Source organism: Sminthopsis crassicaudata, chromosome 2 (genome assembly GCF_048593235.1).
Source record: "Sminthopsis crassicaudata isolate SCR6 chromosome 2, ASM4859323v1, whole genome shotgun sequence".
In the NCBI taxonomy this organism is placed as follows: Eukaryota; Metazoa; Chordata; class Mammalia; order Dasyuromorphia; family Dasyuridae; genus Sminthopsis; species Sminthopsis crassicaudata.
The window spans coordinates 513,677,105-513,799,000 of NC_133618.1; the positions used below are offsets into that span (position 1 = coordinate 513,677,105).

Genomic DNA, 121,896 nt, shown 5'->3' on the forward strand with positions numbered 1-121,896 from the left:
GGCAGGCTCTTCTGGCGATAATTTGCTTTGGCTCTAGAAGCAGCCTCTAGAGACAGAGTGAGACGAAAAGAGAAGTAGTCTTCCACGGGAGACTTTGCTCGCACCCCAAACCTGGTTTGGGTGTCCTATGTTTTAGAGATAGAGTGAGGGTAAGAACACAGATATCCTCCCCGGAAGCTGCTCGAAACTGCTAAGGATGAAAATTGGTTCTAAGAGATCTGAAAAGGTTAAGGTTAGTTTTTGAGGTAACAATTTTCGGGGTCCCCATGAGGGCCACAAACTAATGAGGGAAAGGAAAGGAGGAACCCCATTTCTCGGCGCATAGATGATCCCATGAGGCGCAGTGTCCCCTGTAAAATGAATTTACAGGTCCAAAAACCTAGATTGATAAATAAAAGGTTTATTGTAGGAATTTGGAAGTAAAGCTCAGTTAGAAAGACGCCAGGGCCAGAGGTGGCCGCTGGGCGGGCAGGAACCCCTACATGGCTGGAAGGATACCATGTGTTGGCTGGAAGGATACCATGTGTTGGCCGGAAGGGCTCCTGCAATGAGGGCGGTCCAGCTTGTTTCTTTTATACCTAGAAGATGATGGGCGGTGCCCAGTTCTGGCGGGCTTTTCAGTTAGCCCAGATCAGGTGAGGGCTGGGGGAAGCTGAGCTGAGAGTGGGGGGCTGGGCCCGGATATTCAAAGGGTGCCTTTGACCAGGATTTGTGAATCAAGGTCAGTCATAGGTTGGGCAATTAGGAATCTTAAAGGAACTCCAACTCTCATCAAGATGTTCCAACCAGTCCTCCTGATAGAAAAGTTCAGAGAAGCCAAGGGGCTAGAAGGGGTTTTGGACTTAGAACTTGAAATTTGTCCTATTGGAACTGAGCTAAGCTGTTTTTATACTTATTATTGTACCTTTTGAAGTAAATATTCCTTTGTATTCTGACTGTTAGTAATAATGACATTATTACTGAAGTTACTGAATCTGGATTTGAACTCGGGTCTTCCTGATTCTGGGTACTTTATCCATTATATTGTTTAGCTTGTCTCTGCTGTTAGTGATTAAATGGAACTGGGGTACAGAGATCCTATCCCCTATAATTTATGGAATATCCTCTGTAGGGACTAGGGTCATTTGCAGAGAGCCTAGATTCCTTAAACTTCTTTAAGGGTACTAGAGAACTCTGGGAGAAGGGTGAAATGTAACACACCTGGCCTTTATGCAACCAAAATAGTCAATGTTAAATTATACTGTTTGCCTCTAGGAATATTGCTTTCTGCCAGGGAAAGAGGAGCTTCCTGGTGTACTAGACTATTCTTTCTGTGACCTCCTTAAATTCCACTTCTACCAATTATCTCACCTGAGCCTGTCCTTGCATAGGTATTTCACACCTAACCCCTTGCCTTTTCCAGTTTTCCTGCTAGTCACCACTGGGGATGCCCTTGGAGAACTCTATTCTGAGGGTTAACTCTTAGGGATTATTATAATATACCTGAACAAATTTCTTAATGATGAACAAACTCTGATCACACCCTCTTCTTCTCCCTCCCAGAGATTCTGAATCTCTGGCTGCCATTGTTCAAACACTATTCTCTATTTCTACTCCCCATGCTTTCAACTGAGCATCTCCGAAATCGCATCCTAAACTTATCTACTCTTTCCACCATGTTCTTTAGAATGCCTGCTCCACAGGAACAAATTTGCTTTCACTTTAAACCTTTTCTTTTTTCACTCCTTCTATCTTGGTGACCTGAATCCTTCCTGACATCATAGCTTCCTGGACTACATTTTCTAGTAGTTGCTTAACCTTTCATTCATACTTCCACTCCAGACTGGTTGAGGTGAGGGAGTTAGAATCTTCCTTGCTCCTTATTGCTATTTCTAAAAGTTCCTTCTAATATAATTACTAAGTAAGCTCTTCTTTTTTGAGGTTCATTCAATCCATATACCATCCAATTAAGATTCTGGTAGCTCTTATCTACTGATCTCCAGGACAACCTCATTTTTTCCTCAATTGGTTCAGTGCCTGGCTTACGGTCTTTTTATTCTCCCCAATTCCTATGTTCATACAAGGGGATTTCAACACATATATTGATAATTCCTCAGTCACTCCTATCTTCCAGTCCTTAATTTTGCTCATTTTCTATGATCTACTGCTCTTTTAAACAATTATACAGAGTTGGTCATGCCTTTTATCTTGATAGCACCCACAAATGCACCACTTCCATGTTCATGAACTCAGAAATTTTCTTATCTGATAACAATCTGTTGTCATTTTACTTCTCTCTTTGCCTTATTCTTTGTCCACATGGTGACCTCCAATTCTCCATACCTCAGTTCTCTTCCAGGCCATCACCCCTGCACTGGCTATGCTCTTTATCTTGACCCTTTGGTGAACCAGTTCAACATCTCCACTGTCTTCTTGATTCTCTTTTTCCCTTATCTTATTATTGATCTTGCCCTGTCAAGTCTCAGCCTTGGATATCTCCCTGCATTTGCCCTTTCCCTATGCTGCTGAAGAAAGGTGGACAAATGACTCATATTTGAGCCTCAACTTGAGGCCATTTACCAAGAGTTATCTCTTATTTTTTCCTCCTCATCTAACACTATTCAAGTGTTTTATGCCCCTATCTCCTTCACTCTTATTTACAACAGGAAGTGGTCCTTCTTCTTGCCAAGACAACTTTTTCTACATAAACAAATGATTCTACTCCATCCTGTCTTCTCCATCATACTAATCTTTCATTTCTCCCTGATTCATGGATGCTTCTCTACTGTTTAGAAATATGCCTATTCTAGGGGTAGCTAGGTGACACAGTGGATAGAGCACCAGCCCTGAAGTCAGGAGGACTTGAGTTCAAATCTGGTCTCAGACACTTAACACTTCCTAGCTGTGTGACCCTGAGCAAGTCATTTAACCCCAGCCTCAAAAAAAAAAAGAAAGAAAGGAAGGAAGGAAGGAAGGAAGGAAGGAAGGAAGGAAGGAAGGAAGGAAGGAAGGAAGGAAGGAAGGAAGGAAGGAAGGAAGGAAATAAATAAATAAATATGCCTATTCTAAAGGAGGGAAAGGGACCTGTATGTGCAAAAATGTTTGTGGCAGCCATTTTTGTAGTGTCCAGAAACTGGAAACTGAGTGGATGCCCATCAGTGGAGAATGGCTGAATAAATCATGGTATATGAATGCTATGGAATATTATTGTTCTGTAAGAAATGACTAGCAGGATGATTTCAGAAAGGCCTGGAGATACTTACATGAATTGATGTTGAGTGAAGTGAGCAGAACTGGGAGATCATTATACATAGCAACAGCAAGACTATAGTGATGATCAATTCTGATGGACGTGGCTCTCTTCAAAAATGAGTTGATTCAGCACAGTTCCACTTGTGCAGTGATGAAGAGAGCTATCTACACCCAGAGAGAGAACTATGGGAACTGAGTGTGGAATGCAACATAGCATTCTCATTCTCTCTGTTGTTATTTGCTTGCATTGTGTTTTTTTTCCTCAGTTTTTCTTTTTCTTCCTTCTTGATCTGATTTTTCTCATGCAACAAGATAATTATATAAATATGTATACATATATTGGATATAACATGTATTTCAACTTATTTAGCATGTATTGGACTACCTGCCAGCTAGGGGAAGTGGTGTGGGGAAGGAGGGGAAAATTTGCAACAAAAGATTATGCAAGGGGCAATGTTGGAAAAATTACCCATGCATATGCTTTGTAAATTAAAAGCTTTAATTAAAAAAAAAAAAGAAATATGCCTATTTCTTCTCTGTCTTCAAAAATCCTTCATATGATCTGTTCATCCCTTCTTTCTCTTCTCCCTTTTAGTATTCACGCCTTGAGAAAGCTGTCTACAATTAGTGTCTCCAGTCTCTTTTCCTTTCATTTTATTTTTGACTCTCTTCAGATCTCATTAACATCTGAAACTGCTCTTTCCACAGATACTAATGATTTCTAATTCCAAATTTTCTCAAACCTCATTCTTTTTGACTTCCCTGAAGCCATTAATACTGTTGACCACTTTCTTCTAGGTTTTTGTGACTCTAGGTTCTCCTTGTTCTTGTACATGTCTAATGATTCCTTTTCATTCCCTTTTATTGGATTTTCATTCAAGTCACTCCCTTTAATTGTTTCTTTTCTTCTCTTTTCCTTTCCTCTCCTCTCCTCTTCTCTCTTTTCCTCTCCTGTCATTTCCTCTCTTCTCCTCTTTTCTCTATCTATACAATTTCACTTGATAATCTCATCAGCTTCCATGGATTCAAGTATCATCTGTTTGTTGATCATTCTCAAATCTCCTTATCCCTAATCTCTCTGCCAACCTCCAGTCTTGTATCCATAACTTCTTATTAGAAATCTCAAACTGGATGTCTTAGTGAGATATGAAACTCAACATGTTCAGTACAATTCATTACCTTTTCTTGCAAGCCATCTCATCTTCCCAGTTTTTATATTACTGTCGTTCCAGTGACTCGGGATTACAGTCTTGATGCCATCCTTAGCTCCTCCCTCTCTTTCTCCAACTCTCCCAAGTCCAATTTGTTGCTACTTTCATTGCATCACTTACTGTCTATGCCGACTTCTCTGATGTTTCCACACACTGGTTGGGGCACTCGTCACCTCATACCTAGGCTACTGAATAATCTCATGGTTGGTCTCCCTGCTTTGGAAGAGCATTTTATATCAAGAATACATATTCCTAGGATGAAATCTATGAAGAGGAGGGAGAAAGTATTATGGAAAGTATTTGGGAGAGAATCAAAATATAAACAAACAGAAGCCAGGGTGTGGTAGGAAAACATACAGAAAATTTCATTAGAAATAGGAAATGGATAATGAGTTCTGAAAGTTCATCACAAAATTTTCATAGAGGCAGGATTAAATTAAAAATGGAAATTTTCAATCCTTTTTAGGTTGTCTCTCATCTAAAAGCAAAACAGTGACTTACAAGTAATTTTTAGCATCTAACAGTGTCTGGAACACAATAGGCATTTAATAAATGCTGTTTTGAGTGAATGTTTAATCATTTAGAAGGGAAAAGAGATGAAGGGAAGGGACCACAGTCCTTTGAAGAGACTATTCTGGCCTTGACTAAAAGGAAAGAATGAGTTGCTTAAGTAGAATTGTCAGGAACCTAGAAAGGAAGTAACCACACCAGCTTAGAGCTGATGATAGATAAGAAGGGTATCTTGGGGGGAAGGGGCATCTGATGTAGACCTTAGATTCTAGAAGATTGGATTTCCAAGGATTCAGAGATGATCACACAATCTAATATTCTACAAGGGAAACTACTTAGGCAAAATTTGGAAATTCTCAGAAAGAAAATTCTGACAATAGAAGCAAATAAGTTTGATCAAGAAGAAAAGGGGAAGTAGCTTAAAGAAACTGGTGTGGCTAATCAGGGAACTAAATGACCAACTACAAAGTTCAAATAATACATATAGGAAATGGAAGTAAGGGTAACTGAGAATAAATAAAAAATGTGGCATGATTTTTTAAGAATAATATTAAAGACTTAAAGCCCATAATAGGTTTTAAGAGAAAATTATGTTGGAGACAAGAGAGAGATCACAGAAAGGATCAGATTATAGCGATGGATAGTAAAGGGCAAAAGGGATGGAGTAGAACTCCTGTTAATTTAATATAGAACTATTCTCTTGGTTTCCTTTTGTAGCATTTGAGTCTCACATATAGCCTTCTTCATCCTCAGAATAAAGCTGTACTACTTTCAGTGTACTGAAACACTATGTGTGAGACATTATATATGAGATATGAATCTTGCATCCAAGACTTTCTCTCACACTAGTTTTATAGCTACCTAAATTAGATTAAATTTTGATTTATAGTGAACAGAGTCTTTGTTCTGTAATGAGCAAACCTAGGTTGAAATCTTGCCTCCAATGCCTGTGTCACCTTCAGTTGGTCCCTTAACCTCTCTGGCTCTCAAACTAGATTCCTAATTTTAGGTCCATAATCCTTTTAATTACTATAACACTCTAGTTGCTAGCCTGAGTGTACTATAAAATAGGTTGGAAAAATGAGAAAAAAGACAAAAAAAAGAATATGACTATAGAAAGTTACTATGGTGACAGGGAAGATCAAAACAAACTCAGAAGAGGATAGCAATGTCAGAATGATTACATGCAAAGTCTCAAAATAAAATGTGATTGTTCTCAAGTCCAAACAAATCCTGAAAGAGGATTTTAAAAATCAAGTAAGGGAGGTAGAAGAAAAATTGGAAAAACAGATTCAGGTGATGCGAGATAATCATGAAAAAAGATTCAACAGCTTGGTAAAGGACACACACACACACACACACACACAAATGGGGAAAGATGTACAAAAATTCACTGAAGAAAACAATTCCTTAAATAGTATTAGCAATGCAGAAACTCACTGAAGAAAATAATTCCTGAAAAATAAATAGAATATGGAAAGTGCATAAAGGGAGTAATTAAAAAGCAGTTCTAAAAGGTCAGTAGAAGGAAACATTGTGATTGAGTTTTAAGTGTCAAGCTAAGGACCAACAGTTGTCAACTTTTTTTGATCACATCCTTGTCAGTTAAAAAAAAAAAATTAAGCACTCCTAATATATGTATGATTACTTATTTGTGAATTATGTACACACAATACTAATAGTTATGGGCATTACAAAATTTAAAAAAAGAATGAGATAAAAACTATTATTTATCAAAGAATCAGTAGTGAGACTATTTATTGAATAGTGGAATGTTATGGTTAGACTTGTACATTAAGAATTGAGACATTGGGAATAGTTAGGAGGCTATTGCAATAGACCAGGAGAGAGGTGATAAGTTTTTGAAGTGGAGTAGTGTCTGTAAGAACAAAGAGAAAGGGACAGAATGAAAGAAATATCAAGGGGCAGAAATGACAAGATTTGGCAACTTATTGGTTGTGTGGGGAAAGTGAATTGAAATTAGTTGCAAAACTGAGTGACTGGAAATATGGTAGTGTTCTTGACAGTAACAGGAAAATTTGGAAAAGGAGTGAAATTGGGGATAAAGATAATGTAAAGAGGTCTGTTGTACAGATTGCAATTCATCCATACTTGTTTATCCTATATGACTCACTGTGGTTCACTGATAAAGGGGAAAAAAGACGTAGGAGACTCGTTCACTGGTCATTGGCCCAGATGAAGCACCTGCCCTTAGAGGGGTAACTTCCCATAACCATGAGCTGATGAGATAGGAAAAGCAATTTCCTAATGACCCTTGCACAGCTATTGCTATGAGTGCTATTTAGTTATAATTGCCTTAAGAGGTTGAATCTTGAATCAGAAGTTTGAGTTTTCAAGACAGAAGGAAATGGTAAATTTGGGGGTATCAAAGTCAGCATAGGTATATTGGAGACAGTCCTCACAACTGGGTATCATGAGGAGAGTCAGATGTGACTCATCTTTCTACATTCTGATTGATTAATTGATTGCTCCTTGAGGTCATGCTGTGGCCCCTTAGTGAATTACATTCCCACTTCAGAGACCACTGCTGTGAAAAGGTGAAAGTAACAGAGGACTTTTGAGCAGAAGGATGACATGATAGGAAAGATACTTCAGGACTGAAAGTGGATAAATGTTTCAGTTTTTAAAAGGAAGAAGGTTGATTCTTCAAATTGTAGCAGGTGAGTTTGGCATATTCTAGAAAAATTCTATTTATAATTAAATATTTAGGGTTATGAGTATTTAGAATGATGAATCATGATCACCATTAGCAAGCATGGGCTCATTCCAAATAGTCCAAGCTAGTCTAATCTCATTTCCTCCTTTTGACAATGTTACTAGACTCTTGGAGATGTTCTATTGCTATGAATTATGAAATGTTATCATATTCAAAGAACCAAAATTATGAGTGACCAAAGTTTATCAGAGAAACTTGGATTGTAAGTGGGCTGCAGTACATTGCCAATGATGATTTATGGGCAAGAAAAGGCCTGAAAGATTATATCTAGGGAATATATTGGAACAGGATGACTAGAAATGGAGGTAAGTTTATTGGATAATTGGAAGCAGCAATGGGTAATTAACATATTGTACATACAAAAGATTAAAAGCTTTCATGAAGGATTTATGGGAGATCGTGGATAAGAATTATTCAGGATGGGATAGAGGATTTGTAATCTGTATCATGTGACCACATCAGTAAGATCATGGATCCATTGAAGGATTGAAATATTTCAGTTGTTTTTCATTTACATCCAAATATTGCAACCCATTTTGGGATTTTCTTGGCAGATACTTGAGTGCTTTTGCCATTTCCTTCTCTAGTTCATTCTACCAATGTGGAACTGAGGCAAAGGGGTAAGTAACTTTCACTGGGTCACAGAGCTAATAAGTGTCTTAGGTAAAAATATGAGTCTTGTCATTGTCAGTCATCAGTCACTTGAAGTAAGTTTATGACACAAAAGAGTTTGATTTGATATATTTGAATGTGAAGTATTTTATCTTTTAAGCTAAACAATGTTTGTAAGGAAATTAAAAATACCACAATATCTATTATATAGCATGCTTCAAAAATCTTAGGGTAGTTTTAAGCTTTAATAGCTTAAAGCTATTACAATATCTGAGGAACATTTCTCAATATTTCTCACTATTGTTCATTGCAATGTGATAAGCTAATTTCTCTACACTACCATTGTGACTTAAATAAATTGACACCATTCCAAAATGGATAAAAAAAATTAATTTGGTTCTACTAAGAAATAGTGTAGTTGATCTGACAGAAATGTGGATTTTGAGTTTTTCATACTCCTGAGGAGGCTCTGACTTGGGATATGGAAGTCAGAGAAAACTTAAGAGTAATTGACTAGAGAAGCTGCTCACAGAATCCAAGGAAGCCAGGAGAAAAGAAGCTGGCACCACCATAGAGACCGGCAGACAAGAAAAACTCTGTAGTTGATGAAGACAAGGGATCTGATTGGGAGATTCTGGGAGCTGATTGGAAAAAGAAGTATCTGTTGTAGGAAAAGCTGGGTAGAGAAGGCCCTCTACTTTCAACTTTACCTTGAAAGATCCTCCAAAGGCTTACCTACTTTGCTTTTTATTGACTTCAAGAAGAGAATCTCCCTGAACCCCTTAGAGAAATGAATAGTTTCTTAGATACCCATGGAGACCATGTGCATTAGCAGGAATATCAGAGCCCTAATGTCAGAAGGTCATACATTCAAATCCAACCCCAGATACTTCCTAGCTGTGTGATTCTGGGCAAGTCACTTAACAGCTACTGCCTCAATTTCTTCATCTGTAAAATTAAAAAAAAAATCTGTAAAATAATTATGGCAACTATCTCTCAGGATTGTTGTGAGGATCAAATGAGATATTTATAATGTGCTTTGCAAACCTTAAAGTACTATGTACATGCTAGCTGTTCTGATGATAATTATGTGATTCAGGCTTATGGGTGGACTGTTATGTTTTAATTAGTTCTGCTTTTGCTTTCTAGTTATTAAATGCTTTTGTTATTCTTGTGTTTTTTTCCTCCTCTTGTTTAGTGAATGTTTCACATTTCAGAATGTTCATTGTGCTACTAGGAAGAAAATCCTTAGGAGCTCAGAAACTCCAATTATAAATGTAGATGAGTATTTTCCCTACACCAGGATTATCCTCTAGAACCCTAAGAGTGAGTTGTGGCAATATGTCATCTGTAGCCAGTCTGCCTTTACCCCCCACCACAAGAAAACCCCCATATCTGCTAGCATGAATACAGTTTGGAAGAAATGAGTCAGATTGGGGGAGAGGGAAGAGGGAAGTCAGGTTGGATATTCTCTTTAGGCAAATAAAAACAACAGAGACCATTTATTAATAGAAATGTAAAACACAAAGTAAAAAGTTCAGATAAAAAAATTATTATTACTATATTTAACATTGGGAAAGACAAATATTATTGGTGGGAATGGGAAAGGAAGAAACATTTATTAAATGTTACTGTGTGCTTGAGGGACAATTAGGTGATGCTTCACTGGATAGGCCTGGAGTGAGGAAAACTTATTCTGACTTCAAATATGAGCTCATAACATTTAGTAGGTGTGTGATCGTGGGCAAGTCATTTACTCTTATTTATCTCACTTTCCTCATTTGCAAAATAAGCTGGAGAAGGAAATGACAAACCACTCCCCCAAATGGGGTCCCAAGGACTTGGACACAACTGAAAATCAACACTATGGTCCAGGCATTGTGCTAAGTTGCTTTACTGCCATGTTTTCTTTGAATGTATTCTTTACCTACAAGCAATAAGAAAACCAACAAGTTAAAATGATATCTTTTTTTTCTTTCCTTTTTTTTTTTTTTTTTTTTTTTTAAATTAAAGCTTTTTATTTACAAAACATGCATGGGTAATTTTTCAACACTGACCTTTGCAAAACCTTCTGTTCCAAATTTTACCCTCCTCCCCAAAATCTCCTAGATGGCAGGTAGGCCAATACATGTTAAATGTGTTAAAGTATATGTTAAATCCAATATATGTATATATATAAAATGATATCTTGAAGGTGCATTTGCAGAATACAAGAAATTTTTCAGAGAAAATTGTGTATTTTTTATATTCTGCACAAAAGTATCATACTTTTGATAAGCAAAAACATTTTTAAAATGTCTATAGCATCAAAAGGATTGCTTGAATTATACAAAGTTGCTTGTTTAGAGTCACTAAATTTACAGAGCTTTATTTAGTAGGAACATTGTTGATGCTATCTGCTGCTATCAGTAAGGTCAAAAGTGATCCTTAGGGAACAATATGCAAAACAAATTTAATAGTTCCACCTTCAGATAATACAGTGGAAAGGAGTATTGCCCATATGTCTGTGGTTTATTAATTGAAGAGCTATTCTTAATATTTTGTATTCTAAGTGTATGGAAAAAAATGATGTAAAGATCTTGGATCTGACATTGTAAACCTATTGATGACAGTGCCATAAGCAAGAGAAAATTTCAATATAATTGAAAGAATTTTAAAATTGAAAATGGTAAAATGGCAGGATAATACTGGACTCTGATAGTAAGATAAAATGTAGGCCTCCAAGTCTGAATTAAACATGCATTATAAATCATGTAAAAGGAACTACATAAGATCAAATTGTTTCAAGAATAACCAACTTTATAATAAGCAGCCCATTAAAAAGAAGGCTCCTTGCAAAATTGTATGACAATATAAGGACAGAGTATAGAATACTTCCATATTATTATAAAATGTGGTGGCTTTCTTATGCTAAAGTACTTCAAGGGCATTTAAAATTAATAAAGACTTGTCATTTTTCTTAGATACAAAAATAAAGATGAAGCAGATTGATTTTATAACAAAAATTCCCTCTTGAAACATATATTTGATGGATTTTTTAAAAAGCAGCATTCTAAATGAGTCCATGGAAGATTTTTAAAATCATAATGTACTCCAGGAAGACACAAGAATTAAATTTAGAAAAAGTTAGAGCTATAGGTAATAAATTTACAAAATAATTTTTGCTATGTTTCTCAATGTAAAAAAAAAAAAAATTACTTGCCCTGCTAATGAAATAGAAAGAAATGAAGCTTACCTATTACATGAGTAGCCTATAAAAGCCAGTTTTATTGCATTTAAGGACTTAGATATTTCCATATATAAATGAATAAGGAACCCATTTATATATACAAATGTTATAATTTTTTTCTCTACCTGCATAGAAAAAATGAATAAACTTGAAAACCTTGTTATATTTTTGGCTTCAGGTGAATATAGAATTCTCTGATTTATGGAAGTGATTGCTTTAAGTTTGATTAGTATTCTTAATATTTTACTTTGTTAAAAAATTTTCAGCTTTATCTGCTGGAAATTCAAAATGTCAATCTCAATTAGTAATTGAATAATTTTAGCAGCAATATTGTCAATATATGTTTTGAAAACTGACTAAAAAAGATCATTCAACATATTGATATTATGATTGTGATTATTTCTGTATCTTAAATATGAAAATTAAAAGGTATTTCTTCAGGCAATAGTTGTATATGTTATTTTTACTCTATACTTAAGATTTTTGTGTTAAAATTATAATAAATTCTCCATTTTATTTAAATAAAATATGAGCTAAAATTATTTGCACAGATCATTTTTATTAAAAAGTGGAGAATCTGACTTTTTTTTTTTTTTTTTTTGCTTAAAAAAAAGGGTTGGGGGCATTGTTAGACAAAATTCTGAAATTTTAAGATGATGAGAGCTGGCATCTGGTGAATCTTAAAGGAAGTTAAGGATTCCAGTAGGTGGAGCTGAAGGATCTGTATACCAGGCAGAGTGATCATTCAAAAGGTATGGAGATAGTAGAAGTAATGTTAAGTCCTACAACGAGCAAGAAGGCAAATTTGACTGGAATGTAGATTGTAGGATGGGAGTAATGTAAGATAAATCTGAAGAAATAGGTTCAAATAAGATTATGAAGGGCTTTACAAGTCACTCAGATTGTATCTAGTGACCATGGGAGCCACGGAAGCCCTAGAGAAGAGAGATAGTCACTTTTGTATTTTAACAAGATTATTTTGGCAGATATGTGAAAAAGAGATTGGAGAGAAAAGATATTAAATCAGGACCCAATTTGGAAGACAATAATGGCAAAAGACCAGGAGAGAGATAAGGAGAGTCGGAAACAGATTAGTAGTAAGTGCAAAGAAGGGGATGGACATAGAAAGGCTTTATCAGTAGAATATATTGTTATTCAGCCAATTTAATGCAAAGAAGGGGGATGGATACAGATAGATGTCCTCAGGTACAATCTATTGTTTTAGGGGTGTCTATTTGTGACCTTATTTGGGGTTTTCTTGGCAAAGATATTGGATTGATTTTCCATTTCCTTCTCCAGTTCATTTTATAGATGAGGAAACTGAAGCAAAAAGGAGTGGTTTGAGGCTGGATTTGAACCCAGATCTTCCTGACTTGAGCCTGGCATTCTACTGTACCATCCAGCTGGAAGACTTTGTAACTGATTGTTTAGGATGGGTGAAAGGCAGGGGAGAGAATTGTCTATGATACCAAAGTCTGATCATACACAGTAACTGAAAGGATGAAATATCTTTTTTTATTTGTTTGTTTAATTAATTAATTTTTTATACACATTGCTTTATGAATCATGCTGGAAGAGAAAACTCAGAACAAAAGGGAAAAACCATGAGAGAGAAGAAAAAACAGAAAAAGAAGTGAACACAGCATGTGTTGATTTACAACTTTTTCTGGATGCAGATGGCATTTTCTAGGATGGTAATATCTTAGAGAGAAAAAAAAAAAAACTTGAGGTAAGAGGATAAGGAACTCCATTTTGGGAACATTGAATTGGAAATGCCCAGGAGACTTCGATATAGAAATCTAACAGGCAACTGGTGATGCTGGTTTAGAAGTCAGGAAAAAAGATTACTGATGGGAGTCATTTGCAAAGAGATCGTAATTGAATCCATGAGAATTGTTGAGACCAGCAAGTGAGGATGTAGAGAGAGGAGAAAAGGCTTTTTCCAACGTATAGTAAGATATAACAGAAAAAGTGAATGAAGAAAAGCACACATGCAGATAGGAAGAGAATCAAGAAAGGGTATCCAGGATGAGGCAGTCAGTATTGTCAGAAGTGATAGTGAAGTCAAGAAACAATAATAGCTTTAGGGAGTTAGCAATTAAGGGACTGTTGTTACTTTTGGAAAAAGCTGTTTCAGTTGACTACTGAGGTGGGAAGCCAGATTATGTGAGGTGAGAAGTATGTGGGAGAAAAGAAAAGTAGATAAAAGAAGTGTTTGTTTTCTGAAAGTTAGGTCATGAAAGGGAAGAGAACTATTTCTATATATGATATATATAATATATTATAGTAATATACTATTTATAGTATATAATAATATACGATATATGTGGGGAAAGAGCTGGACAAAGAGAAGGCATCAGAAGTTTAAAGCAGAAAGGGGGTGGCTGGGTGACACAGTAGATAGGGTGCTGGATCTGGAGTCAAAAACACCTGACTTCAAATCTTGCCTCTGCCACTTGCTGGGCAAGTTACTTGTCTAACTCAGTTTCCTCATCTGTAAAATAAGAACAATCATAGCATCTGCCTCGCATTATCAAATGAAAAAATATTATGAAAAGCACTTAGCACAGTGCCTCGTGTAGAAAATGTGCTCAATAAATGCTTGGGCTTTTCCATTCTCTATCCTCATTCAAGATTTTGGGGTCTTGGCAAGCAGAGTGAACTGAATTTGCTCCAAGTGCTCTGAACTGTTCTTACCCTTCCCAATCGCTCCCAGGACCTCCTTCCTCTTCCCCTTATATATGAGGTCAGTTCGGCACATCTAAATTCAGCCACTAGGACAAAGGTCTGCTTGGCCCATTCTGTAACAGCTTTGAGTAAAAGGATTAATAACCCCATTTCATAGATGAGGAAATTGATCAAGTCACTTGCCCGGAATTACCCACAATCAAATATAAAGAATTCTGAAAAACTTGGGAAGACATATCTGAAATAACGCAGCACTAAGAAAATATGTACAACAAATACAATAATGAAGACGAAAACAAGACTCAAACATATCTGAACTCAGATTATCATGAACAATATTTTCCTCAGTTAATTTTTTTCTTTTCTAAAAAAAATTATTTAAAAAAACAGAATAAAAAAGAAAGACAAAAAAGGAAAACAAAATAAGACAAAACATTCTGCCCAGCAGAATATCAGGGAGAATAAAAATATATAATTAAATTACCAGTTCAAGAAAGTATACATATACACATACATATCAATAGAAGAAATTATATTCATGAGTGTCCATCTTTTCTTTACTTCCTTGTAGGTTGTTTTTTTGTTCTCTGCTGCACACTTTATTTTATTCTTCCCCCTCCCCCAACCTCTCCCAAGCAGGCTATAGTTAAACAAGGATATATTTATGTAAATATAAACACACACACACACAAATACCCCTCATCTTTCTTCTCTCTGTTAATTCTCTGCTTTAATTCTGTTCCTTAACCTGCCTTGCTATTACTTAACTTCTCTACCCATGAATCCCTTCCTGGTCTTCTGCCCCTCTTGGTTTTCTCCTCCATCCATTTCTTCCCCTTTATTTCTTTATAGATTTTGGAGGGTGCTAAATCCTTCATAGGATTTATGTAGTGTTGCTTATTTAACTCATTTCTGATGTGAGTAGATTTTCAGAACTATAAGCTCTCTCTCATCCCCCCCCCCAAGTTATACTTCTTTAAAAGCATCTTTAAAATATTTTTTACTATATTAATGATTAAAAAAATAAGGTTTATTTAACCTTGTCAGGAAAAGGATGGATACCATAACAACTTCCCCTCTCCAGTCTATGGAGATTCAAAATCCTCAAAAATTAAGGTTCTCTATGATGAAAAAGCTATCTATCCTTGGGGAAAGAACTGAGGATATCTGAGTACAGGTTGAAGCATACTTTAAAATGTTTTTAACAGTTAAAAAAGAAATTATGTATCATTCAACATAGGACTGGATGATTCCCAAGATATCTTGGGCTTTACTGACTGGATTTATTTTTTAAAATAACTTTTTATTCTTAAAATATGTACAAGGATAGTTTTCAACATCCACTCTTACAAAACCTTGTGTTACAAATTTTTCTCCCTCCCTTCTCTCATCCCCTCCCCTAGACAGCAAGTAATCAATATATGTTAAACATGTATAATTCTTCTATATATATTTCCATATTTATCATGCTAAACAAGAAAAATCTGATCAAAAAGGAAAAATAAATGAGAAAGAAAACAAAAAGCAAGCAAACAACAAAAAAAGGTGAAAATACTACATTGAGATCCAAAATTCAGTCCCCACGGTCTTCCTTCTGTATGCAGATGGCTCTCTCCATTATATATTTATTGGAATTGGTCTGAATCACCTCATTGTTTAAAAGAGCCAGGTCCATCAGAGTTGATCATTGCATAATTTTGTTGTTGCCGCATAATGATCTCCTGGTTCTGCTCATTTCACTCAGCATCAGTTCATATAAGTCTTTCCAAGCCTCTCTGAAATCATCCTGCTAGTCGTTTCTTACAGAACAATAATATTCCATAACATTCATATACCACAATTTATTCAGTCATTCTCCAACTGATGGGCATCCATTCAGTTTCCAGTTCTTTGCCACTATAAAAAGGGCTGCCACAAACATTTTTGCACATGTGGGTCCCTTTCCCTTCTTTAAGATCTCTTTGGGATATAATCCAGTAGAAACACTGCTGAGTTAAAGGGTATGCACAGTTTGAGAGCCCTTTGGGCATAGTTCCAAATTGTTCTTCAGAATAACTGGATCAGTTCACAACTCCACCAACAATGCATGAATATTCTAATTTTCCCTCATCCCCTCAACATTTGTCATTATCTTTTCCATCATCTTAGCCAATCTGACAGGTATGTAGTGATATCTCAGAGTTGTCTTATTTGCATTTCTCTGATCAATAGTGATTTCTTTTCATATGACTAGAAATAATTTTAATTCCTTTGTCTGAAAATTGTTTATATCTTTGACCATTTACCAATTGGAGAATGGCTTGTATTCTTATAAATTTGAGTCAGTTCTCTATATATTTTAGGAATGAGGCTTTTAGCTAGATTTCTTTTTTAAGGACCATGCCTTAAACTGAAACCCCTCTGACTCTCATTGACTGGTCAACCATAGGGCCTAGGCCAAACACAGAGCCCAGGCGGAGCCCCCGCTGGTGATTGTTGGGTCCTGATCAACTCAGAGTGAAAATAAATAGCAGCCATATCTGTTTTGATCAGAAACTCTGAAGATCTCCCAGATTGATTGATTTAGATTTTTTTTTTTTTTTGATTAGGTGAAAGAGGCCATTCTTTGTTTCAATTGTTACCTAACCTTAAACCTAACCTTAAATTGCAGAGGTGTGGCCTGTCATTCTGAGAAAAATTGAAGGCAAGGACTCCCAGGCATCCAGGGCTATCTCCAGGTGTCCTGATCTATATCTGGCCACTGGGCCCAGATGGACTAGGGGAAGGGGGAAGAATGAGGTAGGTGACCTTGCCCAACTCTCCCTCACTTAAGTCCAATTCACTTGCATTCAATTCAATTGACAAGCATTTACTAAGTGCCTATTCGGTGCATAGAGCAGGGGTCCTAGAATCAGGAACACATCTTCCTGAGTTCAAATGAGATACTATCTGTGTGACCCTGGACAAGTCTCTTAACCCTATTTGCCTCAGTTTCCTCATCTGTAAAATGAGCTGGAGAAGGAAATAGCAAACCACTTCAGTACCTAAAATGGGCCACAAAGAATCGGAAGTGATTGAAACAACCAAACAACAGCACTAAGTACCAGATACTATCCTAGGTTGCTAGGGATAAAAAAATAAAAAACGAGTGTATGTTCTCAAGAAGCTTATGTTCTTCAGGAAGAAAACAGCATGTAACTAAACAAATGAATATGTTGTTCAATCATGCCTGACTCTTCATGATCCCATTTGGGATTTTCTTGACAAAGATACTCGAGTGGTTTGCCATTTCCTTCTCTGGCCCATTTAATAGATGAGGAAATTGAGGCAGAGTTAAGTGACTTGCCCAGGGTCCTACAGCTAGTATATGTCCAAGGTTGGATTTGAACTCAGGTCTTCCTAACTCTAGGCCCTATCCATTGCACCACTACAGACTCACCTTAAAAGATCCTTCTATAGAGTTGATAGCTTCCCCTATCTAGACCCTCAAAATGCAAACCAATTAAACCAAAATTTAGTTTGTTTCCTCTGAAACAAATAATCTCTTAAAAAAAGAAAGAGATCTCAGCAATAAATGGAAATTCTACCTCTATTTGCAGAGCTCTGCATACTTGGGAATGGCCAAGTTCAATATTCAGGCATTAAGAAAATGGTTGGTCAAACCAGTAAGCACCTGCTGTACTAGCTCCCCACAAAGCAGGGTAGGGAGCTGGGTCGGAGTTCTCTTTGGCCACTGTGAAACCAAAAACTGTCTGAGTGCTTGTACTCTGCACATGGATATACTCCTGGGAACCAAAGCTGGTGATTGAATGTTAGCCTCCAGCCACTTCTAATTGCCTTAACCAATTGCACTAGCTGTGATTTTGTCTGTTCTCTTTCCCCTCCATAAATAAAGAGCTTCAAGTGCCCCCTTAAGCTCTGGAGTGCATGGCACATAAAGGGTAGAAAGGAAAGAGGGAACCCATAATCTGAAATCCAGTCACGATGGCAACATTAGAAAGTTAATTAAGAGGAGTATTGGACACACAGAAAATTGGGGGGAAATGTACATAGACAATCTCTCAGATTAGATATTATTATGTTGGAATATTGCTCTATTGTAGGAAATGAGGAGCTGATTGATTTAGAAAAATATGAAAAGACTTGGACCTTTAAAAAACCTTCATTCATTCTTCTTCAAACCTATCTACCTTCAGAGAAAGAGATGACAAGTACAAATATGCATAGTATGGTCTTACAAATATGTGTATGTTTATAGATATTCAGCTATCTATATTTCTCTGATGGAATCTTAGCTGCTGCCCCAGAACCAATATCCAATATCCCTTTCTTTCTCTAGAACAAAATGATTTTTTCCATTCATATCTTATCTAAAATATATCTAATCACAGGGACTTTTTCCCACATCCTTCTTATCTGGGGTTGTCCAAAGGTATCTGAGCTTGCCCAATTTTCCTCCTCTGCCTAATTCTCTTGTTCTTTCTTTATCATCTCTATATAATCCCTTACTATACTTATACTTTCTTATTCTTACTCCCTTAAGGAGAAGGCCCAAAGGTTTCAGTACCCCTTTCCCCAAGTAAATGCCCAAATAGATAACCTTTGCTTGAGACAACACCGCGTGACCTGGTCAATATTTTTGGCCTACTTCAACATATCTATCTATGCATCTTTCAGTTTGTCTATGTGTCATCTATTTGTCTTTTTATCTGTCTGTTTATGTATCTATGATCTACTGTCTTATCTATCTCCATATTTAATTGTAGCTTTTTTATATTGGGGTGAAAGGAGAAAAAGATAAAAGTAAAAAGTACATAGCAGAGAATAAAAGAATACCTACAAGGAAGCAAAGAAAAGCTAAATAGCTTTGAAAACAGTGAGTAGTGTATCTACTATATAGATTTTCTTGAAATGGAAATCTCTTGTTTTATACTGAATCCTCTCTTATGTTCTGCTAAGTGCACAGCAATGTTCTTTCTCCTCCTTATTTTATATTTAGGTTCAAAATGAAATTTAAAAATTTATCTCCTGAAACAAAAGGTTTTGCACCTGTCAATGCTGAAAAACTATCCATGCATATATCTTGGGAAAAAAAAGCTATAATAAAAAAATTACTTCACAGATCCTTCCAAAAAAAATTAAAATTAATTAAAAACTATTGCATATTATTGTTCTATTAGAAACAATCAACAATGATTTTAGAAAGACCCGGAGAGAATTGATGCTCAGTGAAGTGAGAGAACACTGTACACAGTTACAACAAGATTAGGTGCTTATCAATTCTGATGGATGTGGCTTTTTTCAACAATGAGATGGTTCAGATCAATTCCAATAGACTTGGGATGGAGAGAGCCATCTGCATCCAGAGAAAGGACTCTGGGGACTGAACGTGGATCACAACTATTAGTTTCACTTTTTTTTATTGTTGTTTGCTTGCTTTTTTTTTCCTTTCTCATTTTTTTATTTGATTTTTCTTGTGCAGCTTGATAAATGTGGAAATAAAAGTTTAGAAGAATTATACTTCTTTAACCTATACTGGATTACTTGCTGTCTAGGAAAAGGGGGTAGGAGGGAAGAAGGGAAGGAGAAAAATTTGGAACACAAGGTTTTGCAAGGGTGAATGTTGAAAATTATCTTTGCATGTATTTGGAAGAAACTAGTATTAAAAACAACAACAACAACAACAAAACCCCAAAAGAACTGTTACAATAATTCATTGAAACCAGTAAGGCAGGCTCAGGGAATGTAGGATCCATTAGGCCTGGAACCTGTATTCTCCGAGGTTGGCAGCTGGAGATTCCCAAGTGTCAGAATTAGATCCTTCACCATCAGGGATTCAGTGTAGTATAATGGGAAAAAAAATACTGGACTGCCAAGCCAAAGACCCAAATTCTAATACTCATTCAAGTTTGCTATATGAAAGAAGTTGTTTTTTGCTTTTCTAGTTTGAAACTAGAAAACATTTCAGAATATACTCCAACTAACTCATTCATAAAATTAAAAAAAATTAGATTAAATAGTCATACACCAGAGGATCATAGATTTATGGAAGGAGCCTGAGTTTATCTAATCTAAAGTCCTCCTTTTACAGATGAGGCAACTGAGTCACAGACCCGTTAAGTGACTCAGCAAATAAATGCCTGAGGCAAGATTCAGACCAAACTTTTCTCAAGTTTATGACCAGCACTCTCTCCCATCCCCAGTAATGTCTATCCCTTCCAGCTCAAATTCTGTGTGTAAGCCTCTTCCTTGTGTCCAACTCTTCAAGCTCCCACTTTAAAAAAAAAAAAATTATTATAGCTTTTTATTTACAAGATATAAACATGGGTAATTTTTTTCAGCATTGACAATTTCAAAACCTTTTATTCCAATTTTTCCCCTCCTTCTTCCACCCCTTCTCCCAGATGGCAGGTTGACCAATACATGCTAAATATGTTAAAGTATATGTTAAATACAATATATCTATACATGTCCAAACAGTTATTTTGCTGCACAAAAAAGAATCGGACTTTGAAATACGGTACAATTAGCCTGTGAAGGAAATAAAAAATGTAGGCGAACAAAAACAGAGGGACTGGGAATTCTATGTAGTGGTTCATACTCATTTCCCAGAGTTCTTTCGCTGGGTGTAGCTGGTTCAGTTCATTACTGCTCTGTTGGAGCATCTCATTGTTGAAGAGGGCCACACCCATCAGAATTGATCATCATATAGTATCGTTGTTGAAATATACAATGATCTCCTGGTCCTGCTCATTTCACTCAGCACCAGATCATGTAAATCTCTCCTGGCCTCTCTGAAATCATCCTGTTGCTCATTTCTTACAGAACAATAATATTTCATACTACTCATATACCACAATTTATTCAGCCATTCTTCAATTGATGGGCATCCACGTAGTTTCCAGTTTCTGGCCACCACAAAGAGGGCTGCCACAAACATTCTTGCACATACAGATCCCTTTCCTTTCTTCAAGATCTCTTTGGGATACAAACCGTAGAACTGCTGGGTCAAAGGGTACGCACAGTTTGATAGCCCTTTGGGTATAGTTCCAGATTGCTCTCCAGAATGGCTGGATTCTTTCACAACTCCACCAACAATGCATCAGTGTCCCTGTTTTCCCACATCCCCTCCAACATTCATCATTATTTTTTCCTGTCATTCTAGCCAATCTGACAGGTGTGTAGTGGTATCTCAGAGTTGTCTTAATTTGCATTTCTCTGATCAATAGTGACTAGGAGCATCTTTTCATATGCATGCCCCCGCTTTTAATGGAGTTTTCTTGGATACTGGAGTGATTGGCCATTTCCTTCTCTAATCATTTTACAAATGAGGAAACTGAGGCAAATAGGTTAGTGACTTAGCCAGGCTTCCAGTAAGGGTCTAACTCCAGGCTTAGCAGTTCCTAATGGGCCTTTCCCCACTACCTAAGGCTTGCAGCCCAGCTGTGCTAGACTCCCTCCCCAAACTGTGCACGGAGCAGGGGAGGTGCGTTCACGGGCGCATAGGCCCCGAGATTCCCATAAATTGGATCCTACCTAGGACCAAAGCAGCCTGAGTGGTAGTACCCAGGATTTACCGCCAGGTGGTGATATTTGTCCAAAATAGCTCCCTCTGGGTCTCTACCTGAGAGGAGGGTCCCCTTGGTAGCCTCCCTATCTGGCGTTGTTAGAAGCTCGGGGGTGGGGGAGGGTGCGAGGACAATTCAGAGGCTGTGGCTGAGAGACTGATAGGTCCCTGGAGGTTCGTTCCCCCGCACTAAGTAACAGTGCTCTCTTTTACCTGGCAGCTTGTGCAGGGGTACCAGTCTGTTCGCCCTCGTTGCTTTATTAATCTTTCTTTCTTTCTTTTTTTTTTTAATTAATTTTATAATTATAACATTTTTTACAACATTATCCCTTGTACTCCCTTCTGTTCCGAATTTTCCTCTCCTTCCCTCCACCCCCTCCCCTAGATGGCAGGCATTCCCATACATATTAAATATCTTATAGTATATCCTAGGTACAATATATATGTGCAGAACTGAATTTTGTTGTTGTTGTTGCAAAGGAAGAATTGTATTCGGAAGGTAAAAATAATCTGGGAAGAAAAACAAAAAAATGCTAACAGTTTACACTCATTTCCCAGTGTTCCTTCTCTGGGTGTAGCTGATTCTGTCCATCATTGATCAGTTGGAACTGAATTAGCTCTTCTCTGTGTTGAAGAAATGAGCAACAGGATGATTTCAGAGAAGCCAGGAGAGATTTACATGATCTGGTGCTGAGTGAAATGAGCAGGATCAGAAGATCGTTGTATATTTCAACAACGATACTATATGATGATCAATACATCCTCATACAGTATTATTGTTGAAGTGTATAATGATCTCCTAGTTCTGCTCGTTTCACTCAGCATCAGTTGGTGTAAGTTTCTCCAAGCCTCTCTGTATTCCTCCTGCTGGTCATTTCTTACAGAGCAATAATATTCCATAACCTTCATATACCACAATTTACCCAACCATTCTCCAATTGATGGACATCTATTCATCTTCCAGTTTCTAGCCACTACAAAAAGAGCTGCCACAAACATTTTGGCACATACGGGTCCCTTTCCCTTCTTTAGTATTTCCTTGGGATATAAGCCCAGATTAATCTTTCTTAGTAGCACTGCAAGTATGATCATATTCGCTTTATGGAAGAGGAGAGAGACTCAAAGGATGTAAGGAACTTGCCAAGCATTGAGGACTAAAATAAGAGGAGCTTATTTATTTTAAAGCTTCCGGAGCCTTTACAAGTATTAGTTCATTTGATTCTCACAAGATACATGGAAACTGAGGCAGGCAGCAGGTAGATGACCGACCCTGCTCACGGCTCATCTGTTACACATGAGGGCTGCATGAGAAATGGGGAAGTATTTAGTGAGGAATTAACATATAGGGTTACTGGTCTAGAGGAAAAGTAGCGGGGAAGAGAGGGAGAAAAATTCGGAATCCAAGGTTTTGCACGGGTGAATGTTAAAAACTATCTTTGCAGGTATTTTGAAAATAAAAAGCTATTTTTTTTCAATTTATTCATTCTTGTGTTTCCCCCTTTTGCTCTGTTTCTTCTTTCACCACAGCAACTAATATGGAAATACGTTTTCCATGATAGCACATGTATAACTGTTTTTAATTTTCAAAACACATACATGGATGATTTTTTCAACATTAACCCTTGCAAAACCTTGTGTTCCAATTTTTCCCCACCTTCCCCCCCACCCTCTGTTCTATATGGCAAGTAGTCCAATATATGTTAAACACAGTAAAAATATATGTTAAATCTAATATATGTGTATAAGAAAAAGCTATTATTTAAAAAAGAAAAAGAAAAGGAAGGAAAAATGAAGACTGGGACTTCCTAGGAGCCACTAAGTGGCTCAGAGGATAGAGTATAAGGCCTGGACTGAGAAATATTCACCTTCCTGATTTCAAATATGGCTTCAGACACTTAACTAGCTGTGTGACCCTGGGCAAATTATTTAAACGGATTTGCCTCAGTTTCTAGAAAAATGAGCTGGATAAGGAAAGGGCAGACCATTCCAGTATCTTTGCCAGGAGGGGTACCAAAGACATCATGCCAGAAAGACTTCCTACATCATTGTATCACCATAGTGGGGAGGGACTTTGTCCAAACTCACCTCCTCCACCCCCCTTAGCAGGATGAGGCTCAGAAAAGTTAAAAAACATCCTCATACAAGTAGTAAACGAAGAACCTTATTGAATAAGTAGTAAAATGGAGAACCTCATTCTAATGCCCTTCTAATTTTAAATTTGACTTTTCAGAGCAAGTCTCTCAATTTCTGTTCTCAGGAACCTCCCCTTCCTCCCCCCCCCTCCCTGGGAAAAGGCAGGTGGGATATTGTCATCTTCATTGTGCAGATTGCTCCACTGAAAAAGGAAGACCCAGAAGGTACTTGGTTGCTCTTTGGAGCAATCACAGTACTTGTACAGTGCAGGGCTTATTCTTGGGGACGCCTGGAATAGCGGGGGGGTCAGTTGGGGGAGAGAGAAAGGAGGAGGTAGCATCTGTGTGATTCAGAGGATCTTCATGCACCTAATCCTTCCACTTTAGGAGGATGGGAAGAGCTGGGAGGGAGGGAGGGGGGGAACAGGGATGAGTCAGTGATAGATGAAGACCAGAGGAAACAATGAGATGTGCAAATAGATTGGGCCGGAAATGAGAAAGCCAGCAGCTTCTGACTGCCATTGGCTTGATGAGCGAGAATCAGATTCTCAAATCTCCAGGCTGGCAGCTGGCGGTCTTTACCCTGCTGACATCAGTGTTTCCCCAGTAACGAGGGGCTGGGGAAGGGAGAAAATCCTTAGCCCGAGGCCTCTTAGAAAGGGGGAATGGGACTGGAAAGGTAGTATGGGGGGGAGGGGGAGGTATCCAGAGAAATAAATAGATATTCCTCCTATACAAGGTGGGGAGGAGGGGAGATGTAGGGGAAAAGATAGTCTGAATTTTGAGCTTGGGAGTTGCCTTCAGAGAGAACCAAGAAGGTACCTTAGAAGCTACTGAATTCAAATCTCATTTTGCAGATAAGGAAATTAGGGCACAGAAGAGTTAAGATTTGTCCAACATCACAGAGGTAACAAATATTTGAGGCAGGATTGATCTGATTTCTTGTGACTCCAAGACCAGTCCCTTCCTTATCCAGACTCTTTCTCACCCCAGCAGGACCGGCCTCAGAGTAGGCAGCAATGACTTTATTCAAAGGCCATGCAGTCCCAAACATCTCTCCCCCACTGGCATTCCATGAGGGCCTGACATTCTTCCCATCGCAGTCACTGATTTGGGTTAAGCCTTTTGTCTCTGAAAGACCCCTATCAAGACACAGCTATTGCCAGGGAGGGAGAAGCAAATTCAATCCTAAAATAAATGTTCAATAATTGAAAAAAAAGTTAACAAATAAAGATATACTCACATTCATAAAACAGATTAGTTTAATAAATTACCATGAGATCTGGATACCTGGCAAAATTAAACTGCAAAGACTAATTAGGAATTGGGAAGGATAAATGTTCTTGGGGGTTCAGGGGGGCAGACATGGTAGAGTACCACAGTTGGTAGCTGGGGAGAGGAAATAGAAAAGAAAGCAAACTCCTTTTTCAGTGTTATTCATCTTTCTGACCTACTTTATGGCACATCCTTATAATACATAGAGATCCCTGGGAGATGGATGAATCGCAGAATGTTTGAACTGGAAGAGGGACCTTAGTCTAACCCTTTCTTTAGTTTATAAAATTGTTTTTGTTAAAACTTAGCTGATAATTTTTCAGCAGACAAAGAACAACAGAAGAGGAAGATTATATATAAAAATGTAAACTATTATGTTCATTAGGGTTGGTTTTCTGGATTTTTCTTTATTTTGTTTTTGTTTTTTTTGTAAACCACCACACAATTCCTACCCAGCTGTACTCAGGATTTCATTATGTCCTTCAGGAACCTCACTGTCCTGCAAGATCACATCACCCTAGAACTCCTATCTGCATAATACCTCCTGCCTCTGGAGCTCCTCCTTCCCTCTTTAACAAGAGCCATGGGAAGTGGAGATCAAAGAGAACCTCCATTTCTGGAGGACACTCAGGTCAGCCATCTCCTCATCTCCCCTCCAGACGCATTTCTTTGAAGTTCATCAAGCTCCCCTCACGTGTTTGTTTTTGTATGCTATCTTCTCCTAGGGAAAATTTTGAGCCACTCTTAAATTCTAATGCCTCCCCTGGCCACTTGCTATTAATCCTATATGTAGCTGCTTTGTATATATTCTTTGTTGCCTCTCCAATTAAATCATTGAATCCTTGAGGGCAGGAATTATGTATCCTCAGCACCTAATACCATGCCAGGTACATGGTAGGTGCCTGGCACATAGGAGGCGCTTAATAAATGTGTTTATTCATTGATTATTGACTGATTGCCTCATTTCTCTAATTCAGTAGAGATGATTGCCCTGCCATTATATGCAGTTTACAAAAAGATAGTGAATTTAACCTAGAAATAACATAAAGGTCTTGTTTGGGTGGGTGCGAGTACGGGCATACTTATTTCACTGACTAACCCCTTCATTTTGCAAGTTAGTAAAACTATGGCCCCTAGAGGTGAATTCATCACGCAGTGGTGAGAGCTAGCTAACTCCATGCCTTGTGACTGCCAGCCTGGTGATCTTTCCAGACTCAGGGCAGCAGGGAGGAGCCCAGCATGGGCCAGCCTTGCTAGGAGAGCTCCAGATAATCCAGGAAGGACAAAAAAAGTCCAGGTACTTGGGCAGTGTTTGCTCAATAAGTGTTTGAGGATCATTGTAATTGCACCAGAGAGCTGATCTCCAAAGCCCCTTCCAATGCTAAGGGTTTACCTAAATCTAGGACGTAGCTGCTCTGGAGGCCTTGAGGCAGGTGCTTGGAGGTTGGCCAAAGTGCAGGTGAATTTAATGGTTTGGCTGCACCACTCCTGCTCCATAAATTAGAAAGTCATTGCTCGGTGGGGCTTTACAGGTCTTGAGGCTGACTGACTGAAAAGTTGAATGAAACCTTGGCCTAAGGTTAATTAGCAGCCCTTATCCACCTTAGGTAGGAGTGCATCCAATCTAGTCTTGATCTACAAAGATGGCCTTTAAAAAGTAACCCTATAACCAGCCTCAGGCTTGTAATCTATCTTCTTTGTAATTTAGGCCTTCTTATCTTGTCCTCATGGATATAAAGATTGGCCCTCACCACTCTCTAATGCATAAATAATTGCAGTTCCCTTTGTATCATCTTTGAAAAGCCTGTCATTCAAGGCTCCTATATCAGTGGCAGTTCACTCCCTTTCACTCTCTTTTCCAGCCAGTTCTTTGTTACTGCTTTCGGTCTTCTATCAGGTCATATTTGGAGAGAGTATTTATTTATTTATTTTTTATTTTTTTTATTATATATATATATATATTTTTATAATATTATCCCTTGTATTCATTTTTCCAAATTATCCCCCCCTCCCTTCATTCCCTCCCCCCCGATGACAGGCAATCCCATACATTTTACATGTGTTACAATATAGTCTAGGTACAATACATGTGTGTGAATATCATTTTCTTGTTGCACAATAAGCATTAGATTCCGAAGGTACATGTAACCTGGTCAGACAGATATTAGTGCTAACAATTTACATTCGCTTCCCAGTGTTCCTTCTCTGGGTGTAGTTATTTCTGTCCATCATTGATCAACTGGAAGTGAGTTGGATCTTCTTTATGTTGAAGATTTCCACTTCCATCAGAATACATCTTCATACAGCATTGTTGTTGAAGTGTACAGTGATCTTCTGGTTCTGCTCATTTCACTCAGCAACAGTTGATTTAAGTCTCTCCAGGCCTCTCTGTATTCCTCCTGCTGGTCATTTCTTACAGAGCAATAATATTCCATAACCTTCATATACCATAATTTACCCAACCATTCTCCAACTGATGGACATCCATTCAACTTCCAATTTCTAGCTACAACAAAAAGAGCTGCCACAAACATTTTGGCACATACAGGTCCCTTTCTGCTCTTTAGTATTTCTTTGGGATATAATCCCAGTAGTAGCGCTGCTGGATCAAAGGGTATGCACAGTTTGATAACTTTTTGGGCATAGTTCCAGATTGCTCTCCAGAATGGCTGGATTCTTTCGCAACTCCATCAACAATGCATCAGTGTCCCAGTTTCCCCACATCCCTTCCAACATTCATCATTATTTTTTCCTGTCATCTTAGCCAATCTGACAGGTGTGTAGTGGTATCTCAGAGTGGTCTTAATTTGCATTTCTCTGATCAGTAGTGATTTGGAACACTCTTTCATGTGAGTGGAAATAGTTTCAATTTCAGCATCTGAGAATTGTCTGTTCATATCCTTTGACCATTTATCAATTGGAGAATGGTTCGGTTTCTTATAAATTAGGGTCAGTTCTCTATATATTTTGGAAATGAGACCTTTGTCAGAACCTTTGTTTTTAAAAATATTTTCCCAATTTGTTACTTCCCTTCTAATCTTGTTTGCATTAATATTATTTGTACAGAAACTTTTTAGTTTGATGTAATCAAAATCTTCTATTTTGTGATCAATAATGATCTCTAGTTCTCCTCTGGTCATAAATTCCTTCCTCTGGAGAGAGTATTTAGATCTATTCCAGTCATACTTGTTCCTTAGTCCTTTGCTTCAAAATCTCTCCCCTCCTCTCCCTTACCTGGAGGATCATCTTATCTCTTATTCACCTAATCACATCCATAAATGTCTTTTAAAAATCTAGATTCAATAAAACCAGCAAACCAATAAACCCAATTCCTAATGTAAATGAACAAATAAAATAGAAAATGAAAGCTGTGTAATTATCATGATTTATTTTGGTCCTAGAGAAGGAAATGTACCTTTCCTTTCTTTGGAGGAATGCAAGACTGGCTGTGGAATGTTGAATAACCGTCAGATGTGGTCAGTGATTTGAGTTTTCCTTATGCTTTGTTTTTAATTTTTTTTTTAAAGACATCAATATATCATCTAATAACAGTACTAATAAAGTATCTTATTTTGTTAAAAAAAAATGGTCTAGACTCCCCTCTGAGATACCCTTGCAGACTATGCATAATGCCCCACATTTAGTTCAGTCATTTTTCAGTGTTTTCTTGGCAAAGATATTGTAATAGTTTGCCATTTCCTTCACCAGCTAATTTTACAAATCATAAAACTGGGCAAATGACTTGTGTGTGACAAGATCACATACCTAGGAAGTATCTGAGGTTGGATTTGAACTCAAGTCTAATTGACTCAAGGCCTCAAGATAAGCTCTTCATCTATCACTGTGCTACCTCTCTGCACCAGACTCTGAAACCAGTGCATACTGGTGTCTTTAGTTTTTTCAAAATTTTTTGGCTATCAACTCTTTTCTTTCTGTCAGTCAGGTCCTTGGAGTATAAATCCAAGGAGGGAGGACATCATCTTTCCTCTTGTTTAACTAATTTTATGCTTATCTTTGAGAGTTGCCAAGGACACTAAAAATTAAAATGACTTGTTCAACTAAGTTCCCATAACTGGCATGTCAGAATGTGAATACAAATCTAGGTTTTCTGGATTCTTTTGTCTCCACTCCTTAGACTCCCCTAAACTGCTTCCCTCCTTTCATCTCTGCACCTGGGAATACAAGAACAGAGACTGAATTCCCAATCTCTGGGATGAATCGCCTCATTTGCCAATGTAATCATGGGTCCTTTTTTTCTTTTGTTTATTTAAACTTTATCTTGTCTTGATAAGGAGACTGAATTCTTTGAGGAAAGGATCAACTTTTCTCTTTTGTTTTCACCAGGAATTCTCTAAGGAGATATGTATTTCAATGCTTTTTAAGATTTGATGATTCATTGTAATGAGTACTTCTTCCAACCAGAGATGATCATTTATGTGGCCAGTTAGTTCCATAAGATAATAAATAATTGGCATTTATGCAGTGCTATACTTGTTACATAGTAGGCATATACTGCCTTACAAATATTACTTCATTTGGTCCTTACATTAATTCTGGAAGTTATCGCCATTTTACAGATGATCTCTCCATCATATTACCTAGGTGTCTCTACTAATAAACATTCATACAGAACTTACCACAATGCTTTACAAGTATCCAATTTGGCCCTTGAAATAGCTCTGGGAGGTAGGTGCTAATTTACCTCCAGTTTACAGCGACGGAAGCACCGTACCTGGGGCTCAACTACTTTACCTCGTTGCTAGTGGCCAAAAAAACTCACCTATCGATGGGCAATCCCATATTTGAGACTCCAGATTTAATTAGACTGGTCCTCAGACTGCAGACAGAGTTCAGTCAGTCAGTAAGCATTTATTAAATACATACTGTGTACCTTGATACTTCTAAGATCCGCATGGACTCCACTGGTGAAGTGAAACCTTGGAGAACTGTAAGAGCTCTTTGAATGGGCAGCACCACAGTGCCTCAGGAGATTGAGGCCCGGAAGTAATTTCTGTGGATATTAGGACTGCCCTTGGGAGGGATCCTGTCCATTTTGAGATAGCTTCGTAATGGGTGACTCTCTCGCTGATTGGCTGTGTGTGTGACCTCACAGGCCCTTTATAAGCTCACTGCAGACAGCAGTCGCTCTCTTTAACCTGCTCCCTAACTTGGGGGTAGCCTAGCCAAGCCAAGTGGATGGATAGCCCAGAGATGTAAGGAGTTTGGTAGTGAACACGTGGGTCTTCTGACCAGGTGTTCACTAGGGAACCAACAAGTCAGGGCGTCAGTCAGGGCATTATGTGAGTAGGTATAATAAAGGCTTTTAAGATTACACGTGGCTGTTGTTGAGTGCGCTACCGGTTATAAAGCTATAGATTCAAGGATTGTGGCCAGAGACCTTAGAAGGCCTCAGAGGAGGCGAGCCGGGTAGAGTTCACACTGCTAAGCACAGTGGTCAAAGGTGCTCTGGTGGGTCTAGGACAGACTAGCAATAGTAACTGCCAGGAGAGCACGTTACAGAGAACTGTCACCTCCATTCCACAAGCCAATGGAGGAGAGCTTCACAAACACAAGTATATATGGTGATGACTATTTCCTGAAGCTTATCTCAGCTAAGAAGATACCTCCCTCTCCTTTCTCTGCAGAAACAAGGGACTATGGATTTGAAATATTGCATAGCCTGTCGGCATCCTTGAATATGGTTAGTTTTTAAAAAATTTTTCCCTTTCATTTGGCTTTACAAGGCATAGCCTGCTGGGCAAAGGAGTGGGGAAGAAGATATGCAAAAATGGTGATATGAACCCCAATGCTATTAAGAAAATATAAAAAGCGATCATTAATACTTGGATATGAAATCAGGAGGACCTGAGTTCAAATAGATACTTCTGAGTCAAGTAAGTATTTATTAGTCACTTGACCTCCTCCGCCCATTTTACCTGTGCAAGTTTACTCATTTTGAAAGGGGGAATACTTTTTTTTCCCCCTGACTGCATACAAGTCAGTTAAGTAGTGTAGTAGGTAAAAGGCTGGGTTTGAAGTCAGGAGAGATCAAATTTGGTCTCACATATCTTCATTTGTCTAGCACTTAGTGCAGTGCTTATAAGTTCCCTCTCCCAGACTCAAATGATACAATGCAAATAACCCCCTTCCCGAATCTTAAAAGCCTATATTGAAGGTATCAAGCTATAAGTTGCTAGACTTTGTTAGTGGGGATAGAGTCCAGTTTCACAAGCCAAAGACAACCAATTGTTTTACAGACTTGTGGAGCCCAAAAGTTGTATAAAGTGGATGCTTCAAGAATTATCACCTGAAAGGAGCTTTGTGTATACACAGTCTGGATGGGGAAGGAACCTACCTTTCCCCCCAGAGGATCATTTAATCTCCAAACAACACATTTCATTTTCCATTTCAAAATTTTATTACATCAAAAACAAATAAACAAATACAACCAAACCTAAAACCCCAACCAACCCAAAGATACAAGAAGATGATGTTCGTTCTTGTCTAACCCAGAAAAAAATTCAAAAACATTTAAAAAAACAAAAGAAATAGAAACGCCAGCTTCAAAAATATTTATCCAAAAAGTAAGGCATTGACTTTACAAAAAAACCCCGGTAATACAAGTAGAGGAAGAGGTTGAATGGGAGGAGAAAAGAAGGTCAAAAGGAAGTGGTTGACCCCCCTCCCCTGCACCTTGGCTGCTTGCTCTTATCTAGGCCTTGAATAACTAGTCTTATGAGGCAGTGGGGTAGAGAAGGAACTCTAACCCAGGTTAGGTATTAAAGGCAGAGGGGAGGAGAAATGAGAGATATCCCTGGAATTCCCTGTCTCTGGAGTGAACTGAGGTACCTGAAGAAAAATGCGGAGAAAAATTCCCTAGCTCAAGGGCAATGTGGGGTAAGTGGTGAGGAACTGGTGAGCAAAGGAGGAATGAACAAATCTCAGAAAGCTTTGGGAGGACCCAAATTCCAGGGACCCACCATCTCTAACCGGGGAGATATGGCTAAAGAGGTTAAAATTAGCTTTATTACAAAGGATCAAAGTCATTACTATGAAACAAATGGAAAACCATCTATCAGTAGTTCAGTTTATCTGTCCCAAGAGGGACGTAATTTCCATTGTCATAGTCAGGTGGAGTCATTTCTTCCCTAGCTAGGGAGAAAAAAATAGTTGTTATCCGATAGATAGGCTTTTCCAGCTATCTCTAAGCTGACTTTCATCGTCCTGTAAGTCCTCAGTTTCTCTACATTAGTGGTATGTCTCATCTTTGTAAATAAGTCCTGAAGGGAGGGAGAGGAAGTACTATTTGGATCTGGTACAGGGGAAGAAGGGAGTCCTAGAGGGTTCCTTGGAGAGAAAGTGGGAGCTAGGGGGTAAGATGGTACTGGCCCTCACCTCAGGACCTACTCCTTCCCAGCCCTACCCATCAGACTGAGTATCTGAGATTCCCAGGAAGAAGTGGGTAGCTCCAGCAGGGAGGAAAAGCTGTCCTAAGGGATAAGAAATAGATTTCTAGAGTGGAAAATGACAAAAGAAGCTGGCCCAGCCCTGATTCCAAAATGAAGTCCTGGGTGGGTCAGTCTCCTCCCTAGGGAGAGAGGCCCTATCCCAGGAAGTGTGTAATTCTGCAAAAATGGCAGTTAGAGTTGGAGGGGGCAATGTGAGGGGACCTCAGAGACAGAGAATGGTAAACACCAGTGATAACTATCAACATTTTCTTCCTGCTGAGGGCAGCCCAAGGTGAGGGATGCTGCTCATCCCTGACCTGTGGCTTCAGAAAGCTTTGGCACTGAAATGGGGGCAGGACACAGGGACCGGTATGGGGGGGCCCTTAATCTCGGTCTTTCCAAGTCTGTTCCACAGGCTGGGGAGTGTTTGAATGCCTGTGGGTGTGGAGGGTGAGGGAGAGGGAGGGGAAGGAGAGACAGTGCTCATCCTTTGTTGGTCCTTAACTCAGTATGGAATTTGTAGTGTTTGGCAAGGATTCGTAAGCTCCACAGACTGTGTGGGAAACACCTGTCCTTGTCCTCCTGCACCCTGCAGAGGCTCACAGCCTCTGATCACTAAGCCCCCTTCCCTGGGAGACTTCTGGCTTCTGTGGGAAATGAGGTCTCTGTCCCTCAGGCTGGGAAAGGGGAGAGGGAGGGCAGAGCTAGCCTGGCCGTCATCGCAGGGGTTTCCCCAAGGACGCTGTCCCTGGGCGGCCCTGGCTCCTGAAGGGCTGAAGTCTGTGCAGGAGGTGGCTCGGGGCTGCACTTCCTCTCCCTGGGGTCGGCAGCTCCGCTGGATGGTGTTCCTGCCTAGGCTCTAGCGGTTGGGGGCTGTTTCTTTGGGTATAAATGATGGTGTCCTTTCGCATTTCCCTCCCCTACCTCTGACTCCTGAGAACAGTTCTGGGGTGAGGTGAAGAAGGTGGAGTAAAGGGGGGCTGGGGGGAATTAAAGGCCAGAAATTCAGAGGAGAGCTGCTCAGAGTCAGGGGCGGGATTCAGATAACTCCAGCCCATTGGGGTCACTGTTTTTGTAGATGGGCTGCCTCTGCTCTTTCATGTCATCAGCAGATTCTTCCTCCCTCACTGCGTTCTCGTCCGTCTGGGGATACACGACCACACACAGCTTCTGGCTCACCAAGGTCAGGGAGGCTAGGCACAAAGGCAGAGAGAACATCAGCTCCTGCGGCTGGCAGGAGGGCCCCCATCAGAGGAGAGCCCTCCCCATCAGCTCCCCCACCTGCCCAATAGGGATTTCATTCTCCTCAACGTGCCCAAAGGTGGCCTTTCCTCCAATACCCAGCTAAGGAGGCAATACAGAATTAAGTAATGATTTGCCAAGAGTCACATAACTTGTGTCCGAGGCCATATCTGAACTCAGGTGGTCCTCCCACTCCTGTGGTGGTGCTCTCTATTCATCACAGTAACTGGTGGCCTCTGATGTTTTCCCTTCAACTTTTGAAGTGATCTACTCCCTTCATTGTTTATTAGGAATTGTCATTCATTTTGGTGCATTATTGTGTCTAACACAATATTGTCTTCCTTAAAGATTATGAATAGGAATTCATAATAATGAATATATTCATAATGAATAGTTTAATTCATTGTATTTAATTCTCCAGCTAGGCCTGGGTATGCAAGTATTTTTAAAAAAAAAAAAAGAAACATTTACTTACTTAAAAAAGTCTTATATCCCAAAGTTATTATTAACATTAAAATTAAATGGGCATAAGTTAATTACATAATTTCAAAGCAGGTGCTAATCTGAATTGGTAAAAGGAGTTTTTTTCCCTGGGAGTTTCCTATACTAAAAATAAAGGCGCCCATGGAAGAGTAGGGACATAAAGGTATTCTCTCTGTGACTCCTTATGGGATTTTCTTGGCAGAGATATTATAGTGATTTACCATTTCCTTCTTATTTCTTGATATCCAGAGCCAGCACTCTATCCACTGCACCACCTAGCTGACCCTATTAATTAAATGACTATAAATTACAAAGCAATTGGTGAAACAAGTGTTTCTCCTGGAAGTTCCCTATACTAATGACATGCTGTGGAAGAGTAATGGAAGGTAAAGGGATTAATGTGTCTTATATTCTATACTAAACAGGCTTGAGGTTATAGACCATGAGTTAACCAGAGTGCTACCAACCCAGTAGCTATTTAACAGATGTCTGGGAAAATTTCCTGGTTGTCACATGGGGTTTTGATGAGATATTAGTCTCCACAAGTTGTCTGAAAGATGCCTGGGAAAGGCAAGTAATTCCACAGCCCCACCCAAGGGCTTCTCTTTCTGAACCTCTGCACAGGCATCTAGACCCTGGAAAATTGTTCTGGATTCTTGCTGATATTGTTTCTCAGGTCCTGGACTATGCCTCTTTTCCCAGACTCCTTCAGGCCAGCTGGGGAACCATTGGCAAACTTACCTATGAAGTCTCTGAAACACTGGGGCTTGTGCTGCCAGTACACACCGAGAAAGTAAACAGGGACACCTGTCATCATGATGGCCAGGCCAATGCCACAAACCACAGGCTCTGACCACAGGCTGAAGACCAGCAGGAAGGCCCAGAATAGGAGGTAGATGACAGGGAACAGCAGATTTATCTGGTGGACAGAGTTGAGATTCTGTTACCACAAATACTCCTGAACTTAATGGAGACCCTAGATACTAGCACTTAAAATATCTCCACTGCACTCGGGAGAGATCTAAACACTATTGTTCCTTCTCAGGATTAGATAAGGCTGGAGCAACACACACCCAAAGGAACAGCCCACAAACCCCAGGCCCACCTAGAACTTAATAACCTTTATTCCTGAGCCTTGTAACAAAGAATTAAAAATGAGGGGGGAAAAGTTTAGTGAAATAACACAACCTAATTAGCTAAGTCCAATACATTGTTCCACACCCAGCATCAGTCCTTCACCTCAACAAAAAAGGGAGGGAAATATTCTTTCTAAGGGACTCTGGAATCATGGGCAGGTTAAAAGTATTTGGTACAGAGGGTTTCCTTCCTTCCTCTACATGCCTCACCTTCCTACACCCTCTACATGCCTCATTCATCTTTTCAAAAGCAGAGCTCAATCTTGATAGGAGACAACTTGAATAGAGGCAGATTCTTTGCTGGTAATTGAATTTTAACCTATGAGAAACTTTGATGTACTGAGGAGAGGTGAAGAGCAGGAGAAAAAGTAGGAGATTTAAGGGACACCTCAATAGTATTGCTTTCATGAAGTCCCCTATGATCAATTCAGTATTAAGGACTTTCTATTTGTGTGTGTGTGTGTGTGTGTGTGTGTGTGTGTGTGTGTGTGTGTGTGAGTGAGAGAGAGAGAGAGAGAGAGAGAGAGAGAGAGAGAGAGAGAGAGAGAGAGAGAAGAGAGAGAGGCTAGCCAATCTGTAACACATAACGCATAATAATTTTTAGTGTTTTCATGATCCTCCATGAAAAGGATATGTATTTGTTTGCTTTTTTCTAAAAGTCAAAAAAGACCCCTGCTTTAGTAGAAAGAACAAGAAGAAATGGGATAGAAAAGAGATCAGCTTTTTTGTAGTAGAGGATATTAGGTAGAGTAGTGATAAATAAAACTGAAAAAATATTCTAACAAGTGACAGCTCTACAGTGCATTAAACAAATCTCCATTGAACATAAGAGCCAAATGACCTGTCCAGTTACAGAGCTAGAGACTAGTCTTCAAATTGTTTCTTCTATATACCATAACACTGCCACATACCTATATCATGGAGGATACTAAAAATAAGGCAGGCGGCCTAGACCTTGATAATATGAACTGTCATATACTTAGTGCTTTTATATATATTAGTGAATTTGAGTGAAGTAAGAAATTTCACAGGTACTTTTGCTACTTTTATCCCCATTTTATGGGGAGGAAACTGTTATAGGCCAGAACCTGAAACAAAGTGCTAACTCACTGATAGAGACAATGCTTATGGTACTTAGTTCACACCTTTAAAAAAGGAATTCACACCTTTAGAGAGCATATATAAGGAGGAGATTCACACAAGTCAAGCAGGAACCATAAGAAAGAAGCCCTCAGGAAAATCAAACTGATGTTAGTCTTACAAATGAAAAGGGGGATCTTTCCACCAATGAAGAGGAAATTAGAGAAATAAGGAGTTACTTTGCCCAACTTTATTTATTTATATTATTAATTTATTTGATAACTTAAGTGAAATGGATGACTTCCTCCAAAAATATAGGCTCCCTAGATTAACAGAGGAGGAGATAAATTGCTTAAATAGTCCCATTTCAGAAAAAGAAATAGGACAAGCTATTAATCAACTCCCCAGGAAAAAATCCCCAGGGCCAGATGGATTCACATGTGAATTCTACCAAACTTTTAAAGAACAATTAGCCCCAATGCTATATAAACTATTTAAAAAAATAGGGGATGAAGGAGTCCTGACAAACTCCTTTTATGACACAGACATGGTACTGATACCTAAACCAGGTAGATCGAAAAATGAGAAAGAAAACTATAGACCAATTTCCTTAATGAATATTGATGCTAAAATCTTAAATAAGATATTAGCAAAAAGACTTCAGAAAATCATCCCCAGGATAATACACTATGATCAAGTAGGATTCATACCAGGAATGCAAGGCTGGTTTAATATTAGGAAAACTATTAGTATAATTGACCATATTAATAATCAAATTAATAAAAACCATATGATCATCTCAATAGATGCAGAAAAAGCATTTGATAAAATCCAACATCCATTCCTACTAAAAACACTTGAGAGTATAGGAATAAATGGACTATTCCTTAGAATAATCAGGAGCATATATTTAAGACCTTCAGTAAGTATAATATGCAACAGAAATAAACTGCAACCTTTCCCAGTAAGATCAGGAGTGAAACAAGGTTGCCCACTATCGCCATTACTATTCAATATAGTACTAGAAACGCTAGCCTCGGCAATAAGAGCCGAGAAAGAGATTCAAGGAATAAGAGTAGGTAATGAGGAAATCAAACTGTCACTCTTTGCAGATGATATGATGGTATACTTAGAAAACCCCAGAGATTCTAATAAAAAGTTATTAGAAATAATTCACAACTTTAGCAAAGTTGCAGGATACAAAATAAATCCACATAAATCCTCAGCATTTTTATACATCACTAATAAATTGCAACAGCAAGAGATACAAAGAGAAATTCCATTCCAAACAAATGTTGAGAGTATAAAGTATTTGGGAATCCATCTACCAAAGAAAAGTCAGGAATTATATGAGAAAAATTACAAAACACTTGCCACAAAAATAAAGTCAGATTTAAATAATTGGAAAGACATTCAGTGCTCTTGGATAGGCCGAGCGAATACAATAAAGATGACAATACTCCCCAAACTAATCTATTTATTTAGTGCTATACCAATCAGACTCCCAAGGAACTATAACAACAACAACAAAATAACAAAATTCATATAGAAGAATAAAAGGTCGAGAATTTCAAGGGAACTAATGAAAAAAAAGTCAGAGGAAGGTGGTCTAAGTGTACCTGATCTAAAGCTGTATTATATAGCAGCAGTCACCAAAACCATTTGGTATTGGCTAAGAAATAGACCGGTCAATCAGTGGAACAGATTAGATACAAAGGACAAAAAAGGGTACATCTATAGCAATCTAGTGTTTGACAAATCCAAAGATACCAAAATTTGGGATAAAAATTCATTATTTGAAAAAAAACTGTTGGGAAAACTGGAAATTAGTATGGCAGAAATTAGATATGGATCCACACTTAATACCATATACCAAAATAAGATCAAAATGGGTCCATGATTTAGGCATAAAGAATGAGATCATAAATAGATTAGAGGAACAGAGGATAGTCTACCTCTCAGACCTGTGGAGGAGGAAGGAATTTATGACCAGAGGAGAACTAGAGATCATTATTGATCACAAAATAGAAGATTTTGATTACATCAAACTAAAAAGTTTCTGTACAAACAATACTAATGCAAACAAGATTAGAAGGGAAGTAACAAATTGGGAAAATATTTTTAAAAGTAAAGGTTCTGACAAAGGTCTCATTTCCAAAATATATAGAGAACTGACCCTAATTTATAAGAAACCGAACCATTCTCCAATTGATAAATGGTCAAGGGATATGAACAGACAATTCTCAGATGATGAAATTGAAACTATTTCCACTCATATGAAAGAGTGTTCCAAATCACTACTGATCAGAGAAATGCAAATTAAGACAACTCTGAGATACCACTACACACCTGTCAGATTGGCTAAAATGACAGGAACAAATAATGATGAATGTTGGAGGGGATGTGGGAAAACTGGGACATGGATAATTATAAAATTTTTTTAAAAATTTAAAAAAGAAAGAAAGAAGCCTTCAGGACCAGAGCCACAAGCCCATTCTCTGGGAGGAGGAATCAAGATTCATTCCAACTTCCACCTTTGTGCATGTTGGAGACATTGGGAAGAAGAGAGGCTGAAGCTGGCAGAGACAAAGGATTAGTGGCAGGAGCTCTCGGAACCAAGAAGAGAGAAAGACCTCTAAGAAAGCTAACTGGGCTCCAGAAAAAGAGACAAGACTTTGAAGGAGAAAATAAAGGATTTGGACTTTAACTGCATTCGGGGTTATTGAACGGAACTAAAACTAAGGCTGCCTCCAGAAGCTCCCCAAGAAACCTGCTTATAGAGAAGATTATATTCTAGAGAAGAACATTACATTTTGGCACCCAACATGGGGCAGACACAATCCTGATTTTAGTGGAAAAGTCTCCTTGACCCAGAAATTAGGGTGAGTACAAAAATAGGCAAGGAATCTTTGTTAAAGAGCTAAAGTAGAATTTCAGTGAAATGGGGTAGATGTTTAGAAAACAGCCTTCTGTTTCTCTACAAGGAAAATGTTTACAGAGCATTGTCAGGGTTATGAAAAGCCAAGGTTTGATTATAATTTGGGAGCAGATCACTGACTTTTAGAAACTGTGCAATACACATCTCCTTCGTTCTCTATGGAAAATGAATTGCATCTAGAGGAGTGGAAATTAGTAGGACAGCAATTATGTCAATTCTACAGTGAAAATAGACCTGACTCAATTTCCAAAGACACATTTTATACGTACAACTTAATACAACTGGCTTTAGGAAATTATATTAGTTATAGAACAAGGAAAAAGAAGAAAGAGCAGGAGGGGGAGGTGCCAACTAAACTAGGTGAAAAGGATGAAGAATCAGATAAGAATGGAGTTATGTACAATTCTGAGTGTAATAATTCACAACAGGAGCATTTCCCATCCCCTGACTTTCCCTCAATTAACTCTTCATAGGTGGAGGGAGAAGGAGGACGGGAGAGGCAATGATACAAACAGAATCATCTATGAAGTAGCCTAAGACAAGATTAGAAAAGGCACTGGTTGAGGCAAAAAATGGAGAGGATATATCTGATTTAAAAATAAATGCATACCCTGTGATTGAAGAGCTTGACTCTTCAGGTCAAAAGAGGAGAAGATATACTCTTTTTAATCTGGAAAAAATTAAGGATTTATGGGGCTATATCCTCTTATGTTAAAATGTTACTAGATAAATTGGCTTATGAAATCCTAACCCATAGTGATTGGAAATCCATAGCAAGGACGTGTTTAGAACCTGGACAAAACTTGTTGTGGCTTTCAGAGTATCATGAATTATGTAGGATTCAAGTCAGATGCAATAGGCAAACAGGAGTTAATGTACAAATCACTTTTGACCAACTAGCAGGTGAAGGTCAGTATGGAGAGAATTCAGCACAGATTAATTATCCCATAACAGTGTATGTGTAAATTTCTAAGGCTGCAATAAAAGCTTGGGGTTCCCTCGCTGGACAGAAAGATTGGGGAGAGACTTTCACTAAAATAGAGCAAGGTCTCAATGAACCTTTTGCAGATTTTGTGGGACGTTTGCCAATAGCTGTCACAAGAACCACTGGAGAAAATGAAGCTACAGAAATAATGACCAGACATCTGGCTAAGGAAAAGGCTAATGAGGTTTGCAAGAGAATTATATGGGGACTACACAAAGATGCTCCTTTAGAGGAGATCATAAGATGCTATGCTACAGTGGGCATAAATGCTTATTACACCCAGACTATGATGAACATGGAAAGACAAGGTCCCTCCTGGCAAAGGACTTCTAGAGAGAGTCAATGATTTCAATGTGGAAAAGTAGGACATCTAAGAGCTCAGTGTAGATATAGAGATAGAGTGAAAGGACAGGTTGAGAGAAGACCTAAAATCCTGTGTCCAAAATGCCACAAGGACTTCCACTGGGCCTCAGAATGTAGATTGACCCAGGGAAATGAGAGATGGGGCCTAGGTGGGGCATGATGGCGGGTGAGGTTACATCCAGAGAAATTTAAGACATGATCAATCAGCCAAAAGGCAATCAAATGGAAGAAAGGGATTGAAATTAGGAAAAATAGAGTTGTATGCAGTACAGACTACTGAGATATTCCCTGGGGAGGTGAAATCTGTTTCTGTTTGGTCTATAGATCCCTTGCCTCCAGGCACAGTAGGCTTGATCATTTCACCTCCTGAGTGTACTTACATAACAGTGTTCATCCATACACTGATGTGGGAAACTGGGGAATGTGTACATAATATCCCAGTCACTAATACAGATAGACAATGTGTGACTTATCAACCAGGAGAAGTAAAGACTCCTAATAAGCAATCTGGTGATAGTCGCCCAGATCCTGACTCCAAGCAGCAAAACCCAGGAACATACTGGACAGCAGCTGTGACAGCTGACCGACCTATGCTCACTATATATGGCATACCATTAGAAGGACTGGTGGACACAGGTGCAGATCGCACAGTCATTAGAGGTGCCAACTGGCCCAGTCACTGGCCAAAGACTAAGGCAGGCACCTACATATCTGGGGTAGGAAGATCAATAGCAGCTGAAGTTAGTGCTACCCCTTTAAGATGGACATCTGAAGGGGAAACAGGAGTTTTTACTCCTTTTGTAGTTGAAAAAATCCCCATCAATCTGTGGGGAAGAGACATTTTACAACAATTAGGGTTAAAAATGAGTACTTCGGTTTTTTAGGCAGGGCTGCTGTTGAAGGCCTGACAACACTTTCACCTGTTCCTATCCAATGGAAAACTGATACACCAGTGTGGATAGAACAGTGGCCCTTAGGTAGCAATAAAATTCTGGCCTTATTAGACATAGTGCAAGAGCAACTTGACCAAGGACACTTACTACCTTCTCTAAGTCCTTGGAACTTCCCAGTATTTGTTGTAAGAAAGAAATCTGGAAAATGGAGGATGTTGACTGATCTAAGAAGAGTAAATGAACAGATGGAAACCATGGGAACTCTTCAACCTGGACTTCCATCTCCTACTCAGTTGCCTAGAGAATGGCCTCTGTGGGTTATAGACATTAAGGATTGTTTCTATTCTATCCCTCTAGATAAGGAGGATATGAAAAGATTTGTCTTTTCAGTGCCCAGCATTAACTTAGCTGAGCCTTATAAAAGATATGAATGGACAGTTTTGCTACAAGGAATGAAAAATAGCCCTACTATGTGTCAAATGTATATTGCTGCTGCTCTTACCCCAGTAAGGAAAGCATTTCCAAAAGTAATATTGTTACATTATATGGATGATATTTTGGGATGTGCACCTGAGGAACAAATGTTAGAAGCATGTCTATAAAAGACCATGGAAACACTAAGGAACTACAAATTGCACATAGCTACAGAAAAAATTCAAAGACATGCTCCTTTTCAATATTTAGGATATGAAGTATACCTTAAGGCACTCACAATACAAAAGTTTTCTTTAAGAACAGAGAAGTTGGACACCTTAAATGATTTCAAAAATTAATAGGAGATATCAAATGGATGCATCCAGTGTTAAGCTTAACTACTAATCAATTGCAACCATTACATGACATTTTAAGGGGAAACAATGCTTTAAACTCACCACTCCAGCTTAAAAAAGAAACTCAAGAGGCTTTGAGACAAGTTGAACTGGCTTTTATCCAATGTGGTTGAAAGAGTCACTCAAAAACCCTTGGAAATATCAGTTTTTGCTACACAAGAGGCACCCACAGCAGTCCTTCATCAAGGAGACAGTGTGATAGAATGGGTGAACCTCCCAGCACAACCAGAACAAAGCCTTACTCCTTACCCAATGCTTGTGGCTAGAATTTTATTAAAGGCCATTAAGTGAGCACTACAATTACCTGGGATAAGACCTGAAAAAATATACACATTTTATACCAATGCACAAATTAATGTATTCTGTGAAACCATCCCAGAGTGGCAAATTTTATTAGCCATAGCTCCAAATTTTGCACACGGGTCTCCATTAAAGATAACCCGGCTATTACATAATTGACAATCGGTTTTTGAAGAAAAGGTTTCTAAAGTTCTTCTTAAAGGACCAACTATCTTTACAGATGCCTCCAAACATAATATTTGTGCTGTATACTTCATGACTTAACCATAAAGATAGAAGTCAGAACTCCTTTTCAGTCCACTCAGCAGAATGAATTATTTGTAATCATGTTAGCTCTTACTTATTATTCAGGAGATATAAATATAATTTCTGATTCAGCCTATTCAGTAGGTGTGGTACAAAGAATTGCCACAGCCCAAATAAAATTTGTAGCTTCTCATACTTTTCAGCTCTTTAAGGAACTTCAAGAGCAAGTGAGAAAGCATCCAGGTAAGATTTTTATCTTGCATGTCAACTCTCATGGTGGAATTCCAAGTCATATTTTTGATGGTAATTCAAGGCAGATAGCCTTCTAACCATGTTGGCCAATACAGCTTTATTTCAGGAAGGCCAAGAATCTCATTCTAACTATCATCAGGCTGCTGGAGCTTTACATTTACAATTTGGAATAACAACAGAAGAAGCTACGAGCATAGTAAAAGCCGGTACAGCTTGGCTTCCTTTCCACACTGCTACCCTCTAGGAAAAAGCCCTTGTGGAGTGAGACCCAATGAAATTTGGCAAATGGATGTGGCTGGGGTTAAGTGACTTGCCCAGGGTCATACATCTAGGAAGTGTTAAGTGTCTGAGATCACATTTGAACTGGGGTCCTCCTGAATTCAAGGCTCGTGCTCTATCCACTGCGCCACCTAGCTGCCCCCCTGCATATACTTCTAAACATTTTGCACACTTTTGTGCACAGTATAAGATTTTATGCACCACTGGAATACCTTTTAATAATCCTCAAGGTCAGGCAATAGTAGAGAGAAGAAACAGAGACATTAAGATGCTCCTCCAAAAACAAATAAAGGGGGAGCCACAGGTAACCCTAGAGAAATTCTAAATTTAGTTCTCTATACCATTATTTTTAAAATTTTTGACAAAGATGCACTGGCTCCAGCAGATAGATTTTATAACCCACTGGAAGGGGTCCAGTACAAGCAGCTCCACTATCTTTAGATAATTGCCAGGCGATGTGGAGAAACCCAGAAAGTGGTGAATGGAAGGGACCAGATCGGTTAACTTCTTGGGGGAGAGGGTTTGCTTATATCTCCACAGATAGAGAAGGAATCAGATGGGTGCCAACGAACCGTATTCACCTTGTCCATCAGAGAGAGAGATAACAAAAAGAGAAAAATCTGGAAACAAAGGAAAAGATCTAAGAACAAAATCTGCAGGAATCATTGGATTCCCTAACACAAGATAAGACTGTTGCAGGACTTGAAAACCAGTAGGAATCAATGGATTCCTTGAGATGAAAAATTGTTTATAAAGACTGTTGCAGGACTTCAAAACTTGCAGGAACAACTGGATTCCCTAACACAAGATGAGACTATTGCAGGACCTCAAAACTTGCAGGAATCTCTGGCTTCCCTAACACAAGATAAGACTCTTGCAAGACTTGAAAACCAGCAGGAATCATTGGATTCCTGGTACATGAACTAATGGACAATAGATTTCTTTTGGACTATTTCTAGGAGTTATGGACATGTATAATTTCCTCATGTTGATTCATGTTATTTTTTACATCATTTCGAACTTGTGTTATACAATGTAATACCTCCCATATTGATGGATTTGTGTATACCTCTTTTAAGAGTGAGCCCCTTCAGAAACCCACTAATCTGATTTGATTTCCCATTTCCTTTGGTGTTTTCATCTCCCTTCCTGAGAAGTCAGGGAGGTCATGACTACCTAATGTTCTAACTCAAAAGAAAGCAGGAAATGTTATGGGCCAGAACTTGAAACAAGGAGCTAATAAGTCACTGATAGAGACAATGCTTATGTATTTAGTTCACACCTTTAGAGAGCATATATAAAGAGGAGATTCACAAGTCGAACAGAGCTATAAGCAAGGAGCTCTCAGGGCCAGAGTCACAAGTCCACAGAAACCCACAAGCCCACTCTCTGGGAGGAGGAGTCAAGATTCATTCCCACTTCCACCTTTGTGTTGGCTGGAGACATTGGGAAGACAAGAGGCTGAAGCTGGCAGAGACAAAGGACTAGTGGCAAGAGTTCTAGGAACCAAAGAGATAAAAGAAAGCTAACCGGGCCCCAGGAAAAAATTCAAGACTTTGAAGGACACAATAAAGGATCTGGACTTAACTCCTGGCTGCATTTGGGGTGATTGAACTGAACTGAAATTAAGGCTGCCTCTAGAAGCTTCCCAAGAAACCTGCTCCCAGAGAACATTACAATTTAGAGAAGAGAACATTACATTTTTTGAGAAGAACACTACAGGAAACTACAGAAATTCATAACAGAGCCTGGAAGTTATCAGACAGAATTTGAAAAAAGGATTCTTCCACGGTGCTAAGTAGAATTAATAATATAATGGTTATTTAGTTTAGCATGGTGATAAAAGTTCTGCAGTTCAGTACATGTACTTAGTACTTAATATAGTTCCACAAGATTCATCTCCTTCACTCCTCCTTCCCCTAAAGACCAAGGACTTTTGCTTATCCTGACTCTGTCTGACCTGGAGGCCTCCAGGGAGCTAGCTGGGACTTCACATTTATTCACACCTATGATAATGTAATTATTATATAATAGAGTATATAACAGCCAGTAAGGACTGGATGAGATTCATTCCATCTTCAGTCAGATTCCTGGTGGCTTGGGGGACCAAGGGACTGAGACAAATTCATTCCGTCGTCCACCTTTGTGGTGCCTGGAGGCTGAAGCACAAGCCTGGGGACTCAGAGCTAGATTCATTCATCTTCATTTCACAGCACCGTGGTGGCTGGCCTCCCCTGAGACCAAGGCTAGTTCTGAAAGGCTCTCAGAAAGCTGCCCAGCCCAGGAAGGAGATGATAAAAGAGTTGGGACTTTTAACACCTGGCTATTCTTGTGGTAATTACTGAACATGATTGTAATAATAAATAACTGCTCCAAGACCTCCAAAAAACCAACCAGAACACTACACTTTTCTCCTAAAATTTCCCCTTTTCATCCTCAGTAGAAAGTAGCCACTTTCCATTCTGATAAAGGTGCTTACATCTTGAGTGTCAGAGAATTAGAAAAACATCAATGAATCCAACCCTTCTAACTCACAAAGCAAAAGAAAATGCAATCACTTGCTCTAAGCTATATAGTTAGTCCAAGAACTAGATGTAGGAGCGTGTCTCCTAATTCATGAAGAACTTCCACAGGTATAAACAGGAAGACTAAAAGAGAAGTTACTCAAAGAATGGAAATGGATTTGTGGATCAGGGCTGTTCTCCCTTTCAGCCACAAAAAGCTGAAGAGTCTGGAATGATCAAGACCTCACCTTGATGGGACGGACGATATCAGGCTGCTTCCAGCGCAGGACAATTTGCCCAGCTATTGTGACACCATAGAATAAGTAATTGATGAAGCCAACGTAGTTGATGAGTGTATATATGTCACTGGTTACCAGCATCAGGAGGGTAGAGACGCACTGTGGGGATGAACAAAAGTTGGTTGAATTAGTGGCCTGAAACGTTTTTATTATCATTCACTTAGAAGGGCTTTGCCGGGTCCCCTTAGTTCCTGATTGCCTCAGAAACTAGTTCCTCTTACCTTTGTTTTCTCTCGATTTAATAATCACATTAGCGCCCATTGCACCTTTCTTATTAGTTGTGTTTTTTAATCATTTTGGCCAGCATGTTCTCCACATCATTCTTTTGATGGAAAAGCCCAATGTGGGGTATAATTTTCTACCAAGAATCTGACCAATATTGAGAATAATAAGAGGAGATTTTCATGCTTCTTGCAAGTTGGACTAATGTAATCCCCTATCTTCCTTTATGACTGCACCATATCATTGATTGATTCAAGCTTTGCTTGTGGTTCACTAGGACCCTGGCATCATCTCCAGCCCTACTTACATTTGACTGAACATCCCATCCCTATCTATATACTTCAGGATATAGATTTTGTTTAATCTTCCCCCCCCCCCAAGTATATTACTATCTTGCCTTTCGCTATATTGAACAGTACTCTACTAATTTCTAATTAAATTTCAAAAAAAAAAAAAAAGTAATTTTGCATTATACATTTGAGACTGAAAGAAAGGAATAATTCAAAGAAGCTAAAGGGGAGGAGTTCTTTGTTTCTTCCATGGAATCCCTCTAAACTTCCCTTCTCTGATTCTGTCCCTTTTTTCTCCTTCTCTCCCCTGCTTGATCCTCCCGATCCTCCCATCCTCCCCCCATTTGTCAAACTTTTTACTGGACCTCACAGACAGTCAGTGGCAGCTCTATGAGACAATAACTGGCAGAAAAGGTGTTACTGGCATTGATGGAAGGAATTTCTTTACTTTGGGATTCCGTAAGCCAGTGAATTTACAAGTTCAGAGCGCACACAATCATGTCAAATCTCAACTCAATCAACAACTCAATACAACGCAACTGAAAGCTAGAAGAGAGTCATGGGATGGGATGTGTGAAAGGCTGGAAGTGGCAGCTCAGGTGGTGAGAACAGGACAGGTCATCCACAAACGGAGCAGAAATAGGAACAGGATGGGGAACCAAGATGGGGCAGGCTGGCAGAGGGGGGCTGACTGGCCCTTACCGTGAAAAGCAGAGCAGGGATGGGGGTGCAACGCTTTACATGAATCATGGCCAGCACACTGGGCAGGTGGCCCTCCCGGGCTCCAGCAAAGAACAGTCTGATAAAGGGAAAGAAGAGGTCAGCCATGAGCTCTTTGCTCTGGGACTTAGGACCCAGTGGCGTGCTTCATCCCCCCGCCCCCCCCCTCTAGTACCTGCTCCCAGTACGCAGGCTTCCCATATCCATGCATCCCCACAACCTGTCGCATAGATCTGTCCATGCTATCTATCACAGAGGCAGCTGACAGATGGGCCCTAAGTTGCCTGGGAAGGCCTGGTGTTTGGGGCTTAGGCTGTTAATGGCCACACCATCAAGTTTGGAATTCGTGTGGGGCTGGGTTGTAGTCAGGAGATATGAGTGAATGAATAGCCAGGCTCTGAGCACTTTTCTCTGCTTGGTCAGCCCTGTAATTCTATATTTCTTAATTGTAAGGACAAATTTCTTTGAAGGGAGTAGAAAAGAGAACTCTACATTATAATTAGTTGCTTATGCCTTAGTAGGAAAGTTGGCCAAAGTGTAAGGGAAGAGAGACCCAGAACCAGGAGGCTGGGGCTCCAAAGATGGAACCAGTCATTTCACAGATCTGTCAGAGTCAGCACTGGGGCACTGAAGGAGGTGTAGACCAGGGATGGCAGCCCATGAATCAGTCAGTCAACAAGCATTTATATTAAGCGCTTATTATAGGTACAAAGGTGAGAACATGATCCATTTTAGAATTGGGTTGGAATGACCCACCCGAGCATGTTTGCCAGATTTTTACCCAGGTACCCTCTGCCACCACTGCCTTGGCCACCCTGTGCCCACATGCATGCCCCCCTGCAGCGCGGTGTCATGCACCAAGAGCAGCTCCACTTGTAGCCGAGTCTTCATGCACAGCTTTCTGTCTGCCTCTCCTATCTGGGCAGCCATCTTATCCCAGGTCCAGAGGCATTTCTGCTTCTGTTCCCTATTCTCTGGCTGACGACTGAAGAACATTACAGAGGGAGTCACATCCACACACACTCGCACGCCTTGGCCAAGAGCCATTCCTTCCATACCTGCACTGAACCCCTCCTCCGAGAAGGGCCTTGGGGGCCAGTGGGAACCTGTCCACCCGGGAAGGTGCGTGCCGATGGCTGGCCCCCACACACACCCTGTCACCTGCATGCACACACACGGCTACACCCATTCCCATGCATCCAGACCTGCCTGGGTGACCTGCCTGGAAGGACACACCCAGCTCTAAACTGGCTTTAGTCACTGCGATGGACAAGCTCTCCTCCAGGGCCCTCCGCTGAGGCTTCCAGGCTGCTGCAATCCCTGTTTAACAGGCACAGGAGGTTGCTGGGGGTCAGTGCTGGATGCCCCAGTTACAGGAAGGGTACCGGGACGCTCTGCTTCTCTGCACAAGGGCCCCCATGGGAAGCCCTGCTGCTGGCTGCAAGTCAGTGAGCTGCAGAGTGGGTTGGACAGCTGCAGGACTACCTCTGATGGGTATAAATGCTCCCCTGAGGTTCTGGCTTTCCCAGGAGCCTGAGATAGCTCAGTTCCAACCCAAACCTCCAGTTCTGCGGAAGCCCTCCCTAGCTCTCGGTGGCATCTGGTGCAAGGTGAAGAAGAGATGAATCCCCTCTCTCCTGCTCCCTGTCAGCCCCATCAGGTGCTTTAATGTGGGCTCTGCAGTGGGGGCTGGCAGAGAACAGCTGGAAAGCCAGGTTAGGTGCCTGCCTAATTCTGTGCCCCTTTTTCTGCACTGGTCTCCCAAACTCGTCATAGTCCCCGTGAAGTCTGGCTCTGGGAGGTCCAGGGGAGGGAGGACTTAGCCTTTTACTCTTTTCCTGGGATCCGATGAGGAAACAGTCCCAAGTCACCCAGGCGGTGAGCGGCAGTGCTGGGCCGTGAGCACGGATGCTGCTGCCAGTCCAACGGCTCTTACAGAGCTGCACCAAGAGTCACGTCCCCTCTCTGACAGGCTCTCTTTAGCAGTAGGAGCCCAGATAAACGGGCCGAGGAAGCTTTTTTTAATCCCCTAACAGGTCACAATGACCTGAAAATGAAAGGGTTGGGGACCAGCCCTACTCTCCACTGAAAGGGGTACAAATGACAAAAAAGGGTGTGTTTTTTTTTCCTTTTCTCACCCATAACAAGGAACCTTAAGAAACTGCTGTCTCATGTACATGCATGCAGAAGCACACACAAGCAAGAGACTGCTGCTCTCCCTGCAGAAACACACGTTCATGGGCCGTGTGCAGACTTACCTACCAGATACACAGAAACACGGGCACGCACGCACACAGAGCGGGCTCTCCCATCTGCACTCACCGAGAGGAGGTGAACAGAGATCCATTGACTCCCCCAAATGTGGACAGAGCGACGGAGATGGGCATGATCCAGGCCATGACCCCGAGAAGCTTCTCTCCAAAAGTCTGCAAGAGCGGACAAGGCGAAGATGAGATCTCTGCGAGAGCTCTTAGTACCGCGTCCCTGGCAGGCGTCCACTTCCCCTCGGTGCACAAGACCATCCGAGATCAAACAGCCATCGCCTCTCCCGAGACGGTTACTAAGGAGGCGTGCACATTTACGTTCAGAACTACTAAGAGGAGCTGCGTTTAGGAGGAGGCCGGGGCGGCGGGCCTGGAGGCCCAGAGCTTGCTCGGGGAAGGAGGCGGGACGGCCCCCGACGGCACACGGCTGTGTTCCCGAGCGCGGCTCTCAGCTCCTGCCTGCCGGCCTGTGCACAAGGCCCTCCGGCCCTCACATGCCCTCTTCTCACCTCGGCCTCGGTGTTTCCAAGGCGAGGAGGAGAAGCGATTCAGGTATCTGCTGACCTGCTGTCATTTCTCCCACTCCCAGGAGAGCCTGACGGCATGAACCGTTTCCCTTTGCTCTCTCCCGAACCTCCCGCAGCGCCTTGCACAGAACACACGCTCACTAAGTGCCTGTTGGACTGGATTAGAAAGGAGAGGCAGAGGCCAGACTTTACTCCTACTGAGGAAGGAGACACCAGAGCCGCCTCTTCTAGATACTTGGGCCGCGGCCCATAAAAACTCATTCAAGGAATCTGATCTCCCACTATGTGAATAAGCCCTGCACATTTGCATCCCCCTATGGTGGAGGGAGTCAGGAAAGTTTGAATGCCTCGTCTGAGATGACCCCAGGGCAACTAAGCTGGACGGTCACAGATGGCTAGATATTGCCAGGAGTTCCTTGAAATCAGTGACATCATACAGACAAAGAATGAACATCTTCCCTTTTCCCTTTAAGGCCTGGTTGCTTAAAGACCCAGTTCAGGTCCTTCTTCCTGCATATTTGCTTTCCTAATTACCAAGACTATCCCTAACCTCTTTATTTCAATGTATGTTATTGACCATCTAAATTAGAGTCCAGGCTTTGGCTCAGGTCCTCAGGCTACAGAGATAAACAAGGAACTTACAGTCTAAGAAGTATTACAAATCTTTTACTTTACTAAAGCAAAAGTGTCATGTCTTTTTCTCTTCTTATTATTTCTGTTTCTTCCCACATTTTTTTTTTCCCAGCAACAGAATAACCCCAGAAAAACTGTCTGGCAAGGTTCAGTGATCAGAATCCTTAAAAGAGTTGCTATGGACAATTTCTTAATTTCATACTTTTTTGTAAGATATCTGCATTGTTGTTTCAGCTGCCATCATTCTTTTCTCCCTAGCAGACATGAAGCAACTCGGATCTAGTCAGACTGGCTTTCTCTCTGTTCTTCACACATGCCACTCCAGGCATTTCTGCGCCCTTCCATGCTTGGAATGCACAGCCTCAGAGATCTCTATTTAGGATTCAGCTCTACAAATGCTAGGGAGCATCTTCCTTCGCACCCTAACTACACCTTGTATTTAACTACTTTATATTTATTCTGAATACGCTTATGTAATTGTTCTTTCTCTTGTTAGAATGTATGCTTATCACGGGTAGGATCTTCTTTTGGTTTTGTATTTGAGCTCCTAGCACAAGGTCTTGAACAGATGTTTTAACAAATAATTGTCCATTGATCAATGGGATGGACCATTTCTTAACTTTCTTTAGCAGCACTTATCCCAGTGTGGCCCACCCAATGAGCATTTAATTAATAGTTGTAGGTTAATTCAGTGGTCAGAAAATTATAGTCCGGTTTAAAACATACAAGCCATTCGCAACCCATAGATAGTACAAAACAGGCAGCAGGCTGGATTTGGGTATAGTTTGTTTATCCCTTGCTATTAAAAACAAGTGAACATTTGGTGAAGGGAAGAAGGCTCACAAAGGAGCTAAGATTATATAGAACATATTCAAGATATAAGTCTTCTTCCCTGGAGATTCAAGAAATTGCTGTGCCAGTCCTGATGCAATCTCATGAGCAGCAAATATAAAAGAGGAAATGATGAGCTGAAAGGCTCCAGATATCACAGGCTCTGTCCCCTCTAGAGATAAGCAGGCCAGTGTTTCAGATAGTAGAGATCACAATGATCTGCAAGAGTTTGCTACTTTGACCTGTATTCAAATCCCATCTCTACCACTGATTTACTAGGTGACTCAATGGCTCAATAATTCAATTCTGTTAAATTTAATTCAATTCAATAAATATGTATGAAGTGCCTGTTATGTGAAAGGCACTGTGCAATAAGACTATATGGGAATTATAAAGATGGAAAATGAAACGGCTTCTGATAAAGGTAATTTTGTCATGATCTAGTTTTTTTACGTCTTCATGCTTCAGTTTTCCCATCTATAAAATGGAGAGAATCATCTAAGCCCCTTACTATCTAAGAGTCTAAGTAGTACAGTGAATTGAGGGTTGGGCCTAGAATTAGGAAGATCTGATTTCTAATTCAACTTCAATGACTTCTTAACTTCAATTTCTTCAACTATAAAAATGGGAATAAGAACACTTATTTCCCAAGTTGTTGTGAAATCAAATGAGATCATAATGCAAAGTACTTAGTACAATGCCGGACCCATAACAGGTGCCATATAAAATCTGGCTATTACTATTACTGCTATTGTCAGCTGAATCATGTTATAAAGTGACTTCATTTTAAAAAACAAATTCCTCTCCACCCCTTGAGAAAAAAGAACTAGGCAACTGTCACTGTCACAGGGGCCCACTCCTATCAGAGTATGGTACTAGCAATGGTAACATTCATCCTTAACGGACCTGCAGGGCTTTGTCCCACAGGTCCAGGAGAAATCCAAAGAGTTGCACAGAACCACTGCCACAGCCAAGAGGTTGGAACATATTACAGAGAGGAAAGACTGAGAACCACAGGTAAAAAAGACATTGCAGGTTGTATACGGATGGTCTTTAATTGAGGGGTTCTAGAGACCTTGGTAACAAGGTCATTCTCCAGTCCTGGGGTGGAGGACTTGATGAGACCACAGCAAGAATTTCCAAACAATGAGGGCTGTTAAAGATTGGAATATTGAATTAGTAGCCCTCCTTTCCTTTAAGTCTTTTAGAGATAAAGGCAGATTCTATCTAAAGAATGGGATGGAGCCTATAACTAACCTTAAATCTTAGGATCTTTCAAACAAAAAGCTCAAAACACTTTCTCATACATGCTTCTGCTCCCCAAGTGTCTCACACTTGTCCATGATGTTAAAATAGAGGTCAAGGAACAGCTTTCTAGAAGAAATAATGGAAGTATTGGGGAAGATGTCATGTGTACTTTATGAGTATACTCTTCAATGCAAGCTCCCTTGTGCTCTTGTTTTATTCATATAATGAAGAGTTGGAGGGGAGCTAGATGGCCCAGAGTTTAAATCTGGCCCTAAGACACTTACTGGCTGCATGACCCTGAGCAAAAGTTATTAAACTTTTCTGTGGCTCAGTTTCCTCATCTGCAAAAATAAGCTGGAGAAGGAAATGGCAAAACGCTTCTTGCCAGAAAACACCAAAAGGAGTGACGGTCAGATTCCCTGAAAAACGACATCCCCAGTAATGAAATGGGGATAGTAACAGCACCCACCTCCCAAAGCTGTGAAGGCCGAGGGAAATAATATTTATAAAACACCTAGCTGCCTAAAGTGACTTTGCGTCCAGAACTCTTGCTGCCCCCTCCATCACATCCTCACAGAGGCTAAGAGCTAGAAAGAAGTCGATGGTCGTCTTCTCCCCGCCCCCCAGGCAAGGACACTGATGACACTCAGACGGGGCCTGACCCAGGTGCTGATCCCCAGCTCTACCCACTAGATGGCAGGTCCCCCAGCCATGGGTTCTGGGGGCATTTCTCCTAAGGTGGGTTTGGGGCAATGTTCAGGCTTTGTGGTCCCCGTGGTATTTAGCTACTTTGCTGATGCTGGCCAAAGAAGCTAACAAGTTGGGGAGAAGGGGGAGAGAAAGAAGAGACCCTGGTGTTCTGCTTGTAAACTTCTGCTTGCTGACTTTTAAGAGCCATAACATATGAGCAGCAGGCACTTCCCAGCTGAGACTGAGCGGAAGGGCTGCCTTACTGAGGCTCCTGCCCATGACTCAGATCGCTGGGAAAAGTGCTCAGAGATTCACTTCCCAGCCAAACTTCCTTCAGACCGCCTTGTTCGGAGGATCTGAGGGAGCTTCAGAAAGATGGGAGTCCTTACCACAGCCACAGCATTGGAAGCCAGCAGCTCCTGGGGGGACATTGCAGTGACATAAGCGATGTTGGCAAAGACATAGACAAACGTGACCAGTGGGATGGAGATGAAAATAGCTCGAGGAAGGTTTCTGCAAAGTGAAATGAGATGAAAAGGGGAAGGTCACTAGGAGCAGAAATTCACCGCCCATAACCCCATCCACCCCACCTCCCGGTTGCTGAAGGTGGAATAAAGGTGTCCTTATCTGGGAGGCTAGTACCCTTTTAAGACTTCAAGTTCACCAGTCTGTCCTTGGGGAAAAAATTCAAAGTTAATCAAGTCATTTGGAAAAGAATTCTGCTTCAGTCTGGGCAGACTGCCTACACAGAAATGAAACAGCTTGGAGAGATGTATTCCAACCTACTGTTGATAGCAAGAAGTTTATCCCTTGTTCCCTTTTCCAGGATGCTCTACACCCCCACATCTCCTGGGTAGAGATGTTCCTGTTTGGAGACAGGTAGTTGAATCAGGAACCTCCCAGGGCTCAATATAGCCTTAAGTTAATAGTTTTATTTTTTTTTTAAATAAAATTTTCTGTCACCTGCATTTCCCAATACATCCTTTACCTGCCTCCTTCCAGATAGCCATCCCTTAGGATGATGAATAATAAAAAGAGAAAAACTTTTCAGGCAAACCAACCAAATCTGACACTCTATGCAGAGTTTAGTAATGATTGTTTTTTCCACAGTTCCTGTATTACTGACACTTTGGGGAATTTTTAACCTGACTCTGATAAAAATATCTGAGCAGTTTTTTTCCTATACTGCTAGGAAACTCAGATATAGAGCTGAAAGAGAAGCTAAAGGTCATCTGGTTCATTCTCTTCATTTTGCCAAAAAGGGAACTGATGCTCAGAAAGGTGTATGATTTGCCCGGTCACACAGGTAGCAATAACACACACACGCACACACGCACAGACACGCACACACATACACACAGAATGTATAAAGTGCTTTCTTTCTTTAAAATAGCCCTGTGAGATAGGCCGTGTACATATAATCAATTCATCTGACAATTAAGAAAACTGAAGCTGGTGAGTGTTAGAGCCAGGATTTGAATCCAGATCTCCTGACTGTCCAAACTCCTTAGAAAAGAGGGGAAATGCAGACTCTCCAGCAGAAGGTATAATGTCCATTCAAGGGTATGGAAAATAAAGTGGGGTTTATCCTTACTCACTTGTAGGGATCAACTAGTTCCTCTGTCACATAATTAAGGAAGTTCCAGCCTCCATAGGCAAAGGAGCCCTGAAGAAAAGCCAGTGCGATGAGACCGATATCTGGTTTTTGGAAATTATCAAATGCGTTTTTGGGTTCTAGCCAGAAGTAATGTCCTGTAAAGACAAGGGAGAGGAAGTTGTTCAGCCCCAATTCCTGAAGTCTGATGCCTGGCCCCATGGAAAAAGTCCTTCAGGAGGACTCACAGGTGAGGCAGTAGGAAATGTTCGAGGAAACAGTTCAAAGGATATCATTTTACAACCTGAACCCTGAACCCTGATGCCGAGTTTCAAATCCAAAAGACATATCCAAATGTTTTTGTTCTTAAACTATGTGGAGATACCTTAGATACTTTTAGATAGAAGGGACAAAGGCCAGGGAAGGAAGGGTAATTAAGATAGGGGAAAGGGTGGGGTAAAAATGGCATACCTTTTACAATAATTGCACATGTTTAACCTATATAGGAATGCTGGAATCTATAGGGGAGGAAGTGGGAAAAGGAGAAAATTTTGCAACAAAGTTTTCAAGGGGTAAAAGTTGAAAATCGTCTTTGCATGTATTTTGAAAACAAAACAAAATGGATTTTTCATTTTACCCTCTTCTCTGAATTTTCAATATGGAAAATTTACTTAATTCTAAAATTCTCAATACATTTTGTACTATTTCTCACGATTACATCATTTTGCTTTTCTTGTCCTTTTTGTTAAATTTTTTAAAATGTTTTTTTTTCTTGTGTATTTTTTAACCTTGTCTCAGTCAGTCAATAAGCCTACTATGGACACTATACTAAGCACAATCTCTTCTGTAAATCTGGCTTGGTCCATTATGACATCTCTGTTATTGTTCTGCCCCCAGTCAATGGGTCACTCGGTAAAGATTGCTTACTGGCAGATTGGAGTGACCATGGTTTTTGCTCAAATTCTTTGGAAAGCACAGATCATACCTACATAATAAGCGGCAGTTGGGTCTAAAACCCAGGTCCTCTGATGTCAAAGCCAGGATCCTTTCCCACCATACCTTGATTTACACATAAGTGATACATAATTGATCTTTTCTCATATTTAGAAAATGCTAGTTACTGGCAATACTGAAGAAACAAAGGATCCCATTTTAGAAAACTATTATGCAAAAAACCTAGTTGAGATTTCCAGAGTTAAACATCAAGCCCTATTCCTTGGGTTTGGGCAGTGACTGAAATCTCCCCCATGTCATCTGACTTTGACTATGAAGCAGTGATATTAGGCAGAGCCTGGCAGTGCCATAGGTCCCATGGAAACCAAACAGAGAATCCAGGCAGGGAAAGGAATAAATCTAGTGGAGAATGTTGGCACAAGACCTAAGAATGTACCCCTCAGCATTGTAAAGGTTATAAGAAACTGGAAAGCTAAATTAAAAACAAAAAGGTGTTTTCCTTGGATAGGGGAGTCAATTCAATCAAGCAACATTGATTAAGTGCCATGTTAAAAGGTGGCAAGGAACCATGTTAGAGTCCCACCGAAAGGACACTGAGGGTTAGGATATAGTCCGAGATGTGTAGAAAAGGAATTTGAATGCTTTTAATGTTTGCATTGAAGCAAAAGTTCCACATAGAAACTGATTACAGTGCCTATATACAGGTGTGTATTATATGTATATATAACATATGTTATATGTATGTATGAAACACGGATGTTTGCTCCATCTCACCTTTGCAGATCTGCACAATTCCCATCACAATAATCAGGCCCAAGGCCAAGAGCTTTCCAGCTGTGAAAATGTCCTGCACTCGGGTGGCCCATCGCACACTTGCACAGTTGATCCATGTAAGAAACACTGAAATGACACCCCACATACATGCACAATTAGAGACATTTCAGGCCTTACAGAGATTTGCATTCCCAGTACACAGAGACACAGTAAGCCTTGGAAAGGGTAGGATGATTTTAATGAGTACTGAAAAAAAGTCCACTTTGAGCCGAGTACCCAGAAATTATGGCTTCCCAAATGAGTCCTATAAATTAGCACTAGTTACTTTCATTTGTAGATGCAAGCAAGGATCCAGAGGTGGGCAAATATGGGCACCAACTTTATTTTTTTTTCTCTTTTTTTTTTTTAAATTTTATAATTATAAAATTTTTTGACAGTATAAATGCATGAGTAATTTTTTTTATAACAATATCCCTTGTATTAATTTTTCCAAATTTTCCTCCCTCCCTCTACTCCCTCTCCTAGATGACAGGCAATCTATGGGCACCAACTTTAGAGGATTCGCAAGTTAATAAACCATACATTAGTACCTTGTCTCCAAGTCACTGTGTGTCCAGGGATGTCTAGCTGCTCTACATATGGTCTCAGAACCCCACTGGCTAAGATAGAGACCTAGAGGAAATCTTCCATCTCCCAGAATGGTCAGGAATCCCATTCCACCTTTCCACAGTAATGTGGAAGGAAGAGGAAGATCAATTTAGACCCTTACAATTTACTATCTGTGAGATTCTGAGCAAGTCACTAAACTTCTCTAGGCCTCAGGTTCCATATCAAAAAATGAAGGGATGGTCTAGAGCAGGGGTTCTCAAACTACGGCCTGCAGGCCTGATGCGCCCGCTGGGTTATGGCAAATGGGCTCAGGGGCAGAGACAGAATGTGAGTTTTTGTTTTTACTACAGTCTGGTCCTCCCACAGTCTGAGGAACAGTGAACTGGCCCACTGTTTAAAAAGTTTGAGGACCACTGGTCTAGATGGTCTGTAAGGTCTCTTCTAGCCCTGACATTGTATGACTGATGGAAAAGCATCTCCTGGTTGATTCACATGCATAGGAACATGACATTTAGATCTGGAAGGGACCCTTAGACAGCATGTAATCTAAAAGTCCATCCTTTTTGTAAAGAGGGCAATGCATTTTTTTTTTTTTTTTTTTTTTTTTTTTACACCCAATAGGGATCCTGTGATTGTTCAAGGACATGCTTGAGAATGGGTCAGATTGGGGCAGCTAGGTGGCGCAGTGGGTAGAGCACCAGCCCTGAAGTCAGGAGGACCCGAGTTCAAATTTGGTCTCGGACACTTAATACGTCCTAGCTGTGTGACCCTGGGCAAGTCAACCCCAAATGCCTCAGCAGAAAAAGCAAAAAAAAAAAAAAGAGAATGAGTTAGATATAACCCTGAAGTCTTTTCCCCTAAACAAAGAGATCAGGAATTTAAAATGTTGTGGGACTCAGGAGACCCCAGGCATGTATACACTGACCTACTGTTGCTTGAGGACACTGTTTGGGGCTCCTTTTTGGGAAAAAGCAATACTTTCAGCCCAGTCCCCTCAGACAACAATCGTCTTGAAGCAACTTCTGTGGAGATGCAGATCTACTTTTGTAGATTCTACACTCACAGCCACCAAAGAACCAGAAAAGAGAATGCTTGCCATCAAAGTCCTTGACACTCAAATTGTACAACACAAGAACTGACAGCATTTTACAAGTGGAAATGATAATAAAGAAGTTTTGCCATCTACTTGGCCACCATACCTAAAGACAATGAGACCTTTCCATTTAATTGCAGCTGAAACCTTTCATTTGACTTGTCCTCCCCATTACAAGCAGGAACTGACATACTTTTTCTATTTGAATCTCCAGTGCTTTAGCACAAAGCTTTGCAGTCTTTATTCATTCCTTAAGCTTTGACCTTGGCACTGACCCCAGTAAAAGGAAGTGGTCATTGTGCATAAAATAATGGTAATGAAAATACATGCTCATACGTTCTTTTTATTTTCAAATGCTTTCTCGTCTGATTTTATTTTCACGTTGTCCCAACAAGAGAAAAGCATTTTAAGTATTACTATGTCCACTTTGTAGCTGAGGAAACCAAACTATGAAATGGCCCAACATCATAAAGATAGGGATGACCATGTCAAAAATAGACTCTACCTCCAGATTTTCAACTGAACGGAATGACTCCCTCTGATTCCGTTCTCTGCCTGCTGAACTTTGTTTAGGTGTTGGGACATGAAAGCAACAGCAGTAGCAGCTTTTATGCTAGTTACTGGCAATACTTATTTGGCACTGATATTTCATTTTTTATTGGCCGATATAATCCTTAACCTCTCACTCTCCCAATGTCAGGGACATTATACTGCATCATTTGCCCTCCCTTGCTAGCAGCTCCCAGTAGCTCACCAGCTTCCCTTCCTCCACGCAAACCCACCAAACTGATGGAGTAGACACATGAATGGTATGTGTGCATTTGCTGACAGGTTTGAACTGAGCAAAACAGTTTCCTGTGTTGTCTCTGACACCCCGGGTCTCACCTCTCAGATCCCAACCTACAACAGAACATCAGGTTTCTGTGGAATGACTAGCAGCCTCTGATTATTTTTTGTGGAACAAAATGAACTAGGGCAAATCAAGTCTTCAAAAGCAGAAATCCTTGACACCCTGTGGATAAGCTGTTCCACAAGATAGTGTCTTGTGTAAGCAGAATAAAAACATGTAGAAGGGGTATTCTGAGGGACTGAACAGAGACTATTTCCTAAAGGCTCTAGTATTTCACATGCTGGGAAATAAGCGCACATTTGTTTTAATGTTAATGCAATTCAAAAATGATTTTTCACTGGACCCCAGTGGCTAAATCTAGAGAAGGTCAGATGCTGCATGATGACAGTTAAGAGGAATTCAGAATTCAGCTACAGTAGTGATGGAAAGATGAAGGGAAGTGGCTTAGGAGGGAAGATTAAAGGAAAAAACTGGGTTGCTGAGGAACAAATGAGGATTATCAATTAAGGACATAAAAGACCTATGGGAGAGAAACAAGGAGGAGGATGAAGAGCAAAAAGGAGAGGGTAGATGAGGTCTGGGAGACTAAAGTAAGGGGCAGAAATTATCATAGGACCATCTATTTAAAGATGAAAGGGACCTTAAGGATCACAGAATCCAACCCTCTTATTTTTAGGAGTTCAAAATGATGAAAAAACAGAGGCTGAGAAGTGAAAAGCTGCACTGCACATATCTGGTAAACTTCAGAGGTAAAAACCAAGTCCTGCAGCAATATGAACTGCCTGCAGGGGAGAGAAAAGAGAGGAAAAAGGATAAACATGAAGGATAGGAGGAATAAAAACAGATAGAGATAAAGCGGAACAAAAAGGAAAAGAGGTAGGGGAGCCCAAAGGGAGGGATAGAAATATAATTAATAGAAACAAGAAAGCAGAGAAACATAGGATGGAAAATTTCAGAAGCTAAAGGAAGATAGGGAAGAAGGAGGGGAAGAGCTGGGGCTATCAGCGGGAAGGAAAGAAGATAATAGAAATGTATGGAAATGAATTGGGAAAAGGGAGTGGAAAATTGTTGGGAGTAAAACATGAACTCTTTGGAATGGGAAAACATGCCTAGGTTTAAGTGCCAGTATAAAGGCTTCATACTATTCATTCCATAGGAAAGGGGTGAAGAGAATGAAAGCACCTACACTATGTGGCAGGCAATAGTTAACTACCAAAAAAAAAAAAAGTTGAAAGCAAATTATTATTCCTTCAGTAAAGTGTCCTTAAAAAATAGATATTGTATGAATGTAATGGCATATTATTGTTCTATGAAAAAAAATGATGAGCAGGCTGATTTCAGAAAAGCCTGGAGAGACTTGCATGAATTGATGCTGATAAATTGAGCAAAATCAACAGAATATTATACACAGCAATAACAAGGTTATGTGATGATCAACTATGGTGGACTTAGCTCTTTTCAACAATGAGGTGATTTAAGGAGATTCTAATAAACTTGTGATAAAGAACCATCTGTACACATCCAGAGAGAGAACTGTGGAGAATGAGTGTGGATCACAACAAGAGTATTTTCACCCTTCTTGTTTTTTTCCTTTCTAATTCCCTCCTCCCCCACTTTGAGCTGATATATATATTTTTTTTTGTGCAGCATGATAAATGTGAAAATATATTTAGAAGAATTGCACATGTTTAACCTATACTGGATTACTCACTGTCTAGGGGAGGGGGAAAAGGAAGAATGTGGGAGATACAAGGTTTTGTAAGAGTAGATGTTGAAAAGATCTTGGCAGTATATGTATCTTGAAAAAAAAAAAAGCTTTTTTTTTTTTTAAATAAAAAGATAAACAGTGTGCAAATGGAAACAACTCTGAGGTACTACTCATCTTACCAGACTGGCTAAGACAAATGCTGTAGAGGCAGGTATCCTAGTCTAGTATACTATTGGTTGAGCTATGAACTGGCCCAACCATTCTGAGAGCAACTTATGAATGATGTCTCATGGCTTATAAAACTTTTTCCAGGCATATACCTACCTTATCTAAAACACAAAGAGATCAAAGAAAAAGGAAAAGGACTGGTATGTACAAAAATATTTCCAGCAGCTGTTTTTGTGGTGGCAAAGAACTGGATTTCCATCAATTGGGAAATATCTGAGGATGCCAAGTTATGGCCTAGGAATGTAATGGAATACTATTGTGCTGTAAAAACGGATGAAAGGAACTATGTCAGAGAAAAGGGAACACCGGTATAATTGATGCAAAGTGAAATGAGAAGAACAATTTATACAAACGGCAATGCTGTGAAAAACTTAGTAACTGGATCAATACGACAGCCCATCATAATTCCAAAGGACGCTTTCTTCATTTCTAAAGACGGAGCCATGGCTAATCTCTGAATTTGCTTTATATGACTATACACATTTTGTAATGGATTTCTTTTTTCATAGCTTTTCAATGAGGGAGAGAATTGAGACATGAAAATAGAATAAAAAATTTTCAAAGGGTAAATGCAATGGGGAATAACAAAAAGATTCACTAGGAGTTCTTAAACCTGGGGCCATGAACTTATTTTTATTTTAAAAAATTTAATAACTATTTCAATATAATGGTTCCCTTTATTTTTTATATGTATTTCATTTTGTGCATCTAACAATGTTATTCTGAAAAGGGGTCCCTTAAACCTCACCAGACTGACAAAGGGGTCCATGACACACACAAAATGTCTTCCCTGGGGATAATGAAAGACCTCTGAAGGATAAAGCAATTCATCAAAATAGCCTGTGGTGAGCTCTAGAGGGACTCCTAGTTCTCTACTCCCATATCACTTCAATCTCAAGGACTTTAGTTAGGCTAACAACCCTCCCCTGCTAACTGACCTTTAACCTTTAAATGGATTAGTTTGAAAGAAATTTAAAAAAAAGGGGGGGGAAGGGATAGTGGGGAAGAAAGGCCAGCCAGTCTAAGGCTGTTGTGACACCTCCCATCCCCAAGAGCTGTATTCCTCTAAGTCTTGACCCTTCGAACAGGAGCAGAGGATATCAGCATGTGATTGAAGGGGGGGGAAAGAGCAGAAAGACTGCAGGGCAATCATTTGCAGTCTGTCTCCTCAGGGCAACAGAACATGATTCCTTCCTTCTCTTACAGAGGACTGAAACCTGAGCCACCTCCCCAGTGAGGAAAGGTTAGCAGTCACAGGCACACATCAGCAGGATTCCTGCCAGCGTAGGGGTCACCCAAGATCCCTTTCTGTGACTGATGACCATTCTCCCCACCCCCTTCCCCTTAGCACCTGATACAGAATTCCAGAGCCCTTGTTTTTTTCTTGGGTTGTTCTTAGATTTGTCAAAGGGATTACTTGAGTCTCAGTCCTGCATGGGCAGGATATCTCCATGCCTGAGATGAAATTCATTTGGGGCTCCTGACCTTGCAAGTAGCCAAAACAGCATGGGGGCACTGGCAGGATTTCATATCTAAGGAAACAACTTAATGCATTAATTAATGCATATTACATAAGGCAGTATTATGTAATATCAAAAGTTGTTTCAGCAATCTCAAAAGGGTGGGTGGAATTAGCCCCTAATTCTTGGTGACTTCCCAAACATTCATTCTCACACTTTCTCTCTCTCTTACCTTCTGTTTCCATGGTGAGGAGGTGGAAGGAAGCCAAAGATGGAAGATGACAAAAGACCTCAGGAGGATGCTGAATCCAAGAGTGTATTTACTTAATTAACTCGGTTAGAAAAACTTAAGAGTCAAGGTGACAGAAAAGAGTAAAGAAAGTAGAAACAAAGAAACTTGGAGCCTTCAAATTCAATGCCCCTTAGAGCTTTGGAGGAATCTGTACTTTAGGAGAGGAATTTTTTTTTTTTTCTTTATGGAAGGTTCTATGGGGTAAAATGGAAAAACTCAAGAGACTACAATTTCTGACTGATGACTGCATATCCTGCTACCAGATGGCTGCCTGGGGGGCTAGAAGGTAGAATTAACTAGAGAAATCTTCCTCTAATGAGGGCTCCTCTTACCCACTTCATGACCTAGCTATGATGGAAGCATCCCCTCAGTCTCGGTTATGAAGGGCACAATGATGTCAGACTATATATATAGCCAAGTACCTAGAAATCAAAGTCAGAATATGGGAAAGAGGGCTCTCTTTATGAGAATATGAAAGAAAAAAAACACCACCAATAAGAACGGGAAGGAAGAGTCATCCTGTCTTGGGGCTAGTAGAAAATCCAGGTGAAGAAGTGAAGGCAGCATAGTATATATGGGAGACAGTAGATAGTTCCTATAGAATATCCTGGATTTGCTATTTCTTATCTGTGTGACCTCAGGCAAGAGTTTCAGCATCCTCATTTGCTAAATGCAGAGTAGACAAGTTCTCTAAAGTTCAAAATGCCATGTATCTATCATCCCAGTTTCTTTCTATTTTTGGGGGGGTCCCACCCAGATGTACAAGCTTAGAGTTAAACTGAAATTTTTTGTTCCTCAGTTCCCACCTTCTATCAGTGGCCAAATGTTGTCTATTCTACTTCCACAACTCCCCCATCCATCTCCTCCATACTCACAGTTTCCCACCCAGCTAATCTTCCATGAAGATTCCAAATCAATGTTCCTAAAGTTTAGATCTGATCGTGTCTGCCTCATGTCACCCTCCTGCACAGAGTGCCCCTTATTCCCTCCTGTCTCTGAGATTCTAACTCTTAGAGAGGACATTAAAAGCTCTTCAGAACTAGTTCCAACTTCTTTGCAGTCATATTTTATATTAGGCCCTGCATTCGCCTTACATTGCCCTACTGGCCACTTCCCATTTACTCATTCCACCCCTGCACAAGCTGACCCTTTATATCTGGAATAATTGCCACTGTTTTTTGGAATTCTTGCCTTATTTTAGCGCCTTTCCAGGAGATAACATTTCTCCTGCTTCTTCTGAAATATTCTGTTTACTCTGCATATTTCTGTGTGTGTTCCCGTTAACTCTCGGTTTACTTGCTTTGATAAGGTAAGCAGCTATAGCCTTAATCCCTAAATGTGGGTGTTTCCCAAGACCTTTCCATGAGTTTCCTTCTCTCTCTTCCATTTCACAAGATTTTCACGGATTACCAGCTACCATTACCTATATTCTGAGAATGACAAGGCCAGCCCTCTTGTCGCTGCTGAGCCCCAGAATGGCACTGCCAGCTTCTTAATGGACATTCTGAATCAGCTGCCTCACAGACACAGATCCCGACATTTCCAAACCCTTCCTTCTTTCCAAACTGTAATTACTACTGAGGACTCTCCTCCTAATTGCTCAGACCCACAATCTCTCCATCATCCTTGACGTTTCACTTTATCTCGCAGCCAAGCCTTTATTAAATCTTGCCATATCTACTTCTGAAACATTATTTGTATTCATTTCCTTCTCTGCCCTCATTCAGAGCACTTTTCCTTCTCACCTGAACTATTCAAATAGCCTTCTATAATGGGTCTCAGCGTCTCAGTGTCCCCCAACCAATCCCTCCTCCCTGAGGCTGTCCCTAAATTGTAGGTCAGAGGGAAGTCATGGGCACCTTCAGGCGATGGAGAGAACTGGCTTTGAATGCTGGCCCTTCTTCATGTAACCTAACTGACTTAAAGTCACTTGTGTTCTTAGGCCTCAGTTTCCTTATCAAATAAATAAAGATGTGTGTTGGACCTGTAATATGAGACTGAAGAAGAGGGCATCTGACTCTGTCAGTGTCCCTGTAACCTTATGATGCTCTAGAAGTGCAATGGGAAGGGTGATGTCATCGATGTACTGTCCTATATTTGGCAATTTTCCCCACAACATGGCAGCTTTAATTTCCAGGTTTCCACACCGCTGCTAACCCTTTCCTGGTGTAATTCAATCCAGCAGCAAACAGGCTTGTCCCATAATAACCTTGGCCTGTCTCATTCCACTTCTTTTTCTCCTTCAGAGTGCAACTACATACAAACAGACACAAGCTCCAGCCTTCACATGGAGACCACCCCGTCCCCCTGGGTCATGTTCCAGAGACCCCAGAGAAATACAAACTCCCAGAGGCAAACATAGACACATACGTAGACTTCCTTTTGACAGTAAGGAAAGTGAAAACTTATGTCCTGTCTGTTCTTCATCCCAACACATTCATTGGGATTTTTTAAAATTAAGGAACTTTTGGAGAAGCTGAGAGATAAATACACAGGTCCTAATTCTAAACTTTCCCCCCTTAAAAAAACATGCAGCCAGTGATACTGAGGTAGGCCTGGGAGGCACTGCTGATCAAGCCTAGTTAGCCCAAAAGGTCCGGCTGGGACAGCCTGACTGCCTCAGCAGGTACTTTGTTATACTGGGGAAGAAATCTGGAGATTTCAGAAAGAATGGAGAAATGCTGAGTGACTGAAGGTGACTTAAAATACCAATCATGCCAATTACACGTGAAATGAGGAAATTCACAATTTTTTCAAAGTGAATCATCAGTAGAGAGAAACAACAGGATAGCAAATCAAGGAAAACTGAAGAAGATACAGGCTCCTACTCCTCCATGCTCCCCGTTGGGTAGGGCCTAGCAATCCTAACAGCATGGCAGTAAACCCCCACCCCACCCTGCAGCCAGGGGGAGGGTGGATAAAGGGGTGGCCCAGTCTGAAGACTCAAATCTAGCTGTGTGAGCCTGATAAATCGCCTAATCCTGTTCGCCAGTTTCCTCTTCTGAAAATGAGTTGGAGAAGGCCAGGACAAGCCACTGCAGTACCTCTGACCTAAAATGGAGTCATGAATAGTCAGATGTGAACATGCAGGCGCACCCATCCCACACGCACAGCACACACAGCGTCTACCAGGTGCGCAGCTTCTCTTATTCTTGGTACAATGGGAAGGTGTAAACACCCCACCCCAACAAGAGCCTTTCTCTTCCTAGAAATTAGGAGAGGAAGCAGTTAGACCGACTCAGATTAGATCCAAGGTCCTCTAACTTGAAAGTCAACTCTTCTCTACAGCACCTTGCTGACAGCTATTGCCTCCTTCCCACTCTACCTACCAATGCCCCAGTGTTTATTTACCGAGGTAGCTCTGTTCACTTGTTTTTTCCCCAAAAGGGACAGAGAAGGAGGGGTGGTTTAGCTCCTAGGGGGGAAGGCAAGAGTCCTACCCCAGAACTCAGGGGAAATGCACATTAACTGGAGGCCTGGGGAATTAGCCTGATTCCTGTAGCTGCTGCAAACTCAGAAGCCTCACCTGCTTTATGGCATGTTTGGGTCAATTCACAAGCCTAGCCATTTCCTCCAATGTCCTGTGCCTTCTTTCCGCCATTTCCACTCCTTTCCCAATTTACTTCAACCTCTTACTGTGAGACGTTACTTCTCTAACACTAATCCATGGCGAATGAGTCCCTCCAGCTAAACTCAACAGGTCCCAGTAATATTTATCAGGTCAGCTGCACAGAAACTGGGGAACTGGGCAATGGCACTAGAGGCCGTTTTCTAACTCTGCTTCTATTTTTGCCTGATCTTGGACAAGTCACATGCTTGGTTCCTGCAAGGTTTCCAGGTAAGACAAGCCATTGCCAACACCCCCACCCAAAGAAAGTTTTCTAACTCCAATTTATGGACAGGCTACTGGGCAAATGACTGGGCAAACTTCCCAGACTTTGTCTGTCTGTGCTTTACTATAAGTCAGAGGCGCTTACCTAGGGCCGATGACCTTGTGTTTTTAAAAAATCTTAATAATATCTTAAATTAAAATCTTAATAATAAATGTATTTCAATTCATTTCATCTTAAAATCCTTATATTTTTGTTTGTGCATATTAAAAGTATTATTCTAAAACATGATCCACAGGCTTCACCAGACTAATAAGAGAGTCCATGATGTGATGCAAAATATATATATATGAGCCTGTTAGCCCAGTGTTACCTTTGAGAACTGGGCTGAGCAGAAAGCTAGGAAGGGATACCTTGAATTTATTAGAGGTATCAAAGAAACAGATAAAGGTGGTCTCTTGGGCAAACATGGCATGCTAGAAAGCAGCAATCAAACTCTGGATTGGTGCTCTGATTTGAGAGGGGAGAGGACCATTTGGATAGGAGCCTAGTTTGGTTTAACAGCAAAGATTAGAAGAATGCACCAGAGAGGTCATGGATCTAACCCACTGTTGGACGTTGGGTTAGATTATTGCAAGAAGCAGTGTCTTGTGATGGCCCCTCACAACTCACCTAACTAGACTCCTGGATTTCCCTCCTCTTCTCCCACTCTATCCCTTTCTGCTTTCTCCAAACTTGTGCCTTTATCCCTAAAGCGCCACCACCTAGGCTCTGGGACCTTGCACTCATTTCATTTCAAATCTCTGAGGGAAGCAGGAAGTGAGATATTGATGTAACTTATAGTTAGGAAATATGAATTGAATATGCTTCAATACTCTTGCCCCCTTAAAAAATATTTTTTCTCCTGGAAAAAATAAATAAATAAAAAATAAAAAGAAGAAGAAGAAGAAGAGTTGTTTTCCTTCCTTGGAAGCCTTCCCTCCCACCGGCCCCTTTGCTAACATCACAATCCTGTGGTCCCCAGAACCCTGGGAACTCTATTTGTATTTCTTGGTATCTCTGGCATCAGTCCCTTCACAGGAGCAGGCTGCGGGGTGGCCTGGGGGGAAGCTTGTTTTCCTTTTCCAAATCCTGGCTCCTCTCTCTTCTTCCAGATAAGTGAAAACAGACAGAGAGAAACAAAAGAAAAAAAAGGCCAGAAAAGCCAGGGACAGATGGGTAAGAGAGGAGGAGATATAATTGGGGGAGGGGAGCCAGGGGGAAAGAGGGGGAAAAACACAAAAAACATGAGGTGGGGCAAAGGGTGACAGGGAGGACAGAAGGCTGAAGTGGGAGGGGAAGAGAAAGAGACTGCATGAAGTAGAGAAAAAAGAGAGGTGGAATGCAGTTGTTAAAGGGAATGGGCTGGGGGGCTGTCAGCTGACACCAGCTTCTGCAAACTAGAACACCCTGTTCTTCTCTGGGAGTACCAAAACAAGTAACTTCTTGGGAGACATCCCCTTCCCCTCTAAAACAAATTTTACTTAGGGTAGTGAGCCAAAAAGAACTTGTTCCTAGTCTACATTTTCCCCTTTTCTGGACAACTTGAGAGAACTTGGAACAAATTTCAGGAGCATTAATAATGATAATAATGGCATTTTTATGTATTTTTATTTAGCACTGTAAAGCACTTTAGATACATCATCTTAACTGATCTTTCTAATAACCGTGGAAGGGAGGTGCTATTATTATCCCCATTTTACAGATAAGGAAAGTGAGCTGGAGAATTACACAACTATATGTGTCTGGATGGCACCTGAACTGAGATCTTCCTGACACCAAATTCACCCCTCTATTCAATCTGCCACCTAGCTGCCAGCGGTTCCCAGCCTTTTCAAAGACCCCTTTTTACTGTCCAAATATTTACGTCACCCTTCCCCACCAGGAGGCCATCATACCATTAAGTATACTGACTTACAACTCTCTTGTTCCTCCCTATCCACTGTGTTGCTAAAGCCTGTGGCTCTAACCCCAGGTCCCCTGGCACTGCCCCTCCCGCGGCGCGGATCCTTACTACCTGTGCTGGCTACTGGAATAGCGGCTGCTAGAAACTCCAATAACTCCCGGGATCACGTACAAACCCCACCCCCGTTTGGCCCTTAGAGCCTTTGTGACCTGCCCCCCCCTTTCCGGCCTTCTCACACTTGCCCTCCACCCGCACTCTCCTGTGACGCTGGCCCCCTGGCTATTTCCCAAACAAAGCACCGCGTGTCCCAGCTCTGGGCACTGTTCTCTGGCTTTCCTCCTGCTACAACGTTCTCTTGCCTCACTGGCTTCCTACAAGTACCAACCAAAAATCCCACCAGCTACAGAAAACCTTCCCAGCTGGAACCCTACTGCTTTCCTTTAAAGAATACATGTTGCTTTATGAATTATGTTGGGAGAGAAAACTCAGAACCAGAGGGAAAAACTCAACGGAAAAAGAGGTGGCTATAGCGAATGGTGATTTACATTCAATTTCTATCGTTCTTTTTCGGGATGCACAGGGTGTTTTCTGACCCGAGTTTGGGGGATCCCCTCGGAGGCCTTCCTTCTTTTAACAATTTCCCATGTAGCTCGTTTGCTTGGTGGCCCCCCCCAGAGTGTGAGCGCTTTGCCGATGGTAGACTGCCTGACATGTCAGCATAGGACCCTTGGCCGATAACTGAGGCCTTGCAAAGGCCCAAAGGCTCCGAAGCCGGGAGGCCTCCGTGCTCCGGAGCCCAGAGGCACTGCGTACAGTAGGGCGAGCGCCAGATTTGGCACCCACGGGGCTGGGCCCAAAGCCAGGCCCTCGGCGGCTCGCGGGAAGAGAGACTTGGGGGCTAGGTTAGACGAGGTCCTGCCTCCTGCTCCCGGCTGCCGGCAAGCCGCAGAGGCTCTCTCCTTGGGCCCGATGGGCAGTGGGGCGGGGAGGGGTGTGTCCGCGGGAGCCTCGGCCATAGGCCGGCTCGGCTCTTCCTGGAACGGCCTCCAGCTCTTAGAAGGAGTTGGGCAGGAGATTCTAATTGTGGAACTGCCTCCTTGGCACAGCCCTGCGTGATGTCAGGGAGCCTCTTGAGAAAGCCGGGAGATAACAGATACCAGGGGCCAAAGAAAATACCAAGACTAGTTTGACTTTGAGAGCTCAGATAAGATTCTTTTCTCTCTAGATTAGGCCAGTCAGTCAGAACAGGCTGTAGTCACCACACCTCCAGAGGAACTGGAAAAAGTACACCAGGAGATGGCAGGTCCCAGAAGCTTCCATTGGGTTCTTTTATATAATTGTTTCTAATGAAGTATTTATTTTCTCTCCCTCCCACTACTTAAAAAACAAGGCAACAATAAGAAACTCTGGCCATGCCCCCAAAATGTTCGCCTTTGCATCCCGAGTCTGTCAGGAGACAGAGACAGCCTGCATCATGGGTGCTCTGTGCTGATCACAGTTCTTAAATCAAAGTTGTATTTGTTTTTACAATTGCACAGATTGTTCCCCTGGACATTTAACAGTACCAGTTCACACACAGGTCTTTGCAATTCTCTGAAGTATCCTATTTGAGATTTCTGATGGCACATTAGTATTCCACAACATTCACCATTCACTTAGTTTCTGAGTCACTTCAAAAATGTCAGAAAAATCACATGGAGGACTTCCCAATATCCTTGGAAACTTAATGCAAAGCTTTCCCCCTTTTAATGTCACATGCCCCGGAGGAGCTCGATTTTCGAAGAAATTCCACTTGCCATTTAATGACAACTTCCCTTCTAAATATTCATCACAAAGCAAAATAACTGCTTACACTAGTCGTTGGTCTTTTAAGGTCTGTGGTGTTCTACTGTGTACCAACTATATCAAATTGCCTAGCACCTTTGAAAGAAGGAAAGGGAAAGCAAAACATTTGGAACTTGTAAAAATGAATGCTAAATAGTGCACCAGCCCTGGAGTCAGGAGGACCCGAGTTCAAATCTGACCTCAGACCCGTAATACTGCTTAGCTGTGTGACCCCGGGCAAGTCACTTAACCCCAATTATGTTGCCCTCTCCCCCAAAAAGTGAATGCTAAAAATTTTCTAGATATGGGGATAGATAACTGGGGGAAAGAGTAAAATACTATTTAATAAGGTCTATAGTGCTTTCCTCTTAACTACTCCATTTAAGGAACATTTAAGGAGTGACTCCTAACTTCCCCTAAAATCAAACAGATGGAGAAGCTGAGCACCTGGCTATCTGAATGCTCGCTCATAGGTAACCTGTGGCCGAGGCCATTCTCTCTTCCAGTCTTCAGTGCTTACTCCTTTCTCTCCCTCTCCCACCCTGTTCTCACAGTGCCAGTTGCCTGGGTAGGAGATTCTGCTGAATCACCAGCCTGTCCTTGGATCAGCCAAGAAGTCTAAACACAGGGCTCAGCATTTCACAAGAGCTAAGCACTTCTCCTTTTCTCTTTTAGTCAGAAATTGCCTCTGACCACGGAAAGGAGGACAAAAAATAAGAAACAAACAAAAAGCCAAAGGTAGTCAGAGCTCAGTGGGGGCTTCCTTGATAGCCAATTGTTTCTCTCATGCAAATTCTTGGATAAATGTGGACTCATTCCCTAATCCCTACAGACCATCTATGGCCAACCAGGTTCTGAATGCAGAGAGACCAAGACAGGTACATAAGGTTAGGCTTTAGTTTAGAGATGTCTCAATCTGGGGTCCATACAGGTAATAAAATTTTTTAAAAATAACTGCACTTTTCAATAATGAATTTTCTTTGAATCCCTCTGTATTTTATTTTATACACTTAAAAATTATGAGAACTGTCTAAGGGGCACATGACTATCCCACAAGTTAATAACTCTTGGTCTAGATTGACTTCTGAAGAATTGCTCTGAACTTTTGGTCATTCCTAATCCTAGCTGGCATGAAGAATCGGAGAATGTGAGTTCAAAGAGTCCTCTCAGGACCCTGAAATCCCAGAAATCCCTCTGTGACAGCCTGAAGAAATGGTCATCCAACCTAAGTTCAGATAGTGAGGAATAGATGATCTCCAAAAACAACATATTCCACTGTTGGAACTCCTTTAACTCAAGAGCTAATTTTTTTCTAGTCTTTTTATGACTTTTCTCCTATTAACTCAGGAAGTAATTCTGTGCCTTGTGAAAATTTGCCTTTCTGCAACTTTCACCCTGATATTCTCAAGTCATGTCTGACTCTGTGAGCCTGTGTGAGGTTTTCTTGGCAAAGAGAGTGGAGTGCTTGCCTTTTCCTTTTCCCACTCACTTTATAGAAGAGGAAACGGAAGCAAACAGGATTAAGTGAATTGCCCAGCCACTCTGCTGGTAAATGTGAGGCCAGATTTGGATCTTCCTGACTCGGCCCCGGGCCCTATCCACTGTGCCACCTAGCTGCCCCTTCTATAGTACTCCTTGAGTTTACCCTCTGGGGCAAAGTCAAATAAATGCAATTCTCCTTCCACTGACAACTCTCCAATATTTATTTGAAGGCAGCTATTGTATCTCAAGCTGCTTCCCCTAAGACTTTCCAGTGTCTCTCCTCCAGGTAAGTATCCCTTTCCTTGAATTGAGTCTTAGAGATTACTGACTTTTAGTGGTGGAAAAGATCTTAGAAATTCTTCTTCATTCCAGACTGACTCTGCATCCTGCTTCTGAATATGTATTTAGCCCTTTCAGGCTCCTTTTGTTTATCATCTTCTCCCATTGGAATATAAGCACTTTAACGGCAGGTGCTGTCTTTCTTTTAGCTTATATTTGTATACTTAGTACACCTTCTCAAAGGTTACCTGCCTGCCAGTCCGGGGGATTCCTGGGATGTTACTCAGTTACAAGATCAGTGGCAAGGTTCAGATAATGCATCTAAAATTACTCTGTGCTGGTACCTTCCCCTTACCCAGGGGCTGGACCGTCCCCTGTAACTCATGCCTCTGTGATCAGTTTTTGGTGAAGGCAGAATGAGTTGGTTAAAGGTTTCCTGGCTCCATCAGGAGAGACAATATAGTCCTTAGGTGCCAATAGGAGAAAAAAGGGGAACCCAGATGTCCAGGAAGGAGGCAAAGAACAAACAGTTAAAGGAAAGAGCAAGAAGATAACTAAACAAGTCACACACAAAGAAATACCTGTTTTTCAGGCAGTTGAAGAACTCAACAAGACAGACACTACCTGCTCTGGAAGCAGCAGCCGGCCAACAAAAGAAATGTGGCTGATGTTTCCAGGGCCTTTAACTAGGACTACAAACCCTACGGACTTAAGAAGGAAATACAGATTTCTTATGAAATCAGGGAGGAAGAGGGAAGTGGGCTAAGAAAAGGTTGCAGTTCAGCCCATAGTCAGAGGAACTTCTATCACAGAATCTGGAGGTTATTCCTCAATTTAGGAAAACTGGACATGGCATCTCTTCATTGTATCTGTTTAACTGCCAACCAGCATGTTTTAATAATAGGAAACACTGGGCTTCAAACCAGGAGACCCAGGGGCAGTAGTTCTGGCTATGTGACCTTGAATAAAACAATTCCTTCTGAGTCTCAGTTTTCTTATCCATAAAACTGGAAGAGGAAAAAAAAAATCCACCCTTATGTCAGTTAATTACTACCTGTATGACTCTTATCTTTTCTCTCCATTTTCTGTAATTGGAAATTTAGTAGGTTGAATTAGAGGATATTAAAGGTGTAGATTTTGATCTAGTAACTTTTTTCAGGTGTTGTAAACACTGAATAAGGTAATTTTTAAAGCTCTAAACAGGTGCAGGGTATTAGGATACTTATGGTTATACAGTCTTGAAATATATAAAAGAGAGAGAAGCAAGAGGGGCTCAGGAATTTTAAGGAGAAACAAAAGCAAGAATGGGATTAGGAGACAGAGAAAAAGCTTTTGCACACTTGGGTTAGGTGATTAATACGTAAGTGATATACAAAACAGAATCCTCCTTATTATCTATTAAATTTTTCCAACAACTGCTCAGGAGCTAACCTGTTGTGCAATTGCAATACAGATCAAGGTCAGAAATTATACATGAGAAATGAAATCCTGTTCCTTTGCCACCAGATCAGGGAAAGCGACAAGGAGGACATTTGAAACCAAGGAAAGCTAGCCCTTCTGGAATCTCAGAGAAAATGATGAAAACCTAAATAGAAACATTTATTTCCCTTGGGCCTTTCATTAGTTAAGCTTGGGGAGAACCTGTTCGGAAGGAGAAAGGCGGGAAGAGGGAGGAAAAACAAATCAGTCAGAGGGACGTGGAGACAACCAGTGACCCTGGGAGCAAGGAAGGAGCCCAGGAGTTGCATTAACTCACTTTGCAGGATCAGCATGTTCCCGAATACAGAAGTAGACAAACAGATCAAGGAAAGGGGTGGGGGTGGGGTGCCCACTGGGAGCAGGAAAAGAGGGAGAGAAAGAAGGGATTACCCAGGACAATGACTTGTTCCTCTCTGTGGCTATCACTTCAGGTTAGTTATGACCAGAAGTGTTTGGTTTTTTTCCAATTTGAAATTTCATTCTCCTCCTCTCCCTCTCATTACATGTAAAAATAATTTTAATATTCTTACATCCAGAAGTGTTGATAAAGAGTACAAAAAAAGACCTGTTCCCCTCTGCCTTTCCTTTCTCCCACCAAATACATGCATTCTCTGGATGGGAAAAGAGCTTTTTATTTAATTATAATGTACAATCGCTCTCTTTTCTGAAACTCTGTAGGTTGGAGAGATTCTGCTGACTCAGCAGTGAATAATCAGCTTTGACCTGAATAATGAACCGACTCCAAGCAGCAGCTGTATTGCACAAATCCATCCAAGTCCGCAGTCTTCACTCCTCCCCCTCTTTACCCCTTCCCTCCTCCCCACCCACCAAGGCACAGAAAAAGCCAACCAGTTGCAGCAGTTTCCTCCCTCCTTCCCATCCCACAAGGGATACTCCAACTCAATGGGCTCCCCCATGCAGGAACAGTTCTAAGGTGCTGAATTTGCTGGGCACACCTCTCTTGCCTAACCACACACTGCTCTCCCCAACTAGACCTTCCCCTCCCTAACTTTCAGATTTCCCTCATAGTGCCCACTTTTAACAACAAACAAACAAAATCTCTTTCGTGTGGTTAGAAACAGGGTTTGGAGTATATAGTTTTGGGACTTTCCCTTTCTATGATATGTGCCAGCTAACTAGTCTCTTCCCTCTTTGGGTATCAAGTTTCCTTCGGTGAAAACTTAAGATCCTAAATTTAACAGAACTGGGAAGTCATCTCATCCAATTCCTTTCCTGTTATACCTGAGAAAATGGAGACTCAGGAGAAAAAAAAGACCCATCCAAGATCACCACTTGTACTATCCTAACTTGAACTCAGATCCTTTAGTTCTAGATGGGGTGAGCATCCCCAAGTACCACATTTGATCCTGTCTGCATCTATTAGCCTATGTGCCAAGAATACAAGAGCATAAATTAAAGTTTCCAAAGTAAATCATTCTCATAAATGGTACAATGGATAGAAAGAAAGTTAATCCAAAGCAAACCCAAGAGACTTTGGACAGAAAATACCATCTGCACCCAGAAAAAGAACTAGGGAGACTGAATGTAAATGAGCACACACTATGTTCATAAGCAATGTTCTGTTTTTTAATTTTTCCCATGGTTTTTCCCTTTTGCTCTGTTTTTCTCTCCCAATATGATTCATAAAGCAAAATATATACATAAATAAGTAAATAAAACCCCACCCCCAGTTAAAAATCCAACCTCAGATAATTCCTAGCCATGTGACCCTCAACAAGTCATGCAATCTCTTTGCCTCATTTTCTTCAGCTATAAAATGAAGATAGTAGTTTCTACCACCTGGGGCTATTGTGAGGATCAAATATGATAATATTTGTAAAGGGCTTACAGCACAATAAAAGATGCTCTATAAATGCTATTCTCTTCTCCTTCCCATTTCCACCTCTCCTACAACTTTCAAAAAATGGTAAATGCTACCAAACTCGGATCATAACAACAACAGACATTGTTAACTAAGTCATCTCTGACACCGATGATCCCTTTAAAGGAAATTGCCTTTTCAAGATAATGCCCATGGCAATTTAGTTCCAATCTATACTCGATGTATAGCTACATTAGATGTATAATCTATATGGCAAAAATTGTGAGGAACTCCATGTAAGATCTAGGGGAAAGTGATTATAAGCAGGTTCTTTGAAGCCAGGTTAAAGGAATTTGGGGGTACTTTGCATAAAGAAGAGGATATTGGGGAATGGAATAAGGAACTTGTAATAATCCCTGAAATACTGGAGGGGCTTAATAATGTTTATTTTTTGATTGAGTAGGGGAAAGGGGGAAATGTTTAATAATGATTTAAAGTTAATAAAGGGATATTGTACAAAGAGTTGTAATCAAGAGATTTCACAGGTTTAGCTCTGGAAGGAATCTTTAAAGATCATTCTACTATAAGAGCATGGAATGTACCTTAAGAGATTATTTAGGCCAGAGTTTCTTACTTTTTTCACTAGCAACTCCTTTTCAACCAAAAAAAACTTTATGTAATCTCTGGGTATATATAATAGGTATACAAACCAAACATTTATTGGTAATAAATTATAATTTCGCAACCTCCACATTCAGTTACAAGACCCCATATGGTGTTGCAACCCATACTTTAAGAAGCTTTGATCTAGTCCAACCCTCTGAAAGGAAGATTGGAGGTTAAGTAATTTGCCAAAGGTCAGAAAGGAAGGATCTGAGGTGAGATCCTGCCCTTAACTCTTTTTCATTTTCTTTAGAGGAACACAGGAGAGGATTGAGTTTAAATCAGAGCATAAAAGGATTTAGGTGAACTGGAAAAAAAATTTTTTTAATAAACCTGTGAGGCTGATAAGAAATGGGAACTAATTAGCAAGGGAGATTTTGGAATTATTCTTTCTGGAAACTAATGAGGTTGGTAATTGGCCATCTGAGACCTTTTTAGACACAACTGCACCTAAAATCCTGGCAGATAGCCCAACTGACCTTTGGTGATCCTTCCTAGCCTATGGGTCTTGTGATAAATGCCAGAAGCCAGACTTTAAAATTCTTTCCCTGGCTCTATTCCTAGCACTTGTCAGATCCTGGAATAGGTTGCTGACAAAGAGATTGTGAAATCTACCTGTTTGGAGCATTCAAAAGGGCTCAGGGCAATCTGGCTTGATTGTGGAGGACAGTGGGACACATACCCCAAAGAGGGTATGTGCTGATCAGTAGCCCGAGAGTAAAGTGAACTTCATGCAATCTGGAGAATGCAGGGCACAGTACCAGAGAGAGCCGAGCGTTCCTGCCTGCTGACTTGTCACTGGGAATATTCTGAAGAAACTATCTAATCACAGAATATGTACTTGATGACCGCTTAAGGTTCCTTCCACCTCTCAGAATCCATGATACTATCTAGTTCAAGTCTAAGATGCTTTCAGCAACATCAGCAGGAAAGAGGAAATAGCAGTCACCGAAATAGCAGTCTCCAGCATTTTGGTTGTTTTTCAGAGTTTTACCAAATAGTGAATCTGCTTAATAGCAAAAGGCAGAAAACTGTCCCTGCTTTCCCAAGACTTCCCTGGAGCTACAGGTACTGCTGACTGGCAGGCAGAGTACTCCAGGAACCCAGGTAGTGCTCGGGTAATCTCCAGGTAATTTTGTTCTTCAATGCTATCCTAACATTGTAGGTCTGGAGCATATATCTATATATGAAAAATCCTCTAGCGTACTGGATATTTTCTTCCTTACCTACTGAACAACAACTTGGAAGGCAATGCCCCTGCTAGGGACGTCACCAATGCCAAAGATGGCCCACCTATCATTGCAAGAGCCAGTGACACATGACTGATAGCAATTCCCTTAAATTTCCCCATCCCTCACCAACCTGTCCGGAACAAATGATCAGGATACTACTTCTGAATGGCTGACATCTATAATGTAACCTGTAAACCAGTCCCTACACTAAGGGATCTACATAATGCAGCACTAGTAAGGGGAAGCTTGTGTCGAGTATATGGTATTACACAGGGTGGATGGGTAGAGAATATAGTTAGCCCTGGAACTCTGGAAGTGGAGTCTTTTAATATCTCACACACACACACACACAAATCTGTGATTTATTCAAGTACTCCCTTGGATAAAGCAGACTGCTATCTGTCAGTTACTGCTTATTCTGTGGGACCTTTGCCCACGTCCTGCTATAAATCTGTCAAGGAATCCACCCAAATCTGACAACCTACTCCATATCTGTATTTATTATGCATATAATTGTTATGAGTAACTGCTAAGTTCTAGGCTGTAGTCCATACTATAGGAATTCATGGAAAGACCATTGTGTATTGGGCTTAAGTAGGAGAGGCTTCAGGAGAAATCACTAACCACCCTGAGGATTTGCATAAGGGAGTTCTTTAAAACACTTTCAATTGTACTGCCTAAAACCAAATCATTCATTGTATCTGGAGGCTTAATATAGCTCTGGCTTATTCACTCAATAACTCTGTAAGTTACAAAGAAGGTGCTTACCACGCTAGTGATCTGGATTGCTATGGGGGTTCCCATACCAATAAAATCAATCATGGGTCCTACTTCCCGTCCCAGGTTGCTGTGTATGTGCGTGTAATATATACGTGTGTGTACACCCATAGCCAATATATGCACGTGTATCTGTAATTCTGGTGGTTTCCTGCATTTCCTATTTACATAATGCTTCACTTTTTTTAAAAAGAGCAGACTCTTATTATTGTGTCATTATAGTATATTATTATAATAATAATTATTTCTTCTGAGGACAATAAATAGTATAAATAGGGGGGGCAGTTAAGTAGTGCAGTGGCGAGAGCATTAGCCCTGAAGTCAGGAGGACCCAAGTTCAAATCTGACCTGAGGCACTTAACACCTCCTGGTCACTTAACCCCAATTGCCTCAGGAAGAAAAAAAAAAGTAGTATTCTTGTTTCCATTTCAGAGATGGAGAGACTGAAGATCTATGAAATCAGGTGACTGATCTATAATACCAGAGCTAATTAGGTATTGCTTCTCCTATATTTGTACTTTGTTCACCCAGTTGGAAGGCAACTTCTCAAGAACAGGCTTTGGATGGGAGCTTTATGCAATGTCTATTTGTAAATTAAGGAGCAGGTAGATATGGACCCACTGCCATGAAATCTGACAGACGGGATGAGACCCACAGGAGTCCCTTGCCAGTGGAATATTGGTTAAGGGAGGCGGAATAGAGAGAAGGAGCAGAATCAGCAACACAAAGGCGGGCCCAAAGGTACTCACATAAGCAGACTCCAGCCAGGAGTCGCAGCCCAGACTCGGGAGGAAAACAAGTAGGGAAGAGTGGCTGGAGCACGTAATTGGAGAACGTGAGAGCAATGACGGCCTGGTTGGTGGGGTAGATTACTAGTACAGCGATCCACAGCCTCAGGAACCTGGAGGGGGGAAAAGGACAAGTAACAAATTGAATAAGCCCCCTCCTTCAGGCCTAACCAAGGTACAACTTGCTCCCAAAAAGGACAACAGGAAAACAGGGGGCAGCTTTTGTGGAAAGGGAGGGTGTTAGAAGTTTAGGTTTATGAAGGTGCTAAATCACCAAAAAGTGAGAAGCATGTCCTTTCAGGCTGTGATGTGTTTTATTAGCAATTATTAGCTACAGTTTCAGCAAGTAATATCACAGCAGTTTATTAGCACAGACTCCTACCTCCCCCATCTATGTTTCTACCTCCTTGCCTCCGGGTTCATCAGTGATGGGGGGAAAAACGAAACATATTTCTTTCATTTCCCTTTTAGAGCCAAGCAAGGAGGATGTAGTCTGTGAAGGAACCTAACAGATGGAGCCGAGAGCTCTCTGCACCTTGCCTTACAGAGGGAGTACGGATGGGGCTAAGCCTCTCCTGTTGATATTGCCTGGCATTTGAGGGAGAACTGGGTACATAACAGCCTTCCTCTGCGGGCAGTGAGCCTTGGTAATGTGGGAAGAGCAGGACCTGTGTTTCTTCTAGTGATGGGAAGATGACCAGTCTCATTAGTGAAGATGAATGAACAAGAACAACAGGCCGTTTTATGTGTCTAGGGCTCTCACAGGTGGACTCCATGAAGAGAGCTGTGTGGGGTTTTTTTGCTCTGCTGGTAGTTTATAACTTTGAGACGCTCTCCAGTAAGGCTGTGACAGGGACAAGAACCCTGTGCCGTATTCTGCAGGAACTATCAGCCCTGAGCAACTCTAAGGAGGGCCCAACATGGAACCAAAATCCTCTTCTCTCCTCTGTTTCAGTTATCCAAGAAAGACCAATAGAAATGACTGTTACTAGACAAATTGGTCAATTGTCCCATCTTAACTAAGTTAGGCTAATTTTGCTATGGGATTACTTGGTCTCAATTACCATTTGTCTCAAACTTACAGAAATCCATCCACCTCCTTTTACAAACACTACTTTAAAAAATTAAACTGCTATGTGACATATGATATATATTATATTTAAATAGGACATGCATCATTAACTTCCTTGTGTTTTTTAGAAATACCTTCTTTTCCCTTAATTACATATAAAACCAATTTTTAATTTTTGGGTTCCTGGGACAGCTAAGTAATGCAGTAGACCTGAAGTCAGTATAAATGGGGGGGCAGTTAAGTAGTGCAGTGGCTAGAGCATTAGCCCTGAAGTCAGGAGGACCAGAGTTCAAATTTGACTTCAAACACTTAATACTTCCTAGCTGTGTGACCCTGGGCAAGTCACTTAACCCCAATTACCTCAGGGGAAAAAAAAGGGAAAAGGGAGGAAAGGGGTTTCCAAATTTTCTTTCTCCCCTGATCCATTTCTGAGAGGGTAAGCAATCTGATATAGCTGAAATATACACCACTACCACTTCTTAAAGGAGAGGCTTCTCAGTATAAGAAAAGGGGGGACCAACTCCATACTGTCAGCTGAGGGACTTTCCCCAAGGAATGGGGTTATCTCCATTTTCCTTTTCCCAGTTACCCAGTGCCTCAGGCGATAACCTTACCCAGCCAGGCCTCCAAAGATGTCCTTGACATAAGAGTAGTCACCTCCAGATTTAGGGATAGTAACTCCAAGTTCAGCATAACACAGTGCACCCACAGCCGTGATGAGCCCTGTTACAATCCACACAATCAAAGCAAGGCCCACAGAGCCAGCATTCTCCAGCACACCCTTCGGTGAGACAAAAATTCCTGAGCCAATGATGTTTCCTATAAGAGGAGATACAAAGGAGAAAGTCAAGTCAAATCAAGTAAACTAGCATTTATTAAGCAACTGCTATGTGCCATGTATAAAACCAATTCCTGGTGGCCAGGAGGTCACAATCTACTGGGAAAGCATCATGCAAAACCACTACATACAAACAAACAAGATTTATACAGGTTAAATTGCAGGTAATTTCAGAGGGAATACACTCTGGCTTTCATTGATTGGTCCCAATCTAAGACGAGTAGATTTTTCTTTTGGCCAGAAACTCATCCAGGGTCTTTTACTCCTAGATTGATCCCTTTTATTTGTTTGTTTATTCATCCAGTTCTTCAATCATTTTTTGACTGTTAAAAAAAGTCATTTTTTGCCTCTTTTTTTTTTTTTTTTCTTTTTTTCTTCAGCCTTGATCACTGAATGAGCATTGTCTCAGTTGTAAGGGCCCTTTAAATGGGCTGCACCACAGCCATCATTGAGGCCCGGAAGTAATTTCTGTGGATATTAGGACTGCCCTTGGGCGGGATCCTGGCCATATTGAGATAGCTTCTTAATGGGTGACTCTCTCGCTGATTGGCTGTGTGTGTGACCTCACAGGCCCTATGTAAGCCCACTGCAGGCAGCAGGCGGTCCTCTTTAACCTGGCGCTCTTCACCCTGGCTCCCTAGCCTTGGTGGCCAAGCCGAGATGGATAGCCAAAAGAGGTAAGGGTTTTGGTAGTGAACACGTGGGTCTTCTGACCAGGTGTTCACTCGGGAACCAACAAGTCAGGGCATCAGTCAGGGCATTATGTGAGTAGGTATAATAAAGGCTTTTAAGGTTACACGTGGCTGTTCTTGAGTGCGCTACCGGTTACTAAGCTATAGACTCAAGAGATCGTGGCCAGAGACCTTAGAAGGCCTCAGAGGAGGCGAGCCGGGTAGAGTTCACACTGCTAAGCACAGTGGTCAAAGGTACTCTGGTGGGTCTAGGACAGACTAGTAATTGGAACTGCCGGGAGAGCACGTTACAAATGGCGCTCAACGTGGACGCATCAGGAATTATCAGGTTTTGAAAATATTTAATATTCAGAATTAAGATTCTGAAAGATCCGGTAGAAACGCCACAAGAGGGAAGACAGAGAAGCAATATGGACCCAGGTAACTCTGGGATCAGGCTCAAGGACACAGCTGAACATAATGCTTATATCAAGAGGTTAAAGAGCCAGATGGAAGATCTTTTAACAAAGATCACCACTGAAGAACAGCAGGAAGCTTGTAATCAAGCTCCACAAAGGCTATCCCCACACCTATTAGATATAGCTCGGAGAGGGAGCAACCTAGAGCTAATGCGTATGTATGACAGTATAGAGTATAAAATGCCACAGCAAGAGTTGCTGGAATTGCAGGTTAAACTACAGGTGGAGATAGAGAAAGAAGAAAAAGCTAGGTTACTACAGATAGAACAGGAAGAGTTCAAACCAGTGGCTGAAACTAAGGAAGGAAATAAACGAACCACATGGACTTCAGTTGTAGAAATTCTTAGCATTTTGTTGGTTTACCTTGTGCATGTTTGTTTTAAGGAATTTATCCATTACTCTTCCATTGAGAAGAAGTTTAGTTCTTTTTATGTGCAAAGCTCTGGTTGGATTTTAAATCAGCCTTTGGGGGATTTTCCAATTCCTCCTTCCTCTGCCTCACCTTCTTGGGCCGAGGGAGAAGGGGGAGGAGGAAAAGGAAGGGCGATAATACCATCAGCACTGCCCATTAATCCATTTAAAACTCCTGGATAAGACCTTGCAGTTAGAGAGAGTGGAGTTTTATCCTTGTAAAACTGCTAGGATCGTCTTCGGAGAGTTGGAACTCCTCTTTTCTTACCTCGTGGATTTTCCACTTCCACAGGTGAGCTTGATTTCCCAACCCCCTACGGGTACTTATAAAACAGTGTTTATGTCTAGAATGGGTTGGAAAATTGCTGTTTTAATCACTAGAATAAATAGACAGTGTGTGATCTTTGACCCAGGAGGAAAAGTAATATCAGATTTATTGATTCACACTCCTGAAGTACAATTCGGTATCAGAAACTCAAACTTTGATTTTTAGGCAAAAGAATTCAGGGATATCATGGATTGAAGCTTTCATAGCCGAGTGTTCTTTTTTTCATTAACTGTATGAGTGGATGTTTTAAGACCAATGGACATTATGGCTTCATTCCAATCTGGAGAAGCGGCTAGACATGTGATCAACCATTTTTCTATTGTAGAAATTTCACAAGCATTTAAGACAGTTTATGGATTGGCTTACAAATATTTTGCCTTTAGGTGTTTTTGCATTGAATTTGACTTTGCCCATTCCATAGGCATTTCTTATCTTACTAGTAAAGTCATTACTGCACAGACTGTATCCCCAAGATCTTCTCTTCTAAACAAGAGAAGGGAATTTTGGGATATGTACAAGATGTGGCAATACGTATGTGATTGCTTGCAATTTAAAAATTTTGATTTTACATCTTCAAAAGTATTTTGATTTTACATTTTAAAGTTATTTTGGTTTTATATTTTTAATCTATTTCGGTTTTACACTTTTAAACTATTTTGGTTTTACATTTTAAAATTCTTTGCCTTTTACCTTAGCAATGCACTTCGGGCATACACAGAAAGTGCAGCTAAGTGACAGACTTACTCACTTTTGTCTGACTTTTGTTCATCTTTTTGACAACAACTTTGTTTCCACTGTGATGTGGAAAGGCCTGGATGGCATTTGGAAAGGCCCAAGTCGGGCCCCGGGGACATTCCTTCCTAGGTGCAGATCCAGCAGTAGAGTTCATCCCCACCAGTGACATTTGTAACCTGGGGATCCAAGAGAAGGACCAGACAACAGCCCAGAGGGACCAGCCAGATGTCAGCAGCCCTCCAGACGCTGATGGCAGCAATGCCCCTCCTGACCGTGACACCAGAGACACCAGACACAGTTCCAGTGTTGCAGCTGAAATGGACTGTTTCGGGTGATATGCAATATAAAGACTGTAAATGGACAATGGGCCTGCTTGCTTCTCCCGTGGCTACTTGCCATATGGTGGCCTGGGAAGAGGCTTTGCCCTATGCTTTCTATTGAAGGACTATGCTTTTAAATTAGTGAAAAACCAACATACCCACCTGCTGTTGTTATTGAGACAATGTTACTGGACATGACTTTGCTTATGTGCACCTGTGAAACTAGAATTGCTCTAGGATTGTGAAAAGTGCAATAGAGAATTGTGATAAGCTAGAATTGCTCTAGGATTGTGACAAGTGCAACAGAAAATTGTAAGAAACTAGAATTGGTCTAGAACTGTGATAAATGTAACTAGAATTGTGACAACCTACCTCACTGATATTTAATTGTTAACTAGAATTGTGATGTTTTACCTTGTTGACTTCCCACCTCAGTGTTGACATCCTACCTCATTGGCATCCAATCTCTTTGGCTTATTATCTCGAGTATGACTTTGATGAATGGGTTGAACATTTGGGCCACTGTTGAGCCTGGTTCTTGTCATACTTCTGTTGACTGATCTGCTGCTTTGTTCCTCCTTGGGCATAACACTCTGTCATCTCATGGGTCAAGTGAACTATAGCTGGTGCTAAAAGTTTAGCTTGATGAGATGTGTGGTTCCCGCAAAACAAGAGAAAGGGAATTGTAAGGGCCCTTTAAATGGGCCACAGCCATCATTGAGGCCCGGAAGTAATTTCTGTGGATATTAGGACTGCCCTTGGGCGGGATCCTGGCCATATTGAGATAGTTTCGTAATGGGTGACTCTCTCGCTGATTGGCTGTGTGTGTGACCTCACAGGCCCTATGTAAGCCCACTGCAGGCAGCAAGCGCTCTCTTTAACCTGACACTCTTCCCCCTGGCTTCCCAGCCTGGGTGGCCAAGCCAAGATGGGTAGCCAAAAGAGGTAAGGGTTTTGGTAGTGAGCACGTGGGTCTTCTGACGTGGAAACCAACAAGTCAGGGCATCAGTCAGGGCATTATGTGAGTAGGTATAATGAAGGCTTTTAAGATTACACATGGCTGCTCTTGAGTGCGCTACCGGTTATTAAGCTATAGATTTAAGAGATTGTGGCCAGAGACCTTTGAAGGCCTCAGGAGGCGAGCCGGATAGAGCTCACACTGCAAAGGACAGTGGTCAAAGGTACTCTGGTGGGTCTAGGACAGACTAGTAATTGGAACTGCCAGGAGAGCACGTTACACTCAGTAAAGTAGAGATCTGTTAAAAGACCTTAGCTTTCACAAAGGTTAAGATCTCCCACTGCATCCAGGGCATCTCCAATCCTCCTGATCTACTGTGGCTGCTGGACCCAGAGGGCTCTGGAGGGGAAGGTGAGGCAGGTGACCTTGCCCAGCCTCCCTCACTTCAATCCAATTCACTTGTATATCACGGCACCCCCTCCCTGATGTCATGGCCATGGAGAACAAAGGACTTGGGGGGTTAGGGACAGAGGAGAATAGAAAAGGCTTCTTAGAGAAAGTAGGATTTTAACTGGAACTTGAAAGGAAGTCACAGATGTCACAAGGCAAAGAAGAGGAGAGAGAATTTCAGGCACAGTCAGAGAAAAGTCAGGGAAAATGCCCAAGTGTCTAGTGGAAGGATCAGCAAAGGAGATCAGGAAAGTGTGGCAAGGGGCCAAATTACAAACAGAAGATAGTATATTTGATCCTGAAGACAATAGGGAGGAGTTCACTGGAATTTATTGAATGGAAAGAGCAGAGATAATTTAAGGTCAGTTGTACTTGGCATGAATTTGGCATTTTCACTAAATAAGATAGTTTTTGTTTGCCATTTTCATTCCTAAATCCCATATATGGGATTAGAAAAAAATTCCAATAGGGTATTGCAATTAATAGTTCTCCTCACTCTAACCCCCTTCTCCACCCCACAATCTTGGCTTTCTTTTTGAATTTGTTCTGCTCCCATTCTATAATCTGGGCTCTTCTAAGGTTAGGAAGCCACAGAGTTCAGTCAGAAAATATAGTAATTATATTAAAAATTAAATCAGTTCAACAACACTTTGTGAGAGCTATACTAGTGATACAAGGAGTTTACATTCTAGTGGTGGTGGCTGAGTGAGGAGGAAGACTTTCTGCTCAAGTGGTAGGGATGGGATAAGAGAAAAGAAAAAATCTCTTCAGGTTTCTCCAGGCTCCAGAGGCATACCGTACTTGCCTTTCAAGAGCTAGGTACAAGGATGGTATAGTTGAAGGAATGGCAGGACAGCTTCTTCTTAGCAGTTTCATTACTGCTTGTTAAATTTAATAGACAAAAAAAAAGTTGTAAAAGAGAGTTATAATTTCATATACGATACTCTCAGGGGTTTTTAACAAGTGTTCATGTTTGTTAATATTTAAGGTTCAAACTTTTTAAAAATTCCTTAGGTGATCTCCCAGAGAGACAAAGGATCGACTCCCACTGGGAAACATGGCAAGACTTTTTAAAAGAATTTGTAGCAAGACAAAGGCCTAAGGAAAAAAGAAAAAACAGGAGATTTCTAGTGAGTTGTAGAATTTCTTTGTGGTGGATCCAAAGTCTTTTCATATTCATTATCAATTGATAGAGCTTTTTCTTATTCATCACCTCAATGGATCCTCAAGAGCATAGAATTTTAAGTCTTAAGGGACTAGGGTAACATCCATCTGGTATAGAACATACCAGAAAAAACACAACAGATCAGCGTGACCTGGCCTCTGCTTACAGAGCCCCCATGAAGGGGCTCCTCTGGAGATGGCCAATTCCATTCTGGGACAGCTCTAAGTTTGGGTAGAACAAGCACTATAATTCCCATTGTACAGAAAAGGAGGCTGAATCACAGGAGAATTAAGTGATTTGTTCCAAGTCACTTTGTTTGTTCCATTGCACCAGAAAGTTGAGGGCTGAAGAAAGGAAGACCTAAATTCAAATCTGGCCTAAGTGACTCTGGGCAGTCATTTAATCTTTTAACCAATGGGATAATTAAAAAGGTTTGAGAGAAAGTTTTTGGATAATTAAATCATTTTATTAATAAGGCTAGAACATTACTAATAAAAAGAGTCATTTGGCAATCTCTCTTAAATCAAAGACCTGCCGAGTGGGGATGGGACCCCAATTTATATGCTTCTTTCAAGAGCAGGTGTTCCTGAGGAATGGCAATCAACTAAGCTTGATTAGCACAATGAAAATAAAGGTCTTGGGTACTTGATTTGGGTCACTCAAATCTCAGAGCAGAGAGACAGATTCCATATCCCGCATCTTACTAAGAGAAGAATCAACCTTTTCCCCAGACCAGAGAGCAAACAAAGAACAGGAAGACACCCATTAGCCCAAACTGAGAATTTCTTTTACAGTCTGATTAGACCATGGCTAGGCAAGGCTACTAGAGAGATTTCTACACTCTTTAGTTCCTGGATGAGGAAGTAAAAAAAACTTGTTCTTCATAGAAAATTAGCCATTAAATATGAGAGAATTATCCATTTCTCACACCAGTTTCTCCACTTTTTTGTAAAAATGGAGGTAATAACAGCATTTACCTCCCAGTATTGTTATGAGGATCAAATTAGATAATTGCCAAGAGCTGCAAAGGCACTTAAAAATGCTTATTTTCTTCCTTCCCACAGATTCAGTTTTCCTCACTTGATAGGCCTCCTAAGAACCAGAAATTGCTTAGTGACCGCGATCAATCTCAGTATAAATGTTGCTCCTGATACCTCCTCATCTAAGTGAGGTTTTACCAGAGACAGCCTGGGGAAAGGTAGACCTGTTTTTCCTAGCTAGTTGTAAGATATATCCTTGTAGTGCCTTCTTCCCAGGGCTGTAGTAAGGAAGATCAAATGAGATCACCTCTAAAGCATGTTGTAAACCTTAAAAGTTCCATATAACGTTGGCTATGATTACTGCCTCCTTGCTGAACAACACTATTACATATTAAAGAGAAGGAAAAATCAACTTAACAAGGTTACAAGATGGGAGAGGCTTGGCAAGCTAAGTTCATTGGGAAAAGACCTAGGGATTTGGCTAGAAATTCACTGAGTCAACATTGTTACATGGCAGCCAAGAGTCAATGTAATTTCATGCTAAAACAGCCAGGAGTCTAGAAGGAAGCCATTGTCCTGTTGTATCTTGCCCCGTCAGACCACACATCTGGAAGCCTGGGTTCAAATCTAGGTACCATATTTAAGTGGTGACAGTGTGAGACTGGAACGGGTTCAAGATTTAGGAATATTTAGATTGTAGAAATTGAGACACTTGACCAAGAAAAATCCAAATGAGAATTGGACATAACTCAAAAATGACCAAATAATAAAAATGTGCTGGCAAATGCTTGACAACTGGTTCTCCAGAAAAACGTGCCCACAAAACACTTTTAAATTTAATCTACATTATTAACATTTTCCCATTATTTTCCTAAATCTAACAACAAAATAATAAATCAAGTCCTGATTTAGTGTTTGCCAGTTTCTGAGGGGTAAAAATGCTTTACATTTTAATAATTTTAATTTTAATAACCAGCTTTCTCCAGTTAGTTCAAGCTGGCTGCAGCACAACAATGCTTATATGAACACATATTTTTTCCCCTGCTCCTTGAGGACATGGACTATTTCGTTTTTTTGTCTTAGTATCCCTACATCTAGCATAGTGCCTGGTATAAAGCAGTTGCATAACAAATGCTTTGGGTTGATTGAATAGAGATCATGGGAAACTATTTTGGGAGGCAAGATCATTATCTTCTTTTCTAAGAAAGAGATTAGAGACTTGCATACAATGGTTGGAAGTTACAACAAAACAGATATATAAGCTTGATATAAAGAAAAAAATTCCTGTCAACTAGTTACCCAAGAGAGGAATGGACTATCTAAATTCCCAGAAATAGTAGGCTCCTTCCCACTAGAGGTCTGCAAGCAGACGTTGGATGACCACTTGGTAATTTTGTAGAAGCAACTTCCATTCAGGTACAATGTGGACTACAGCCCCTGTGAAGTCTCTTCCAGTGACAGGTTTGTGATTCTTCTTAAAATGGAAGCATGAACATGTTAGCCAAACTCAACAAAACTTCATTGGCTCCCTAGTACCATCCCTCTAGGATGAAACCTCAACTAAAATCTTATTTTCTTCAAGAAGCTTTTCCTAGTTCTGTTTAAAGTTAACGGTTTACTCTGAGAATGTCCTCCATTTACTCTAAATAAATCTTATATATGCATAGTGATTTCTCTCCTTGATTAGAATGTGGGGCAGGTACTGGTTTGGGGAATTTCCCCCCCTTTCTTTGATTCCCCAGCAATTTAGCACAATGTCTATTAACATAGTCATTGCTTTATAAATATTTCTTTTTACTAAGTGACTAAAGAATATATTCAAGAGAAATTATTAAAACTAAATTAGAAATAAATGTCTCCAAATGAGATTTGCCATTGGTCTTGGAAAAACAGCCCATAATATTTCAATTTCTATCCCTATCTCCTCCTGGTAGTTTGAGATTAATGTTAGAATAGACTAGGTGAATGAGGCAGAGGATTTTAAGTTTGATTGCCATTTTAAAATCTCATCCAAAAAACAATGAATATACTAACTAGCCAATGAAAACTTTAGCTTAATCCTAATCTGAAACTTTCACTTTTAAATTTCTGCCTAATTTTCATAGTTTCAGACTGTGCTTCCTAAAACCTGGGACCTCTCTAATACAATTAGAAGGAAATTAGAGTTAGTTCCTTTTCTACTTCCTTTGGGCCCCAGAATACACTATCCTTTTGGACACCAAAAATGCTAATACTGCAGTGTAAGATCAATCCTGAGTCAGTAGACAGAGTCCACTTAAGAATGACTTCCTATGGAATTGAAATCCAACCATGGGGAGGAGCAGAAAAGGAGCACTCACTCTAATCTGGGGCTTTCTTTCTTTATGGTCACAGCCCATCCATCAGAACCACTAATGTGGTGCTACTGCCCAGAAACTCAAGTAAAGCAAGAGAACTTGCTGCTTGTTAGGAGGTTATGAAAACATAAAAAGTCTCTCATTTTTGCTGATTGTATGAAGCTGTTTCCTTTTCTCTCTAAAAATTCTCTAGATTTACTTTTGCAACTCTCTAAGTTACTCCATTAGTATAAAAAAGTAGCCACTAATAGTCTCTTTCTAGCTCAGCTAAACTATTAAAATAATTTCTGACTGATAAATAAATGTTCAATGTCTTCTTCACTGGCCAACGGAGGTAACAAAGTACTTGGAGGAGAGCAAATAAGGGAGCTTGGGGTTGCTGTCATGGCTGAAACATGATAGTAAAACTCCTTGTCTTGGCAAGATTTTATCAGGTGAGTGATCTATAGGGCATTTCAAGGCAGTAAGAGAAAAAGTAATTGAACCAGGGATTATAAAAGTAGCTCAAGGGGTTGGAAAAGCAATCAATGCAGGAAGAAAAACAAAGTTTGACTTTGGTCCTTAAGGTGCAGAAAAAGGAGGAGCAGTGAGCCAAAGTATTTCTCCTGAGTCAGGAGAGGTTTTTTGCTAAGGGCAAATATGGAAGGTGGGTGCTGTTTTAAAAATCTGATTCTCTGGAATGAGATCCATCAGAAATCCAAAGGTTCATGGGAGATAAAAATCAGAATCAGAGTTCTCCTTTCTTAGATTGTTCCAGATCACTAAAAGGTGAGAAAAATGCTTCTAACCTCCAAACCTTCTACCCTTATTTGGGTAGCATAAGCTACCATTCCTTTATAATCAGGGATATCAAAGGATTTGAATAGCTAAGAGACTAAAACAAAGGTCCACATCTTATCGAAATTCGAAGGACAAAGTTAAAATCTAGGGTCAAAGTAGGAAAGTCACAATCTTGAGATATTCCACCCACTCAGTTTAGGTTTCCTCAAGCATTGGAAAATCTGAACTCAAAGGAAAGAAGGGGACTACGGTCCCAATTCATCCAATAAGTAACAGAACAGCATATATGGCCCTTTAGCTAGAAAGCCGAGTTCAAATTTTGCCTCTCATACTTACTAGATACTTACATGTTATGAATAACGTATATATATGCCCTGTTTCCACATTTATAAAATGGTGTTAGTGATAATACCTAACTTATTAATAGTATTGATTACTTTAAAATATTTAGTACTATATCAGTCAGCAATTAGTAATAGTATTAAGGGAGAGACTTTGACAGAGGGACTTTTCCCCCTTTTTCTGTCCAAAACGATAATTGTGTAATCTGAATGACCCACACTGCCTCCATCTTGTGACTCAATTCAAAGATATAGCTCAGTTCCCTTTCTATTCATTTCCATCTTATGAGAAAACTTCTAAAACACAATCCCATGTGTCTGAGAGGCAGGACAATCTCTAAGGTTTCTTAGAAACCTTTAACTAAGGATCTAGGGTATGTGGACCAGAAACTCACTCAGATCTGATTATTGCTGTAAGGAGTTTTTTCATCATTAGATATCTCAAGCAACCTCTGCATATAGGTCTTATCTGAAAAGTGGCCCTGTACTGGTCAATCAGTTATTGTTTCTATGTTCCTTAAATGACTACAGACATAAGCAGAGAATGGGGCATCTTTTTTATCATTCCTGAGAATTGGTCCTGTTTGCTCTCCTCCTCCCAACTTGGAAAGCCTCTAATCTTACCTCCAATTAAAAAAAAATTACCCTTTATCCTGTTGATTTTTTAAAAATTAATTGGTCTTATTTGATTCTTTTTAATACATAAACATGTTTTATGTTATATTCAGGGTCTTTGGACTGAGTCCATCCACTTATTATACCTATTTTGATAATAAATCATATAACTTCTATTTTTAAAAAATTGTTAAGTATCCACCACATAATAAGTGGTACTTATCTATTATTTGATAGTTTGCGAATGAGATTTCTATATGGAAATTAGAATTTCACAAGGAAAAAGTAATCAAAGTCCCAAACCTTTCTTTGCCTGGTTAAAATGCTCTGATCATCAATCAGTCTACAAGCATTTATGAAGTACCTGCTATATGCTAGGCACTGAGGTTACAAAGGCAAAAAACAGTCCCTGAACCTAAGGAGCTTAATCTAATGTGGAAGACCATCTATGGATAACTATGGCCAAAACAGGTTTTCTACAGAATAAATTGGAGATGAACAGTAGAAAAAGTATTTATATTTAGGGTAACCAGGAAAAGATTCTTATAGAAAGTAGAATTTTTGCTGAAATTTAAAAATCTAGGGAAGTTAGAAGAGTGGAGATGAATGGGAAGAGCAGCTCAGGTCAGAAAGACAACCAGTGAAAATGCTCAGGAGTCAAGAGATGAAAAGTCTTGTCAAAGGAATAGCAAGAAAGAGAAGTCTCACTGGATCACTCACTGAGTACGATGAGGGGTTATGGAAGGGCTTAAAAGCCAAAGCGAAGATTTTATACTTAATCGTTGAGGCAATGGGAAGTTACTGAAATAAAAGGAGAGTGACACTTCACAATTAAATAATTAAGATAATATGATTTTATTTTCTTTGGGGGACATTTATCCTATGCTTAAGGATAGGCTAAAGCTTCAATGGGAAATGTGGCAGTAGTCCTGAGGCCACTGGGCCCTGGCAATGCCTAGTTCCACAAAGTTGGCTGTTAGATAATTGTCAGTTGGTCAGTAATAACAAGAGACAATAAGGACGTGCATACCAAACCGAGCCTTAACTCCATCTCTAAGTCCCCTCCTCAATTCTACCCCTAAGCCATAAAATTAGCTTATCAGTGTCATGAAGCACCAGATCTCCTCCCTATGTTGTCTCAATAAATGTATCTTCCTGTTTCTGGTTCTTTGCTAAATTCTTTTAGAACTTAGCAGTTAGAGATGCGTTCAAACCTGCAAATTCTTTTTAGATACTTAGCTACACCAGTCTGTGACCCCAATCTTTTGGGGTCTTCTGAACCTCAACACTTACAACATTAAAAAAAAAAAAACACCACACACACACAATAATTAGATTGTCATATTCCTGTGAAGCAAAAAACATTAAAATTCCATTTTATTAATGAGGAAAGTAGGATAGCTATTATCAGCCATGAGTTAAAGAGAGAATTCTGGGCAATTTCTAAGACGAAGCTATCCTAACATGGTCATCTGAAGTTTTTGGAAATGAAAGTTTAGAGGCTGGCTAAATCATAATATGAGTCTCAAAGTCACAGTTAGAGGAACCCTGTGAGAAACAGCCTATTATAGCAAAGGGCGATGAATTTGAATCCAGAACCTGAGTTCCAATCCTGACTCATCACTTTACTGCCTGTGTACCTTGCAAAAGACACTTAACATTCTCTGGGTTTCGGTTTCCTGATCTATAAGGAAGAATTAAAGTGACACTCTAGCCTGACAAAACCTTTTCTCTTTTTTTCTGGTAGTGTTATAAAATTTTTCCAATCACATGTAAAGATAACATTCAGTTTTTATAAGACTGAGTTTTTCTCCTGCCCAACTTGGGAGAAGTTGGTACGCAATCTGATGGTTAATACTTGTACAATTATCTAAATATATTTCCACATTAGTCATGTGTGAAAGAAACAGAAAAGTGAAAACTGGCAAAACTCTTTGGAGTACAGACGGAGCAAGACCAAAATGTACTTGTATATGTTTTAAAAATAGAATGCAGCATAGTACAAATAATGAAATAATCCCTACTTGCAATGAGCTTACATTCTAATTAAGGAAATAAACATACATAAATATATATCCAGCACAAAAGTTTGGGAGAAAGGGCTCATAGAGATGGCTTCATATAATCTATATCACATTGCTTACCCTTCTCAGTGAGGGAGAGAATTTGGAACTCAAAGTGTTTGCAAATGAAGTGTTTTATAACTCCATCTTGAGGAAGAGGAGGACTCTGAGGCACAGGTAAGACTGAGTGCATTTTCCATCATGCTCCCCTCCCCCAATCTCCTGGTGTAGAATACCAGGTCTTCCAATTGATCAGAAGGGCCTGGAAACTCCTACCCCCTGGCCCCTGGAGCTCCTGAAAAGTTCCTCCCAGAACCTCCATTGAAGGAGCCATCTTTCTATTTTTCACCTAGTATATTTCTCTATACTTCATTCCTGTTCCAGGGTCTGCCCAGGCCCGGACTCATCCCCCAATCTGAACTATTCAGCTTCTTTTTATAATCTTTTTTATGGTCTTTTTATTGTTCCCTCATTAGATTGTGAGGTCAATCTTGGTGCCTCAGAGGGCAGGGACTTTTGACCTTTTTTGGAGAGGGGAGGGAGGGGGAATCCCTGCCACACAGTAGGTACTTAACAAATGTGTACTGACTAATCCATCCATGGGCTGCATTCCAGGTGGATTATGTGGAATTGTACTGAGATTACTGAAAAGAAATATAGCAGCAACCCATGGGAGATCTGAGTGTGCAAATCTGGGTTGGTCTTCAAGACTTTTCTTCAGTGGTTTTGAAGGAAGAAAACCAAAAAGGGGTAGTTCTGTGTTCACGGAATAATTTTGTTTGTTTTAAATGGGAAAGCTATTTTGGTGGTGAAGAGATTCCTTTGTTTACCTGTTTTCCAACTCAGTGACCAAATACTTGACTATTTCTATAATGTTTGAGTTCAGGTATCTAGTCCACTCAGATCACTAAAGTAAGCAGCATTTCACTTAAATATTTTCCAGAGAAACAATAGGTCCGTAACCCAGGATAAGAGCTGGCCTTCTCTCCCGCCTAAGAAAAGCTAAGCCAAGCTAAATCACCACGTGAAAACTGGGCCAACTATTGTATCAGTGGGCAAGCCTTTACAAGAAAACCTAGTCGAATTGAGAAAATCCACATTTGCCGTAAATAGTTGCTAAATCTCAAATTAGATGCCAATGCCCAAACTGTGCTTGGTTAGAGAATTACTCACATCTGGGCCTGTCCACACTAGAATACTTAAGTAGACAACTCAAAGCCTTGGCTAACCTAGGCTACACACTAAAGCCTCATTTTCTTAGAGTTGGCAATTTCAGGGCATTATCTTTCTGGCCCACATGCGGAGGTAAGATTCCCTCGGAGAGGGCTGATCGATTCCCTGGGAGACTAATCAACTTTGAGGCAAAGATTGTTTCATTTTAGTCTTGAGTCCCCAGTACAGTGAATGGTATATAATCAGTGTTGGTGAGCTGAATGGAATGTTCATGGCTGCTAAATTCAGCCAATAGGTAGGGAAGAAGAAATAAAAACCATCATCCATCCATCCATCTTAAAAATGCCCAAATGAGGAAAAAAATAGAGTATGAGTCCCCAAATGTCAGTTCCCACCATCTTCCCTAATGGAGACAACATAAGATGGGCAGCCCAAAATAATGATACCATACATGTACCTAGCGCCTCCGTTCCCCTGAACTGGAAAATGAACTTTGAACTACATGATACAGGTTCCTTTCAGTTCTAACATTTTAGAAAGCACTTTCCATATCCATAATCTCACTTAATGAGGATCAGTTGTGAACCTCACAACTCTGTGAGGTATCACCTGTATTATCACCTCCACTTTACAAGGAAAGAAGCCTGCCCTGTGAAGGTCACTCTGTAAGTAGAGTGGGGATGAGAATTCCTGTCTTCTAACTCCAAGTCCAGCACAAACCCTTATTACCTGTGGGATCTTGGTCACACTAACTTCTGCTCAGCAGACTCCCTCATGGGTAAATGGTGGGATTTGGGCGCAATGACATCAGTGATACCAACCTAGCACTGAAGAGCTTTTCCATGTGTCCTGCTGTGGGCAGTGGCTAAGCCCAGAGCCTAGAAGTGAAGGAAGAGCGGCTGGGAGGAGCCAGGGAGGCAATGGGGCCAGAGTGTTCAAGCTACCCAGTACAAAGTGACATTTCAGCTCTGCCAACTGATACCAACAGCAAAGATCCCACTGAGGCATTTCCAACCATGAAAGCTGCCTTGGAGGCAAAGGCTGGTGGGTGGCAGGAGGTGCCTTGACCTTTCACTGCAGGGCAGGACACTCACCCTTCTGCCTTTGCCCTGCTATCTCCAGGCGGCGCTGGGCAAACGGCCATGATGGCGCAGGATCGGCCAAGGAAGGAGAGTTTCCTTGTGGCAGCTAAGTTAAGCTCCCCTGAAGGAAAAGGAGCAAAGGCCAAGGCAGCTTAGAGGTCTGCCTGCCCACCAGCTGGGTCCTAAGGCAATGTGGTCAGCTTCTATCTGGTGTGTGTGTGTGAGGAGCAAGGCAGTGTAGGGAGAAATGGTCCCAGTAGCACAACTTTGCAGAGGAATTGCACTTCAGGGCCAAGGCTCCAAACTTCCCCCAGCCTGTCCAGGTGTAATTTTTAGGTAGGCGGCAAAGAGATAATAGCATCTCAAGAAGAATTTATTGAGCACCCACTTGGTGCATGCCTGCTTTAGGAGGTAATTGGAAACCACTTGTTCACACAGATTCTGGACTAAGCAAGTGGTGCCCCAAAACCACCCACGGGCTGGCAGCCAGAGCAGCCTCAAGGGACAATGTGCCAGTCCCTGAAAATACCCTGTGTCCATCAAAGGTTCACATCTTTACTCTGTGTTCTTTCTGACATGTTGCAGGATTAGAGTCTTAACTAGGTGGAGGGTTGGGGAAAGCAAGAGCTCATCAGAAGGGCTCCTCCTTGGGCACTAATCCACTCCACTTGGGATTCAGCTTCCTCATAGGCAAGAGAGAAATGAGATGGTTTTTTTGGCTGAATTCACTCAAGCCAAGTCCTAAATATTTGCTAAGTGAGTTCATATAATATTGAAGGCCCCATGAGGGGACAGGAAACAACATTCCTATCCTCAAGGTGCTCGCAGACTAGATGAAAAGAAAATAATGGTACACAGCAATCTATAGTGGTACACAAGTTGTATGGATAATAAGAGCTACAGAAAGTCAGGAGAAGAAATGATTGTGGATTGGGATGATCAGAGAAAGCTTCAAGGAATGGTGAAGTTTGAACTGGATTTGCTGCTTTGGGATGACCCAAACCCTGATAAGGCCGCTGGAGATGACAACTGCAAACATTCTGGAAAGCAACTTGGAATGAAGCTTTTAAAAAAATGACTAAAATATCTATACCCTTTGATTGAGATGCCACTGCTAGGTACTGATCTCAAGGGCTCCACAAAGACAGAAAGAATGACACCATTTATTAAGTATTAACATTGTGCCAGACACTGTGTTAAATGTTGGGCAAAAAATACAAGCTAAAAGACAGTTCTCCTGCCTTCAAGGACCTTACATTCTACTAACAGAGAAAGATAGTACATAAGGAGAATGGGAAGAGGGGGTGGGGGAAGGGATGAAGGGGGAAGTTTTTCTGGATGTATTCCCTCCACCCCCCAAAAAAAAACAAACCTCAGACAATTAAATTGAGCAATGAATATGAAAAATGTGAAGAGAAGCATAGGAAGGCCTTTGTGAACTGCTATAGAGTGAAGCAAGCAGAACCAAGGAAACTATATGATCTAAACAGTGAGAATAAAAAACCTAATCAGACTGCTTGGCCATGGGAGAAAACCTCCCCTCCTCCACAATGATGAGAATGACTTTGGATATCACCTTGTGTTGCTTAATTTTGCTGAACTACTTTTTTTCCTTTTAAAAAACATTTGTTACAAGGGATAACTTGTATGGGAAGGATTTATTCAGAAATGGATTTGTTACAACAAAAGGCATTCATAAAAAAATTTTTAAAAAGAAATTCTGCCTTAGGGATAAAGGATAAGAAGGATTGAGATTAATATAATGGAGGGAGGGTGAAATGAAGATGCAACTGTTTTTTTGCTTTTTCTCAAACACCTGGTAATTAATTAGTCACTAACCCTAAATGAAAATGAAAACCTAGGATTGGCATAGTCCTGTAAGAATATTGCAGTGGAAAGAGTGCCAGACTTGAAATTAAAAGGAATCTGCATTCAAATCTGGCCTCTAACACTTAGAGGTATCATCATAGGGAAGAGCAAAGAACTAGTAGGTCTTTAGCCTGTTTCTTCACCTTTAAATTGAGGATAATAATTTCTATGGTAATTACCTCTTAGATTAACATGATCAGGAACAAAAAATTAGCTGAGGTCTATTTTTTTAAAGCCCACAAAAAGTAAGGTAATATGATTTTATGGTCCCCTGATATTTTTTTTGGGGGGGGGAGCAGAAATCTTCTGGTTTTGCAGTCTTGCATCAGGGACTTCCCACAACTAATCTAACCAATCTAACCACAACAACCTGTCTGATTCTGAACAGACCACTCCTCAATTCATTGGTGACTGATGATCTGGGCAATGATAATCAATTTCCCAACTCCTGTGTCCTATCTCTGGGCCCCAGATTTAGTATGTCAGTGATAAAAAGCTGGATAAAGCTGTTCTTGGGCCCCTTGGCACTCAGCTAGTCCCTTCTAGTTTTCATGGTAATAAACTCTTTGCCAGACTGGGTCTGCAAATTTTTTGCCATACCTGTAGCACCGACCTGGGGTCCCAAAATGTTGTTGGGGTGCTTTATCTCTCAACAAGAGAACTTTTTTTTTTAAAGCAATGTGGAAGTTCATAGATATGACAGAAACAGTATGAGGATAAGGATGAAAATATCATCTCTAGGCAGATGACTCACATCCAGCTATAGAGACACATTTGTAGAAATGACATTTTATAATACAACATATGTCTAGGCCCAGGCTCTTCTCCAAACTCCATCTCTATATCAACAACCACATACTGGACATTTTGAACAGGATGTCCTTGAGACATCCTCGGCATCATACTCAATTCAAAGCCTTCCCCCTCACCCCACATGTCCACTAAGTTGCCAAGTCTTGCTGTTTCTACCTAGACAACATCTCTTACATGCAGTATCTTTTCTCCACTCAGACAACCATCTTAGTTAAAGTTCCTCATCACTCCTCAACTGGATGATTACAACAGCCTTCTAATTGGTCTTCCTGTCTCAAGTCTCTCATCACTCCAGTCCGATCTATGCCCTGCTGCCAAAATAATTTAAGCATGGATCTGACCATGGGACTCTCCTACTTAGTCAATCTAAAGGCATCCTATTGTCTCTGGAAGAAAATAGCAACTCAGTTTAATATTTAAAATCCTTTACTACCTGGCCCCCAAACTATCTTTTCAACCTCAATGGACATCGCTCCTTTTCAATCCATGATATAAACATGCCTTCTCTCTGTGCTCATACCCCATCTTCCATCTCTGGGATCTTGCACTGTGCAGCCCACAGGCTTGAAATACACTTCTGTTTTTCCTTTCTGGTCAAGAGTTAGAACTCTACCTTTTCCCCACCTGTAACTTTTTAACTACTTTTAAATATTTGTATTTGTTTGCTTCATATTTATGCTGTATGCATTTAAATACGTAGGTTTTGTTTCCTCCATTAGAAAACAAGCTCTGGGTCACTAAAGATATAAGGTAGCTTCCTTCTTCTTTTCACAAGTGGTGAGTGAATAGGTGCACAGGTGTGGAACACTCTGTGTATAATGATTTTTCAATGTGTTGATTGGTTTTTGCTCATTTCCCTTCCTCTTCTTCCTTTTAAAAAAATTCTTTGATATAAGTAATGATCCCCTGGGGAGGGGTGGGAGGAAGAAAGCAGATGACGAAAACTGGGCAATAAAAATATGGAACACATCAATAAAATCTATTTTGTAAAAAAGGACCACAAGCTCTTTGCAACATATAAAAGGAGCTGTACTTTGTCCTGTATCCCCAGCAACTTAGCATGGTGTCTACAATACAGAAAGTGCTTAATACAGGTTTATTGATTGATGAAGAAAGCAGAACCATTTGGTGTCTCTTTTACTTCTATTTGCCCCATCAGAGTCAATTTGGGAAAGATAGATAAAAATGCTTACAAAAAAAGTAAATGAAGAGATGATAAAAGAACTCAAAATTATTTTGTCTGCATTCGAGTCCCTAACTCTGTATGAACTGTACCCCCCAGGGTATTGGAAAAAATGTGTAGTTGTGATTGTGAGATGCCATACACAAAACTAAGCAAAAAACAAAACAAACAAAAAAATTCCTTATCTTTTGCATGACTTCACATGCATAATTAATATCACATTGCATATCTTCTCAATGGATTGGGAAAGGGTGAAAGGGAAGGAGAGAATTTGGAACTGAAAATTTTTTTAAAAAGGAATGTTAAAGATAAATAAACAAATGAATGAACAAATAAAATTTTGAGAAAAAAATTCCAGTAAGATACAATCTTCTGATTATAGACTAAGTTTGACATCAATTCCTGGAAAAATTGTAGAAAGCACTATTAAAGCAATAATTGGAAAACTCTTGAAAGGGGAAGCTGAATATATGAGCCAATATAAGCTCAAATGGGTTTTTCATGAAGAAAAGTGGCCAGGCCAGCCTAAGCTCATTTCCTTTTGTGGACAAGGATTACTAGAATGAAGTCAGAGGAATGACATATTTAATCAAAACATTTGATAAAAATATCTCACAGTATTAGTATCTCTATGGACAACACAGAGAGATGTGAGGCTGAATGATTATAATTAGGTGGATGTAATAGACCAGAGTCAACCTGGAAAATGGTCTCTATTGGAAGGCTGCAGAATTTGTTCTTGACTCTAATTCTGTTCCACATTTGTATCAATAACCTGGAAGGCAATTCTTTTCATACCCACAATGAATAATAGAATTGGGGTACAAAGAAATACCAGGTGATGAATCCAATGAGGTAAAATTTAAAGAGAAAAATGTAAAACACTTCATTCCTGGCCAAGTCACTTAACCCCAATTGCCTCAAAAAAACCCCCAAAAAACAAACAAACAAAAAAACAAACAGTGAAGTACAAGAGACTCTAGGCTGGACAAGGAATAACCCATATGAAAATTTAGTGTTCAAGTTCAGTGAGTCCCAGTATGACACCAAATCAAAAAAGCTAAGGTGCCTTAGACTTTATTAATTGAAACAGTTGCCAGAAGAGAGATGGTTTCATCAGTTTAATTCTGGAACACTGTGTTCAATTTTATTGAATAAAGCTCCATTTTAGGTAGGACAATGACCCACCAAAACATGTCTTGAGAGGGATAACCAGGTGGAAAAGGGTAACTGGAAACCATACTATAAGGAGGATTGGGTGGAGCTGGAGAAGAACAGGCTGCAGAACACCCAACAAAAATTTTCAAAGGCAGTCATGTAGAAGGGATTAGACTTGTTTTGTTTGACCCTAGAGGGTAGAACTAGGGGCCATGAATGGGTGGAAATTGCAGAGAGGCAGATTTTAACTTTGAAGGGGGGCAGGGGGGACTGGGAAGAATCTTATAAGAGTTGTATAAAAGGTGAAATCGGCTAACTAGAAAGTTAGAGATTCCCATTACTGAGTCCTTCAAGCAGAGGCTGGATGACTACCTGTCAGCGATGTTTCGGAAAGATTTTTTTGTTTAAGCAACATAGTTGGACTGGATCAACTGCAAGTTTTTGTCCAACTTCTACATTAAATGATGCTGCTGGCCAGTGGTTTTATAGTACTGTCTCGACAACTACCACTAAACTTTGCAATCTTAATCAAGTATATTTAAAGCTATGGAAAATAACATTTCTGGAATCAAGAGGGGCTCATTTATTTGGGAAATGGCTCTTTACCCATTAGTCAAAGTGGGATGGGGTCATCCTTCCATTAAAAAAAACAAAACAAAAAAGACCTTTCCAGATTTTATTTTAATAAATATGCAATTAGGACATTTTCCACATTAATAGTTTTAAAGACAAGAGCTATTGTTTTAAGGCAAGTCCACTAATAAGGCCCTACTTAACAGCCAGCTCAGTATGAGCTTGTTTGATAAATCTAGTATATTGTGAAACCATGCTCCCCAGGAGTGACGTCAGCTGTAATGCTGGGAATATTTAAAGCTAAATTGGGCCAAGCTCTAGAGAATAGACTGATGGAAAAATCTGTCTCTGAAACAAAGGGTAAGGGATAAGATGTGATCAATAAAGCTTTTCCAGTTTAGACTCTCCAATGCTATAAATAATACAGGCTTAAAATATAATTGAAGGATTATTCCTCCCTCGCCCCAAAAAAAGATCCACAAAGCCTCTCACTATGCTTTATACATAGCATCTTTTCAATTAAATGGTTGTAGCATGTTGAATGTAAGACATGGAACTATAAGCAATATTCTCCGCTTCCCCCAAAGCACTTCTTGTCGCAGGTCTAGGTCACTAAGGGATTCAGAACCTTCACAAAACATGAGTGAAGAAGGCCACTGCTGTGCACTTAGCAATGAATCAGAATTAGGAAAGAAAACTAATTCCAAGTCCTGTGAATTTCAGTTTTATTGTTGTTTCTCCTTCCCTAATCCCCCTAAATTCAGGGTACAGATCATCTTATGTTGTTTCCTCTCTTCAATTTACCCAGGTGAAATTAGAAATTCTATAGGCATTCATTTATAGGTACAAACCAAATTATTTATTAGGAAAAAGTGAATAAAGTCTGAACCAATGATATCTCTAGACTAGGGAACTCTCAGATGAAGAAGCTCTTATCACTTCATCACCTGCTCTACAATTTACAGGCTTAGCAGACCACAGAAAAGTTAAAATAATTTGCCCAGAATGTGAATAAGGACACAGAATCTTGAGTTCAAGGTTAGCTCTTTCCCCACTACAAAATACTTCCTCTTATATTGCTTAGGAAAACTGGAAGAAATTCTGACAACTTAACAATTTGAGAGGCCTCAAGTGACAGCAATATGGCGCAGCTGATAGACCAGCCCCCCTGGAGTCTGGGAGTTTTTAGTGCCTCAGACAGAACTATGTGACTAGGCAAGTCACTGAACTGTTTGCCTAAAAAAAGAAAAATGGGAATTCTCAAGTGGCATTTCTTGATTTGTTTTGGTTTCTCCCTTTTACACATTCTTCAATTTTCTTTTTAAATTTAAAGTTACTGATTCCTTTGGGAAGATTCATTGATTCCTAGACCTATTAGAACTTTCTTTTCCCTGCATCTTGAACATCACCTTTAATTTTGTCTAGCTCCTTTTTCCTTTCCAGAATCCCTTAGCATTTACTCCTATTTTGTCCACTTCTGCTCTATGCTCTCTAGAAGCTATGTGACATCTGAAGAAGAATCATAAGGAATCTTTAGAGACTACTCTTTCCAATGTTATTTCAAAATTAAGGAAATATTTATAAAATGGCCTAGAGACTTGGAAATTACTTATCCAAGTTTCAAAGCAGAATTTGACTTTAATCCAGAGCTTAGAGTTATAGAAAGGTAGCTTTAGGTTTGACAGAAGAAAAACTTCCCAAGTTATCCAAAAGTGGAATAGGCTGGCTTGGGAGAGAGTGGATTCCCAGGTATCCACCTATCAAGGTTGTTGTAGAGAATTCTTGATTGGGTACAGATTGTACTATCTATATGAAAAGATCCTTTCAACTCTTGAATTCTAATTTTGTAATTCTCTCCTTTGATATGAGACCATTAAATTATATTGTCTCCATTAAAACCTGAGTCGTCTTGTGGAAAGCTTGGAAACTTCCCATCCTCTAGAGAGCATGGTATACAGCACTTTTAGCTTCCCCAGGATCTCTTCCCTCACCTTGATGCAGCACCTAGTTTTTTTCCTTCTTCTCTAGTCATTCATGTTCTATCCATTCTCAGTCTCTTCTTCCTGTTCTCATTCCTTGTTTCCCAGTTCTTGATCCTATTCTCTCTATATACTCACTGTCCATCTGATTCCATTCAGTCCCATGACTTCAACTATCAAATGTCTACAGATGCCTGTTAAATCTTTTTCGTGGGGGGTACTTACATTGTATTCTTGTGATTTTGGATTAAGTCTTCAGAAACAATAAATTCATATTATCCTACATCCAAACCATTTTTAGTTTGGAGAGATGCCTAAATCAGTATCGTCCCCCATGCCTTCAAATAAAACTCCCTGCTTCCAAGACAATTTAGGTATCCCTCATAGAGATCTTAAAACAAAAAGGATCTTAAAATCTGGGTTAACTTTTCAAAATGGAGGGACTAAGGTATTATCCCATTCCTCCAGGAGGACTCCCCTCATTCATGGAGTTAAACAAAGAGAACTCCTCCCAGGCTAGATAAGTTGATCCTAGAGAAGAGTGGATCTTAGCTTCGGACAGGTGAGAAGAATGATCTCAACAAGCTTCAGAGGAAGGGAAACCATAGATGTAAAGGCCTCCCCCCCCCCAAAGTCATTTTGGCACATGAGCTAAACCAGGTTGAAAAACCTTCAGGGCTCAAATCCCATCAGGACCATCGGAGAGAGTTAGGAGGATGTCTACCTCAAGCATGTGAAATCTTCCACTGGGAAAATGGACAGATGAGAACAATGTGTTCCCATGGCCATGAAGCAGCTGAAGCTGATGTTGTAGAGGGCTCAGAGCTTGGTCGAGCATCAAAGAAGCCAAGGTTCACTGCATCCTGGCCCACTGCCAGGCACCCTGACTTTTGTCCTGCCACTGGACTTGGACCACTCCAAAAGTGAGGCTGAGGGCTTTGTGGGGCTCTGCCTTACTCAACTTCAATTTACTAGCAAATCAAGGCATCCCTGGGATGCTACAGGTCTTCAAAAATGAAGCATGAACAACAAACCATTTTCTTTGGAGCATATCACAGACCCTTCCAAGGGGCTTAAGAATTTTGCAAAAGGTTCCAGAGAAAAAAAAATTATCTTAATATATTCACTCTTGCTAAATAAATAAGGTAAATAAATGCCTGCCCTTTGATCCAGCAGCGTTTGTATTGGGCTAATATCCCAAAGAGATCATAAACGAGGGGAAAAGACCCACGTGTGCAAAAATGTTTGTGGCAGCCCCTTTTGTAGTGGCCAAAAACTAGAAACTGAGTGGAAGCCCATCAGTTGGGGAACGGCTGATACGACCAGAAAAGCCTGGAGAGACTTACATGGTATAAGTGAAGTGAGCAGAACTGGAGACCATTATACACAGCAACAAGAAGACTTGTGTGATGATCAACTGTGATGGGCAATTGCAGCCATACAAGTCTGCTCATCTACAGTTCAATAAATTTTCCTTATTCACAAAAATACTTAATAGCTGTGTGATCTTGACAGATGAGGAAACTGATGCAAACAGTTAAATGATGTGCCCAGGATCAGACAGCTACTAAGTGTGTGAGGTCAGATGTTAACTCAGGAAGAGGAGTCTCCCTTGATTCCAGGCTCCTTCCTGTGCCACTTAGCTGCCTTGAGTCTTTCTCTATGTCCTGTGCTGTAACTACATTGTATTATTCACAGAATTACAGAATTTGGGAACTGGAAAAAATATTAGTGCCCATCTAGTCTTAACCCTGTATACAAAAGGTATTCCTACTTGACTAGTGATCACATTCCCAAGAAACTTCATCATTCCGCCCGACTATATTAGCTTGGATGCTCCTACCTCAGTATTCCAATTACCCTTTGTTTCTCTGAACCAAGGGGGAGCAAAGCTTTTATTTAAAGATGGCTCCCATACCAGGCAACTCTTTATTATTTCCTATCAGCTCACCCTGGGACAGGACTCCAGGAAAAATCCTTGTGATCCCCACCCCCCTTTCATCTCCTTTTCAGTTTCCCCCATTAGATTGTTAACTCCTAGAGGGCTGCCATTGTCTTTTTCTAATTTGTAAGCCTAGAGTTTGACACAGGGAGGCCCTCTAGCCTTTGTTAGAGAAATTCCAAGGAGGGGGTATTTACTTTCTGACTTAGCAACTTATTTCACTTCCTTTTGGCTCCAATTGTTAAGAAGTTTTCTGGAAGACAATTTAAGTGTGCATCTTTTTAACTTTAGGGGGGAAAAAAAAGGAACCAGCCAAATTAATACCTTCTCTACCAGACAGCACTTTACAAATACTAGACCACAATTACTTATTCATCTTTTAACTCAAAAATCTTCTTTAGGAAACCTTACCTGACCTCTAATTTAGTAAAACTCTTATGCCCCCAAAACTTCAAAGTTGGTGATCAGCACTTTTAGATGCCTCCTTAAGGAAGCTGAGTGGCACAAAGAACAAGGTGCTGGCCCTGAGAATCAAGAAAATGAGTTCAAATATTGCCTAATATACTTAGCTAGGGAAAATCATCTATCCTCTCAGTCTCAGTTTCCTCATCTGTAAAATAAGAAGGTTGGACTTGGGGACCTCTAAAGTCCCTTCTAGCTTTTAAATCTATGATTATATTCTATTTTTTTTTATATTTATGTATATGTGCTTAGGACTCTACCTTATTTATTTTATTCATCTTGTTCTGATACAGATGCTCAGCAGTACATAGTATGTGCTTAATAGCTTTATTAAAATTAAAAATTTAGATTCATTGCTCCTTTATATAACTATTTCATGCCTCTAGATTTTCTCCAAAAGCAAGCAGCTTTGTAATCTAAAATTGTTTTATTTTCCTAGAGCTCAGGAAGAACTGAAGGAAACTAAATCCCTCCTACCCATACCTCACAGTAAGGTTAATCAACATATCTGCAAATGAGCTTTGCCATCAAATGGACAGACACTTTAGAGATCAAAACTCTCAAAGATTGGGTTGGAATTCTGCATCTGACACTACTGGTGTGATATAGGACAAGTAATTTAACCTTTTTAGGCATCAAGTTTCCTCAAAACAAGGAAGTTGAATAAAAAAAGTCTTTTGAGGTCCCATCCAGCTCTAAAGCTGTGATCTCTTTTTGAAGTTATTTTAGGAGGTGCCAAGATCTCATAAAAGTTTTTTTTCCCCTTAAATTAGCAATCCCTGCTCCTCAAGGAGCTCCCAATCATGCAAACAAGAAGAGGTGATAACTACATACAAACAAAATACAGGCAGGATAAATTGCATACAACCTAAGAAAAAAGGTACTAAGGAAGGCCAGAAGATGGGATTGGAAAAGATGACAGACTTGAAGGAAGCCAGAGAGATTAATCTTGTCATCCCTACTCCATCTTAATTTCCAGGTCAACGTTTCTAAAAATGTTTGACTTTCACCTGGAATGCACCCCCTCCTTCAATCAGCTAACAACCTTCTCTTTTCCATAACTTATGATGTATGCCCCCAACAGGGATACACAGAACTTTCCAGTTTTCTCTTCTTTCCACCAGATTTACCCCTGCTGGTTAAAAAATTGCTAAGGAAAATGAGGAGAGCTCAAAAGGACCTTTCCTTTAGACCATTTGATGAAGTCAATAGAGTCCTTTTTCAGGATGTGATTTTTTTTTAAATTCATAATTTAAGTAAAAGTTAAATTTCAGATGTTAGATATGTAATTTTTTAAAATCCAATTTGACAAAGAGCCTGAAATCTAACCAGAATCTAAGGTAAGGAAATTCCGAATTTAGAACCCCAACCTTTTCATCATCCAGATGAGAAATCTGAGACTAAGAAACAGAAAGGTTAAGTATTATTGCTCAAGGGAGCTGATATGACACCCTACTGAACAAACTGAAGTCTAGGTCAAAAGAACCCCCAAGTTTCACCTTTATAAATATAATTAAGTTTTCACAGAAACACACACTCTAAAGGAAAATCTTACAGAAGGAAGGGAAGAATATTTTAAGTCCCACAGCTTGAAACTCTGAAACCAACAGTTGGATTTCCTTTAGAAAAGACCTGATTTTTATAATTTACCCTCAGGGTTAATGCTAATTTGCATGGTCGAGAGAAAACCAGTCCGGAGACTTTCAGGATCCCTGGAACTTAAATCACCATCTGAGATCATGGCTACCTTAAAGGAAAAGTGAGGAGGAGAGATCACTAATTAAAGTCTGACCCAGAATTTGCTGGCCACTTCCTCTCCAACTGTACTACTGCCCCTGGGGCATGTCAGCAGTCTTCCAGAAACTACAATTCAGGCAAAATAGATGCTTCATCTCAATCAGTTGCTCTGGGGCCATCTTGCAGCGCTTTCTCTCAAAGAAGGGGTTCTTTTATTTTTGGACCTCCAGTGTCTAGCACATAAGCAATCACTTAAATGTTCACTGAATTAAAATTTAGTAATAATTGCTTTTAAAACACACTAATAAGTAACTACATTCAGGGCCTGAAGGTCAAATCAAGACACAGCAAAGATTTTTTTAAAGGACCTACAGCATGGTGTGCTAAGCACTGGGAATACAAAGAAAGGCAAGAACCTTCTTTATCCTCAAGAAACTTCCAGTCTAATGGAGGAGACATGAACAAAATATTTTCAAGTTAAATTGCAGATAATCTCTAGAGCAAAGGTAGTAAGATTTAAGAAGTTTGGGAAAAGGTATCCTACAGAAACAGCTGAAACTGGAAGAAAGTCAGGGAGAACAGGAGGCAGAGCTGCGGAGACAAAGATTCAGGGATGGGGGACAGCCAGTGAAAATGTTCAGACGGGAGATGGGAGTGACTGGTTCAAGAAACAGCTAAGAGGCCAGTAAAATGACTTTTTAAATTAAGAAATTTTACTTTTCTTTTGTATAATTTTTACACACTAGTTTTTTTAAAGTAAATTTTATTGATGTCTTGTTTTTCCTTCACCTACATGTCCCAATTTTCCCTTTCCCCTCCCAGAGAGAAAGCTTTTCTAACAAATAAAGGAGGGGGGGAGCATATAGATAAGTAAAATTAATCAAAATATGGAAAGAGTCTGACATATACAATGATTCATATCCACATATATTCTTTTGTCTTTACAAAAATATTGCTAGGAAGGGTATCTTTGTTGTAACTAGAGCTTAAGCTTGGTCACTTAAACCTTTACGGCAGTCAGTGCTGGTATCATTGAGTTTTGTGGAAGTGTATTTTTAAAAGACCTACCCTTTTATTTTAGGAACATTAAATATTTTTTCTCTAAACCTTTCAGAAGTGTAGAGAATAGGGTTGAGGCTTAGATGTGTGGTAGATAATTAAGAGACAAAAAGGCTCTTCTTAAGGTGAAAAGGATTAAAGGACAACAACACTACTTTATCTGAAAACTTCTAGGTTTTAAGATAAGGGCTTCCAAACTGAAGTGCCCCCTTGGGCTATCCTTCTCACCATCTCCAATTCAATTAAATTATGGATAGTTCTCAGGAAGGAACTCCACAGAGGGAGGGGGGTTCAAAGAAATTCCAATGTGACTCAATTCCAAGTGGCTAATTTAGATTTATTTGCCTTATCTTTTCCATAGTCTTGGAGGAAGCTCATCTGGTCCAACTTAAGTCAGTGACTAGAACCTGGGAGTCACAAAATAAATGCTAGTTGATTTAGTTTTAAAGTCATAATTTTATAGTTAGAACTTTTGTATGAAGAAAGAAGCCATCTGATTTGTCCAAAGTTATGGTGCCAATTAGATGCAGCATTGGGCATGGAATGCAGTTTTCCTGTCTTAAAAAAAAAAAATTGAGATTTGACTCATCTGACAGAAAGAACACTGTACTCATGGACCAATTCTATCATTGATTTGCACAACTGGTTTGTTTTTAGATTTGGGTCTGTTTTTTTTCCTTTTGAGATAATCTCATTTCATCTTTCTCTCCATCTTTCCTGTTCACTTCTTTATCTTCTGGCTCTCATCATGCTGCTAGTCTATGCAGTAACCCTTGACTGCAGCTTATAACTCCCAAATCCTATGATCTACCACTACTTCTAACCTTTTTAGAATGCTCTTCCTTTTCATTATGTTATTTTTTTTCTCATTACTTTTAGTCCACCTAAATCCTTTTCTCCACTCTATATCCTTAACACTCAGCTCCAAAGTTTCCATTAGCTAAAATCATATGAATTCCTCGATTACTTTTTCCCCTTACCACCTCCAATTAGATTATTGTAAACTTGTCTGTTCTCTAGTTGCATGATATATTAACATTTTCAATAGATAGCACTTTAAGGTTTGCTAAGCCCTTTACATATCTGTTATAGAGCCCATAGAGATGTGACATTATTGTCCCTCATACTTCACACAGGCGAGGGATCTGAAACAGAGGTTTAATTAACTTGTGTCCAAGGCCACGTGCCGAGTCAGAATCTGAAATTCCTGATTCAAAGTCCCCAATTCTAGCCTCTGTTCCACCCAATTGCCTTATACATATTCGGTGTTCTTTTCTTAACTACTATTAAGATTAATGGAGGCTCCAGCACAAGATTTGAAAAACTGCAAACTGAAAAATATGAATTTGAATACATTTTGAATAATTTATTTCCTAAGCCTAGTCTATTATGTGACAGGCACTGTACTTAAAACAAAATGAAGCAAGACAATCCCTGACCTCAAGGATCTTACAATTTAATGGAGGAGACTGCATGAAAACAAATATACAAAGCAAGCTATATACAATAACGGAGACATGGCACAGGAGGTAAGAGTTAAGAAAGGCTTCCAATAAAATGGAAAACTTAAAAGAAGCTAGGGAGATCAGTCCTAGAAACAGAGGGAAAGCATTCTAGGCGATGGGGAAAGCCAGAGAAGATGCCTGGAGCTAAGGGTAGTTTGTGTAGCGAAATGCATTTCTTAGTCACTTATTACAGGCAAAAAGCACTGAGCTAAGCACTGAGGTGCTATGTGCACAAAGCATTGTTGTAAGCTTAGGACAGTCCCTCTCTCAAGGGGCTCCATTCTACTAAGGAGACACAAAATAGGTAAAAAGCCATACACCTCCTACTCTTAGCCCCCACAATGCCTAGAATTCCAATTTTTCACAGGCCAAGTGTTTCAGTTATGCTTATTAATTGAATAAATCTTGATCTATTTATCTCTTAAAAGCCAAAATACTTTTCAGATAGACATGATTTTGTTTTTCCCTTTAAACACCTGATAAAATACTTGTGGCCTTGAAGGCCTGTCACAATCCTTCTCCTATGCCTAAATATAAATCTATAGGCAGATTTCGAATTATTTCCCCTAGAGTACTCTACATATGGGTCAAGTTTGTTCCCTATGTGATACTCCCAGCCTACTCTCTGCCTTTGTATAAACTTCTCTGGAAGAATCTGGAAAGCTCTTTCTTCTCACTGCTTTCTGCAATGCCTAGATTCCTAAAAAGCCTCAGATTGAGAACATCCTCCAACAAGAGCCCTTTCCAGACACTGCTAACTTTCCAAGTTCTCCCTCACCAAATTAGTTTGCATATATTTTGAATTTCTCTTTTCTGTGCATATAATACTTGATTTTAAGCCAGTTTTGTGACCAGAACTTAGTAAAATGGAAGCACCTTGAGGACTGGGAGTTAAGTTTTTTGTTTTTTGCCTCTAGAATCTAGAACAGTACAAGAGTCAGCTCTCCATGACTGTTAGAGTCGATTGATAATGGGCATTAGGACAGGTCCCATTTCTTTACCAACTCATTAACAAATAATTTCCTCTTTTTTGCCTTCTGGTTTGTTTGTTCCTCCTTAACTCTAAGATGGGTAGTGCTATTGCTCAACTCTGTATGAAAAATACTATTTGTGACAATTTAGCATGGAAAGCAATCTTTGCCCAGGCCAAAATACTCCTATAATGAGTAGACTCCAAATTCAGCACTTTCCCCACTGTACCTCCGTGCCTCCAGAAAGGCAGTCTTGCAGCTAAGCAAAGTCTTCTTAAATAGCCAACAATCATCACTCTAGCTCATATTTGGGCAGAATAGCATCCATAAGGGATCTGACTCTTGAGAAAAATAACTTCATCATCTCTTTAAAGAACAAATACACTTGAAAACCTTTTGTCACTACAGAACACCAGGGCTGTTATTTTTATAACTAGAATAACTAGAATATTTTCTGGTGCCTTGGTGGGTACCAGATTAGATTGGTTCTCACACAAAAATCCGTGGCGTGAGTTCATGGACCAACCATTTGGAATAGTTTGGATAGTATTCAACCATCATAACAGAGCATCTCCATTTTTTTCCTTAAATAGAAGAGAAATACTTTGGATATTCTATATGTCAGGTGGATTTTACAACTCATTGTAGCACACAGAAATAAAAATGAATGTGTATTGGAGTGCTACAAGTGGAGGAAGACTTGGGGAGTAAGCCCAATTTATACATATATATATATATATATATATATATATATATATGTATATATATATATATATATGAGAGCCTCAATCAGGAACCTGCTTAGAAGGGAATAAAAAATACTTAATTCTCTCAGTCAAACTGGTGAAAGCGGTGACAAGCTACAGGCTATTTATAGACCTCAATGTTAGCATGTACGGTACCTATGTTGTGTCCTTAGCTGAGATCATTTAGGGAGAGATTAACTAGGCAAATAAAAATCACCAAGAGGAACAGATTTTTTTTTAACTATAATCTTTTTCTGTTAGGCTCCGTAGAGGCCAGACCAGTCCCCCACCCCATCCATTCTACCCTCTCTCTCAGACCGAAGTCCTGCGGAAGATAAAGAGCGCCACAGGACCCCAGAGATCGGAAGTAATAACAATGATCAAAGTCAGAGAATAGGTGATAAAGTTTATCTGAATTGGGTGTGGGGGTAAGGATTGTTTCGGGCCTGAAATTTTAATTTCTCAGAATCCAAAAACAATCACTCCCTGGGGTGGCTGGAATGTGGGGATAATCTAGATAAACTAGTTCCTGAGCTGAATACCAGAACTTACTATAGTTGTTAGAGGGGAGAAGCTAACCTGCAAATATCACCACTGCTTTTCCCAACTAGGAATTAAACATTCTAACAGTGCCTGAAAGCAAAAGAGGTGCAGGAACTTCAGGAAAGGGGCAAATTGCTATTACCCACCATCCCAAGGCTTCCCTAGAAAGCGTGTTGCCTGGAAACTAGACCACCACTCAGGGATGATGGCACTGGCAAAGCCCTTTCAGGGAGACCCAGGATTGCTGCTTCTCTGGGAAACCAAGTCACAGTCTGCTCTGAAAGACGAGCTGGTTACTTAGGTGCACTCCCCCAGACTACAGCCCAGGCCGGACCTTCTCGTGCCTTCTAAGACCGACCAGGGCCTCAGACAGTCCAGGCACAAAGACAAATATCGATGAAGTCATGCATCTTTGGCAGCATTAGTCAGGTTTTATGGGCTTCTTAGCCTTGAAGGATGGAATTTACTTTGTGCATCCCTGCAGCTCCCACCTGGGGGAAGGAGGCAATAGGTGATTTTTAGCTGCTCTGCCATTTGTTCGGAGGGGGACAGAGGAACATTCTTTAGCTGCTATAGAATGCCACAAGGGACACGAGGGGCGGGGAGGGAGAAATGGTCTAGAGCTCCATGTGGCTCCCGGGGAAAGGAAAGAAAATCAGCCAGACTCACCTACAATGATGCCGCAAGCACTGACCAACCCAATCTCTTTCTTCAGGGCTACTCCACCCCCTTCGGAACCGGCATCTGGGCCAGAATCAGACTCACTCCCGCCTTTGGGGCTCTTTTCAGCGTTGTTTCGGTGCCGGGCCTTTTCTTCCATCGTTTTCAGAAAAGAAAAAAGATCACTGAAATGTCCTTCCCCGCTGCCTGCCTACTTATCTATATGTCTGTATTTCTTCCTAAGTCTTTCAGATAAAAAATGTCCTTTTCCTAAAATAATGACCTTTCTTCCTGGCCCTTTAAAAAAAGCCACATGCAGATAAAAAACCTCAAATCTGTATTAATATAACTAAAATACTTTCCTGACGCTCAAGGTTGCCACCAAAGAAAGTGGTTTAAAAAGGAAAAATAGACATGTGTACAAAAATAGAACTATAGCAGCTTCCCCCCTTAGAATTCAGAGTGAGGGGACGCAGCTCTCCCGAGCCGGAGCCGAGTTCTGCTCAGTTTAGGCAGCTGCTTCATTCAAATGCCCCCCAAAAAAGACAGTTTGGATTTCCCTTCAGCTCTCAGATCAAAACCCACACTGGCTTATAGCTCAGCGCGTTCTCTAATTTTTTTTGCGATGAAGGTAAGAGTATTTTTTTTCCTCACAGACTGAGTCTTGGGGGGAATAAAAAGAAAAAGAAAAAGACAATCCTCAGGTACTTTCTTCTTTCAGAAAAACGAGCAGCAGACAGCCGGTTTGCTCTAGATTTTGTACCACAGGGTGTGGATTTTCCTCTCTCCTCCCCTTTCCCTCTCCAGCCTTCAGATTTTCCCCGCTGTTCTCATTTATTCTTATAGGCTCGCCTCTCCTCCCAGTCCTCCGTCTTCCCTCCGTCTAGGATCGGCCGGAGTCCTCGCTCTCCTCTGCCGGAGGGAGAGCAGCTTCTTCACGTGTGAAAGACCTTTGCTTTCAGCTCGGGGTTTTATTTCCTGAACTGCCAGCGCAGGCTCCACCTCCTCCCGCTCCTCTCCATCCTCAGCAGCTTTCTCCTCCCTCTCTCGGGTTCGGCATTAGCACACCAACCCCAAAGACCTCTAAGGAAAATGGGATGTGCAGCTCCCCCCTTCCGTCCCCTCCTGTAACAAATCGGATAAAAATTCGTCCCCTCGCCAGTGTTCCGGGACGTTCGTTACCCGCTACACCCTTGCACGCCGCGGAATATTTGTGAGCTTTATAAATAAAGGAGCAGTGTGGAGACCGTTTTAATTCCAAAAATAAACTGGGCTCATGACTAAGTTTTGTAAGAATTAAGTCTGCATGTCTGGGGGCGCTGGGGGGAAGGAGCACTGGGATGACTCCTCCAATTCTGAGCAACCTGGAGAGAGAGACGTGATTTAAGGATGGGGAAGGATTAGGAATAATCAAAAAGGGCGCATTTCCCGGGAGAGCTTCAGAAATGGCATTGCTTTTTAAATGATTGAGAACTGAGGCGGGATGGGGAGGGAGGTGGCCGGCTCACAAGTGGAAACTACTGCACGTGGGACCCAATGAGGCACTGAGAAGGCAAGCCTGGAAGACTGTGGGCTACTCGGACTCGAGTCACGGGCCAAGAACGGAACAAATCTGACCCAATGGGACCTTGCACAACTGCACTGAAAACTGTGGCTGGACTGTTGGAATGGAGACAGAGAAATATTTTACTGATCATGAGACGCGGTCATGGCTAATAAATTACCTTAATAATGACTAATTCCCTGTCCTTCCCTGACCCTCCCCCTTAAAACCAGGTATTGCTGGCAACATTTTATCCCTGAATTCATCGTATTTCATTTCAGTGGTGAAGCCGCAGGTCTCTACAGTTGTGCAAGTCCTGAAATACTTCAGAAGATTGCATTATAGAAAGTTAACCTGAGCTTGTATACGTGTTCTGTTTTATGGAGAGGAGGTCTAAATGCCCAAGTTCCTAAGGTTACTGATTAAAGACATTTGCTCCAACTCCCTTTTTTGAAAAAACAAACAAGCAAACATATACATGTATACACACTTGGGTCATTGAATCTTGAGCTATCTATATAAGAAAGGTTTGAACTATTCCCTTCAAAAAAAAAAAAAAATCAACCCTACCATTAGGCTTATAGTGATTTAGCATAGGTTTAAAAGTCCTTGACGGAGTTTTCAATCCTCAAAGCTTCTTTCCAAGTTACTTGCTCCTGGATCACTCTTTAAGAGATTTCAAAGGTTATGGTCCTCTCGGCCCCTTTCTTTACCTGGAATTTGATAGAGACAAAGCAAACTGAAACCCTTAGCAAAGGGAGGTGAAAGAATTTCAGCAAAAAAGAGACATGGATTGGGGAAAAATAAATGTAGCAAGTACAATTTCTGGGAGGAAAGGAGTCTTTGGAAAGGAAACGTTGGGTGTGTAAATTGAGGGGGAGGGGTAATTGCTGCCTATGCCATTTAGATATGCTATAATTTAATACATAAAAGCATTACTTCCATTTTAGGAGATTTTAGTTATTATTAATCAGTCTGGTAATTTCTGTGCAAATTCTGCCATTGAGAGGTACACACACAAGAAAGTGCAACTTCATTTTTTTTTTATTCTTGCAAATACAGCTTCTTTCTGTATCTTATTTCTGATTAAAAGAATACAGATCAAACATGAGCTTACCAAATTAATACATAATATTTATTTTTTTACATATTGCATTTATTTCTCTATGTCTATGCTCTTTGAATTTTGTTCAGTAAACAATTATTAGGTGCCTACTTTATGCCAGGCATTGTGTTAAGAGGTAAAAGACAGTGTCTGCCCTCTTTGAGGGCATTACATTCTAATGAGGGAGACAATATGCAAACAAATATATAGAGAGCAAGATATACTCGGGAAAGAATTGGAATTAAGGGAATTCAGGAAGGCTTCCTGTAGAAGGTAAAATTTTAATTGGGACTTAAAAGAAGTTGGGGAAACCAATAGAATAGATTCTCTTTGATATTTATTTCCCCAACATTCCCCAACATAAGATGACTAGATTTAGAAAGCTTAGCAACTACACAGCTATAGGGACAAGACAACTTTCTGGGTAGAACCATATTAGAAGTATAGAATTATAAAATAAACTTGCTAACTTGATACAGATTATTTGTGTTCCTTTAGGCCCCCCCATGTTATATCTGTGCAATATATATATATATATATATATATATATATATACACACATATATATATATATATCTATACATAGAAACATAATATATATCTAGCTATAGCTCTATCAAAGGCTTTTAATTTTTATTTCATTTGATCCTCATAACAACTCTGGAAGGTAGGAACAATTGCTATCCCCATCTTACAGATGAAAAGACTGAGGCAAATGGGGATTAAGTGATTTACTAATGCCTGAAAATGTATTTGAATTCAGGCTTTCCAGGATCCCTAGCTGTCCTTGAAAAGCAGTTTATGAAGAACTATTACTACTATGATATAAGAGCTCTCTATTTCCTTCATAGGAAATTGTTTAATTCAACAAACATTCAGAGCCTATTAATATGCCAGACAATATGCTAGGTATTGGGAATGATAAGATAAAAATTAAATAAATATCAAAGAGAATCTATTCTATTGGTATATATATATATATAAAACAATTGGTATATAAATAACAATCTGCTGAGGAAAAGAAGCGACAATCTAGGAGGTCAAAAAAAACAGACTTTTTGTAGGAGTTAGCCCTATAGTTGAATCTAAAGGCTGCTAGGAATTAATTACAAAAGGTCAAAGTGAGGAGGTAGAGCTTTTCAGATACAGTGGGCAGCTTGTTGAAAAGCATGTGGCCTATAGAATATAAGTCTGGTCAGCCAGAAAAGAGTGCATGAGAAGGGGAAATAAAGTGGAATTCATCAGAGAGGTAAACTAGAGCCTGGTTATGAAGGGAAGTTTGTATTTTATCTTAGAGGCAATAGGAAGCCACTGAAACTTCTTGAGCAGGACAGGTTGATGAGGGTTGGGATCCCTTTAAGATTCCTAATTGCCCAACCCATGACTGACCTTGATTCACAAATTCTGGTCAAAGGCACCCTTTGAATATCCGGGCCCAGCCCCCCACTCTCAGCTCAGCTTCTCCCAGCCCTCACCTGATCTGGGCTAACAGAAAAGCCCGCCAGAACTGGATACCGCCCAGTATCTTTTGGGTATAAAAGAAACAAGCTGGACCGCCCTCATTGCAGGAGCCCTTCCAGGCAACACATGGTATCCTTCCAGCCATGTAAGGGTCCCTGCTCACCAACGGCCACCTTTGGCCCTGGTGTCTTTCTAACTGAGCTTTACTTCCAGATTTCTACAATAAACCTTTTATTTATCAATCTAGGTTTTCGGGCCTGTAAATTCATTTTACTGGGGACACTGCGCCTCATGGGATCTATGCACCGACAAATGGGGTTTCCCCTTTCCTTTCCCTCATTAAGGTGACACTATCAGACCTGTGCTTTAGGCAATATAAATTTGGCAGCTATGTGGGTTGCAGAAAAAAGAAACTGGATCATGGAGATCTATTAGGAAGCTACTGAAATAGTTCTAGGGAGAGATGAGAAGGGCCTGAACCTAGGTGAGAGTTTGTAGAGAAAAAGATGAGAGTAATGTTACAGAAGGAGAATCATACTTTCAGCTGATTAGATATTCAATGAACACATGAAATACAGGGATCCTTTGTGAAATGATACCCACTAGAATGGGGTATAGTAGAATAAGCCCTGGTTTGGGAAATTAAAGATCCAAGTTTGACTCCTTGATCTGTTTTGAATCTCAGTTTGTGTAAAATGAAGGTTTTAGACTAGGTGACCTGCAAGGTCAGTTTTAGTTTATTGCTTTTTAATAAATCTGGTGACTTTATATCTGAAGAGATCTGGGGAACTTGGCCTGTTCCCTTCCTAAGTATTCTTTAGCCAATGCCAGAAATGTATTCTCCAGTATCCATCCTAAAGCATTTTGAAACTCAAAAGGGACTTAGCAGAGGCAATTTCCACTTTCTGTACCTCCATTTTCCATTTTTAAAGAAAGTTTACATGTCACTCTTTGGGCAACAAAAGGTCCCAGGCCAAACCCACTTAGTCTTTGTTTTGGCTCAGATTGCCTCCGAATGAAAGTAAATAGCAATTGTAATTATTTTGGCCAGAATCCCTGAGGGTCTTTCCCTCCCAGACTGATTCCTTTTGAATTTTTTATTTATTCATTCATGCATATTTTTTTGACTAAGCTATAAAGGCCATGAAGTTAGTTGCCTCAGTCAAACTGAGATTTGTTAAAGACCTTAGTTTAAAAAGGTTTCCCATAGTATTCAGGGCTATTTTCAGTCATCCTTATTTAAGATCTATAAGTGATCACTGGATTCAGATAGTTCTGGAGGAGAAAGCACTTGCATATCTTGGCTTCACCTTCCTGATGTTATATTGGAATACTAGTATGTGTGTGTATACATATATGGGTATAGATGTAAAAAAATTATAATAAATTATATAAAAAATAAAAATTATATATTAGTGTATATTGTGTATGTATATACACAAATCCTAGAGAATATCTCAGTTGACAACATCTTAGTGGCTTTTAATATTGTTTATCTAATAGGAGCAAATTGTTCTTTAATCTGAGAAAGGTAGAAGAGAAAGGGAACTACTACAAATGCTGATTTAGAGGCACTCTCTTCCAGAGAAAGGCTGAGAGTGGATGACACCTACTGTACAAATAGAGACATGACACGGTGACAGTGAAACTAATTACTGTTGTTTAGTCATTTTCATTAGTAGCTGATTCTGTGACCCCCATTTGGGGCTTTTCTGGCAGAGATGCTGCAGTGGTTTGCCCTTTCCTTCTCCAGCTCATTTTGAAGATGAGGGACCTGAGGCAAGCAGGGTGAAGTGACTTGCCCAGGGTCAACCAGCTCGTGTCTGTCACATTTGAACTCAAGTCTCCCTCCCTCTAGGTTCAATGCTCTGTCTACAATGCAATCTAGCTGCCCATGGTTAATAATAGCTATTATTAAAAACAAACTATAGAGTCTTATCTCTTTTGAGTGATCCCTGTACTTATTTATCACTTATATTAGATGAGGAAAATAGAAAGGTAAATAAAATTCAAGACCTCATTTATGATTGTATTAGAATAGGGAATTCCCCGGTGAAGAACCTCGATCTACTATTGCAGCTCTACAACTATTTTATAATTATAATCTTAGTGTTTCAGAGGCATTATATAAAGCCAGGTTCTTAGCTTCAAAGATGGCTCTTTATCCTCTCTAATAATCTGAGGATTTAAATATCTCACAAGAGAAAAAAAAATATCCCATGATTCCATTCCACAATTTCTGTCTCCTACACTTACACCTGTGCACATATACTGCACACACAGAGATGTGTCACAGGCAAACACTGCAGTAATTCTGGAATCTCTTCACTTTCCAGAGGTTCTTTTCTGATTGGCAAATAGGTTTTGGCTTACTGAATTATGGACTTGAATACAGGAATACTTCATTTTATTGCACTTTGCATATATTGTTTTTTGGATTTTTTGGGGGAGGGGAGGTTGTTTTTTTTTTTTTTTTTTTTTCAAACTGAAGGTTGGGCAAGTCTACTTTTCCAATAGCATGTGCTCACATTGTCACATTTTGGCAATTCTTGCAATATTCTAAAGTTTAAAATTATTTTAATTATCTGTTTATTATTATTATTATATCTATTATGATGATCTGTGACTTTGACGTTAGTCTTATAATTATTTGGGGGCATCACTAACAGTCTATACAAGATAACAAACTTAATCAATGAATGTTGTTTGTGTTCTGACTGCTTCACCTACCAGCCTGTCCTCAGGTCTCCCTATTCCCTGAGACACAATAATATTGATAGGCCAATTAATAACCCTATAATAGCCTCTAACAGATTTGACTCTAACAGTTTGCCTCTAACAGTTAACAAATTTGACAACTTTCACTATTGTCTTTTTAAAAGAAATTTCCAGTCATCCCAACCTTCAGCCACCTCCCTAATTATTCAGGAGCCATCAATTTGGAAGCAAGAGCCTTCTACAACAAAAAGATTAAGACTCATTCAAGGTTTAAATGATGGTTAGCAATTTTTTCCCCTAGCAACAAGGTATTTTTAAATTATGGTATGTTTGGGGTTTTTTAGACATAAAATTATTGCACATTTACTAGACTACAGTATAGTATAAACTTAACTTTTATATTCACTGAGAAATCAAAAAATTAACGTGACTTGCTTTATTGCAATATTTTTTTTATTGTGTGGTCTGGAACTGAACCTGTAATATCTCTGAGATATGCCCATAAGCCTATTTCTGTTAAGTATCCTAAGAGTGTTGTAGTTTCTTTGTCTTTCTTCCCAGGTTATTTTTACCTTCTGAATCCAATTCTTCCTGTGCAATAAGAAATTCGGTTCTGCACACATATATTGTATCTAGGATATACTATAACACATTTAACATGTATGGGACTGCCTGTCATCTAGGGGAGGGGGGTGGAGGGAAGGAGGGGGAAATTCAGAACAGAAATGAGTACAAGGGATAATGTTGTAAAAAATTACCCATGTATATGTACTGTTAAAAAAATTATAATTATAAAATTAATTTTAAAAAAGAGGGGAAAAAAAGAGAGTATTGTAGTTTCTCCTCCATTTTCAAAGAGAACCATAACAGGGAGATGATGCTATGACATGCAAGTGAGTTGGATATAAATGGGGAGTTGTGCAAAGTCTCTGCTGAGAAAGATTTAGTGAAAGAAAAAGGGGAAAGGGATGGTTGTGATCAGGGAGAACACAAGCCAAAAGAAAAAAAAAAAAAAAAAAAAGAAGAAGAAGAAGAAGAAGAAAGAAATATCCCTAACCCATTACAAAAAAAATCTTGTTTTGGGGAGAAATCCGTAAGTTTAAAGGCTGTTGTGTCTCTGACATGACAGTGTAATCCTGGGGTTACAAGCAGACTTGTTTTGTTATGATTCACGCTCTTTTGGAGATGATGATGAATCTCTTCTATGACACCAGAGACAAAAATCCTGGTAAATTATTCTTCTGTCTACTGCCCTTAGCTCTATTCAGCTGAGCCAGTCATGCTAATAGCTTCAGGGAAACAGAACCAACCAGAAAACATGTTCAGTGTGTTGGAAGGAAGGGAAGATTCGTTAACTGAAAAAAACTCTTTGTCTACTTATTTGAACTTATCACTGGGCCTTTCTTATCATCATTGTATCTATAACCCCTAAACTACCAACTCAGAAGAACCTGGTACTGCTCTCATTTCAGTATTCATAATATTCTTCATAATGTAATTTCTTAAGCAATACAA

General features: G+C 40.2%; 1 protein-coding gene across 1 annotated transcript; it reads right to left on the minus strand.

The window, feature by feature from the left end:
- Window positions 1–31,565: 31,565 nt before the first annotated feature.
- On the minus strand, window positions 31,566–114,539 carry SLC7A8 (solute carrier family 7 member 8). Its single transcript, XM_074294262.1, has 11 exons — window positions 113,564–114,539; window positions 81,244–81,448; window positions 79,519–79,670; window positions 57,197–57,322; window positions 55,473–55,626; window positions 54,264–54,387; window positions 50,004–50,107; window positions 47,664–47,760; window positions 46,399–46,548; window positions 35,086–35,263; window positions 31,566–33,812 (listed from the first exon to the last, which is right to left on the minus strand). Exons 1-11 carry the CDS (start codon window positions 113,712–113,714, stop codon window positions 33,646–33,648), a joined length of 1,608 nt encoding a protein of 535 aa, XP_074150363.1. The 5' UTR covers window positions 113,715–114,539; the 3' UTR covers window positions 31,566–33,645.
- Window positions 114,540–121,896: the final 7,357 nt, after the last annotated feature.

Excerpts from the sequence above, each read along its gene's own strand:
- SLC7A8 (XM_074294262.1), bottom strand. The coding sequence starts at position 113,714 with ATGGAAGAAAAGGCCCGGCACCGAAACAACGCTGAAAAGAGCCCCAAA. Across the intron at positions 79,671-81,243 it reads ATCTTTGGAGGCCTGGCTGG|GTTCCTGAGGCTGTGGATCG; the intron begins GTAAGGTTATCG and ends TCCCCCCTCCAG. Across the intron at positions 33,813-35,085 it reads GTGTTTCAGAGACTTCATAG|CCTCCCTGACCTTGGTGAGC; the intron begins GTAAGTTTGCCA and ends CTTTGTGCCTAG.